At 43.9% G+C, this 109,687-nt stretch overlaps 10 protein-coding genes across 15 annotated transcripts; 3 read left to right on the forward strand and 7 right to left on the reverse strand.

Annotated features, from left to right (window-relative positions):
* Positions 1-12,422: 12,422 nt before the first annotated feature.
* LOC130188584 (disintegrin and metalloproteinase domain-containing protein 11-like) lies at positions 12,423-32,668 on the forward strand (the record flags this gene model as incomplete). Its single annotated transcript, XM_056406985.1, has 26 exons — positions 12,423-12,468; positions 16,404-16,594; positions 19,903-19,979; positions 20,305-20,371; positions 22,100-22,182; positions 22,265-22,328; positions 22,423-22,483; positions 22,962-23,131; positions 23,827-23,898; positions 24,090-24,256; positions 24,351-24,435; positions 25,006-25,096; positions 25,624-25,675; positions 26,071-26,170; positions 26,805-26,876; positions 26,962-27,054; positions 27,345-27,425; positions 27,532-27,582; positions 27,664-27,727; positions 27,832-27,937; positions 28,845-28,964; positions 29,054-29,222; positions 29,872-29,983; positions 30,686-30,776; positions 31,807-31,824; positions 32,561-32,668. Coding segments are annotated over 26 exons (2,319 nt in total), but the record flags the coding sequence as incomplete, so codon positions are not given.
* A 2,279-nt stretch (positions 32,669-34,947) lies between these two features.
* p3h4 (prolyl 3-hydroxylase family member 4 (inactive)) lies at positions 34,948-39,074 on the reverse strand. Its single transcript, XM_056407208.1, has 7 exons — positions 38,547-39,074; positions 37,368-37,517; positions 37,108-37,279; positions 36,909-37,037; positions 36,683-36,828; positions 36,244-36,327; positions 34,948-35,494 (listed from the first exon to the last, which is right to left on the reverse strand). The coding sequence occupies exons 1-7, from the start codon at positions 38,985-38,987 to the stop codon at positions 35,345-35,347; spliced, it is 1,272 nt and encodes a 423-aa protein (XP_056263183.1). The 5' UTR covers positions 38,988-39,074; the 3' UTR covers positions 34,948-35,344.
* Positions 39,075-41,820: 2,746 nt separating this feature from the next.
* Positions 41,821-45,486, forward strand: LOC130188640 (peptidyl-prolyl cis-trans isomerase FKBP10-like). The gene is made up of 10 exons (XM_056407050.1): positions 41,821-42,102; positions 42,613-42,758; positions 42,852-43,041; positions 43,131-43,276; positions 43,355-43,544; positions 43,637-43,782; positions 43,884-44,073; positions 44,184-44,326; positions 44,427-44,590; positions 44,871-45,486. Exons 1-10 carry the CDS (start codon positions 41,906-41,908, stop codon positions 45,045-45,047), a joined length of 1,689 nt encoding a protein of 562 aa, XP_056263025.1. The 5' UTR covers positions 41,821-41,905; the 3' UTR covers positions 45,048-45,486.
* Positions 45,487-46,161: 675 nt separating this feature from the next.
* LOC130188634 (cytosolic 5'-nucleotidase 3-like) lies at positions 46,162-51,354 on the reverse strand. Its single transcript, XM_056407044.1, has 9 exons — positions 51,252-51,354; positions 50,814-50,912; positions 50,650-50,719; positions 50,524-50,570; positions 48,542-48,627; positions 48,371-48,460; positions 48,101-48,263; positions 47,473-47,673; positions 46,162-46,669 (listed from the first exon to the last, which is right to left on the reverse strand). The coding sequence occupies exons 1-9, from the start codon at positions 51,252-51,254 to the stop codon at positions 46,559-46,561; spliced, it is 870 nt and encodes a 289-aa protein (XP_056263019.1). The 5' UTR covers positions 51,255-51,354; the 3' UTR covers positions 46,162-46,558.
* A 2,123-nt stretch (positions 51,355-53,477) lies between these two features.
* LOC130188612 (kelch-like protein 11) lies at positions 53,478-56,714 on the reverse strand. Of its 2 annotated transcripts, none has more exons than XM_056407017.1 (2): positions 55,523-56,714; positions 53,478-55,104 (listed from the first exon to the last, which is right to left on the reverse strand). In XM_056407017.1, exons 1-2 carry the CDS (start codon positions 55,816-55,818, stop codon positions 53,520-53,522), a joined length of 1,881 nt encoding a protein of 626 aa, XP_056262992.1. In that variant the 5' UTR covers positions 55,819-56,714; the 3' UTR covers positions 53,478-53,519. The 2 variants fall into 2 exon arrangements, with proteins under 2 accessions (XP_056262992.1, XP_056262991.1); XM_056407016.1 differs by having other exon boundaries at positions 53,479-55,104; positions 55,313-56,714.
* Positions 56,715-56,995: 281 nt separating this feature from the next.
* On the reverse strand, positions 56,996-75,835 carry aclya (ATP citrate lyase a). Its single transcript, XM_056407015.1, has 28 exons — positions 75,750-75,835; positions 73,830-73,999; positions 71,547-71,669; positions 69,049-69,111; positions 68,714-68,904; positions 66,722-66,801; positions 66,051-66,181; positions 65,132-65,250; positions 64,403-64,539; positions 64,255-64,316; positions 63,737-63,854; positions 63,485-63,639; positions 62,605-62,698; positions 61,846-61,987; positions 61,560-61,728; positions 61,333-61,437; positions 61,061-61,257; positions 60,902-60,983; positions 60,692-60,802; positions 60,482-60,609; positions 60,002-60,095; positions 59,695-59,849; positions 59,463-59,613; positions 59,229-59,372; positions 58,981-59,094; positions 58,793-58,875; positions 58,312-58,388; positions 56,996-58,219 (listed from the first exon to the last, which is right to left on the reverse strand). Exons 2-28 carry the CDS (start codon positions 73,986-73,988, stop codon positions 58,125-58,127), a joined length of 3,279 nt encoding a protein of 1,092 aa, XP_056262990.1. The 5' UTR covers positions 73,989-73,999; positions 75,750-75,835; the 3' UTR covers positions 56,996-58,124.
* A 1,127-nt stretch (positions 75,836-76,962) lies between these two features.
* Positions 76,963-81,446, reverse strand: cnp (2',3'-cyclic nucleotide 3' phosphodiesterase). Its single transcript, XM_056406878.1, has 4 exons — positions 81,373-81,446; positions 78,793-80,385; positions 78,561-78,688; positions 76,963-78,397 (listed from the first exon to the last, which is right to left on the reverse strand). The coding sequence occupies exons 2-4, from the start codon at positions 80,345-80,347 to the stop codon at positions 77,942-77,944; spliced, it is 2,139 nt and encodes a 712-aa protein (XP_056262853.1). The 5' UTR covers positions 80,348-80,385; positions 81,373-81,446; the 3' UTR covers positions 76,963-77,941.
* A 1,701-nt stretch (positions 81,447-83,147) lies between these two features.
* odad4 (outer dynein arm docking complex subunit 4) lies at positions 83,148-86,778 on the reverse strand. Its single transcript, XM_056407707.1, has 11 exons — positions 86,648-86,778; positions 85,623-85,754; positions 85,333-85,483; positions 85,176-85,234; positions 84,830-84,980; positions 84,441-84,668; positions 84,155-84,362; positions 83,989-84,075; positions 83,618-83,814; positions 83,375-83,475; positions 83,148-83,281 (listed from the first exon to the last, which is right to left on the reverse strand). Exons 1-11 carry the CDS (start codon positions 86,771-86,773, stop codon positions 83,246-83,248), a joined length of 1,476 nt encoding a protein of 491 aa, XP_056263682.1. The 5' UTR covers positions 86,774-86,778; the 3' UTR covers positions 83,148-83,245.
* A 327-nt stretch (positions 86,779-87,105) lies between these two features.
* On the reverse strand, positions 87,106-93,668 carry dnajc7 (DnaJ (Hsp40) homolog, subfamily C, member 7). Of its 3 annotated transcripts, none has more exons than XM_056407304.1 (14): positions 93,522-93,668; positions 92,073-92,161; positions 91,814-91,938; positions 91,050-91,163; positions 90,655-90,729; positions 90,437-90,555; positions 90,203-90,356; positions 89,954-90,118; positions 89,469-89,560; positions 89,247-89,320; positions 88,997-89,143; positions 88,745-88,897; positions 88,503-88,565; positions 87,106-88,367 (listed from the first exon to the last, which is right to left on the reverse strand). In XM_056407304.1, the coding sequence occupies exons 1-14, from the start codon at positions 93,593-93,595 to the stop codon at positions 88,330-88,332; spliced, it is 1,482 nt and encodes a 493-aa protein (XP_056263279.1). In that variant the 5' UTR covers positions 93,596-93,668; the 3' UTR covers positions 87,106-88,329. The 3 variants fall into 3 exon arrangements, with proteins under 3 accessions (XP_056263279.1, XP_056263280.1, XP_056263281.1); XM_056407305.1 differs by having other exon boundaries at positions 89,469-89,554; positions 93,522-93,646; XM_056407306.1 differs by lacking the exon at positions 93,522-93,668 and having other exon boundaries at positions 91,814-91,965; positions 92,073-92,162.
* On the forward strand, positions 93,611-97,424 carry nkiras2 (NFKB inhibitor interacting Ras-like 2). 3 transcript variants are annotated; one of them, XM_056407308.1, is made up of 4 exons: positions 93,611-93,697; positions 94,107-94,232; positions 95,479-95,720; positions 96,085-97,424. In XM_056407308.1, the coding sequence occupies exons 2-4, from the start codon at positions 94,139-94,141 to the stop codon at positions 96,325-96,327; spliced, it is 579 nt and encodes a 192-aa protein (XP_056263283.1). In that variant the 5' UTR covers positions 93,611-93,697; positions 94,107-94,138; the 3' UTR covers positions 96,328-97,424. The 3 variants fall into 3 exon arrangements, with proteins under 3 accessions (XP_056263283.1, XP_056263284.1, XP_056263285.1); XM_056407309.1 differs by lacking the exon at positions 93,611-93,697 and adding an exon at positions 93,738-93,784; XM_056407310.1 differs by lacking the exon at positions 93,611-93,697 and adding an exon at positions 93,758-93,780.
* The last annotated feature ends 12,263 nt before the right edge of the window (positions 97,425-109,687 follow it).

Raw genomic sequence — 109,687 nt, forward strand, 5'->3', positions numbered from 1 at the left:
CTTTATCTAGACTCGTCTCCCTGATTTAATTACGGAGTAAGATCAGAGAAGGTGGAGAAGCTACTGAACGTAAAATTGCTTAATAATAATGCCTCATTTCTGCTGGCCGCTCGGCCATGACGTCAAATTTCTGAGGTAAAGCCACGGGAGGGGGATAATTAATGCCTGGTGTAAATGTGGGTATTTCTGAAATCTGGCAACGTGTCATATCCGGCTACTCACGCAAAGACCCTGCAGGGATCGCTTGTGTTCCTGTAAATTAAATGTCCTCTATCGTATATTCAGAATGTCCCGTGCTGTTATTGTTACGCCTCGTGACCTTTCGCTGTGCCTCCAAGCGTCAGGACTCACAGTCCAGGGGAACAGAGGGAACATCAAGAGACGGACAGGAAGAGAGAGAGAGAGAGAGAGAGAGAGAGAGAGAGCAGCTGCTGCTGCTCTGAACAATGTATTCTTCTCTTGTATCTCTCAACCACATGTATGTATAGAATACATCTAGATTTGTAAAGAATCTGAACCAAGTTTTTTATTGTGACTGTAATTATAATCTGTGTCATATCTGGAGTTGAAACGCCCGAAATGAAAATTCAAACCTTATCCCTCCTCTGCACAAATGACAGCATGTGAACGACAATGAAAAAGAACAAATGAAAATTACAATGAGGAAAAGTCACGCATATGTTTACTCCTCCAAATCTTGAGCAAAACAGATTTTACTCCACCCCCTCCTCCAACACACACATACAAGCACACACACACACACACAAACACACAAACACGCACACACCGGCTTTCTCCTCCTGGGTGTTTCTTTCTTATAATGCTATTTTCACACTTTTTGTTTCTTCTGAGAACAAGCGATTATCGAAGCAAACAAATCATGACAAAAGCCTGCCAGGGGACTCCAAATGCAGAAATAGGGGTGATTAAATGAGTCGTCTCTCTAGAAATAGAGGTAATCGCAGGTTTGCTGAAACACACACATAAATAAATATACAGAAACATAAATAATTATTTCTTCAGCTGCGAGTACAACATATCATTAACATTTATTCTTCCCCCACACAGGAAGAAATGCCCACCACACACTCGTAAATAAATACAGAGAGAAAACACAAAAGCAATGTGTGATGTTTACAGATGACAGAGGGGCAGGGTTGAAGTTCATTCCCCTTTCACATCTATTCCAGTGCCACACAGAACAGAAGAGGCAGAAGGAAGTCTTGTTGAATAAGACAATTAAAAGACTCGCACAACAAAAAGCTCATCGGCATGGAGTGTTTACTGACATCCCAAAAGGAACGCATTGGATAACAAAGAGAATCCAGGCCTTAGCATCCAAGTAAAAAGAGGACAACAGGTCTTATAAAAAAAGATCTCTCACCACTTCAGACTTGGAGGAACGTGATTCTTGTGTCTTTCCTGCGGCGTGGGCGTGTGAATCAGGGTTAAGGGGCGCTGCTGTGTGACCACGCAGCAGAGAGCCATCAGGAGGATGAACTGGGTTTTCTGGGCAGACCGCTGGTCCACTTTTAAGAGAGAAGAGGAATATGAACGTCATCCTTCATGTGTTGCTGTGGTGCTCTCGGTGCTTAGCATACGTCACGTTCAGCGACTGCTAATTATCTTTAAGCAGCTCTGAAGCTGAAGAATATAACAACATATTCCAGGTGTGTTATTGTGTTCTCTCAGTGCAGGATTGGACGTTTCCTTTTTTGTTTCCCGACTTCTCAGCAACATTTAAAATGTTACAAGTTTAGTTTGATGTTAGGTTTAGTTGCACCTGCATGATAATTATCTGTGGGCTCACATGCTGCTGCTGTTTAAACGTTGTGTTCACATTGTAGCCGCTAAAAGGTTTTTTCAAATAGAAGAACAACAGAAGAATAGATTCAGAGAATATTTAATAACACCAGCCAACGTCACTCGAGGCTTCTTCCTCCTCTGGGCACCACGAGTGTCTGGGCATAAAAGTCAAAGCCATCAATCCAGTAGCTGAACTATTTGTGGCCGATCGCCAGACATCACATGACCAAAACATTGAGCACTAATCACTAATAATCCGACCAGATTTATCTAACATCTTGATTTATTCTTTTATTAAATACTTGAGTTGTTTCCTGGCATCTCTGGTTGGCATGGAGATGTCTCCTCACTGCTCATCAAAGGCTGCACTTGTCAACAGTAACTCCCACACGGTGGAGGCAGACAGACAGACAGATAGACAGACAGACAGACAGACAGACACATAGACAGGCAGACAGACAGACAGACAGACAGACACATAGACCACCAGACAGCTGGCCGGTCAGTCCCTCCATGACCAGACAGGAGTCAGAGGTTATTCCACATGTGATGATTGGAAGTGACAGACAGGCGACGAGGCAGAGGGGCAGCTTCAGCGCCGCTCTGTGGGAGCCGGAGCCGGAGCCGCAGTCTGACTGTGATGCAGCACTCAGCCAGTAATGATGACGGATGCCTCCACCGGCCGCTGACTCCTCATCACTCTTCTTCACTGTCTCGTCAAACCCGGTGTGCTCTGCCCCTGAGCCGTGAGAGGCAGACCAACATGGACTCCTGCGAATCAGCGATCGACCTACATTTGTTTAACACACTCCCTCCAATTAAAGTCAACTGTGACCCCCCCCACACACACACACACACACACACACACACAGTCCCCTCCCACACACACCACCCCTATTAATGAAACAGAAGCTGCCCCTGCACTACTGAGTCTCTCTTTTTTACTTTCTTGTTGTTCTCCTCTCTCTCTCTTACCCTCAAGAGATTGCAGCCAGAGGCATCGCTCGTGGTACACACACTCACACACTCACACACACACACTCACACACACACACACACACACATGCTGTTATAGTGAACAACTCACGTCGTCCGTCTCTCTACCCAGCTGACCTTTACTTAAGTTGACGGATAGATGAAATAAAACTGAGCGCATCTTGAAAGGACTCCTCTGTTTCTGGGAGCCTGAATCTCTTATTTCTCTTTATTTCCCACATAAAGACACAATGAAATGCATGTGTATGTATTTATTGGTGAGTCTCTGTATACATATATGTATCTGCCACCAGGACATATATTCACACCATTACATTTCCTTAACCGTGGGTCAGGCTGATCTCCCACACCAATACCAAATGGTCAGTTTGACATCTCGCCCTGGGAGAGAAAGCACATGATTGCGCAACATGTCAAACCAGACCTCTACATTATTGAGCTCGGCTGTTTATTCTCGACATGGTGTGGTTTTGTTAGATATTTAGTTTGTTCCAAATACATCACCATCTCGATGTAATATTCCCGTCCGTGTGCCAATATTTCACAAAGATATTAATTAAATCATGTTTTGCTCATATTAACATTAAAAAAACATGGAGATTCCATTTTCTGCTTATGAGCTTTGGGAAAATAGATTTGTAAACCCCAAAAGTACAATCTGAGGTTTTATTCAAGGAATTAATCTTCTATTTCGTTTTTTCCTATTTTCCGACTTTAACTTCCACTTCCTTTTACACAATACTGAATAACCTTTATTATGAAGACTCAATTGCCCCAAAGGGATCAATAAAGTTTCCTTCAAGCAAAGGTCCATGTTATCGGAGCCTTTTCCTCTGTTGAGCTCATGTAAACTAATCATTCAGGATTAAATGGCTGCTAATTGAACACTGGCTCATTCGCTGCTCTGTGCGCGTTTTCCTTTACATTGATTAAACAGCCGACTGAAATCAATCAGCGACTCTTTGCACGTCTCGCACAGTCAGACACATCTCAAACGTGGAATGATCTAAGCATACAACCAGGAGGGAGATGTGGTGTGCATCAAGGTCGATTTAATTAGGTTCTCACTATTTGGCAGCTTTGATCAATTATTACAAGGGTCATTTCAAGATGTCGGAAAATAAAGCAGATGCCACTTTTCCTGATTACTCCCCACCAGCACTTACTGGTGAGGCTTGACTGGAGCACATGGTCCTTATCGGAAGCTGGGCCTTGATTGATGAAGCCGTGAAGGTGAACATGAGGAAATGAGGGATGTTGGATGTTGTGATTTCAAACAAAAGGAAGTGTAATCAACCCTAAATTGCCCTCTCTGTTTATCATGTCTAATCTCAGGCCGCACAGATCACATCTAATCGGATCAAAATGACTCTGATATAGTCCGCGTCGATAAATCTTGTCAGAGTCTAATTTTCAGAGCATCTTTTTGCACGCATGATTGTATTATGCAAATTATTGTCACAGGGAAAAAGAACAATGCAGGTTTTCATCAATCCGTTGTCAGCCTGTGGGCATGTGTGATTCAGCGCAACTCCGTTTTATTTCAATCTGATGCTGCAGAGCGACCTTCTATCCCACGTTCAACGGCACCATTGAAAGACACAAGGTCATATGTTAAGCACACAAAAATATAAATAATCATCGTCACTGTCTGGGCCCGAGACGGATTCATACGCTCACCTTATTATGCTCTCCACTGCAAGCATTACCTTTTGCAGATTGGAAAGATGATAAACTGCCTGCTGCTAATGGCAGGTCACTGAGGGGCATTTACAACAAGAGATGAGAGGAAAAGCAACATCTCCTCTGTCACGCTGATAGATAAAAATGTCCCCGGCAAAATAGTCAATTACAAAGCGGTCCAGCCGAGGGAAATGCTTCTCCAAGCTCCTGAAACAAAGCCAACGGCGTCTTAGAACAGACATTATCAATTGAAGCTTTTTTTCTTTTTTGGATGGCTTTCAGCATCCGGGCCACTGTGCGCCTGCTCCAGTTTCTAAGAGACCGGGACCTCCTGCTTGGATAGCAAGTCTGACGAAGACACATCATCCTTCTATTTGTGTCTGAAGTCACTCCACGCTGCTTCCTGCTCAAGAGTTTAGTTTGAATTTGTACGAAGAGTCTACAGAATCATTAACTTTGACCGAAGGTGGGCGATTGCTACAAAAAAAGTGATTGTTCAAACATTCAGGGAGGGGATATACAATCCTCTCCAGTAAAAGCGTGTCGAGGTAAGAGGTTATGGGGTGATTGCTTGAGCACGCTTGTGCAATAAGTTCCTCCGAAGGTCAGCGATGAGGCCTCAGGCAAGTATAGGGTTAACGCGAAGGGCTCTAAGGTCATGACGTCTCTTGGCAAGCAGCAGCCGATGTGCTTATAGAATAATGCAAAAGGCGGTCTTTGATGTAGAGATACATTTTACTCCTTGAATACAAGGAGCCTCATTCGTGCTTAACCCTCCTGTTACCTTCACATTAACTAACATATTTTACCCTCGGGGTCAATTTGACCCCAGCAATTAAAACCTCCAGAAAATTATTAGAATTAATATTGTTTCCCAAGTTTAAGTGTGAGGTACTTTATGTTTGTTTGTTGACTACCTAAATAGCCCTTTAAATATATAAAAAAGTTGATATTTCTTATTTGTTTGACACAGTGAAAAACAGCCTGGGGTCAAATTGACCCCAAAGAACACCGACGTTAAACATCGAATGGGGTCAAATTGACCCGAAAGGTAACAGGAGGGTTAAGTAAAGCTCAAGAGGTTAAAAGCCTTATTTCTATCCCTGAAGTCCAAATCTATTTTTTACGGCGTGCTAACGACCTGGTCGGTCCACTTTGAAACTAATGACTTTCCATAAGCCTCATAAGCAAATGTTTCCTTGTTAACAAGATGGTGATCATGGGAAACATTATACCTGTTCTAATGTTAATGTGTCATTGAGTGGATGCAGACATGAGCAACCTCACAGAGCTGTGCACCATTATTACAAAGCACAAGGTATTCGTGATTTCTTTGATCTTCATTACCTTCGCATTGAAAATGCCGGAAGGTTATGTTTTGATCGCCGTGTATTTATTTATTTATTTATTTATTTGTATGCGTGTTATTCGCAAAACTCAAAAAGTATTGAACGGAATCGCATGAAATTTGGTGGGATGATTGTTTATTATCCGGGGACCAGTTGATTAGATTTTGGGATCGATCGGGTCAAAGGTCAAAGGTCAAAGGTCATGGACAGGTCAAAATCTTTCGCAGAACTCAAAAAGTATTGAACCGAATCGCATGAAATTTGGTGGGATGATTGTTTATTATCCGGGGACCAGTTGATTAGATTTTGGGATCGATCGGGTCAAAGGTCAAAGGTCATGAACAGGTCAAAATCTTTCGCAGAACTCAAAAGGTATTGAACCGAATCGCATGAAATTTGGTGGGATGATTGTTTATTATCCGGGGACCAGTTGACTCGATTTTGGGATCGATCGGGTCAAAGGTCAAGGTCAAAGGTCATGAACAGGTCAAAATGTTCTTGAATCGCATGAAATTTGGTGGGATGATTGGTTATTATCCGGGGACCATTTGATTAGATTTTGGGATCAATCGGGTCAAAGGTCAAGGTCAAGGTCATGGAAAGGTCAAACTCTTTTTTTACCATAGCACGATACATTTTTGTCCAATTGGCATGCAACTAATGCCAAAATGTTCATAATTCAATGCCCAATCTTGTGATATGCGAAGGTATGCGCTCTACCGAGTGCCCATTCTAGTTTATCTATATTTTAAACTCATCTCCAGCCATCAGTCCTGACACTAACCGTCTTTAAGCTAATTCAGGGGAATGAACGCTCCATGATTTATTTCCCAGTGTCCTCATTATCATCCAGACTCATTAAAGTGTTTAAGGTAAGTGCCTGAAAACATAAACATTAATTTAAAAAAAAGATATAATCCTAATTTTGATTATGACTTGCGTTATTTCGACAGTTTTTTAAAGCTGATTCTGTTATTCTGTTAGTCGAGCAGGCGTGTAGTTGTTACAGCGAGAGCTCTCCTCAGAAAGGGCCATGGGAACAGAGGTTTTGGGTCATCTATTCTGGAGGAAGCGGGCTAAATCCGGGCATGACGACTGTATGGTTAACCTACTTCACATATTTCTGAAGCAACGATTTTCTCCTTCTGTGACTGCGTGATTTTTTTCTTCTCCTTTTTGTTCTGTGTTCGAGACTAAAGAAGACGAGAAACGTAGGTTACTACTCAAATAACAAAATGTGTGGAATAAAGGATAACATGTTTGAGTGAATAAACTAAAAAGCAACTAAAAGCTTTAGAGTTGTAGTATTTATTCGTGCTTGTACAATAAAATGTTAATAAAAACACTTGAGATTTTCATGACTTATTGATTTATGGAGGCTGAAGTCATCACTTTAACTTGTGTGCACAAAATGCAATATATTCTTCATATATTGCATCACAACAAAGAAGCAGGCATCTTTACTGTCCCCTGACAGATCTGTAAAGGCATTACAGAGACGGAGCTCCAATGCTGCAGTATTGCTGAAAGCAAAAAGTGCTGGTGGAGACATCAGCTGAATCATTCTGTTGCTTCTCGAGACACTAAGCGAGCAATTTCTATCGAGAAGCTGTCGTCACTGGGATAAAAAAGTATTCACAACATGCAGAAGAATCAAGATGGTTCAAGTGTATAGTGCATCTTTGCCCTTGGGTGGGAAAAAACTACCCAGGGATGTGTCTGCAATTAAAGCCGCAAAGATATATAGCCGATAGAGGACGAGAAGTGACCCTCCACAGATGCACCTTAATGGTCAATATGAAATCACTTCTCTTTGATTGCTTTTTGGAGCCACCAGCATTAATACAAAGTGTGACTCTGCATAAAGTCTGTGTAACCTGATTAGTATTTGCTTAATTTAAGAAACAAGTATTTCAAATAAACTGCCAATATCAGCAGTCCAGGTGTGTCGCAGGAGATTTTAATAACAGATTGGCAGATTTTCTCCTCGTCTTTAATGAACCAGTTACATCTGCAGTCCACCTTTAAGACGCATACGGGAGCCTTGATGTTTGCATCGTTCTGATAATTCTTTATTTATATATTCGTATCTAATATGGAAGGCGAGCATACATTATATTTGTTTTAAGGATGACGGGAAATCAATCAAATTAACTCCACTTAAATTAATTAGTTTGGTCTTCATTCATAAATAACTTAACATTTGTATATATTCTCAATAACACATGCATTAAACAAAGTGGTGAATTATTGAATGTACATCTCAAGGTAAGGTGATGCAGAAATGACCTGTACAAATGGCCAGGAACTTTAATTCACGCACAATTAATTTTCTCCTCTCACAATTAAAAGATAAGAACTTTTGCGAATTGGATCTCAGTGGTTTGTCATTTTTAGAAACGGAGTCGCCAGAATATAATTTGGGGAACACCGGTGAGCCAAATAAACAGCTCACATTTTAATTAGAAATCGGAGTTTTTTTTTTGAGCCTATTAAGTTGGAATCAAGGTATATTGCAATATGATGAAGATCGAAAAAAATATATATGATTAAAGATAATTAGAAATAATCGAGAATTGTGGAATGGATGTCCCACCCCACGTGCTGTGAGGGTATTGTTGTGACTTTCCCTTTGTGCTGCTCTGTGATGCACTTGTTGAAAAAAATAAATAAAAAGGGTGGCATGTTCCACGAAAGGTTATGATCACGATGTGGATGATTGGCCTTTCAGAGAGTCAGCGGCCGATCGTGGGCTCGTGGTTACTATGTGCGATTCAGTTTGATGGTGTTGCTGGCTTGAGTCCAGGACTTGGCTCCTAAATTAAAGCGCCATCGCTCTTATGAGACACCATGGCACCCGGGGAAAACAACTCTGCAATCAACAAGGAACATTGTTCTTTCCACACCTGCAAACACGGTTCGGTCCTCTTTATTCTATAAAAACACGAGAAATGGAACAAATTTAAATAGATTTATGAAAACCATGTTTTCTGTGTTGCAACGCCATAGAAAAAAGACAATACTTTTACATTCCTGTTCAGCTGAATGTTAAGCTTGAAAGCCACAACAATGCGGTATAAACAGAACAGTAGGTGTGAGATTAATGATTTTATATACACGTTGGACTTTTACAAAAGGAATAAGATGTACAAGAAACTACATCCAAGATAATTATGGATGATCGGCTCAGATCCTCCAGTTTGACAGGTCAGCTGTAGGATAATGTAGAGTACCTAAGGAGGCAGAGAAGCAGCTAGTGAAGGAAGGAAGGAAGTTCGCCTAAGGCTGGAAAGCCCAGAGAATGACCTTTAAAAGAGCAAAGAAACAGCAGTGAAGACAGTCCGAACACAAACTGACAAGCTGGGACAGAACTTGGCAGCTTTGAGGACTCCCTCGCTGCACTGGACCAGAAAGAAAGAGTTTAAAGCAAAGGAGCCATTTATCAAAATAAAAAGGAACACATCAAGTCGTATACTCTTCAAGCTTGTTTAACATTTCTTCCTGGCTGCAAACCAAACCTGCAAGGATAAGTCCATTAATCCATTGCTCCATCAATAGAACATTGGAAAGTTTGTATAGTTTATTTAAACTAAAGATCTTTTTCTAGTTTCTCCAAAGAGATGACTTCTTTTTGAAGAGGTGGGTGTCACTTTGAACCACCATGAAGATGCACACTACACGATAATGGTAGTTATTCATAAGAGTGGAAATTGTCTAGTCCGACATAGTCTCCAAATGCAACTTTAGATCTTGAAACATCACAATAAAAGTTGCTTTATTTAAAGGCTAAACTTTGCTAACAGCTTGAAAATTGTTATGTTGCTTATGTGTAAAAAATGATTCATTGGATTAATGTAGCCGTTGAGTTTGTAGTTCATGTACGTTTTATTACGAGCTCCTTCTGTAAAATGATCCTGTGGACGAGAACCTTGGAGAGAAAGTGACTTCATTAACTAGTCTACACCAACAAGTTTAAAAGGGAAATATTTCTCTACAGCTTGTTATAGAGTTCAATAATCCCACATTGGCACATTACATTTTTATTGTTTGAGGCTACAATCTCTTCACCTCATTTGACAGCTTACAATGTGGTGTTCAAAAGTCTCATCCACCCCCAAAAGTGCTGCATGACTCAGCTCTACTCATGTGAAAATCCTTTTGTCCAAACTTAATGAGCTCCAACGTGTTCAGCAAATGCCAAACAAGATGCGAGGCTGCAGCCAGCTCAAGGATGCTGGAGAGCAGCTGCTCGAGTGTGCCAACATTTAGATGATCTTTCCATCGTAGACAGATTTAGTCCCGAGAAGATGGGCAGACCTCCAGCACCGCTTCTCTGAACACTCAAATTAAGGTGAAAAAATATGAAGGAACTTTGATCAAAATAAAACTCATTTTATTGAGTCAACAAATTAAAGCATTTCAATTTAGACCAATTCAAGGAACTAGAATGCAAATGTTTGACACTAAACAATGTGTCAAGTCTCATTCAAATAAGGACTTTGAAATTCAAATAGTTAATGTACTTCAGCTACATTAGAAAATATTAAACCAGAGAGACCCCAATTCTAAATAATTGAGGAAAATCAAACTCAAAGCCTGCAACAATTTCAGGAAGTTCAAAGTTAACAGAGAGTAGGCAGGAGGACCTCGGGGTTCTCCTCCAGAAGGCGAGGCTGCTTGATGCCAAACAGATTGCGCAGGTTGACCTCGGGGTCAACGTAATGAGGGATCTTGCGTTCATTGAAGAGGCCCGCGAGGTTGGCTTCCACTTTGGGTCGTCGGGAGATCCTCATGCGCAGGGCGAAGAGGCTGCGCAAGTTCTCCTCCACAAACGGCAGATGGCGTCGATCCAAACGCTTCTGCCAGGTCTTCTTTGGCCGCTGACGTTTCTGATGAGATAAAACGACTATTTAGGAGCGGCTTTGGAACAATGGCAGTTTTTGCAACATATCAATTGAAAACACCTAAATGGGAGAAGTTGTGTACGCTTTGAGAGAAAACCATTTAAACCTCCAACTCTCAAGCTTCAGGTGGCCAGAAGCACAGGAGTCAGATGTCAACAGGTTTAGAGAAATCCAAAATGAATAGCCCCCGGCCAGAGGGCTCAAGAGCTCACTGCCGTGTGGTGCTTTAAACCACATCTGCAGTAGACATCTGCCCTGTCGGATAATGGCATCAGACTTGCCTTCAGGGTGGTGGCACTTGGGTCATGGCAGAGCAGGTGTCTGGTCATACTTTCCTGTAGAACAGAACAAAGCCATAATGTAATACATTTAAACCAAAATTAAAAGTTCCAAGAAGACATGTTACCTACCCTCATAGCAAACACACGTGGGCAGTCGGGGAAGGAGCAGCTGTATTTGAGGAGCTCGAGGTGCACCTTCCGGATGTGGTGCTGCAGGTTAAAGGTCGTGGAGAAGTAGGCCTGGCAGTCGTCTCGGGGACAAACCAGAACGGGCTTATGGGACGCGTGGATCCGTTTGTGCCGCCGCAGAGCAGTCGCTTTCTGAAACTCCTTCTTGCATGCTTGGCATGTGAACGTGGCTACAAGACATTATTTTTTAATTAACAAAAAGAAAAACACTCAGGACTTTTGTACTATGGTAACATATTTACCTGGATGTTTGACCAGGTGCTTCTTAATTTTACTCCAGGTGTGTTCAAACACCTGGCAGTTAGCATGAGGGCAGCGGTAACCTGCAGGGAAAGAAACAAGCCCAGTGAGCATCAGGAAATCAACATTGGTTCCTGTGTAGGAACAATAAAACATACATGTCCTGAACGATGACACAAAGTTTACATTAAAATGTAACCACAACACCCTTTTAAAGTTTTACAGGGGTAGAAGATGAAAGAACCACCAAGACTGAAATAAACCAACCTGCATGCTTCTTCTCATGGGCTTTGCGGGCGATATGAGAGTCAAACGTGGCGGCGCAGCCAGCCTTCGAACACCTGCGTACCCCACCGGGGACAGGCACAGGTAGAAATACATTCAAGTAAGTCAACTGGGAACACACACCCTCAGCCTGGAACCACTACTTTCTCTCTGCTCGAGCCTCGACTGCAGGCATTAAAGATCTGATCAATTAAAATGGCAAGTGAATAATCTTTAACTCAAGATCTCAGGTGTGTGATTAACTCAGTTATAGTCTCATTTTACACCACATTTCCCTCTTTTCTGAGATGTAGCGGCACACGAGACGTACTTTGACTTAACAGGCACGTGATGCTCCTGCAGGTGCATTTTAAACACTCTGCGTTTCGTGAAGGTCAAGGAGCAGTTTGGCTGGTCGCACTGGAGGAAAACAAGTCAAGAGGATAAAATGACAAAAATCATCATGAGCAGAGACTCAGCGGATGCTGCTAAAAGTTGGCCTTTCGGCGCCATCTCGTGGAAACATGTGTACTTTGACAAACCTTGAAATACTTTGTTTTGTCTGCGTGGACGTAGCCCACGTGTCTTTTCAGATTGCCTGCGTGGAAGAAAGTCTTGGTGCAGCTCGAAAATTTGCATCTGGAGAAAGCAAAGTCCAAATGAGGTCCAAGCTTTCAGGCGTTTTGAGCAACCAGGACACAAAATGACTCACTGGAATTGCTTCACTCCGCTGTGCTGAAGCATGTGGCGGCTCAGGTGAGCCTTTCGAGAGAAACGACGACTGCAGTCGGCAAATGTACAGAGACACGGACGCTGTGGACATTAACACACAAGTTCAAGAAGGCCGACGCCGAGCATACGCACTGACAATACAGTTGACAAGAGTTTCTTTGAGACATTAACGGCATAGCCTCGCTTTCCCCCCTCACCGCTCCGGTGTGCACCGTCTCGTGCTCCTTCAGCCGCCACTGTTTGGTGAAAGTCGCGCCACAGGCCGCGTGGTCGCAGGTGAACAGCTGCGGCGGCGGTGGGCCGCCGGCGGGTTTCTCACTGGGCACACCATTCATGTTCCTCGATGTCTGAATCTCGTCTCCACAGATGAACAGTGATGTCAAGCTTGTCTTCAGTCAGTCTGTTTTATGGCCTCGTGAAAGAACCTAATTGCTTTATTGGCAACGTCGGGTGGGCCAGTATTCACTGATTGGACACATGTGCATCCCACAAGAAGTCAGCGCAAGCTGAAACTAATTAACCTAATTGCTTTGCTGAGCTCATTAGTGTAAAATTACGGGCAAGTGCAGACGTGCGCGAGCTCAAAGCTAGACAGTTGTTGCCGGTTGGGGTCAAATCTTAGCACTTTAGGGTGGAATCTATTTCACAAAGTGGTCAGACTTCAGAGTAGGCTGGCTTTATGCAGTTGCCAACATAAAATCGTCTGATGTGTGTTTGCAATAATGATGATGCTATATTTTAACAGTAGAGGGTGGTGTGCCTTTATCTCACAAGGCTCTGGCATCTTGGTTGACTACTTTTACAATTGTTTCATAACTCTGCAGCCAAAATAGCATTTAACAAAGTGGTTCTACTTTGAATATGGATTTATAGAGAAATAGTTGAGGCCTCCCTCATGGCTATATATTTTTCTGTGACGTCAGAGATGTCAAAACTCTGGTATGTGATTATTCGACCCATACAGGAACCACTTGCACCAAGAAATATGACGTACAGATGAAGCTCTCCTAGACTCAGCTGGCCTGAGTCCTCACAGTTCTCTTTGCATGTTTTACTGTGGTGATTGCTGAATAATTAATTGAGTGCACCTGCATTGTGTGTATATGGAACTATGAAGGCTCGAGTTCACAGTCTGAACTGAATTGAGGTCTGTTTGGAGTTTGAGAGTTATGTTTTCTCAGCAGAGAAGAGACAGGCGTTGCCGTTGATGCTGCTGCCCTCCCCTCCATCTTTTCCTCATCGCTTGATCCCTGTTACTCTCAAAGGGGGGTATGATGAAATATTCAGAGGCGGCTGTCAGTGCACAATATGCCTCCATTAGCGGGATGTGTTGGTGGATGGAAGACTTATCATACAAACCCTGCGGGTCCCATCACAATGACTGACTGCAGGTCTCCAATAATGTTTATTGATCTGTGTTTATGGTTTTAAATAATAGCCATTTAATTGTATGTTGGTTACATTAAAACAATACCGCTCATGTTTAATCACTGCTGTATTACTAAATGTGTTGGCAGCACAGCAATATGTTGATATATATATTCTTTCGTTTCACTTTTTTTTACACTATATTTTTTATTTAATTTAAGAAGTAACAAGTCTGGTTTTCTGCAGCTACATCTTTAAAGGTTCCAGATATATATCAAATGATCACGTTTATATATTTTTTGATAGTGTAAAAAACCTAAAAGGACAAATACAGAGGCATTGTCCAACATCCTTTAATCAAGTCAAGCAGGGTTCACAAAACCAGGCAGCCAAAACCGAGGGAGATATAAATCCTTCAAAACATGCAGATTCCCCTCTGGATACGAATACAATGGATAATGAGATGTGGACATGAAGCTCAGCGGAGGGGATAGAGGGGCAGATGAAGGTGAAGGATCTGTTTGTGAAGGCAATGTGAATTATTAAGGTGAACGTGTGACTACAGAAGCCCCAGCTTGCAGGAAATGTGATATAACGTGCAGAAACAGGTTTATTGCCAAAGAATGTTTTCACAAACAAACGGAATTTTTTTTTTTGTGTGCAGTGCATGGACATGACAAACAACAAACAACAATCAACGGAAGACAACAAACAAATAAGAGAGGTGTGTTTGTGTGTGGGAGTGTGGTGTGTTTTTAAAGTAGTAGTGCATGTGTGTGTGGAAGAGGGAAAGGAAGAAGAGGAGAGGGAGAGGAGGAGGAGAGGAGGAGGGAGGAGGAAGAGGAGGAGGAAGAGAGAGGGAGGAGAGAAGGAGGTAGGAAGAGTGGGGGGTAGTCCCAGTGGGTCGTCATCAGGTCCATTCATGTCCATGACCGCCGATGGCTTTGTTGGAGGTTGTGGACTTGGGTGGAATGGGGATGACCTCCCTCCCGACTCAGGGGGGAGGGGGGAGGAGGTCCAGGGGGGGGGGGGGTCATGACAATCTTTTGGCATCAGAACCTGGAGTGAACAGAGACAGTGACCTGGGACCTGATTGCAGCCGATAACCAGCCGATAACCCGGCGGCGCTGTCTCTGCAGCTGCCTCTTGCGCTTGGCTGGTGGCTGTGGGTGAGGGAGATGGTGATGTGATGATCAATGATGGAATGGATCATGAACTGTAGGTGTAGATCATCTCAGGTTTTATTATTATTTCACAGCATGAGACTGAATAACACTGATAACATGAGGCTGCATGACGCCAGGCCATGTGATGCCTCTCCTCGCTCGGGACACAGCCTCATCCTGCATATTTGTATTCTTCATGTATTCCGAAATATCGTGCTGTTCATATACCCGTGGCCCACATTTAGAAAACTAATGAATAGTCGTTCCCCTCCCTACGAGGCAGTGCACCACGGCACCACCGGGGCTGTCGCATCCTCTCCCTGGCAACGAGAGGAGGCTGCTGGGATGCTGGGGATGACACACACGCTCACTCTCTCCTCGCTGATCAATATATTGGCCTATGTTGATCATCTACGCCGTTTCACGGGGTTGTGATTAATTGTATTTATAATTATGATATGCCAATTAAAATGGTCAACAGGAGAGAGAGAGAGAGAATTCAAGAGAAAAGAGAGAGATGGAGAGAGAAGAGAGAGAGGAGAGAGAGAAAGAGAGAGAGAGAGAGAGTCAGATGTGTGGCAGATTCACTTGTGCTCCTCGCGCTCGGTTCTGCCGCGCGTTGTTTTCATCTCTCTCTCTTTACCTCCGTCGGCCGGCTTTGGGACATTTTGCTGCGCTCGATGTTGTAATCCGGGAGAATATGTGAAGATCATGCTGGCGGTGTGGTGCTTCATGGTCTTTTCTGCAGCAGTAGCGGACAGGCTTGCGGTCTCAGGTAAGAGAGAGAGAGAGAGAGAGAGAGAGGGGTTCGGATAAAGAGCGGGAGCACCCTTTTCGTTCCATTGCATTCACATTGTTCCCCCTTGCACCAGCACCAGCACTTTTCCATCCCCGGTGTCGGCTGTGATGTGAAGCTACACGGCCTCGTGTTGCTGCCTTTATATAAATAAGGGCGTCAGGCTAAAGAATATATGACAAATGAACACATCAATTATGTTTCATTGAAACCTCATCATATTCACCACATTTCTTCCAGCAGTTAACAGCTCAGTGTGAGAAGTTAGGTCGCCAAACTATTGGTGTATACATAAATTACATGTCATGTCATTTAGCTGACGCTTTTATCCAAAGCGACTTACAATCATGTTACATTCATATACTGTAGCAATTCAGGGTTAAGTGTCTTGCTCAACAACACTTCAACTACAGGCAGGGATTGAAAGGCAGACCTGCTAACCTGCTTGAATAAGTAATATGGCATGTTACTTTTCCAAAATACAACTCTTTTTAATCAACTCTTACGGTTTTCTTTGTTACACAATGAAAACGTACCACACCACTGACAGGCTCCGGGGAGCCCCTGCCTTGCTAAGCCCTGTGCACACTCATGAGTCGGTAGTAAGAGTGTCTCTGTTGTACCCACAGGTGTGGACAGGAGCCCTGCACCGGATGGAGGCATCTGGGACTGGTTTGCCCCGGCAGGGCAGCCGGACAGCGAGGACACCGCCACCAAGGTCACCTTTCCAAAGCGGTTGGTGCAGCAGATTGAGTCGGAAGAGGAAATGGCTCATGACCACTTGGATACCAGGGTGAACAACAGCACTGGGAGCTCTTTGGTAAGTTGTAACTAATGGTAACCCCCCACCTCATGTAAGACTGCCCTATTCCCACTGCAGTGTGTTTTCCACAATGGATCACTTGGTTCTCCGTGATTCTCTGTCCAGTGGTCATAATTTGAGGGCCACGTACACACACAGGTCCTTATCTTTCAGGAATCTCCCCGCAAAATGAGGAATACATCCATTTCACTGTAATTTGAATAAAAAGAAAGCATAGTTAATGTATGAGAACATGAATGTACCTCACATACACAGGTAGAACATGTTTGTCTGGACCAAAATCATATGAAGAGGGTTCCTTCATGCTTCATGTGCAGATCAGTGTGTAGAAATGTAGTTCCCAGCATGTATCCTTATAAGAGATTCACTCGTGGTGGCATTGGAGCAAGTCTGTGTGGACGTGTATGTGAGAGTACCGCCCAAGGCTGAGCTGCTGATGGAGACCTCGTTTTTCCAGTGTGTGTGACGGTGCAGCAGCATCCATCTCTCTGGCTCAGGCAGCTCCTGCTCCACCGGGATCGAGTAAATAATGGTGTCTTGCAGCAATCTCCGCTCTTTGTTATTTTGACCCAGTTAGTGACCCAAAAAAATCCTTTCCAATGTCCACTTTGAATTAATGACAGCTGAGATTAAACCAAGACAGACACATTGTTGTTGTTGTTTTGCAGACATTTTTCTGCCTAAATTCAGGCCGTAACATGTGGGCCAGGTTCTGACACTGAAACCCTCTGACCTGCGTTGTGTGTGTGCCGGCGTTGTAGTACATGCACAGTTTATCATAGAGCTGGTTAAACGTCTGCATGTTTGTTTTTGTAATGGCCCTCATCTCCACACGACGCCTGTCCTGAAATATATAATGTCCGATCTTCCGGCTGCCGAGCCTCCGACATCTTCATTATTCAACGATGTGTTGAAGTATGTCTCCATTAATTTTGAAGCATATCCTTGTGAGAAGTGCTGCATGGTCCAGGAGGCTTGAGCACCCCCCACCCCCCGATATCTGTCTCAGTGTCATGCTGATATGATTTAGATCATAGAACTGTTATGAAAGAGTGCATTAGGCTCCTTAACCCTCCTGTTACCTTCGGGTCAATTTGACCCCATTCAATGTTTAACCCTCCTGTTACCTTTATATTTACTGACATACTGTATTTTACCCTCGGGGTCAATTTGACCCCAGCAATTAAAACCTCCAGAAAATTATTAGAATTAATATTGTTTTCCAACTTTAAGTGTGAGGTACTTTATGTTTGTTTGTTGACTACCTAAATAGCCCTTTAAATATATAAAAAAGTTGATATTTCTTGTATGTTTGACACAGTGAAAAACAGCCTGGGGTCAAATTGACCCGAAAGAACACCGACATTAAACATTGAATGGGGTCAAATTGACCCTAAGGTAACAGGAGGGTTAAACATTGAATGGGGTAAGGTAACAGGAGGGTTAAACACACACACACAGTCACATGTTTGAAGAAGACTACAGTGAAGATGAATCGTGTTGCCCCTGGAGGAGAAACTGTCTTAACCAAAAGAGATTCTAGATGGATAAAAAAGCAACAACAGTTCCCATAATATACATTCTGAAGGTGGAGATGATAACACGGTTCAAGCTCATATTTAAGATACTGAAGAGGGCCGTGGGACATTTAGAGGGAGCAGGGGATGAGCTGGACTTTTTTTTCAATTTTCTGTCACATCATGTTGCATTAAGAAACGATGAGGCAGCATTCTTGCCACACTATTTAAATTTTTTTTAAATCTGATGATTTATTTGTGTTTAGTTGACACTGAAAAACATTCGCGTTAATGTTTTTTCAGAAGACATTTTCTGTTACCGCAGATATTTACATTATTGTTTGATAGGTGGATATCCTGTACATCCTAAAATGGATTTTACTCTATTTTTAAAGATTCTTAAATTATTATTATTATACATTAAAAAAAAGATTTAAGCATCTTTGAGTGTCTAGAAAAGCGCTATATAAATTCAAAGTATTTTTTTTAATTTTTTTATGTAATAAGATGTAATGAAGGGATTTTAAGGTTAAATTCCTGAAGGAAAGCACTCAGTAAGACCAATTCCCACATACAGTACATTTAGCATTTAGCTTTTGTGTTTTTGTTCAACACAAAAGTCAACCACATCTTTTGGCATTATTATGATTATGTTAAATTGAATATTCAATTTCAATTCAATTCAGTTTATTTGTATAGCCCAATTTAACAAATTACAAATTTGTCTCGGAGTGCTTTACAATCTGTACACATAGACATCCCTGTCCCAAAACCTCACATCGGATCGGGAAAAACTCCCAAATAACCCTTCAGGGGGAAAATAGGGAAGAAACCATCATGAAAATATCCATCATGGCTCATAGGAAGATGGATGGATGATGTGGTGTGATCGAAAGCTCCAAAGCTGCTACTGGTCATGACTTGTGTCAAGAATTTCAAGACATTTCAATCTCACCTTCTGAACCAATATGCGAAACAAATTAAAAATGTTGGAACAATTGTAATGCAACTGCAAACTGCTTCCTTCAAAGAAGATATGGCGATACAATCGAAAGCTCAAATGGACCTCCTGGTGAAAACTGTTGGCCCACCACCGAGAGTAGTATCACATAATGATCAAAACACAAATGCATATTACTGCACAGAGGCCGAGGCCCTGAAGGCACCATGCGTCAGCCTCTCCGAGACAGTAGGAAGAAATCTGATGTCCGAACTCGCCGGAGGGAATAATCCTGGATAGTGATGCATTTTATTGTAAAAGCCCCGTGATTCACTCGAGCCTGATTCCTCCAGACTGAGATCAAAGCCATGCTGGCACAGTCATGGCTGCTGAAGAGACTCACTGTTTAGACTGCAATACATCTCCCTCTCACGTATGGCCCTGCCGCCTCCTCACCTCCTCACCTCTTCACCTCTGGCAGCTGTCCATTCCGGCCATTGGCTCAACACGGCATGCATATAGACCGCACCAGCAAAGTTTTCTCTTTCTTCTCTTCTGCCTCCTCCCTCTCCGTCCATCTCCCTCACAAATATCCAGCGTGGCTCGTAAACAACCGTCGCTCTCCGCAGTCCTACCTGTCACAATGCTGATCAATGGAGGCCTTATCAATCATAATATTTCAGCTGCCGAGTTGTGCACACTATTGATTCTGATAAATTATTCATAGAAGCTTTTCACAAGCTCTCTTTGGCTTTCACGGAGTGACACTCTGAACCACAAATGTATTGTTACACTTGAATTGATCAATTATGAGATCTGTCTCTGTCACTGGGCTTTGTTTTTTTCAGCCCGTCCACTTGGCCCAGAGCTGTTTCCAAGTGGAGGCCTTCGGACACACCTTCACTCTGGACCTGGAGCTGAACCAGTTAGTATTGCTGTCAGATCTTCCTTTACGGACACACTTCAATACCGTATAAGGAGGAGCACCTCATTCACAACAGCTGCTCTCATTAGCATTTCCCAGCACTTAAGCAAATGCACTTAGCGCCTCTATTATGTTACATGACAAGATAGGGAATTTCAATGTGAAACACACACACACACTGCTCTATGTTTATGGGGTTTCACAGATTTTTTGGGTGAAATTCATTTTAGGTGAGAGCAACAGGTGGGAAATAACCCTGAAACACTAATGTTGAATACATGGAGAGAATGCGGTTTGGTTCATGGCATCTCTCTTCTCTTTGCAGTCACCTCCTGTCTTCAGAATATGTGGAACGGCACTTTAACCAGTATGGCCGACCCTCACAGTCTGTGGTAAGCTGTGGGCCGGGGATGTGGAGGGATTTCAGTGAACAAAGATGGAAGCATATTAATGAGATGACCAGAGCGGTCCATTCAGTTCTTTGGCTTTAACGCCGGTGCTGTTGCCAGTAAATCTTAGAATACATTAAAAGTTTTGTTTGTCAGATGCAATGCCTCTCGAGAGCTCGTTATATAACACAGTGCCCAGGTCTCATTTATATCTTAAGGTCATCTAACGCAGAGCCGCTTCATTTAAGTCACATTCTTTTTGTTTAATTGTGTTTACTTTTTCAAGGCTGATCCTTGTATGTGATTGTAATGTTTTTTTACAGTTTGATCTCATCCTCCGGTTCGTATCTATTTATAGAGTGCTGTGTGTGCTCTCTGTTTCTAAAGTAGGCTGCCATTCAACTGTCTGTTACTGTGCTCCACATTCCTGGGTTATTCCTGCCAGCGGGATGCATGCATTTCTCTCAGCTGTGGCCTTTCTCAGATGGTCAAGAAGAAAGTCAGTGGATGCCTCTAATGTTCAGTCACAAGCTCAAAGAATAGAGATAGAGAGCAGGGAGATGGATGAAAGCGTTGACATCTAACGTGATGTGTGCTTGTCAGGACCGACCAGAGGAATGTCGTTGTATTTTACCAGCCAGGAGGGATGGATAATGTTTCTATTATTTTTCTTGTCTAAATGTGCCACTCACTGCTTACCCCCCCCCCCCCCCCCAGCAGTCACCCACCCACCTACCCAAGCACTCCGTGTCCCCACCCACAATCGTTCCAAACTCTCCCTCAGTCCTCCTGACCAATCACAAGCCTGTTTCTATAGCAACCGGTTTGCTCAGCAGTGTCATTAACTTCTTGGCAGCGCAGGGAATGAAAGAAGAGCAAGAGGGAGGAAAGATCGAGCGAAAGAGGAAGAGGAGGAGAAGGAAAAATGAGGAGGAAAATGTCAGTTAATACAAAGGCAAGAAAAGCTTTGGGATATAGGGGAGAAGCTATGTTGAGGGTGTAACGGTGGTTATCGTCTAGGTTTGCTCCCGGAGCGGCGGGAGGGAGAGGTCACTTGCAGGGTCCTGTAGTTACACCAGATTGTCACTCAGCTGGACGGAGGCCTCACATAAAGCTGCATCACACCTGCAGAACATGGCAGGTGTGATGCATTGTGGGCAGCACGTCGCCAGAGTCCTCTCTGTTGTCAGAGACGCTTTTATTTTTCTCCATTTAAAGCACCGAGGGGTTGTTGTCCAGCCTGAGACACCCCGCTGAACTCAATCTGATGGCGGTGAAACAGTGTCTCTGACCTTTCTCACCTCTCCCGGTTGGTTCATCTTCACCTCCGTGACCTCCTCGTGAAGCAGAGCGCCCTCTGTCGAGGGAGCGTGAGCTGGAGACAAAAGCCGGGGCTCCGTCGTGCTGATCAAAGCAGATGCAGCCGTCGTCCTGTACATTTCATGTTACATTCTCAGAGCTCTCTGTTTAATTTATTGACGAGATGCCTGTCTTATAGGTTATACTTCACCTCCATTGTCAGTGAAGCAGAATAGAGGAGAGCGCAGCACACAAGTAGGTCACAGACGGTGTCCTAAATGCGACAGTGGGGGAAGAGGGAGAGGTTGTGAGTGGTTTCCTCTCATAGCGGACCTATCCTGATGCCCAAATGAAAGATAAAAGACAGCATGTGAAGCCTAATATGTGTCGATAGAGATTGTTTCATGACCCAGTGGTGCGTTGTGTCCACAGGGAGGGGAGCACTGCTACTACCAGGGCCGGCTAAGAGGTGTGCCAGAGTCCTGGGCGGCGCTCTCCACCTGCCACGGCCTGTGGTGAGCCCCACAGTCAAGCTTTGTTCATTGCATCACATTTGTTGTCCTGCTATATTTTCTTCCTCTTGTTGTCGGTCCTCAGCGGCATGTTCTCTGACGGCTTCTTCTCTTACGCGATGGAGCCGGTTCACAGCGGGAGCAAACAGGTAAATCGTCAGAGGGCAGCACTTGTAGAGATAATTACCAAGGTATTGTGATTTCCTCGTGTGTCTAATGTCTGCTGGGTATATTCTGTTATAGGACGATGGCGCTCACTTAATCCGCAGAATGCCTGATATCAGACTTTCCCCCCACTGCCCAGGTACACAATTGCATTTAAAGCATAAACTACTGATACTCATATATCACATCGGAATGGAACAACCTTTAAGTCTTTTCTTATCTTTATGATATTTCAATATATGAATATAATTGCCTTTCCTTCAATTCGATGAATCAGACATAACCAACTTTCTACTGGTGCAATAGTTTCTAAATAGACTTTACTGTATATTTCATATTTACTGCTTATACTGTCCACATGTTGTGGTGACAACTTGTGTGTCACGACAGCAAGAGAGGACAATTCTGACAAAACTAATGTGATCATTTAACGGGAAGCTATTTTCATTCAGTCAGGGGTGGGGGGGGAGTGATGGCGACAGTTGCAGCTGTGTGTGTTGGGACCTTTAATGTTCTGACTGAAACTGAGATAGGAACGTTTGCACTGCACCTTTAATGCACAATAAACTAGTGATACTGCTCTAAGTGCCCGCGGCTCTGCTTCTCTGTGTGTCCAGACTGTACAGAGGACGATGAGTGGGAAAGCAGAGGAGGTGACGGTGATGACCAAATGAGTGAGCAGCAGGTGTCTGGTGGGCTGAGGAGATCCAAGAGATACGTTCGCAAACGCTCCGTCCAGACTGAGACCAAATATATCGAGTTGATGGTGGTCAACGACAATGAAATGGTGAGCTGAGAGTACTTTTTAGTGCTAATCATGTGGACGCCCGGTCTTTACTTGTGCTCCTTGCTGGTGGTCTTTGCTGGTGGTCTTTGTTGTGCAGATAAATTGAGTTGTCCAGGTCATGGAAGCTGTCAAACAGAGCCTCAATCTAACAGCATCTACCAGCCTAACTTTACAATGTGTGCATTTAATATGGTTACTATCACGATTCCACGTCCGACAAATGTCAACATGAGAGAAGAAGGCTACATTTGGGCTGCTGGTCCTTTTTTTGTGTGGCATCCGTGAATATCAGAGTATGGCTTTCTGGGGAAAGTAAACTATACTCATACAACTGTCCTCAGTGTACATGTACAGGTGTTCATGTGTCAGTGGGAACTATAATACTAAAATAAAGCTGCAATAAATGCAAGATAAAATAAAACAAGTTCCTTTAAATCAATGTCAGGGTCCTTTTAGGTATGTAAATGCAAACACGTGTGTGTGTGTGTGTGTGTGTGTGTGTGTGTGTGTGTGTGTGTGTGTGTGTGTGTGTGTGTGTGTGTGTGTGTGTGTGTGTGTGTGTGTGTGTGTGTGTGTGTGTGTGTGTGTGTGTGTGTGTGTGTGTGTGTGTGTGTGTGTGTGTGTGTGTGTGTGTGTGTGAAAGAGTGCATGTGAGCTCTCTCTGACGCCATCTGTGTGTCTCTGTGTCTCCACAGTTTGTACAGCTGCGTCGCTCCAGCAGCCAAACCAAGAACTTTGCCAAAGCAGTGGTCAACATGGCAGACGCGGTAAGAGCTTTGTGTGAAACCTTATAATCCTCCTGCTCCTGAACTCTGTGGACACACTCTGCACCTGGCAGGAGGTGTGTGCTCACTTCTACATTTTAAAATGATCGATCCCAGATTGCGCACGGTGTTCACGACACACGTGTCATACGCACAAAGTGGGAGACTGATGGTCGTTTTTTTTTGGTCCCCAGATCTACAAGGAACAGTTGAACACGAGGATCGTGCTGGTTGCTATGGAGACCTGGACCTCTAAAAACATGATGCCAGTAGTAGAAGATCCATTGATAACGCTGCAGAAATTCATGAAATACAGGAAGGACAACATCAAAGATCAGAGTGACGCGGTCCATCTTTTCTCGTAAGAGGAATCTGATATCTTTGAGGCTTGTATGACGTTTGGCTACTTGTTGAGGTTTTATTCAAAGTTACGTTCACTTTTCTTTGCGCCTCAGAGGGCGAACATTTCACAGCAGCCGCAGCGGGACGGCCTTCACGGGAGGAGTGTGCTCTCTGACGAAGGGAGGAGGCATCAACGAGGTGAGGAAACGCTAGAAAGGCCTCTATATGGAACCACCTCCATTTCAAACCTTTTTTTAATTAAATGAGTTTTAAGTTTGGATGCAACCGAATTATTAGATAAACGACAAGTTCAAGAAATAGTTTTACATTTAGGAAATTAATTCATATTCTTTTTTTTTGTTCACGTCTCTCATGATTGTATGATTCATATGTAGCTTGAGCCAGGCCTGGAAACTGTAACAGCAGCTTGGCTCTCTCCAAAGATAAACTAAATACCTTCCTGGTCCGAGCCAAGAAATAGTCCAGTGAAAAGCTCCCTGGTTAAACGTTGATTTGTTGTTCTTACAACTCTGTTTTTTACTTAAAACCTCACACATGCTGGTATATTGTTCCATTTTTGACCGAGCCGGCCTCACTGTTTCCCCTGTGTCCAGTCTTTATGCAAACTGGTTGTTGCCTTATATTTATCATACGAGAGTGCTATTGAGAATATTTCCCAAAACTATTTAATCCTGGTTGATACAAATCAAGTTATTTTTAGAATTTGATGTCAACGTCCCCTGTTGATTCTCTATGGATGGGTTGCAGTACGGGAATGTCGGAGCGATGGCCATCACGCTGTGCCAGAGTCTGGGCCAGAACATCGGCATGAGGTGGAACAACGTGGGCACCTTTGCAGGTAAAAGATGACAGGAACGCCTGATAATGCAGGAGGGACGATAGGATCCACACACCCGGGTTTGACTGAATACATCATCAAAGCAAGCGAGGGAGATCAGTGTGGGAAGGATTGAGGCACAGAGGGACGGTGTTGAGGATCCCGGTCCAGCTCTCTTCTGTAATTAGACTTCTCCGTTGGGTGATTAGTCACCTGAGTCCAGGAAGGAGGGGTTGGTGGCTAGAGCATTGCTGCCACTGAGCAATGGGCCCCGTGATTCAGAGCCATCGGGTCCATTATTCAATGCCAGGACAGGAGCTCAGTGCACATGATGGGCTCTTCTCACCTCTGTCTCCAGAGGAAAAGACTGTTCTTCTTTGTTGATCATACATCTGTTTTCTCAAGACTTGCGGCAGCGTGTGAAGTGTCACAGTTTTGGTTGGTTGTTGGTTGTGTGTGACGATAATCTCACTGCTTTCTTTCATGTTAGTTATTCATACGTTTCCTCCCGTCACCTGTGCTCTTCTTCCTCGGGGTCTTCTTCACAGGAGACTGCAGGTGCCCAGATGCCTGGCTCGGCTGCATCATGGAGGACACGGGGTAAAAAACACTGAAGTGAACAACCACCAGAAACACAACACACGTGTTGTTGCACTCCCTCTGCTCTTTCTTTCGGTTTCTTTCACTCAGTTAGCCAAGCTTGTGATAATCACAGCTTGAATCTGACGGCTTAAAAAGGCATACGTCTGCCAACTGCCTTGAAAGAATTACATATTTAATCTAAACCATTTACTTTACAGTTTGCACAATTTGGATTTGTCTCCTCTTACCAAATGGAACAATACCAGTTAAAATGATTCATTTGAGTAATATCCTTCTGCAGATGGTAACATTCCTGTCTGATTGCAACGTGATGGCACAGACACCCTCAGTGGATCTGGCATTCCTCACTGGCAGAAAAGCATTGTGCTGTGTGTTTATGTTTATGAATACAGATACTATCTGCCCAGAAAGTTTTCTCGCTGCAGCGTTGATGAGTACATCCAGTTTCTGCTCCAGGGGGGCGGGAGCTGCCTCTTCAACAAGCCAAACAAGGTGAGGGCCATGTGTGGACGAAGGATTTTATATATATACACTACCGTTCAAAAGTTTGGGGTCATCCAGACAATTTCGTGTCTTCCATGAAAACTCACTTTTATTTATCAAATGAATTGAAAATTGAATAGAAAATATCATCAAGACATTGACAAGGTTAGAAATAATGATTAATATTTGAAGTATTCATTTTGTTCTTCAAACTTCAAGCTCAAAGGAAGGCCAGTTGTATAGCTTATATCACCAGCATAACTGTTTTCAGCTGTGCTAACAATTGCACAAGAGTTTTCTAATCAGATATTAGTCTTCTAAGGCGATTAGCAAACACAATGTACCATTAGAACACTGGAGTGATAGTTGATGGAAATGGGCCTCTATACACCTATGGAGATATTTCATTAGAAACCAGACGTTTCCACCTAGAATAGTCATTTACCACATTAACAATGTAGAGAGTGTATTTTTGATTAATGTTATCTTTATTGAAAAAACAGTGCTTTTCTTTGAAAAATAAAGACATTTCTAAGTGACCCCAAACTTTTGAACGGCAGTGTATATATATATATATATATATACTATACATATTTATATACATATATATGTGCTCATATGTGTCGATCTCTGTCTCCCTCAGCTGTTGGACCCTCCAGAGTGTGGGAATGGCTTTGTGGAGCCAGGGGAAGAGTGTGATTGTGGATCCCAAGTGGTGAGTACCCAGTTGGACGTGGTGGAGTTCCTAAGCTGTTTTCTGGAGCACAGCTGAAGGTTTGTTTTCATGTCGATGGCGGCAGGAGTGCGCCCGCAGTGGAGGAGCCTGCTGTAAAAAGTGCACACTTACCCACGACGCCATGTGCAGTAACGGACTCTGCTGCAGTAGCTGCAAGGTGAGTCCACCCAAGAAATAACTTGATACAGTAATGATAGATTTTTTTCGAGAGATGAAATAAGAAATTAGTTTTAGATATAAGGCATCCCTACGTCTACGATTTTCATATTAATGTGCAGGGATTCCTGGTGTGTACCCCTTTAAGTAAACAGTATTTTTACCCAAAATGCAAAATAAAAGAAGAAAAGCGTCTACTAAGTGTTACATATCTCTATATTAAGTATAATAACATATTGTGGTTGACTTATCCAGCATTCACCTGATGCCTTTTTCTCTGCTTCGACCCAGTATGAGCGGAGAGGCGCGGCCTGTCGAGAGGCTGTGAACGACTGTGATATTCCAGAGACCTGCACCGGAGACTCCAGCCAGGTACAGTTGACTGTAATGGAACACTGGAAACAAATAAACAACAACAAAAACAACAACAAGATCAAGCAGGGTACCCAGAACATGAAGTACTCTGATTCTCTTGCAGTGTCCTCACAATGTGCACAAGCTTGATGGCTACATGTGTGACACCAACCAGGTGAGGGCTCCTTTGTGGCGTGTTTTCTGCTCTGCAGTTCACGCGTCCAGATACTTTACCAGCGTTGCCTCATTTCTTCAGGGTCGCTGTTACGGTGGACGATGCAGGACTCGGGACGGGCAGTGTCGGGGGCTCTGGGGTTATAGTGAGTATAGCACACATGCGGCGTTCACCTGGTGTTTTATGTATGGCTTTGTGGTCTCGTTCTACCTGCAGCAGTCTGATTAGTATCCTGGTTTTCCGTCTTAGATTCAGCAGACAGGTTTTGTTATGAGAAACTGAACGCTGAGGGGACGGAGAAAGGCAACTGTGGTCCGGGTCCTGGGGGCCAAGGATGGCTCCAGTGCAACAAGCCGTGAGTCACACCATCCTGATCCCTCTGTGGTTCTTGTAGAAGGATACACGCGTGTTCACGACCAGGCACGTGCTCAGATCGACCCCTCGTGGTGCTCAAGCACCTGACCTTTTGCCCTGGATGAGAAAAGTGCCCTTTCTGCTGGAGCCACATTTTATATTTAAGAATAAAAATGACTCTCTGTCATCAATTCCCCCCAAATGTGTTTTGATATCTGACGGGGCATTTATTTGAGTTATTGTGAGAATTTCCCCATGACATGCTCCCCTCCCTCCTCCTCCTCTCACGTTTATTATATGGCATTTTTCGCTCCTATCATTTTTTTAAATTAAAATAAATTGTAATAGAAAACATGTCATTTTGTTTAGATCACATGTCTTCTCACGACACAATGTGTTTCAGGTGTTTCGTCGCAACCAATTACTTGCTAACTTCAAGTTCCAGTGATCAATAGATAAATGATTGATGATGAAAAATGTTTTGGTTTGAGCACCTGCCCCCCAACATGTCTGTGAACGTGCCTGTTCACTACATTTGACTTCTTTTGCACTGCTTAAGTTTGAGTCTTTACTTAATTAAAAAGGCAAGGCTGGTTTTATTTGATCATTTCAACTAATGTCATGAAAAAACAAAAGCCAACAACATTTCTTTATTTCATTTCGCGCTGCATGTCTCTTTAGCCAAGGCGTATCTCACACTTCTGGTAACGTGTATAAAGATAATATAAAAACTTTTACGGTTGCATTCTGAAGACGAAGCCGTGTCTTTAATTCCCCAAATCCTTCGTTACAACTAAATCCAGAAAATGGTCCAAACGATATGTTCTTTTTTTTTTTTAAGCAAAAATAATGGTGATATTGTGAACACAGCCCCAGTTTGCTCTCTACCCGTCACTCTTCCCCGACAGGGATGTCTTATGCGGCTTCCTGTTCTGCGTCAATGTGACGATGAAGCCAAAGTTTGGAGACCTGCAGGGAGAGGTGACCAGCTTCACCCTCTACCACCAGAACAAATACCTGGACTGCAGGTAAGTGGGTCCCACCTAGTGTACACTTAGAACGGCATGTCCTCAGACACTTCATTCCAAGTTCCTCTCCCACCTGTGTGACACGTCAGAGGCGGCCATGCTCTGCTGGAGGACGGGTCAGACCTGGGCTATGTGGAGGAGGGCACTCCTTGTGGTCCCAACATGATGTGCTTGGAGCGACGCTGCCTCCCTGTGGCGGCATTCAACCTCAGCACCTGTTCAGGGTCCAGCTATGGGCGCATCTGTACTGACCACGGGGTAAAGAATTCCTCACGTTTTACAGACATATAACATGCACTCAGTAGCCCATAATCTAATGCAAACCGTGCTATAATATCTCTCTTTATCGGGCTTTTATTACTGAGGTCGTAGTTAAAGATGGTGTTTGTAATATGTTTACTATAATGCAAATATTAACACGTCTATGACAGTGTCAATAAAAAGGTAATATTGTGTATGACCCCTCGGTCAGTCGTAGTTTATTAACTACTCTGACTTGTATGTAGGACCTGTTCCACATTTAGTTCTCGATGAGAAACAACCATTGTTTTTGTTTCAAATATTTTCCTCTTATTTATTATTTATAAAATAAGCACATTCGCATCCAATATGATGATAGTTGTACACCGGAAGTGTTCAGCAGCATCTAAATGACAAACTGCATGTAAATTAAATTCTGTTATTGAACGGTTGTTGGAACAATGGCTCTATGTCACTAAAATGGCAATTCAATTGAAATTCAGCCCAGTTTGAACAAGGATTAATTCATTGATGTCTTTGTTTCACCTGTCAACATCTCCATGGTTACTGGTTACATTTTGGTTTTAACACCCTGCTTGCTTGACTCTTTCTATTAGAAGCTATCGCTCTTGATATTAATCTCTCTCTCTCTCTCTCTCTCTTGTAGACCTGCAGTAACGAGGTGAAGTGTATCTGTGACAGGGACTACACGGGAAAGGACTGCAGCGTTTTTGATCCCATCCCCGAGCCAACAGTCCCGACCGGCCCGGAGAAGAAAGGTCCGTGGCGCCTCTCGGGCTGCTCGCATCTCTCTTTCTGACCGCCTCTCATACTCCCCTCATACTCTGTACGGAAGTGGAGCCCAGTTTCATGTCCTCAAACACAAAGACTAGTTCACCTGGTTGTTGTGAGATATTAAGTCCACTCAGTGTTTGACTTCCCGCTAAGTCTGGGTTTCAACACTGGAAGAGTGTGGGTGTGTGTTGAGGCACATGTACTCATTAGAGCATGTGTGTGTGTGTGTGTGTGTGTGTGTGTGTGTGTGCCATCTTTAAGTGCCTTCCTTGTTTTCGTGCAGTCTGACTGTGACAGATCTATTGAGCTGCTGCACTCATAGGGCCAAAAAAAAGACACCCTGAGCAAGAGGGTGTCCAGCTGAAAGAGCAGGAGAGGGGGATGAGAACAAAGTACCGTAATAACACTCTCTCTCTCCTTTTTTTCTGTTGTCTCCCTGACCTCCCTCGCTCACCCGCCCGTTGTCCCACCTCCACCCCATGTGCTCCTTCACTTCATCTCTATTTCTCTGTCTGCAGGTATCTCACCATCTGCCTCTCTCTCTCTCTCTCTCTCTCGTTGTTGTTGTTGATGTACAGTGTTGATGCTGTCCTCTGATGTGTGTTTTTTAGTGGTGTTGTTTTGTTTCTGCCCCTCCCCCCTCTTCCTCCTCCGTACCCTTCCTCCCCCTTTCTTCCTATGCGCAGGTCCCAGTGGCACCAATATCATAATAGGGTCCATCGCAGGTGCTATTCTCCTGGCAGCTATAATCCTAGGGGGAACAGGATGGGGATTTAAGTAAGAGTTCTGGCATGCCTTTGTGTACCTGTCTGCTTCTACCTGAAGGACCCCCACCCCCCACCCCCCGCTCCTCCCACTCCCACCTCTCGGAAATATTACTTTGCAACTTGTCGTCCGACCGGGAGAGAGGAGGGGGAAGGGAAGTCGAGTCTGACCTTAAAGCTTGAACTCTGCTTTTGGTGTCAAAATCTGTCAAAGCGGTTGTTTTCTTTGATTGAATCATGAGTCCAACCTGCCCCCCCAACACCCCCTTGCACCTTTCCACCCTTTTATAGTAATGACAGGACTGAGATGTTGATCTGTCAGGAACCGCTGCAGCACTTCTCTTAAGTCCACTTGAGTTATTATTTCTTAAAAATGTAATGCTTATAGTATACATCTTTTTCTTAAAGTGTTACCTCTGGTACTCTTTTAGCCTGCGTTGTCATGTTTCACCCCAAATGCCCTCACTGATGTGCTGCTCCTGCACCGTTCCACCAGTGCACGCTGCCTGTTGTTCACTTCTTACGCTCTGACCTGAAAGGACTGCGCCGGCTGGTTTCATAGGATTATTGTGGCTAATGAAAAGTTGTGACTTCAATGGCAACATGTGTGTTACTAATAGCGTGTCGTCAGTCCTTTTAGAGCCAGAGGTAAGTGTCTGTGTGAGACTCTGGGGCTGAGATGGCCAGTATGACTACTGTAGACCTGTTGCATGTGATCAATAACTATTATGGAGAAAACTGATGGATGAATAAGGGCTTGAATGGCTGATCATTCGGTGATTTATGTTTTTGTCCTGAAATCCGTGAAAAACACAAGATCTTTTGTTGACAGCCTGTTTAATGTCACATTGTAACAGTTCTAACTGTTCTAACTGTTAATGAAGGAGCTTGTTCTCTATCATTTCTTATTTCTAATACAAGATGATGAGCTTCACAACATGCTCCTTAAAATAGTCTAGCTTGTCAGACATTATTTGTCATATTTCCTAATGTCATGAATCATTTTGTTCTGGTCTTTTTTTCTTTGTGCCTATTGGAAGCAGGAATATCCAGAGAGGAAGGTAAACCTTACAGGACTGTGACTATTGTAACGCCCTGTTCCCTCCTCTGTTTGCTCCTCTGTCTTGATTAGTTAACTACCTTCACCTGCCCTCAGCCACTCCTCTGTTTCCTTAATTGGTTAATTCCCTTCACCTGCCCTCAGCCACTCCTCTGTTTCCTTAATTGGTTAATTCTCTTCACCTGCCCTCAGCCACTCCTGTCTCCTTCATTGCATCATGTTGTACACCTGTGTTTCCCCCCTACATATTGTGCCAGTCTTTCCCTTGTCTCCTGTCGGTTTGTTGTCTTTATCTCAGTCTCTTTGGGGCTCTTTTTAGATGTCTCATTCCCAGTCTTTGTTCCCATGGTGATTTCTAGTGTTTTTTTGTAACTGCTTTCGAGTCAGAGTTTTTATGTTGTACCTTTTTCTGAAGTTAAGTTTTTTAAGTTTCACTCAAACCTGGAGTCCAGCCTGTCTCTGCACCTGAGCCTCACCCCGTGACAAACGTATCATAATCCCCTAACAATCTGCTCCCATTCCAAAGTCCTTCAGCATGTCTCCCTTGACTCATCACCGCGCTCGACATGCATCTCATTTCAATTTCTGCTTCCTCTCAAACCTCTCCATCCCTCTGCTGTCCTCAGAATAGTTTCTTCCATTTCTCAAGCATCATTCTCTGTGGCCGATGCAGCAGTCGGTATTAGTTTGAAGCTTTTTTTTTCTGTTAAAGTTCCCCTTCTTCACTTCTCTTTCAGATCGGGCGGAGGTTAAGATGTCTGTCCTGTCTTTCTGTCTCTCTGTCCTGTCTACTCCTGCATTCCTCCACCGTTTACACACCAGAGAAGAGGATAAAAAAAAAAAAGTCTTCCACTCCCGCACCCAAAGTATCTCCAAACCTCTTCCGATCATGGTTTCCTCCCCACGCCCGTCTGCTCCCATCGTCTATCCTCCTGTCCGGCTCCATCCTCCTCCGGGCTCTCCCCGTACCAGCCGTGTCACACTGGTGGTGTGGCTGCTCCCATCGGGCCACCGAGGACACGCCGAGGGCCACCGGGGTCTTCCTCCAGTCCGGAGGCTCTGAGAATGTCATGGGGCGTCTGTGTACCTCCTTTCCTCTCGTCATGAACAGTCTGATGAAGAACATATCAACGGTGGACCAATTTAATATGTCTTTCCACTGCCTGGCTGCCACCGACTGAACCCGCGGGTAAATGTTGGACTAGCACACAGACTGGCAATTTAAGAGACTGGAATAAGTACCAGGAGTGGAAGAGTTTCCTTTTCTCTGAAAGGAGAAGGAGCTCTGCTTCTCCATGGCGACGCCGTGAAAAGCGCACAGTTATCTGTTTTAATGTACAACGTTTGGCAACATGGAGAATTGAAAAGAAAACACACACTGGACTGTTCGCATGTTTTCCAAAGAAAGTGTGAGGAAGGACTATTGATCATACAAACAATGGTTAAAAATCCATACAGCCAATAGCCGAAGCCCTGCCTGATACGTTTATGATCAATGTTATTTGTCCTTTTAACACGGGGCATCCTAATTGCCCCTCCCACAAGTTTCAGGTACTAAACGGGGACGCTAGGTGTTCTGGTTTCGGGATCATTTCGAACCACTGACCTTTAATTAACAGAGACCGTAACTTAGTGTGTTTTCAACACGACTGACCAACATACATTCCACAATATCCGTCTGAGTGCTTACCACGTTGAGGCTAAACATTTGTACGCCTGGGAAGTTCAATCTATTTGATCCTGTGTGAATGTACGCGTGTCCGAGATTTTTAAAAAGAATAATAATGTATGCGTGTTAGGGGCCGTTGCGCCCATGCACACTAATAACACAAGTCCTATCTAAAGGCAGATCGGTAGATTTTTACCTCTAGATCATCCTCTATTTCTACGAGCTGTTGTGTGCTGCAGCCATGGCGCCACCATAAGGCAGCACGTGAATAAAGAGTTCAACAGTTTGTATGTTATGTATCGGCAAAAAAAACGAGCACTAGCCGACTGTATGCACACCTATTTGTAAATATGTGCAAGATATAGTGAATGTTAAATGCACTGTATGGAGATTTATTGAAAAGATATGTTAAAATAATGAGTTGTCTCTGTTTCAAACACATACAGTTGGAGTCTGCAAACCTCCTGTCGGCCACGCTGTCCACGCGTCTTTACATGTGGCAGCTGAGCGAGCTGTCGCACATCTCTGTTACCAATTCAGATGTCACTTAAGTGTCATTAATCTTTTGTACATTTGTTGATAGCCCTGAGTCCTAAAGCGAGGCCTCAGCCCAGAGGCTTTGGAATGATTCCCACTGTAAAGGAGATTCAAGAGATCGAGTCGGGGGTCCAGGAGGCAGCTGATGCACTATTGTTATAACAATATGTACAGAGTTGGTAATAAATACAATCTGTTTGATGAAGTTTATGGAAAAAAATGTGAAAAATAAGATTGATTGTATCCAATATTTTTAAACACTTTTTGAATTGAGACAAAAAGAAAGAAATTAACTAAGGTTTGTAGTCGATTTTGAAATGGAAAGACAATAAAATTCAAAAACATAAACCACACCTACTCTCATTACATTGCTGTTATGGTATTCATATATTCATAGATGGTTTTTCTGCCTTGGTGTTCTACTTCAGAAAGACATTTTTAATATGTATTTTAAATCCCAGTGGTATGAAACCCAGTAATTAATGGCAACGCTGTGTAAACTTATACATCAGTATTGTTTCCTTCAATTATTTACCACAAGAGGTTCTTTGATCTGAGGCTGCCGGTTATTTTTTATTATCAATTAATTATGTATGTATGTATTAATGTATCTAATGTTATTAGTCGTGGTAAAACATCATCAGATTCCAGCTTTAAATAACCTGTTTTGTTTGCCCATAATGGATCTTTTAATCAGACTAGAAACTAATTCAAATTATGATATAAAACAGGAAAGAGCAACAAATATTTACATTTGTTGGGCCTTTCTTTTTCTTGACAAATGACTCATTGATTTTAAAAAAAGAATCATCCAAATGAATCACCAAATCAAATGAACATTACTGCAATCAAATAGAATGTTGTGCCTCGTGCGTTTTTTTATGATCTCATTGAAATTAAGACGACAACAAAAAAAAGTATATTAAAATATTACTTTAATTATGAGCAAACTATTACATCAACATCGTTGACAAATCGGTCCGCATAAGAAAAGCTACAAGTCACCTTCCTCATCACACGGCACAGAGGCATTCAGCCGCCATTAAATAAAACCTGTAGAATAAGGCAGCGACCAGTATGAAGCTTTTAAAAGGCTGATGACAGCCACGAGTGAATATGTCGATCTCTGATCTTGATCGACGTGACGGAAACGTCCTTCTGGGGGAAAGCACCCTGATGGTTTGTTATCGTTGTGCTAAATACTGTTGGGAATGTCGGTGTGTGTCTGTCGGGAGGTCGACATTCTTTGGTTTACGTCGTCAGGAGAGGTGGAGCCGGATGAGGACGCTCTCCGCTCAGGAGACGAGGACAGATGTCAGTCTACGACCTTCCCATTGTCCCACTTGGTTTGGGGCTCTTGCCACCATTCAGCCAGGAAGGACTCCTCGTAGTCCCCCATTCCCTCAAACTCGGCGTCAGAGTGCTCTGTGCGAGAGGAGGCCGTTTCTTCTGGACCGACCACGTCCTGAAAGGGAACACAAGAACCTTTACTGTCTTACTTCAACCTGGCAAAATGACACTTTTTTCTTCTTAATGTCTGTAAGCATGTCACTAGTGCGCCCTGTAGGTCCAGGCGGAGTGTTTGGATGGGAGGGGCTGACCTGAGTTAAATGGATGTGGCACCGCCTCAGTGGCCAACACCTCCCAGCCACATACCACACGCTGCTGGCGGAAAACCCCCTCCTCCGCCCCCATGCTTTCTTTTCTGCAGGCTTCATCCTCTCTTTCTCTGCCTTTCATCCTCTAAGACGTTGTTCTTACCACGACAGCAGCTTAAACTCCGCTAGTTTACACCTCCGAAATAAATGGTTTAAATCCCCTCGACACATGTTAAGAGTATGTGATACCTGAATGAAAAGGTGGAATTTGTACTTATGGAAACGAGGGACTAGCTCAGCCAATTCAGTTGTTGAGTCAAGTGAAAGTGTCAGTTCACAAATACACATTGTCAGAGCCATGCTCCCCTCGGCTTGTCTGGTCATGCAGACAGTTTAGCTATATCTGCGGAGGTCTGGTCTCCTCCTCCACACCAGCACAAAGGAGGAGGATGTTGAGTTCAAAGGATAATATCTGATATCTGAAAACCTCATCACATAAAATCAACATGGCGAGATCACCGTAAAGTTTTCAAAAAAGACGTTCTTATTTGCGGTGTCTATAACTTTGCAGACTACAGTAATACTGATGCATGACATCTGTGCAGAAACAACTCACCTCATCTTCAGTCTGAAGGTAGTTCAGTGCAAACTCCAGCATCTCTTTCTGCTTGGTGGTCTGGTTAAAGTACTGCAGAGCCTCCTGGAAAACAAAAGTGGCGTAAACGTGCACGGCAAGAACCAGCCTGTTTTATAGCCCGGTGCCGAGCAACACATTTGACCTGTCGTCCTTTTGTTTACATCGGAGGGGAAAAGACGTTTGACAAACAGAGCTGCTGCAGCTGCCGACGACTCCAAACCCCCAACAACAGACGGGAAAACAAGTCCGCCTTTACGCGAGCACTTTCTAAATACCACCCTGAGATTGTGTTTATGCCCAGACTGCTTCATGCTCCAGGGATCCTGCTGAGCTAAATCAGTGTGAAATATGTTAACACCCTTCCGCCGCCTCTGGTTCAACCCGCTAAAAGCCGGGATGAGGTCTTGGCGTCACTCACGGGCCGAGGCTGAAAGTCCACTTCCTCGAGTCCCCACTCCTCGCGGTGGAAGCGGTAGTACGCTATGTTCTGCTGCATCACCTGGTCCTTGCGGTCAAACAGCATGTAGCTTTCCGCACACGAGGCGGCGCTCTTTACATCGTTCACTGGGGAGGATCACAACGGGACGCATGTGAGGACAGTCTACGGGCGCGGTGTTGTCGAAAGCCTTTGCCGCAGTTCTTACATTTATAATAGGAAAACTGGAGGTAGTGATACATGTTGGCGACAAACTTCTCCACGAAGAAGCCTCCGACGCTGGGCGTCAGGTTCTGGTCACACGTCACCTTACACTTCAACGCGTCTGTGTAGAGATCTGAGGGGACAAACGGGTTATTTTCTTCTCTTAAAAAACCCAAACAGAAGTCAAATTGCTCCCCTATTACCTGCCAGGGTGGGGTAGAAGTCTTTGAACTCGAGGATCTCGTACGAGCCCTCGCAGCCCGCCAAGCAGAGGCCGTATATTTCAAAGTAGTGTGTGATGGCCTGCTCCATATTTCGGGCGCTGTTGCTGAAGTCTCCGCTGTTGTAAAGTTTCACGCTCTTCAGGAACGCACTCTGCATGTCACAAAGAGATGTGTTGGAGTGGTTAGACACGCGTTTCATCTGGAACCCCAGGTGGGAACGACGGCGTCGGTCTACGAACTTCATACGGCTGCTGCTCGTGGTCGATGAGATGTTCTTCCACGTCCAGCAGAGTCTTGTAGTGCTTCATGTTCTTCATCAAGTAGGGGTCCGTCGGGTTCTTCTTCAGGAAGGTGTGAGCCGCCGACACGGCCTTCTCCATGTTGTTGAGCTGAGGAAGAATAGAAAGCTTTGAATAGTTGGGGGCTTAATTAAGAGACAGCAGCTTCTGTCATTACCACTCTACCCTGGACACCGTGACCTCTGACCCCTTTGCTGCAACAACTTCTGACAGATGTAGATCACTGATGTCAGGATATAAATGATGGTTGAGTCAGTGAATAAAAAACTGACGTGAAATAAATCCAAAATGGTATTTAGGGTAGCCTTGGCCAAAGAGTGTAATAACCACATTCAACCTCCCACTTCCCTCCTCAAAGAAGAGGAGCGCTCTCTCCTTTGATGCTGGTAATTGCGTGTATTCATGGTCCGATCCGGTAAACAGCTTTAAAAGCATGTTTGTTGAGCGGCTGCTTGATCACCGGATTGGGAGCTTTGATTCTACCAGCCACGTGAGACCAGACACCACTGTGGAGCAGCAGCAGCAGTTAAAGGGGTTCATTCACCAATAATAACACACAATAACCCAATAACAATAGCTGGAGGTCTTTACACACTGTATGTGTGAACTAAATATATATGTTTTTTGGGCCTCGTACCTCGTCCCCATCAACCTGGCTGACAGAAGAATGTGGGGATTGTTTCAGGGGAACACTGGAAGAGACGTGGCACATGCTCTGCTCGGGCTGCAGGGGGGCGCAACGTAGCGGGAGGGAAGTGGCGCACGTCTCGCCGACTAGAAAGTTCCTCTCCGGGAGTCAAGCCGAGCCGATCTGCCCCGAGAACCCGACTGCGGACACTTTAGTTGTGTGATTGCGCCCGTTACGCACAGTTATACGCTCAATACACACATGTATGTGTGTGTGTGTGTGTGTGTGTGTGTGTGTGTGTGTGTGTGTGTGTGTGTGTGTGTGTGTGTGTGTGTGTGTGTGTGCTCCTGTGTTATTACACATATTGTGATACGTGTATATTGGGGTATACGTTGGGAAGCCTTTGGTGGGACTTGTTTTATTTGAATGGAAACTGCCTACTTTATGTCGCCCTCTTGGGCACATCGACCTAAACCCGACGCGTTGCTCACCTTGAAGTGCGCGTACTGGATGTACCGGTACGGGACCCTCTTCTCGAACGTCTCCAGTAGGTCCCGGTGTGGATACGAGAGATTGAACACCGGGAAATCCGCCTTGCACTTTTTCAGGCACGCAGCTCTGAGTAGGATGTGGCGCACGACGCGGAGGCTGCTGTCGGAGAACAGGGTGGCGTTATCCCGGCCGACGGAGCTGCAGTTGCGGCTACAGAGCGTCTCGCTGTCCCGCAGCAGCCGGCGGAGACGCAGGCTGAGCTCCAGGAACTTGACGCTCTCTGCCCAGTTCTCCGCCGCGTACTGCTCCAGCGCGTAGTTGTAGGAAGAGTCCAGCGGCATGAGCTCCTTCTGGGGGAAACGTTTGAAGCTGTATGTTTCATACTGAGCCTCCACCACGGCCGGGAGGAGGAGGGCCAGACACAGGCTGCTCAGGAGCATCGTTACCTCCACCCGTTCTTGTTTTGATAGGAGCAGGAAACCGTCTTTTTTCACTTGGGTAGACTCATGACTGCTTGCACGTAGAGGCTGGGAAAGCCGCGTCCACTGAAAACGCTGAAAACGAGAACCGCGGGTCAGAAATTTCAAAATAAAAGCCCTTCTATTCTGATTTCACAGATATGTAATATTACTTTTCAGCCATCCTTCAAAGCATGCTGTATTGTTTTTATAGGTGTATTTTTCTCTCCATCTTTCGATGTTCACATTTAGTACACACATTTAGTAAAATATGAGAACGTAAAACTGAAAAATACCATGTCTGTATTTATTTATTTATAATTAATTAATTGTCATGAGTTGCATTACATGCTTCTCAAGTGCTGTGTTTGTGTTGCATCCACATGTGAACAAATACAAATTGTCCAACAAAATAAAAAAATAACCCAGAAAACATATTTCAAGTTTCAAGTTTCACGTTTGTATTTGTTCGAGAGGGACAATGCACATTGATGAACACTTTAAATTAAAACGTAAATACACCAAATTACAGCCGCAAGGCTGATTTCCATTGTCTGTCCCCCTGCCAGAATGTACAGGCTGAGTGTCCTAGAGGAAATGTAAAGGTCATGCCAAAGTGACTTTAAACTACAATCAATTATAAATATATATATTTGCATTCATGTTCCCTTAAGAAATAATGTATGTTTTGTGGAAGAAGATACGAATAATACAAGTTTAGCCTATAGCAACTTAGTTGTTATAGCTCTATCAACAAGTTAACATCTATAGGCAAATCCAGCTCGCGACCATTAACATGAAGAGAGAGCTCCGTACTTCCGGTTTACACGGTGCTCACTCTGGTTCACTTGACACAGACGAGAGTTGTGCTCAGGGTTTCCTGTTGGCAAAATACCCAAAATACCCAGAAACTGTAACGTAATAACAGTGACGTCAATTATTTCATTTAAAAAAAAAAATGTTTAATACATTTTGCCTCCAGATCTCAAACTCTTAACAAATGATGTATTCATTAAACATATTGACTGAATAGTTGTTCGCTTGGCTACCTAAACTCTGACAAGCTGAGACTTGGGTTGGTGAAACAAGGACACAAATAATTTGCATAGTTTTACACATCACTTCTGGGGAGGGGGGGGGGGGGGGAGTAACCAATGAGCCTGAAATATCAGAAACATTTAATATTCCTAATGTTATAAGACTCAGGCTTATTTTGGTAGAGCAGGGTGGTTATTATGAACTCTTTTTAACTGACAGTTAAGCCTCAAAAGTAAGTATGTGTGTTGTTTTGATATTATCACAAGCCTGATACTTTATTGTGACACGATGGAAGAACTTTATGGGGTGCACGTTATCATTTTCATCTCATCCGTGACTGGAGTCGTGGGCCAGGCCTCTGGGCCAGGCATTACACGTTTGCAGAATTCCATTAAAAAGTGGGTGGGAACCTGGGGCCACTCCTCCCGCTGCTCTCTGAGTACCCGAGCCGAAAGACGCCCGAGGGAGACACAGCATGGCCGGAAGTTGTGTCGACTTCCCGTTCAAAATAAAAGCACAAATGCATTTTTTTCTCTCCAAAAATATTTATTATATTGTAAATTAATGATTTTTTCTATTTAAATCATGTCAGTTCTTATATCATGTCGACTTGTTCTCAAGCTTAAACTTTCTGGTGGTTTATGATGACAGACGATGAAGAGTTCCTTGACTTCTGGATTGGAGAGCCCATATGTGGAGTCAGATGGGTCCACAGAATCAATGGAAACTGTTGCTTCATGTTGTCAATGTGTCGGATGTAGGCCTACTTTATTCTATGTGTGTACACCATACTGCTCTACACTGCAACACCGTTGATACACTGTCGATCCCTGTACAAATACACAAACACACTGGAAGTCATGTCACAGAAAAAGTCACATAGAGTTTGTCATTTAAAGTGTCATAAAAACGACACTGTAAATATTATGCAACATAATGTCATAGTTCAGTTAGTCAGGAAAATGTCAAGAACTGTTACTAGAATGTCATAGTATGCCATTGAAATATGAAAAAGTCAAAATGTTGCGTTACATTATACCAACATTTTTTATAAAAAACTATACAATATGCTCTTACCCGCTACTGTGATCCTGAAATGTCCCAACTGTGGGACGAATAAAGGAATATCTAATCTAATCTAATCTATAGTCATGAAATGTCATAAAATATCATCGGATAGAATATCTCATTAAAATGTCATGTATATTGAATAGTAAAGTCAAAACATGTCATTAAAAAGTAGAACTGCTTCAGCTCCGTTGTCACAAGCACAGATACAGGGGAACATTCCTGCCAAGTGCAATTAGACTTTATAATAAATCACCTCCGTCCAGATCCTTCTCAACTTGAACAACATCAATAACCTTTGCACAGCTTCACTTTATATACATTATATACTTTTGGATACACTGTATACACTTTTCATTTTCATCTCCTTTATTATTTAAATTCTTGAATGTAATATTCCCCGCTATTTTATTTGATTGTATTTTATATATTTTAAACATGCTTGCTGCTGCAACAAAGAAATGTCCCCGTTGGGGATGAATAAAGTATATATAATATAATATAATATAATATAATATAGTATCTCACAAAAGTGTCCAGACTGGGGAAGACGTATGTGCTCAGTCGGTTTATCACATATAATATCGAGTAGAGAATTTGAACCAGGCGCGTGATGTCAAATTGTGAACTAGTCAAGGTCTTTTATTTTTGTAATCCCAACCGGAAGCACTTTCCTCTCATTCCAGGTGCCTTGACACATCGCCGCAGACCTCTCTCATGAGCGCTGCTCTCTCCATTCCTCGGACCTCTCTTGGACCCTCGAGTTTCCCGCAGGTCTCGCCACAACTCTTCAAATGGAGCTGACCCTATTCACGCTCGTGCTTTGCCTCTATGACGTCATCGTGAGCTGCCTCCCGGCGCCGTTCGTGGATGTCGTGGTCGATCGGTACGACATACCGAGAATGTGTCCCCGAGAGGTGGAGACGGAAGACTTCATCCGTTATCACTTTAACGGAACCTTCCATGCAGACGGGGAGAAGTTTGACTCCAGGTGAAGTAGCAGCGACATGTCTCCAACACCTCGTCTCTGCGGGAACGTCGGCTTGTATGTTTAAAGTTAAGAACGAGCTATGGTGAAATACAGTTAAAAAATATTCGCTGGATATATATATTCCGAAAATATAACTAAGAATTCAGATCTGACTCTTGCAGAAAAGTTATTCTCAGTTGTTAAAATGCTGTAAAATCAGTCAGAATATTATGTTAACGCAAGTAAAGAAAATACAACAATTTAAGAATGTCCACTGAGATAACAGCTGCAGACACGTCATCGCACAAACATACATTTAGTGGAGGTCATTTATTATTTTATTATTTTAAGTTGTGGATATTTTGCGAAATAAATGTCAAATAAATGTCTGATAATAAAGAAGCCAAGAAGGGAAATCATGACTTTATTTAATAATACTGCTGATGGAGATGGATCCTGATTTTCTATAACATTTTTCCGTGGCCCCGTCCTCCTCCTGGACTCCCCCCCCCCCTCTCTCTTCATGTCCAGTCATGACCGCGGCAAAGCCTTCATCAGCCAGGTGGGCCTGGGCAGACTCATCACGGGGATGGACCGCGGCCTCCAGGGCATGTGTGTCAACGAACAACGGAGGATCACGATCCCCCCTCACCTGGCCTACGGGAGTATCGGAACAGGTGCAGACAGACGAGACCCTCGTGGGGGGAGGGGGTGACACATCATCTGGTTTCGACTGGTTTCTACCAATCCGCGTCACGTCTCTCCGACAGGCGGCGTGGTTCCTCCCGACGCCGTGCTGGTGTACGACGTTCTCCTGCTGGACATCTGGAACACCGAGGACGAGGTCCAGATTCGGAGACTCCACAAACCGGCCAGCTGCCCGCGGGCCGCCGCGGCCTCCGACTTCGTCCGCTACCACTACAACGGCACGCTGCTGTCCGGGGCGCCGTTCGACTCCAGGTGAGGTGAGCTCAGGTTTCATCGGCACGACGAAAGCTCTCGTCGCCCCCCCCCCGCGGTCCTCAAGAACCCCTTTGTGCTCGAGGCAGTTACTCGAGGAACGCGACCTACGACACCTACCTGGGACAGGGCGCCCTCATCAAAGGCATGGACGAGGGCCTCCTGGGCATGTGCGTCGGGGAGAGGAGGATCATCATCGTGCCCCCCTTCCTGGCGTACGGAGAGATCGGCAATGGTACGACCCGATCATGTTCCCGGATGACTGCGGTTCACGGAAGCGACCGCTCTGAAAGTCGTATTCTCGTCCTGCCAGGAACTCGGATCCCTCCTCAGGCCACGCTGGTGTTTGAGGCGCTGCTGGTCGACGTGTTCAACGCCAACGACGACCTCATGGTGGAGGTGAAGGAGGTGCCCGAAGGCTGCGCCCGCAGGACGGCGTCCGGAGATTACATCCGCTACCACTACAACGGCACCTTCCAGGACGGCACGGCCTTCGACTCGAGGTGAACACCAGATTCCTCCCGTTTGCGTGAAAGACAAAAGAGAAATATATCGGCAGCGTTTTGAAGAGTTGAACGCTTTCCCCCCCCGACAGCTACAAGCGAAACAGCACCTACAACACGTACATCGACAGGGGGCACGTGATCCGAGGGATGGACCGAGCGCTGCAGGGCCTGTGCATCGGGGAGAAGAGACGGATCGTCATCCCTCCTCACATGGCGTACGGCGAGGCGGGGGTCGGTGAGTTTCCTCCACGCATTCGGGGAAGATTCGGAAAACACGTGGAATGTGCCGACTCAGCGCTTCGCGTCGTTCCCGTAATTCTTCCTCTCCCGCCGTAGGAGAACTCATTCCTGGCTCGACCGTGCTGGTCTTTGACATTCACGTCATCGATTTCCACAACCCCGAAGACCCGGTCGATATCAAAGTGACCCACAAGCCTCGGGACTGCGAAGGGACGAGTGAGGCGGACGATTGGATTCAGTATCGTTACAATTGCTCCTTGATGGACGGCACCCTGCTGTACTCCTCGTGAGCCCCCCCCCCCCCCCCCCCACACTGCACCTCCTTCCTCCTGCTTTACGCATGCACATATAACGCCTTTTTTTCAGAGTGGTAACATGTCATGTGTCCGTGTCCAGGGACCACTACGACGCCCCCTCCGTCACGACCCTGGGGGCGGACAAGGTGATCCCTGGTCTGGAGAAAGGTTTGGGAGGCATGTGTGTGGGCGAGAAGAGGGAGGTGGTCGTTCCGCCACACTGGGGCCATGGGGAGAACGGAGGTCAGTGATTGGCCCTGCTCGGGTCGCTCTGTGAACACTTTCATTGAAGCCGAATCGTCATGTTTTCTCTGTGTGCCCCCCCCCCCCGCCCCCCCCCTAGCTGGAGAAGTTCCCAGTAGCGCAGTGCTCTTCTTCGAGCTGGAGTTGATGGAGCTGAAGAAGGGCGTGCCCGACGGCTACATGTTCGTGTGGCTGGGAGACGGTCCGGATCTCCTCTTTCCTGCTATGGACCTCAACGGGGACCAAGAGGTCCCCCGAGAGGAGGTGAGCACACGGGCCGGGCCCACCACCTTCCTGCTCCATGCAGCAGCAGGAAACAGCTTTTAACGACCTCATCTCCTTTTAACGAACTCATCTCCTTTTAAGAACCTCATCTCCTTTTAACGACCTCATCTCCTTTTAAGAACCTCATCTCCTTTTAACGAACTCATCTCCTTTTACCGGCCTCATCTCCTTTTAACGGACTCATCTCCTTTTAAGAACCTCATCTCCTTTTACCGACCTCATCTCCTTTTAACGACCTCATCTCCTCTATTCTCTCCAGTTTTCGGCCTTCATCATGCGACAAGTTGAATTGGGCGACGGTCGTCTTCGGCCAGGGGTCGACGCCGACACCATCATTCAGGACATGTTTAATAACCAAGACCGCAATAAAGACGGGAAGATTGTAGAAAGCGAAGTGGATGACGAGCCGGAGCCGGCGAGACGAGACGAGCTGTAAAGGGACTCGCCGGTGTGTAGCTGGCGAGGAGGCGGCGAGGAGGCGGTGAACTGTCATCTCGGAGACTTGCACCTATTTCGAAAAAAAATTTCAGAGATTGAAACATTGCTGAGCCTCTGATGTAAGGACGCCGCGCGTCTACTTTACCAACAGGTGTTTGAAAAATGTGAAAGGAAGAAAAATGTCCTGGAGGTGAAACTACGTGGGGAAAAGCACACAAGATTAATATTGAAGTGTCTCGGCACGCGTGTGGGCGGGGCCCGTCTCCCAGAATATTACTTTAGAACATTAGGAGTCAATGCAGTGCCATATAAACATTCTAACATTCTATTGGTTGTACAGTATTAGGAGTGACTGATTTGTACAATATTAGAACATCTATTGTATGAAATGGAATAAAATGTTGTGAAACCTAAAATAAACTTTTATAGAAAAATGACGCCTACTTTAATTCCTCCACACTGTCAATGTGCAGCCGTGTGCCAGTGAATTAGTTTTGTGGACTTTTATTCAGTGAACTACATTTTAATAGAAAATGTTTAGTCATTAAAACATTTCTAATTAGAATAACCACCTTATGGTTGTTTGCCTCCACCAGGTCATTTGCAGGCAACATTCATGTCGGTCCAAAACATAAATTTATCCCAAAGGTCAGTGACCTTTGACCCCCAAATCCTAATCGTGTTGGACACCAAATTCCCTCAAAGGTGACTGACGTCATGTAAGGGAGAAGGGGGCGGAGCAACGGCCAGAACCCCAAAACATGGTATTGGTGAACAGGTGGGAGCACATTTTATTTGAGACGTGTTGGAACGTATGAAGAGGAAAGAACTTCAGACAGAAGGACACCAGAAATACATCGACATGTAACAGTCTGCAAACACAAAGAGGAAGATATTTTCAGATTAGTTTAATAAAACTTGTTTGTTACAATGTGGAGTCTTTTGAATCGATCTTTTTCAAAAACCTGTTAAATACTAACAATTGTGAACACTTGGTGACTTTACAATTGTTTTCATGAAAACTAGAGACCGTGCAGTGTGCTTGACAATATGTCCAGAAAGTGGAAGACTTGACACGAGAAGAAAACGTTGAACCGAATAAAGACGTCAGGTTTCAGGTTAAAATAAGCTTTATTTAAAAGGCTGGACTCCAGATTCAAACCAGATGCTGAGTGAAGCGCTGCCCGACAAGTTGTGTCTTTTTCTTTCTCTTCATTACGTCCTACATGAAGACAAACAAACAAACTAATATCCTCCCCCAAACAAACACCCAGAAGCACACACACTCTGTACATGCTGCATGACGGTGCAAATAAAGTTTGACCACAAACACGAGCCGGGCCGATGGACACAGATATAAAAAGGGGATGTGAACGAGTGGACAGGTGAATCATTTTGTGAAATAAAATGATCACGAAACATCCAGAGTCGGCTGTAAATATTCAGCTGGCCGAGAGGAGAGGCCTCCCTCAGCTGGTGAGACACAAACGGGCCGCTGGCATCCTCTCGTCACTTGTTGCCAGTAAGGAAGAGCAGCAAGGCATTCGGGACTTCCAAGCTCTCGTCGTTCACCAACACAATGTCATACGAGTCCAAGTAAGACGGTTTCCTCTCCTCCACCTGAGGAGGAAATCAAACGAGAAGTGGAATTAAAGTCCGAACGCGGCGATTCAAATGGGAACTTTGGTATTTTTTAACCCGGATCTTATTTCCCAGGAGAACGTGAGATTTCAAAATGAGACTTTTGAGCGAGACTCTTTCCATAATGTTGTCGAGACACGAATAACAACCGGAGCGCGTCGGTGGCTACACCAGCTCTTTGAGCAACGGGACTACCGTCCTGTGAGTGGCTGCCGTCTGCAGCGCTCCGACTGAATACTGGAGCCCGCTCAGACAATGTTGTCATTATTTTGTCAGACACAAACACATGGGAAACGGGTAAATACACTTACAAAAATTCACTTTTACATGGTGAAAATTGGGAGTGTACTATTATTTTAGAGCAGGGGTCGGGAACCTATGGCTCGCGAGCCATATATGGCTCCCAGACAATTTTGAGTTGAAAAAAAAAAAATCTCTATCGCGCAAGATGACAGCAGAAGTAATGTAAGGTCCATTTTCTTAAAGAGCACGTCTTTGTTCTTTAATTAAACTAAACAGCCGTCTGTTATTGATCGTATCTAACCAGCAGCATGTCATGCTCCCCCCCCCCCACTATATGGCTCTCAATGAAATATATTTAGAAATATTTGGCTTTTATGGCTCTCCCAGTCAAAAAGGTTCCTGATCCCTGTTTTAGAGGGTTAAATCTGAATGTATTGTTACAGTGCAAAACAAAACAAATGTACACATTGCCACACATCTACAAGTAAATGGTCGCTTATCAAGGTATACTGATGATTAATGAGTGAGAGTGTGTCTACCTTGTCATTGAGGAACCCGATCTTGAGGATGTTTTCCATGTCCTGCACCCCGTCAGCCATGGTCAGGTCTCCCAGAGAATCTCCCAGCAGCAGCACATTGGGCCGCGTACGCAGCTCCTGGAAATGGCCGGTGTTGAGCAGCGCCCCTTCTCTTTTGTTGTAGATGTGGATGAGCTCTCCCTTGAAGGCCCTCAGCACTCCCTGAGCCCACAGAGGAGTCAAATCAGGGTTCTTACACATGTTGACCAATGGATTTCCATGACTTTTCAATGACTTTTCAACAAATTTCCATGACCAAACTGAAATCTCGGAATAAACTTGAACAATTTAGAAAATGTTGCGTATTGAGAGCGTACGCCGGCTTACATTTTGAGCGTCTTTCTTTAAAAAAAAATATTAATTATTTCAAACTCGGCATAAATGAACATGTGATTATAACAAATTTCCATGACTTTTCCAAAACTTTTATGATTTAAAGATTTTTCCATGATTTTTCCAGGCCTGGAAATGACCATTTTAAAATTGCATGACTTTTCCAGGTTTTCCATGACCGTACGAACCCTGTCAAAGGCATCGTTTCAATCGGCGGCGTGGACAAGAGGCCGTGGCTTGAGGGTCGGCTACTCACAGTCTCATCGAAGTCCATGTAGTTGGAGAGGACTTTGACGTTGGGGTGGAAGACCCCCGCCTGGCGAATGACCTCTTCCAGGATGTCTCCTATTCCAGCAGAGAAGATGAGTAGAGGGATGCTGTGCTCATACAGGTGGTCAAAAAGGAGCTGGTAGCCCTCTCTGTGAAAACATCAAACCATTATTAAAGTACGCACATAACCAAATGTTTTTAACGTTTAAACCATCGGATAGATTCTCTGGTCTTCTGGGGGAGCATGTTTGCTGACCTCAGCATGGATTCGGACTCCCCCACCACAATGGCCAGCAGGTCTTTCCTGATCTCCTGCTGTACCAGTAGTCCATGAGCTTTAGTCCACCTGTGGAGGTGCAACACCGATTTATGAACACATCAAAATGCATGACATGATTTGTTAGTAAAAGCCATATTAGATACTCACCACTCCACCATAAGCGGCAGCTTTTCTTCTATTGACCGCGAAGAGTCGATCTCTATAGGGTAGTAAGTGCTGAGCAGCTTCTTCAGCTGAAAGACACGGGACAATATTCAGTCAACTTTATATGTACACATCGACAAAAATGTGACAGTTTACCCAATTAGAGATGGAGATGATCGTCAGTTTTCTACTTTTTGTCAGCTTGTATCTATTGTATCTACCTTAGTGCTGCATTCGACACCATTGACCATGACATCCTGTTACAGAGACTGGAGCAGATTTTTGGCATTCAGCAGCACTAATTTGGTTTTTTATAAATCAGATTCATCAGATCTTCAGTTTGTATGTTGTAAGCGATGTCCCGAACCAACCACGTTAATTAAGGTTTCCACAAGGTTCTGGTTCTGTGCTTGGATTTTTTTTTTTTACTTTTATACTTTTTTCCTTGGGGCATAACACTCAACTCTCTTTCAACTCATTGTTATGACACTGATGATATTTATCTATATAAAACGATAAAACCAGAGAACCTGTACTCTTTGTAAAAAGAGCAAAAATGACATAAAAACAAAAATGGATGAACTGCTTTGATGTTACTCTCAGACAAAAAAAAGAATAATTAAATTTTACCCCTGACTCAGAGATCTGGTGATGTGTGGTGATGTGTGGATTGTATTTCACATTGCCCTGGCATCCACTGTCTAGTTGTGAGAATCTTGGCGTTATCTTGATCGACTCTTTAACTCCCACCAAAAAAGCAAATCAATCAAGGCATTCTTCTTTCATCATCTAATATTTAAAAATCAAAAAAATCTTGTAAGAAAAAAAAAAAAAGAGTCGTTACTTGTGGACTCACTAAATGCGGGGACTACTTGTAGTTCTAGAGTCTAAAAAAGTAGAATGGGCCAGAGCCTTTTTTTATCAGCTCCTCTTTTTATGGAACAGCTTCCAATTTCAGTCCGGGTCAGAGACACAGACCTCGTTTAAGTTGTAGACTTTAGACCTTCCTCTTCCAGCTTATAGTAGATAGTGCTGAATCAGGTTTGCCCTGGTCCAGCCCTTGATTGATCTGCTATATATAGCTGCAGCTGCAGACGTTGGGATGCACTGAGCACCTAACTTTCTCCCGGAAGTCCTTTTGACTTTCGTCTCATGGGGTCATCGACCCCCTAGAGACGGCATAGTCTCTCTCGCTGATGGATCTGGGGTCGTGGGGATCTGCTGCTCGCCACTGTCCTGTCACTGTGAGACTTCCGCCCTCTCCTCCTCACCATCTGCCTGATGGATCGTGGAGGTCTCCCATCGTGGAATATGCTACTATGAACTGGGAGTTTTCCTGATCCAATCGAGGGTTTTGGGGCAGGATGTCTATGTGTAGATTGTAAAGCACTCCGAGACAAATTTGTAATTTGTGAAATTGGGCTATACAAATAAACTGAATTGAATTGAATTGAATTGGATCTGGGAATTATAGATAAAATTATGTCCCCAAATATTAATTAAGCATTATTTCTTATTGTGAGGGAAAAGCCACGTTGAAGATACAAAAATATACTGAGGAAAGAGAAGATTTACCAGCAGGACGACTACAACAATGACATTTCACACTTACTGAACAGATTCAAGTCACAGATCATAATTCACTGATGTTTTAATTAGTTGGAATACTTCAGCAGTCCAACTCTTGTTCTTGTAATCTTTTTTCAACTTAGTCTATTTCTTCCGTACCTTTTTTGTCCCTCTTCTAGTCCTTCATATATTCAGCTAGTTAAACCATTCAAATATTAAAAAAGTAAACTTCTTCAGGAATAGAGGGGACTTTCCATATTTCAAATGTTTCAGATTTTTGTATCTTTAAATACTTTAATGTTATTTTTAATTCATCAGATCCTATGGAGAAAATCTTCAATTTTAAAAAGCTTACAGTATCTTCATATTTTCAGCAAATTCAGCGATTCAACAATGAAACCTCGTGACTACAGTACCTCTACTTTGCAGTCGTTGGAGATGAGTTTGCTGTCATCAAGAATATCTGCAGATAAAACACACAGATTCAATGACAACAACGTTTAGACCAAAATGCACCTTCAAATGCACCCAAGCTGACTTACTGTGACACGTGGGGCACCTTTTGCCATTGTGTGCAAATCTCGTCAGAGTCATGTCAAAATCTGAGATCACCTGGATGGAAAACGAAACAGAAAGCAGCATTTACCAACCACACGTATTTACATTGTGGAGACGCTGCCACTTGTACGGTTATAGTTATAGTTACCTGCAGGGTGTTGGATCCAGCCTTCAACATGGACTGGAGTATCTCCTGGACCCTCTGAGGGTCCCTCATACACACGGAGGGGTTGGATAACTCTGGAATCTTAACATTGAGAATACCACACTTAGTAAGAAAGTGGTGAAACACGTGCACAAGAATCAGACTGCTGGATAGACAGTTACGCTAACCAGCCAGGGGCGGAAACCCGCTGTTTAGATCATTTACAGCACCACACAGAGGCTATAATTAATATAATATGTTGTTTTCCAGTAGGAGCAGCTATGAAAGGCAAATAGCTCACGTTAACGCGAAGAGCTATGCTAGGTACGTGTAGCTAACCTAGCTAGCTGGTGAGCAAGTTTGTTGAATGTGAGAAAGCGGTTTGTTTTGTTGCTTTAGCATTCCTCTAAACGTGTTAACTTTAAAAACACACTTGTTTACCATTTTCTTGAATTAGTGAGCCGCTCAGTGAAGGTTGACAAACGGAGTATCATCGGATCTCAGCCTCCGTGGACGTGTGTCGTTTTGTTGCTGCTGGTGCGACTCAAACCTCAGGGTGTAACTTCAGCGGTGATGCCTTCAGGGACTATCAAGAATGTCGGGATCTTCTTTTGAGGCGACACAACTAAAGTTCATTTTCAATTATTTTCTCTGTGACCAATACGTAACTTCTACTAGAAACCATAGATGGGAACCGTCTACACAACATATCATAACGGTAACATTTCCAAGGCATTGTCTGGGACCAAACGTTTATTTTCATCTTAAAGTATCTCGAGTCCGAGACGACACCTAAATGCAGCACCACCACTTACATACACTGAGGTGGGACGGTATGTACTCTCCCCTCCAGAAAGAGGCCACGCTGGAAGGTTCCCACCCCAAGGCATGCATCTCAAATGAAAAAAATAAACAAAACACAGTAAAACGTTTATTAAATTAAAGTCAAAACCACTGGTGACAGTGAAGCTACCTATTTGTTTTCAAAGAAGCCTCTGAAGCACGACACGTGTGGCTTCTTATGACAGCTACAACTGTGGGGACTAAGCGGTCAACACCATCCAGATTTCTGAGTAGTAATTCCTTGAAGTCCAACAAAGCAATAATACACTGTGTGTAACCATTTGACTAACAAAACAACTTTAATTGCAAGTGATGACATCAGCATTTCATACATCCAATAGAAGAACACAACGTCAACTGTCACATGCAAAGCAAATTACAAAGCTTATTCCACTTAATATTTGCAGTGCAGTTCATGTTGGTCATAAAGTGGAAATGAATATCATTTCTGCACTTTGTAAGCTGTATGTTGTAATCGGCGCCGCACAGCTGGAATCTGAATGTCAGTCACAACACATTCAGATAACAACCCTGTTTGCTTTGTCTATTAATCCGATTCCTTTTAATCTAATTTCTAAATCTATTAGGAGGGTCAGATGAACAACAGAGCACATCTCTAATACACACCCAGCTGGAAGTTACGTACAGTAACACAAGACATTGCATGTTGGAAACAAGTCCGCGAAAAATGATAACATGTTTTTTCAAAGAAGATCAAAACTTGCACACTTTGCTAAATCCAAGCCCCAAATACAATCACCTCGTCTGATATGAAACAAATGAAATAAGCAAAGTCAAAGTGCAAAGTTTCTTTAAGACGTTACAAACAAATGTCAAAAAGTGCAGTTGAAGAGAAGATTTGCTCTACAAACACAAATCATACATATATATATACATCTTAAATGTATTTTTTTAAATTTTTATTAATGGCAAAGTGCACTGAGCAATAGACTGCCAAAGTGCAGAAGAAAGGAATGATTGAGCCATTGCCAGTTACCGGCGCTTAATGCAGTGGACAAATACAATATTTCAATCTTAAGATCACTCAAAGGAAATCATTTTATTATATCTTATCACATCTTCTCACAATCACAGTTCCCTCATCATTTCACCTCCCTAGATACCAGGAGAAAACCTTCTAGTTATAAATAAGCAACAGAAAATATATTGTAATTAAATAAACCGTTGCAGGGACACTGCAATCAAAAAGTAAACGAGTCTCCATGGTGTCAAGATGAACAGCCTTTCTGAAATAGTTCATATTTAGTTGTTGAGGCTGCGCAGTAACGAGCGGAGACGTTCTGGTAGAAGTTAAGAGTTAAGACATTTGGACCGATACTTGAAGGAATAGATTGTCACAGTGTTAAAATGGAATAAGACTTCATGAAGAGAGTTAAATGGGATGCAGGAATGCGGTTATCGGTAATGTCCCGTCACCTCCCCGAGAACAGGCGCACAATACAAGGAATGTAAAATATCCATGTAAACGTTCACAGACACACCTTCATCCTGTTTGTGGACAAACGGACGAGCGGCATCGACACCGACGCTCTGGACAAAAGGAGATCCAGTTGTTGGCTGCTGTATAACGCTCCGATTCACATATTTACATCCCCCTCACAGGACACCTGCGGGTCGCTGCAGCACACCTGCAGACACATTTCAAATCAGCTGTCAACAACAACAACAACACGGCAGGAGAGCCGATGGACAGAGTTCAGCTCGAGGAAATCCAGTTTGTGCGACGCAAAGACCCGCCGAGGGATGTAGCGTGGCAGTGTGTGTGTGTGTGTGTGTGGATGCTTGCGCCGTGTCCTCGGAGGCCGGAGCAGGGCCGACCCCCCCCCCCCCCCCCCCCCGAGCCGCTCAGCACTCGATCTGCGACTGGAGCTGCCGGCGCAAGGTGAGCGTGCGCCGGTGGAGCTGCTGCATCTGCTGCATGCGGTCCCGCTGGCGGGCCAGGTTCTGCGGCATGGGGTACCGCTGGCAGCCGCACAGGAAGCGGTAGGGGATGCGCACGTGGCAGGCGGCGGCTCGGCAGCGGGGCTGAGGCATGGGCGGCAGCAGCATCCAGCGCTTCCTCTCGGCGCAGTAGCGGTACGCCTCCTTGCGGTACTGCTTGTCCACGTCGTCGCTGTTCTTCCAGCCGCCGACGACGAACACGTCGTCGTCCAAGTGGCAGACGGCGGCGCCCTCCACGCTGGTCACCTCCGGGGGCAGGCTCTCCAGGATCTCGTCCGAGACGCGCGCGCTGATCTTCAGCTTGGCCGCCTCGTCGCGCTCCGCGTAGCTCTTGGGGCAGCAGGAGGCCGTGTGGTAGAAGTTGGTCGAGGCCACCGCCATCTGGAAGACGCAGTAGTTGTCGATCAGCGGCAGGGAGTCCACGTCCTGCCACTGGCGGCTCTCCGTGTCGTAGCGGCTGGTCACCGTCTTCAGCCCGTCGTCGTTGTCCGTGTCGACGGGCGTGCGCGCCGTCACGTACACGTAGCGGTCCTCCAGGCTCACCGCCTTCACGTCGCGCAGGATCTTGGGCGCCGATTCCAGATTGTGCCACTTGTCCTGCTCGGGGTCGTAGACGCTGACGTCTTTGAAGCCCGGGCTGAAGTTCCCGTGGCCGCCGATGCTGTACAGGATATCCTTGATGCGGGCGAGGCCGAAGGAGTGCTTGCGCGTGGTCAGGTTGCTCACCTGCTCCCAGGTGTTGCGATTCGGGTTGTAGCGTTCCACCGTCTTCGCGAAGCCCGGCTCCATGGAACCGGCCACGTAGACGTGGGTCTCCGTGGTGGCGATGGCGTGGCCGTCCAGGTGGTTGTGGATGTGCGGCAGGTTGACCCAACGGTCCTCGTAGATGAAGTAGCCCACGCACTCGCTCAGGTAGTCCCCTCCTTCCGACACGCCTCCCACGACCATGATGACGTCCATGTTCTGGCCGAAGCGCGGCTGAAAGGACGCCATGTGGGAGGACCAGAACTCCATGTCCGTCGACTTGAGGTTCTCGAAGCGAATGGCGTGGCCCTCCACCGCCTCCGACACCAGCCGGAGGCAGGCCTCGCGGGCGGCCACCAGCGGCTCCGTCTTCACCGCCCTGGTCAGGTAGGTGGGCTTGATCTGCGGCAGCCTCAGGAGGCGGAACAGCTCCTCGAAGTAGCGGCTTCGCTCCTCCGGGTTCTTCTGCACCCACTTCACCACGGACTCGAACAGCACCTCCTCGGAGTCCACCGTGATCTCCGCGTCGGACAGCCAGTCGCGCACCAGGTGAAAGGGCAGCGTGTAGAACTCCTCGTCCTGGATGACCTTGTGGAAGTTGCGGCGGATCATGTCCGCGGCCCGGAGAGCCAGCTGGTCCAAGGTGTACATGTGGGCGAGGCTGTGCACCGCCACGCAGTTGGTCAGGCTCAGCTTCTTCTTCAGGAACTCGCCACAGAAATCCTTCAGCTGCAGCAGGAGGAATCTAGCAGAGAACACACAGTTCAGGATGGAGGTCAGTCCTTGGAAATACTCACCACCGCTACTCTCGTTTCGACACTTTGAGGCAACAGAGCAGCCATAGATGGACTCTCCTGCTTTGATTTTCAAACACACCCACCCTCTCGCTCTCTCTCTCTCTCTCTCTCTCACTGACACACTCACACGGAAATGCTTTTGTAAACAGAGCGTACCTGTCAGCTAGCTCCAGGACTTCATGCACATTGCAGGTGCTAACGCGTATCTCCCCAGTGTACATGTACTGGATGACACTCTCCACCGTATCCGGGTCCGGCCCCAGTTCCGCGCTCCATTCCTTCATCTCTACCCTACTGGACAACGACTCGGAAAACTGTCCCCCGAGCAACGGGGGGAAATAATCGGTAGCCGCAGCCAGGACAGACCTGTGGGCTGAGAACTCGCAGCTCTGGACGCTCCCGCTCGCCGCCCCGCTGCTGAAGGCCAGCGTCACGTCGCAGAACAAGCCCTGCTTCCGCTGCTCGTTCTGCCGCCGAGACAGCTCCGAGCAGTGGGAGGAGGAGGTGAAGTCCTCGGCCTCCTCCGCGTCCCCGTCTCCGACGAGGACGCTGGGTGTGCTGGTGCCGCTACTGCTACCGCTACTGCCGCTACTACTGCCGCCTGCGCCGCCGCTCGTGTTCCTGGCGGAGTCCTCTGGGTTCGGGGCCGCCGCTGCCATCATGCTGCCAGCGCTGGAGCGAGAGGAAGGAGACTAGTGAAGGAAAGGAGGCGACAGACGCAGCCGCACATACGTGGAGTCAACGCAGAGGACGGCGGCGAAGCGAGTTTCGCGTTCGCCGCGTCACGTTCAAGGACTGTATGTACATCCGAGATTTGAGGAGGAAATCATTACGTTACATTTCTATAAATGTTAAAATATAGTTGAGAACCACGTGTTTGTGTTCACAGCTAAGCAGCATGGAGTCTCTTCAAGGATCAATAAGTGTGTGGATACACAACGGAGAGATTATTCCAGATTGACACTTTAAGTAAACTGATTTTTAAAGAGAAAATCAGTCCTGGTTTATTTACACATTTAATTTAAATACTCTCATAAGGAGGTCGTAGGATCAGTCACCACAGTAATACTTCGGGGATTGATGATGACCTCTTAACAATAATTACAATTACATTAGTTTTCTGTTTTAAAAGCAATATTTTAGTGTCAATAGTGACGTCTGAAATAAAAACAAAAGGTTACTTGTATTTGCAAGTCAAACTATTGATATATGTAACACATAATTATTATACAGCACACACATAGCTAACGTTACATGCACAGAACAACGGAATAACGACGTGGATATTACTTTACGTAAATTTAAGATTCACAGATAAGAACCGTACCTGGCTGTGTCAGTAATTGAGCGTTGTTGATTTAACCGGTGGACATAACGAATAAGGAACTAGCTTCGGTTTGGTAATCAGACAGAATTGCAGACATGCGCAGTGGCTGAAAGGCGTAACCGCGTCACATACATCAGAGGCAGCAGTTCCCACTAAACTGAGAATTGTGCATCGACGCGCATGCAATTCCCTGTGCACTTATACAGAGTATTTATAATCATAGCATTTCAATCACTGCTATATACTTTCTGTGCTGTGATGCCTCAAATTATTCTCATTGAGACAAAATCAAAAAGGTCAATCATGGCAGACATTTAATTTGTAATAGCAGAACAAGCTAATTTACCTTTCAAAAGTGTGTAAAGCATGTCTGCATTCACGTTAAAACAGCTGGACTGAGTCTAAAGAGATAAAGGGTGTGCAACGTGTTGTCATGCAAATGTGATCTGGGCAGAGGTTAAATATATTTAAAAGATAATGCTGCACGAGCACACACACACAGTATCATTACATTACATAAATTGAATTTTATTTGACTCAATTACAGTTGTCAACATACGACAAATCGGTTGAAGCACATTAAATTCACATCGAAACGATTACAAACAAACATTGCGATAATATCGGAGAGGTTTCCCGTTGTCCAAAGATTTTGTTTTGTTTTTTAACATTCACATAATAGACGACACTGGTGATGGTTGAAAACACATTTTCTTTTGGTGTGGGAATATTTTTTAATTTTCTTTCATTTAACATAGAACAGACGTGTCCTTCACTCAGTATTACAATTAGCAGATTGTTCACATAGTTTCTCTCCGTTAAACACAAATATAACAATCTGAAAGGTGTGTTCAAATGCAAAAAGTGAGTAGTACATGGATAAATAGTGGGGATGGAATGACTTTTAAAATCCTACTTTTAAAATCCTCATCTCATTCATTAAAAAACTTATTTACACCTAATATATTATGTGAAGACATTACATATATAACAGCATTTACCTGCTAAAATGACTTGCTGTCTTGTAGTGCACATGGACATATTCTAATAATAGTTCAGGTTATGTTAATGGTAATAGAATGACTCATAGTTTCACCCCCAGTGTCAAAAACATTAATGAAAATAAAAACTATGACATTGATACATCTATACATAAATAAAGCTCTGATCTACAGTATGTTCTCATATTATTTGCCTTATTGCACTACATGTTCTACTTGTGCAAGCTCACGACTCTCAAGTGGCACAATGAAGAGAGCTGCACAGAGACACATGCTCAGTTAATGCGACAGTAATATATATATATATATTTGTGGAGTAAAGAATAATACTTCACTAGCCATGAGAGTGGTGTTGGTCAGTTGAATAATCAATGTTGACCTCTTTATCTGTATATCTGATTCATCATTTACGAGAGCGTCACAGTTTGGCAGGTTATACTAATATTCAAAGAGCTGCAGCACTGACCGGTTTCTAGAACTAAAAACACACTCTTCTTTTCAATATTTGCAATTTACAACGATATCCATAGTTACATCTTTTCGACATTACAATACTGCTTCGGAGTGGCGGACCACAGTATGGGCGGGGTGATGGCGGCTCGGTGAGGTGATCTGGCGCTCTCTGGTTTAGTCCCTCCGGTTACATGGACATGTGTTCCGGGAGCACGTAGGAGATGTCATCCCAGGGGTGGCGGTACAGACCCTGCTTCAGCTTCTTTTGGTCCAAGTAGTGTCCTGAGAAAACATGAAGGAGGGCTTGACTGTCACGTGTTTGCCGTCTCGCACACGTTACTGTAGCAGAGCGTCTGGACACAGAAGTGACTCACCAATAAATCCCATGCTGCGCCCCAGGACGAAGATGCCGTTCAGAGCTCCAATTTCCACAAACTCATCAGCTTCATCCCTGTGACGGGCATGAAGGATAACAAGGACCAGAAATGTTGAATTGAAAAGATGGCTGTCCACAATGTAGGCATAACATGATTTATGTTGTACTTAAACTCAAACATATTGAGCATGTGGGAAGTGCAGATTTTAATTTAAGGCAATTTTTGCTTCTTTGGTGTTCATTTAATGAGTCTGTGTCATCCACACTTGATATTTGGCTCTAAATTACTCCATTATGGAGTAGAAGCATGAAATCAAAGAGTTATCAAACTGCCTTGGATCCTCATTCTCTATGGATTCAATATAAAAATGTAACTTAAAAGCCTGTTTCTCTATTTTGTCTTACGTAAAGTAAAAGCATCTTTTTTTCCCACAGAAACAAGGTGTACATTGTATGATGGGCAGTATTTATCGGCTCACCTTGTAAATCCACCACAATTCCTGAGCAAGTCCACAAAGGCCACCCCGATAAAGCCATCCACATTCAGGATCAAGTTGGGTTTCTAAACAACGCACAGGAAAAAGAAGATCACGTGATTTAAAAAGAAAAGAATTGCAGCGTGTCACTAATTAGTAAAAGGCTGACGTGATAAAGTGATGAATCCTACTTTGGAGGTGGTGATCTTCTCCACATCTAAAGCGTAGTCCAGCAGCTGGGTGGAGGGGAAGTGCTGCTTCACATAGTCCTTCAAGATCTGGACTCTCATGTCTGGATTGTTAATCTGGCGACGCACAAACAACTCCCTTTCATTACAAATATTCCCTCTCCAATCCATCTGGTTTTCCTCCGTCTCCACTACTCGTCCTTTAAATGCCTCACTGGATACGCTGCATGCCCAGGAGCCATCGTACTCACCGACTTGACTCTGTGGCCAATGCCCATGATCAGGTTGCCGTCCTTCTTCATCTTGTTGACGAACTCCATGGGCAGCATGCCGCTGTCGAACGCCTTGCTGAACTGCTTTGCTGCAGCGTCCAGAGCGCCTCCGAAGCGGTCGCCCTGAAAGAGGAGAACACTCTTGCTCACGGTGGTGGACTTCTTGGAGGTCAGTCAAATAAAAAAAAGCCCCCGGAATCGCGGGTGTCTTACGATGGTGAGAAGGCCGGAGGTGAGACTGGAGATGAGATCTTTGCCAGCTCGAGCGCAGACGATGGTGTTGTGGGCGCCGGAGACGGCGGGGCCGTGATCAGCGGTCACCATCAGGCACATCTCGATGAACTGGCAGGCGTACCTCGGCAACCTGGGAAGGGGGGGGGGGGTTGTAGTGTTAAATGGTTTGTCAAGAGTTTGTTTACCACAACGACCGCGTCCAGAGGCTGACCTCCTCTGGAACCAGAGAAGCCCCAGAGTTCCTCCGAGGCCTATTTCTGACTTGAAGACCTCCGTGATGGGCATGCCGGCGTAGATGAGCTCCTGACCCCTCTCGTCACAGATACTGGTCATGAAGGAGGCCGGCTTACGGATCAGACCGAGCTCCTGCAGGCAAAAAAAACCGAGTCAACTGCTACAGTATATCTGTTGTGATCCAGCTTTCTCATTTTAAAAACAATATGATTTGTTTAAATGTTCCATTGCCCTCATCCAACGGCTAAAAGCTTAATCCATTCATGTTCAGAGGGCGTACTCACGCGTGCCCACGAGTAATCCATCGGCACAGTGGGAGGCGGCATCTCTACGGCCGGCTGGATAACTCCTTTAGCCACAAGGTCATCATAAACAGAACTGCATGGATGAAAGACACAGAGAAAAGAATAAGAGGAGCGCAGGAATCAATCTCGTAATGAAAAAGGAACTAAAGAAAATACAAAAAGAATGAATGTATATTATTGCTTTTTATGATGTTTTTTAAAATTGATTTATTTTTTAATGATTTTATGATGAGGCCTATATATGATCGTAAACAGTATGTTTATTTGCTTTTTATGATATTTTTGTGATAACCATTTTCTCCATTAGTGAAGGCTTATAATATCTGGCCACAGGGACTCCGGTTGAAATGTAGCCTTATAGCTAAGACTGATACATTTACCCCTGGGCTGATTGATGTGTACGGTCCCTGTTCAAATAAATAAATAAATGAAAAATAAATGAAATGAATGTGCACTGACTTGATGAGCTCGCCCAGCTCGTCAAAGCTCTTGGGGACGAAGGCCCCCGCCTCCTTCAGAGCCGTGTTTTTAGCATCTGCTGTCTCGGAGGCCTGGTTGGCACAGGCTCCTGCATGGCCGAATTGCACCTGAGGAGGGGAGGAGGTCGAACATGGGTCAGACATGTCTTTAACAGTCAGTTATTCCATTGTGAAATGAAGTGTAACGCACCTCTGAGGAGAACATGGTAGCACAGGTACCAATACACCAGCACACCACTGGCTTTGTGATGCGGCCCTGTTGGATGGCCTGGCCGATCTTGTACTCCTCTGTGCCTCCGATCTGTTGAAGGCAGAGACGGAGTCGGGATGGAGCAAATCAATAACCGTTTAGAAGCTGCAGGCACCAGTGTGTGTGTGTGTGTGTGGATTAATTCCTTACCTCTCCCAGTACAACAATCATCTTCACTCCTGGAGTGTCTTGGTAGCGCAGCACATGATCAGTGAACACTGAGCCTGGGTATCTGCAGGAAAATCCAATATTATAGGCCGATTCACACCCGCATGCTGACGTGCTGCGGATAAAAAGACGGTTGCGTACCTGTCCCCGCCGATGGCAACGCCTTCAAAAACACCGTCGGTGGTGCGTGAGATGATGTTGTTGAGTTCATTGGACATGCCGCCCGAGCGGGACACGTAGGCCACGCTGCCGGGCCGGTAGAGCTTGGAGGCCAGGATGTTATCCAACATGCCTCCCGTGTTCCCGATCTTGAAACAGCCCGGCTTGATTCCTCCAACCTGGTCACAGAGATGTGTCGGTTTGCACAGAGGGAAACGGGGGTTGATTCCCATGAGAAGCGGAGCGAGACTCACGGTGGCCGGTCCGATGATCGTGACCCCCTTCTTATCCGCGGCCTTGATGATCTTCCTGGTATGAGCTTCAGGGATTCCCTCAGCAATGATGGCGATGGTGTGAATCTGACAGCGAACGACAGATCGACGGTACTTTATATATTTCTCAGCTTTTAAGCACCTTGCAGATGGTGACGCATTGGTATGTGTGTGTGTGTGTGTGTGTGTGTGTGTGTGTGTGCAGTCACCTGTGGGTGCTGCAGGGTCTCCATGGTGCTGTCGTAGGCTGAACGCAAAGAGGCGAAGCTGATCATCACGTCCACATCGGGGTGCTTCTTCATGGCGTCACTCATGTTCTTATACACCGGGACGAGGATCTCTTTATGGCCCCAGTAGTACTTCTGCTTGTGGTCTCCACTGAAAAAAGGCGGTCATGGAGAAAACACATTTGTCGCGCAGCGTTTACTTCAGTGATTTTTACCATTTTAAAATGAAAAAGAGTGTATTTTTGTCTGTACAATAGCGCACACTTACGTGAACGGGTAGACCATGGCCGCGACAGACGGCTCCTCTCGGGAGCAGACGTAATCAAAGTCGATCATGCCCTGCACGGCCCGCGTCTGCATACCCCACACGATGGACTTGGTGTGTTTGCTGAAGAGGGAAGTGGACTTGGCTGCAGGGAGAGGAACGCTGTTACGCAAAGAAACCTGAACACCCCAAACGGTGGATTATTTCTTTCACTTGATCCTTCGCATTTACATTATATAGAAGAAGAAAAAACATCCGTGCTTTAAGACATTATATTTTTTATCTTCAGGGTTTCTATGAAGTTTATAAAATGAATATTTAACACAAGCAAAAAGTGGCAGGTACCCATGAACAGAATAGAAGCTGAAATTAGTTAAAAGAATAAGAACACCACTAACATGGCGATGAAAAAGTGGTAATCAATAAGATAAATAAAAGTAGGCTGATAGTGTTTCACCAACATAAAACCCAGAATGCTTTAGGGGTCTTGGATTGCTGATGTTTTACACAAATCATAACACAAAATAACATGTGTATCTTTAAAATGCATGGGATTAGGCGTGTACGCATCCAGTTCCTCGTCAGTGCTCTCAACTTCCACTTTGGTGAGTTTAAATAACAAAGTGGTCCAAAGGGGGAGCTATAATACCTAAACTCAACCATCATCACAAGGCTTCCCATGAATTCATGCATGGAAACCCCTCAGAGCCTCAGCGTTCACCGTGCACAGACTTCAGTGGAGCCGTGACGGAGCTTCCTCACCGATGGGAGCTCCGGTTTGGATATTCTTGGCTGGCGAGTCCTCAACTTTGGCTCGGTTTTCAGAGAAAGAAGCCGTTCGGCTGGATTCCGGAGTCTGGAGATGACAAAAAGACATTCATCGAATTTTTTGAAACGAGTGTGCGCTCACGAGGACGAATCAGTGGAGAACTGATCTGCTTTAACGGTAACGACTGGCAAAACTGGTCCTCGATGAAGCTACTTAAGGATGAATTTACATCTCTCCATCACATATTATTCACTCTGCTTCCTCCCCGGAGTCATGTGACTCCACGTCTCATTGGGTCAGTTGGACCTGGCTGTATCTGATGGTGGGCCGGCCTCCTGTCATGGCCTTCTGATGCGAATTTGTAATTTGTGAAATTGGGCTGTATAAAATAAACTGAATTGAAAAGATACAAAAAGGGGGAGGGTAGCTTTAAACGTTCCGGTTATTTCACAAGAGGTCACCTGCACCTTCTTGATTTTTCATATCATCGGCTACAAAAGTAGACCTTGGTGAGCTCAACACTAGGAGCCAATTGGCGAATCCATGAATGCTCGTGCATACTTGCACTCTGCTGAAAGCCTCCTCCCTGCACAGACTTAATGGACGCCTCGGGGCCGTCGCAGTGAGTTACCGCCTGTGATCTCAAGACTTTCCGAGGGAGAGCGGTCCACAATGCTCCGCTATGCCATTATACTGAAGCGCCTTTGGGGCTTCTGATACTCCGGTTCACTAAAAGGAGACGAGAGTAACTGGAACGGAGGCCGTGGCATGAGAGTCTCCTCCTCGCTCAAACCGCAGCCCACTGCGTCGATGTGAGTCCACTGCACGGCGTGGTGACGGCCCGTTTGTCTCTGCGGGGTCAGCGTGACGTACCGACGGGCTGCCGCTGGAGTTGAGAAGGAAGTTGGCAGTGTGTGCAGCGACAGGAGGCTGGTTGGGGATTGGCCGGTGGCCCAGCGCCATGCCGACAATGGCTGTCATGTGGGTTTCTGTGCCAAAGACATGGATGGGGATGCCGGTTGTCTTGCCTGAGGAGAGCAGGCAGAGAGATATTAACGTGTGAAACCCAGCTTGCAGATTTTAAAAAATGCACTTAAGCAGTATGACTAAGAATATACAACACACCGACTTCTCCCATCACTCTGAGGCCTTCCTGGTAGTTGGGGCCTCCACGGCGAACAAAAATGGTGACCTCATGCTCCTTCAATGGCATCTGATGGTCTGTGATGGCTCGAACAATCCCCTAGCAAAGACGAGGGTTGAGCTCAGTGAATAACCTGATAACTTGTTGTTGTGCATTTTTTTTCAGTCAATCATTGCAATACAATATTATTCTATATAATAGACAAAACAGAAAGACTGAAAAGGTAGAGGTAGAAGCAAAAATGCTTATATATTCCTTTCCTAAATTATTATAATAAAAATAAATCAGATAATTAATATAAAAATAAAGAAAATAAAAAATGATATATGTATATATATATATATATATCATTTTGTATTGTATTATTATTATTTATGTATTTATATATATATATATATATATATTAACATACATCTTCCATATACTGTACATACATTCCAATCACACTTATAACAATATAATCCTCGAGTAATACCGACTACATAAACAAACACTCTACCTTAAATGTTGCTGCGACGTTCGTGAAGTTTGCGATGCTCCCCCCGATGATCAAAACCTTTCCTGGAAATCATAACGGAAACCCACGTTTAGGAGAGAGAAAGACCTCCTGGTGGTCACAGAGAGCTCCGTCTGCGCGGCCGTCCTACCGTCAGGGTGCTTCTCCCTGGTCATCAGAGACAGGATGGTCTTGGCGTAGTCGTAGGTCTGCTGTTCGCTTGGCGCCCCTGAATACTCCCCGTAATTGGCCAGCTCGTTGACGCCACCCAGGTCACAGATTGTGTCACTAGAAGAGTTTTACACGAGTCACCCACAAAAGAGAAATAAAGCACCAGCACCACCACCAGCTGTGTGTGTGTGTGTCTCCTGGGCCTGGGCAGTCGTATCGATATTCTAAATGAAATGAGATGATCGGCGAATTAACTTGAGTGCTCAACTTCAGAATGCACTGAAACAGCAAACGCTTTTCTTTCTCCCTCTGTGAATTAATACTGAACTGTAAACAGACACCACGCATTACCAGTGCACAGAGGGAATCATTAGTTATGGCTGATGAGTCTGCATGTCACGCTCTACACCTCCGCCAGATGGGAGGGAGAGAGAGACGCGCTCATTCCTCCAGACGCACTAAAATGTCAAGAATCCAATTTAGGCGGCAGCTGAACGGGCCGAGCCTGAGCCGCTGCACCATCGGTCTCACTGCCGCGTCGCCGGCGTACGCGGCTAAACTCAATCGTGCGTGGTGTAATCGATGTAATGAGGATAGAGTCGGGAGACAATGTCGGCCGCCAGAAGAAAACAGCCAATTGGATTATTTCAGATACATGGCCGGTGGCTCCCATTGGTCCAGGCGTTTGGTCTAGTAGTGACTGCGGTACCTGTAGACCACTGAGGCTCCTCCTCCCGCCACCATGGTCCAGATCCTGCCTCGCGGGTTGAGCAGGGTCAGTTTGAGGCTCGCGCCACTCTTTGCATCAAGGTCAGCGATGTAGGCCTCCTGCAAATGATAAAGAAAAGGCCAATTGAGACTTGTGAGACACGGCATATGATTGTTACAATAAGTGGCACTCGTATACAAGGTGTGTGTGTGTGTGTGTGTGTGTGTGGTTTTAATCAGTGCAGCACTTGGACAAGGGTCCTCTCCATTTGGCCACAATTAATGTCCTGTGCTTGGATTGTTTTTTAAAGAGCTATTAAATCGGAAATATTGTAGGAATATCAAGCGCGATGGAGAATGTGATGTGCATCAGTGGTTGTTTGTGACAGTCAGGGCCACAGCTGGTGGCTGGGAGTAAAAAAAAATCTCCCAATCAAAGGCCCCCGCTGTCCCTCGTCTCCACTCCAGTCTCACAGCGGCCCAATTAGAGCCGCCGTCTGGCGCACAGACAGTCCGTCTCAAACGAGCTCCTACATGCATCAGCCAAAAGGAAAAGAAAGTCCCGTAGACGTATTATTGAACTCTGCCATGCAGGTGATCGTCGTTTAAAAAGGAGTTTGAAAAAAATCATGTGAATATCTTCATTGTGTGTAAGGCCTAGTTTTAAAAAAGCAACACAAATAAAAAAAAGGAGGAAATCACGACTAAAAATCAGATCTTTTTTCACAAAAGCATCTCATTCCAGTATGGGACATGACGTCAACATATTGAGTTTTTATGACGAGGCCCAGATAGATTGATAATTTTCTCAATTTACATCCGAATTAACAATCCAAATAGTTGTATTCTCCCTCTTTGGAGAACACCAGCAGCTATTTGATGGAGCCGGGTTGAGATCTGACACTCCAGCGCTCCCTCACCTCGGGGTACGCCTCCCTGCCGAAGGGTGGAGGGAACTCCACGTCCCCCCACTTGGACTTGCAGAGATAGTCAGCTGTGGCGTCGATCTTGGCTGCCATGTCCAGCACGTAAACGCCATCTTTTGTGACCACTGAGAAAGAGAAGAAGAAAAAAAAGATCTATACTCCTTCAAGGTTCCCAAACACCCACCCACTGAGTTCCATGATGTCAGCCTGGGAGGACCATGCCTCGAGCCCAGGTGACCACGACCTTCCTGCTGTCCCTGTAGCAGGTGGAAGGAAAGCGAAGACGAGGAGGAGGCGGTGTGACATCAAAGCAGCAGCCATGCTCCATCTCCAGGAACAGCTGCCCGAAGGCACACACACTGGTGCCCAATTATTCTATTATAAATACGGGCTTCCTTCATGAAACAGGAAGTGCATACATTATTTAATGTTTTCCTCCCTCAGTGTTGAAAATGCCCAAGAATAAACTTCTGCCTCTTGGCTTTATTAAGAAGACGTTTTATTATGCATTGATGTTTTCATCTCCAATTTCCTTTTGATGTCCCCTTTCAAATGTCTTCATCTGATGACATATTTATGAATCTGCGTTGGAACTAAATGCATACATGCCATGATGATGGCTTGTTCAGACATACATCACTGTTTTTGAGAAAGAGAAAGCCTACCCAGTGGATTGATCTCCAGGTAGGTGAAGAAGAGGTCCTCATACAGGTTGAAGAGCCCGACGATGAAGCTGGCCAGGATCCTGCAGAGAGACGACATTCAACTCACTGACCTCTCATCTGGTGCTGCACTCAAGTGATTGAGGATGTCCGGGTCATCAGGTTATAATATTAAAAAGGAGATATAAATCACGTTCCGGTTTCATATAATTAGTATAATCGACAGACGGAACATTTATCTGCAGCTGTTTTGATAATGGGCGAGTCCTTTTAATCACATTTTAAGCAAAAGTGCAAACAGTCGCTTCTGAAATAGGAATATATTCTCTTGGATTCCGTTATTGTAAATGAAATATGTTTAAGCGATTTGAAGTAGCCATTTGGGCCATTTTGTAAAAGAAAAACAATTGATGAATCGAGAACATTATTTGTCGGATTTTTGACAGTGAAAATAATTTTTTGTTGCAGCCCTAAAAGTGTAGGATCACTCTAACTTTAAAAAAAATTAAACATTAAATCATTAAGTGAATACACAAACAGCTATTTAATAATCTCCTGACTGAATATTCACAGTATTGCAAAGCCAAACTCTGAAATAAAAGACCTGTACTGGTTTTACAGTTTGCTTGCGAGCTAATCATATTCAATATTTTAAAGTAGAAGGTCATTCATTCTTACTGGGCTATGCAATAAAATGTCCCTGGTGATTAAAAAAGATTGCATCATATTATTCCCACATAATTTAAACCATGACAAACTACAGGGAATATCCCTGACGGAGTGTTAAGGCGGAGCTGGACAGGAAACGCTCCACCTGTTAATTAGCTGCTGGAGAAAAGGACACATCGAATCGACTTCCTCCATCACATGTCAAAACAGAGCAGTGAGGAGGAGGAGGAGGAGGAGGTGGAGGGAGGGGGTGGGGCTGTGTGTTGCTCTCCTGCCTGTCAGTTGTGCAGACAGCTCGGAGCCGACTGGCCTGTTGGGGAAACTGTGACCCGAATCCCGAGTGACTCCGCTTCACACGTCTGCTTCTGATGGGAGGGCAAGAGAACTGGCCGAGTGGCGCTTTTGTTTTGTCATCCAGAGAGTGAGGAGAAGAGTGTGTGTGTGGTGGGGGGGGGGAGCCGGGGTTGGCAGAGTGATTTCTGGGGCAGCTTCTTCAATGTCAGCCAAGACAGCGAGTCTGGCCAGTAAATGATGTCACACGAGTGCCTCTGGATAGATGGAGAGGAGAGGAGTGGCCGGGCCACGGCATCGTACCCATCAAAATAAAAAAGGGACGTGCTCTGAATGTGGCTGCGGTGTAAAGGCGAAGCAGAGGAGGGTTTTTCATTTGTCTAATGGACCCCCCCCCCCCCCATCCACCTCCCTCTGCTGCTCCCCCCACAGTTACTGCCAATATCAGAGTGCTTTTACTCGCTTTAGTTTTTCCTCTTTGGGTTTAATTACATCATGGAAAACGCTCCCGCTCTTGGGTCGTTTTTTCCCCCCCGTAGTTTGGTGTCGAGCTACGTAAAGACGTTGGTCAGGTGCTTCTGTTTTCAGAGCACCACCTTTAGAATAACAGACCGTTGCTTTGTCATTTAGAAGTCTGTTTGACATGTCATCATGCATTTACTGGAGGTTATTTGCACAAACGCTGACACATATGAGCTCTGACAATCAACTGCTAATGTTGGGTGTATAAATATACACTAACATGCTATGAGACAAGATTCTACTTGAGCCTCAATGTCTAATAAAGTCACATTTGCACCAGTTTGACACGATAATAGAAACACAGGTGAAAACAATTCAACAAGCTAATTCTATAAAACATTAAGCCTGTAAAAATAAACATTATCACGAAGCTCTTGATTGAATTATGTAGATCTCATAAAGCCACACTGTGATCTTCAGGCTTTAAAGTCCACACATTGTCCACTTCCAGGGTTATTTTCACAAAACAAAAAGCTGAAGCATGTGCACTACACATACTTCCATTTAACTCACACTTTCTTGTCGTCGGGGATGTGCGTCAGCAGCTCTTTCTTCACAGAGTCTTCACTGATCTTTTCATCCACCCCAATTAGCAGCTTCTTCGCCTTGGCATCCACATCTCCCACATCCACCCCTCCCTCGTGGTGGAACAGCACATAGTCGCCCTCCCGGGCGGCGTAGATGCACACGTAGAACTCCTCCTCCTGAACAATGGGCCGTTAATATGACACACATGAAGTTTCTCCACCAGACGTTCTGCGTTGTCGCTGCTGGTGGTGCTGGTAGGAGTGGGAATGTGTATAATAATGTCAAAACTGAGATGTGGAGATGCGTAATGAGAGCTTTACCTGCTTATGGGGGACAAAAGGCTCGATGAGGAAGTTCTTGAGTACGCCCTTGGCTTTTCCCACCTGAGGATCATCAACAAAGTAATTAGAAAAAGATAAAATGTTTCGTAGATAAAGAAACAGTTGGGAGCAAAACAACATTTTGCATGAACTGCCGTGGGTTAGAAAAAGAAAAGACTCCATAGCAGGGGAGTCAAACTCATTTTCCCTGTGGGCCTCATCACGGCTGCCCTCAGAGGGGTGTAACTGAAAAGCCGTATAAACTACTCCCCAACATATTGTTAAATAACTCTCTTTGCATTTGATTATTGTTCATTTGAGTGTAGAAATATTGCACATAAGAAAATGTCTCTAATATTATAACATAAATCCTTTTCATTTGAAACCTTCAAAATAAAAGCACAGGATATTTTTCTTAAATTTCTTTAACCCTTGTGTTGCCTTCGGGTCATTTTGACCCGATTCAATATTTAACCCTCCTGTCGCCTTCGGGTCAATTTGACCCGATTCAATGTTTAATGTCGGTGTTCTTTCGGGAGTCAACAAACAAACATAAAGTACCTCACACTTAAACTTGGAAAACAATATTAATTCTAATAATTTTCTGGAGATTTTAATAGCTGGGGTCATATTGACCTCAAGGGTAAAATATGTTAGTAAATATAAAGGTAACAGGAGGGTGAAACATTGAATCGGGTCAAATTGACCCGAAGGCAACACAAGGGTTAAGAAAAGGTGATCATACCGTGGATATGTAAAGTATTTAGACCCCTTTAAATTATTCACTCTTAGTTTCATTGCAGCCATTTGCTAAAATCAAAAAAGTTAATTGTATTTCTCATTAATGTAACACAGCACCCCATCTTGACAGAAAAAAACAGAAATATGGACATTTTTGCAAATTTATTAAGAAAGAAAAACTGAAATATCACATTAATTAATTAATGAGAAATAAAATGAACTTTAGATTTGCGCAAATGGCTGCAATGAAACAAAGAGTGAACATTTTAAAGGGGTCTGAATACTTTCCGTACCCACTGTATGTCTTTCAAGCCGTGAGGGGCAACATAAAATGATGTTGCGGGCCGGGTTCGGCCCCCGGGCCTTGTGTTTGACACCTGTGCTCTATAGCGTCTGAATGGTCTTCTGATTCTGGGCGTTTCAGTCCACCCACTTATTTTCATACAAGCTTCCTGGACTCGTGGGAGGAGGCGACAAAAGGTATATTAAATCAAAACTGCCAAAATAAAAAAAGGGCAGAAAATGTCACGCTGAAACAGCCACAGCTCATTTGGTGCGGCTGTCATCGCTCCTCCGTTAAAGGCCAATGGGCACAAAGTAACCGGGGACCGGCTGAGAGCAGCCAGCCGGGGAGAACAGGAGAAAATAAGAAGAAAAGGACGGAGATGGAGTTTCCATTTTGAAGTGTGCTAAGAAAAGGGCCGTTGTTAACGGGTGGAAGGAGAAAACGAATGTCGAGCTGAAGAAAATCAAAACTCTAGGGGGTCAAGCCAATTCAGATTAAATGATCTGACCTCTATTAGCGTCTTACAGAGAAAAACGGAAAGGACAGCCCTTCATGTTGTGAATGCTCTTTGGGTAGAAATTATTCAATTTAAACACACATGAAAAAAAGTGAATGAAAAAGGTCGTTAATGTGTTAAAGTGGCTCTATTAAATGAAGGTATTCACAGCTACTGGTACGTATTCTGACCTTTTCCTCTGAACAGAACCACCCCGATGGATTCTCTACAATCAGCGGAAAGATAAACTAAACAAGCAGCAGACACTTCTATTTAAGTCGCAACAGGCCAGAAAAAAGCTTGTTTTCTTCTTGTATTAGGAAAAAATGGTTGCATTGGGTTACAGATTGCTTCTATTGTCATTTTGTAATTTTTTTAAAAGGCACCAGAATTTAAAAAACAGGTTTTTCATAAGATACGTCTGATAGTAATTGATCTGCTTTCCTTTAATTCTATTATATATATTATATTATATATATCTAATGCAGATACCATACAAGTAGAAACACTGGAGCCCACCATACAGCGGTGGCTTCATTCATTCTTATAAACGGCCACCAGCAGCTGACAGTTTCATCTCATCTGTGAAGAGATACATCTACGCAATCTCCGTGCTGCAACACACACACACACACACACACACACACTGACGCCCAATGCTTTACGAGCCCCTCCATAACCATAGCTCCTTGGTTTACGAGGCAAAGCAGCGTCCCGGTGGCACAGTGAGGGATCTCTTGTGCCGTGGTTATGACTGAAGAGATGGACGGACGGTTTATTTAAACTCGCTTCAGCTAGCTGGACTGATTTACTGCCGGTGGATTGATACCGAAATGCAGCCGGCCAAAACACACACACACACACACTGAATGTATCAGTGCAAAGCAGTGAGTGAAGAGTCAACAGGAGGAGCGTCTGGATGAAGCTGTGGGAGTGTTCGGCGAGCACTCGAGAGGGAAAGGGCGGATGACGTACCGTCATCTCTCTCATGAGGCGGGACTTCAGCCACTCTCTGACGCCGTTCAGGTCCAGGTTGACGCCGACCAGGCCCAGCTTCCCTCGCCTCTTGATCAGCTGGTCGGGCTTCACCACCAGCCTCTGCAGGAGGAAGAGACATAATGGAAGATTAGAGCGAGGTACTTAGAATCAGCCGGAGCTAAACGGGATCAATCGGACTTTTTTTTATTTTTTAAGCTATTACCGAGAGTCTGCAGTTCATTTTATGGTTATAGATTTCAGGTAGATTGCAGATCTATGCTCCGAATATATATATATAAAAATAGCTTTGTTCCAGATTTACTCCCTTCAAGATATATATATATATACAGGACTGTCTCAGAAAATTAGAATATTGTGATAAAGTTCTTTATTTTCTGTAATGCAATTAAAAAAACAAAAATGTCATGCATTCTGGATTCATTACAAATCAACTGAAATATTGCAAGCCTTTTATTCTTTTAATATTGCTGATTATGGCTTACAGCTTAAGAAAACTCTAAAATCCTATCTCATAAAATTTTAATATTTCATCAGACCAAGTAAAAAAAAGATTTATAACAGCTGAGTGTTTGTCAAGGCTCAGGAAACCCTTGCAGGTGTTTGAGTTAATTAGACAATTCAAGTGATTTGTTTAATACCCTACTAGTATACTTTTTCATGAAATATTCAAATTATTTGAGATAGGATTTTAGAGTTTTCTTAAGCTGTAAGCCATAATCAGCAATATTAAAAGAATAAAAGGCTTGCAATATTTCAGTTGATTTGTAATGAATCCAGAATGCATGACATTTTTGTTTTTTTAATTGCATTACAGAAAATAAAGAACTTTATCACAATATTCTAATTTTCTGAGACAGTCCTGTATACATTAAAATCAACAAGCTGGTCATGGTAATAAATTCAAACTGTTATTGAAATGTCAAATTCTGTTCATGACATTTCAGGATGACTGATCGCTACTCTAGAGTAGTTATCTTTAGATTCATCTAGCGATGAATTAAGTTGTACATTTAAAAAGGTTTTACCAAACACAATTATCTGCAGCAATATGGAATATAAATTAATCACGTCAGATTTTAAGATAAAACAATAAGTAGAGGCAACTTCTCAAACATAACTCCAAGCCAAATCTAGTTTTCTATTATATTATAGTAAACAGTGTTTTTGGATATTGGATTAGTGTGCCGACAAAGCTGTCGGAAGTTATTTTCTTTGGCTTTAGGAAGTCGTGATGGTCGCTTACGGTCTTCTCACAAGGGATGGAGATGAAAAAAAGGTCTCAGTTACTGACCCAACACACATTCATCTCACAAACATCATAAAACAGGAATCCGGCCTCGAAATGTGTTCCATGATTGACATTTTAAAACGTCACATACCAACTTAACACCGTCCATCTTAACTTCCAGCACGTGACGGCAGGTGTTGTGTTATCATGCGGGCGTACCTGGGTTCAGCACAACCCAGATTCACAAACTACTTCATCACCTGGGAGTCGAGCTGAACGCCTCAAGTAGGAATCTCTCCCTTCTCACGCAAATGCAAAAGGACCCCACCCCACCCCCCACCCCCACCGACTGAGTCCTCTCAGTTGCAGGACAGATAAAGAGAATGAAGCTACGACAGCGGAGCCATTAGTATCTGGGTGCTCGCCAACGAGCAAAGAATGGAGGGTCGGGGTTGAAAGTTAATGCAATTTCATAATCAATTCCACGGCGCATGACTCCATGTATCTGCCCTCCACATCTTCCTCGTACCTCCCAGATAAAAACATATAGAAATAACCTTCAGCAGGGAGGAGGGAGGTCATCTGATCCTGCAAGACGAGTCGCGGCGTAATTCAATTAACTTCTATTACAGCCCGTCTATCCGTCAGTGCTTTGCTTTATGAAGAACAGCGAAATCTTATACCCTGAAGCTGAACCCTGACCTGTTGACAGAGTGAGAGAGAATTTATTTGTACCAACCAGGAGTGGAAAAGGGAAGAGTTTTTTTTTCCCAGCGATGTTCTCTTCTGCATTCATTTTCTGCTGCGCCATCTGAGACGCCAGCTAACAAGCGCCAGGAGAGCACTCTGCCGCCAGCCTAAGTAATTGTCTTCATAAAGAGGCGGTCGTTATCCACCGCCTTAAGGAGGACGGTGCAATCATGGGCTATAGATGTGTGATGACACAAACTCACGATACGGTTTAGTTTTTGAAACAAATCTGACGTCATCGTCCTTTATGAATGTGCCCACATCTGGATCTTCTGCCTCACCTCCGTGAGCAGCCACGGGTGCTCCGCCGCCAGTCGCTCAAAGTCGGTCTCGGGCCCCACGTTGGCGTAGCGGAATCTGTTCTGCACGGTGGCCGATGTGCAGATGTGCTTGTAGAGGAACTCCTTTCCCGTCTGCTCGGAGATGGCTTTGGCCGACATGACTGCTCAGGCTGGCCGTGGAGGAGAGGGAGAGACGGACAGGTGGAGAGATGTGGAGAGACGCATGAATGCAGGAAAGCAGACGTACGCGATGGACAGAGAGATGTGGAATGGGAACGATTTATCAATAAGAAACACAAAAACAACATGTCAAGAATTGGACTCGTAAACATTTTAACTAGACGGCTTTCCAATTTGTATTACACAGACAGTGAATGCAACACTGAGGCTCAGAGTGGTCGAGCTGCACCCTAATGAGGTCAATTGCACGTATTTGCCACTCAAATAATCAGAGTCCCCCTGTAGAGAGTAACTCACTGACTGGACTCTGTCCACCATTTATGGCCTTTACACTTTGGACTCAAGCTTCACTCGATGAGGTCACCTCCAACAGGACCAACACTCACAGGACGTCAGGGTGTGTCTCTCAAAACCAGTCGCCCTACGAGGATGCACCAACACGCTACAGCTAATACTCGTATGAGACAGACGCCATTCAAGGCTGAGACAAGACCGACCAGAAAAGGACTCTCATCAAATCAAAATGTACAGATAGGACGCAGCATGGAATAATCTTTCTTCAATGATTGGACCAAAATGAACTCTGCTGGAATTTAGATTTACATCATTTACAATAATACGGTGTCAGACTGCTGGCTTGTCGAACCGATCCCTGATGTTTGACATCACATGTTCACATTTAAGTCCATCCTGAAATCCAGCAGCTTCGTGTTGCACTCCGATCTGGAAGAATATTGTACAGAAATGCCACTTTTGACCTGGACTGTCGGATTCAAACTTACAATAACATTTGTATAACATTTATTTTTTGGGGGGGGGGGGAGGGCTAATTAAATGTGAAAGTGTCCTGTTGTAATATTGATGCAACACCTACATGGGAGGTCACTATTGTCACTGCTTCTACCTCGAATCAAATGTGCGTCAATATTGAGAATGATAGCTTATTAAAGCTAAAACACACACACACACACGCGGGCTGATCACCATCTCTCCTAAATCACAGTCACCATGCAACCTTGGGATGGGTTTTTGTTTCTTGTACGTGGTTCATTAAGCTGAGAGCTCTGAAGTCGGCTCAAACAAGACTCCTGCTCTACCCTCCGGCCCTGGTAGCCATTTCTTAAGTGGATTAATGGGACTGTCATGGTCCTTTCTCGTTATTGATCATCGCCCCTGTCCTGAGTCACCGCCGCGTCGCTTCCAGGTCGGGCTGACTCGGTTTTATCCAAAGCTCGTGCATCAACTACTTTCTCTAGGTATTAAATGTCACTGCGCCACATCAGCAACAGCACTGATTCAGATGATGGATGGATGGCTGGAGGAGGAGGAGGAGGAGGAGGAGGAGGAGGAGGAGGAGGACCTGTGCAAGTTTAACCGTAACCTTAACCAAGCAGACAGTGAGGTAATATGATGGAAGTTGTCACTTCCTTGCAACGTCACCATTGTTGACATAACAGCTACGCGACACAAGCCGTCTGGCTTTATGGAGTTCATGATCAGATAAGAGAGAAATGACTCAGCCGTTTCATTCATTCACAAACCGGTCGGACTGCAATGTGTTAGCAAATATCCTGCAGCCATGGAACACTTTCAGTGGTTATAACTCAAACAGGTTTGACGTGAGTTGGCAGAGCAGTTCAACTTTTTCTGTATATTTTTGGATATAAGAGACATAAATAGACAGAGTTGGTGGAAGAAGCAAAACAAGTTAATGTCTTTTTTTAACAATATGTCATTTACCTTGTGTGTGTTGTTCTGTTGTAAGTGGGGATGATCTCGGTGGTGCTGCTTCCCTCCTGCCGGCTGTGGGTATCAGAGGTGCCGAAGAGCAGCGCTTCCTGGGGTTTTGTCTCCATCGCCCATCTGCCGATAGGCTTGGCTGATGTTTCCTCGCTTCTGATTGGTTCATTCCACACATGCTCTATTGCTACCTTCAGGGACACTGGGAATTATCAGAACAAACAGGCCCATAAGCAGGAAGCTCCTTTACCAAAGAACAATTATTATATATATGTTGCCACTGCAACAGTTGAATAGTGGCGGAGGGTAATGCTCACTTACTTAAGTACAGGGTCTAAACATTTCATTCACTAAGGGATTTTAAAAATTATATTAGATCAAAAGCACTTTTTTTTCTCCACACGTATGATTATTTGACAAAATCAAAAGCAGAGATTCCGGGGAGCACCTGAAGGTATCATTAGCGTCCCCTCAGCGCGCAAACTCTGACACACACCACTCCTGGAGAAAACAGGGCTGACGTTGATTGGTTGACATTGTTCTTTATCTCCACATCTACCAATGAGGAAATCACTTCCCGCTGCACACCGACACTTCAAGTCTCCGCGGGCCGTCCCGCACTGTGAGGACACTGAACGTTGACCTCCTCACACCAGTTATGCGTTTATGGTTTCACTGGAGTCAACGTCATCCCCTCATTTAATTAGCATTTGTAGTATACATTGTTTTAAGTATGTTAATTAGTAGAAATCGCATTATATTGTGTGTCGTTTAGGGCATGATGACAACATGTTTGTAATGGCAGTTTCTGATTTATAATTGGATTTGTATACATGGAGTTACTTTGTAGATTCAGATCTTTAACCTGTTGGTGAACTCCAACCCCGCTAAATGCATATTATATTTTGTAATAGTCTGATCTGTAACTGTCAATTATGCAAGCCCAACAGATGAGAGATCAGATAAATTGTGCAATACAATGTTAAGAAAAAAAGAGTATTTCAATAGTTCAGAGGTATTTATTCCTGTTGAAGCCAATTCTTCCACAATGTGCTGGAGGCCAATGGAGATGCAATGCATACGTCACAGTGACGTCTGTAGGTCCACGCACTGCACTAGAGGATGAGCGCCCTCTGCTGGTGTACACACTCCACTACAGCCTGCATGGAACACAGCGAACTGCTTTAGAAAAACTGAACACAGCAGACTGCAGTACTGGAGCAAAGCACGTTCTTTTTTATTAAGTGTACAAAACAAGTGCAAAAATAGTGATTCATAAACGCTACACAAAGTTGGAATTGCCCTTTACAAATTACAGTCACAGGGGGATACAAATCCAAATGCAATACATGAAGTGCCGTTCAGAGAATAAAAAAGGGATCGATGGTGCAGTCTTGCGAAGTAGAAAAGGTTGCAAAACATGAAGTTGGGTTCACAGCGTTTAAGAAGTATTAAGTGCAAGCTGCAGAAAGACATGACAAAGTCATCAGCATTCTCCCTTTTAAACTATGCACAGTGCAAACATGTTACAAGGAAGGACCTCTATGAATGACAGTCATTCTAATACACTTAATCAAATAGATAACTTGGCCCATAAGCTATTGCAATAACTACTTCATAGACAGTGCACACACATAGACACTTATACAGACATGCCAGCTATTTCCTTCACTTACAACTAAGCCAAAGGAAACACTAAACGCATTACGTTGAAGTTGGTACTTATAGCAGGGCAGACATTTGTTACTATGCTTAATTGAATGAATATGCTACGTTTAAAATGCTATTTGAATGTCATGTATGCGACAAATGTTGTTTTTTTTACTTGTGATGCATGCAATGAAAGTACCTAGTAATTCACAACTGAATACTGACAGATAATGACTCCTGAAGAGGAGGAACTCCAAGTTTCAGAAGCGTGGAACGACAGGACGAGGCCAAACTAACTTCTAAAACTGCAGCTAACGCCTCAGCAAACAGCCAGGGACTGCAACTCTGGCACCGATACGTGAAACAAGATACTTAACGTTGTTCAAGGCATCTTGGGTTGTGGTGCAAAACGGTAAAAGAAGAAGAAGGAAAAAAAGGCACACAGCTTGTAGATTTAGGGTGGCCATGACTGAACCCTGAACCGTGCACAGATGAAGCCCAAGTCACCGGTCATCCTGGACACACATCTCCGCATCTGCCCTTTACATGATGGCGCACTTGTGCTTCTTCTTCTTCTCCGGTTCTTTTTTGGTCGGCTCGAGCTCCTTGGGCCCGTAGAAGTCGGAGAAAATGGCCGTGGTGCAGATGGGCTCTCGGAGAGCGAGCAGCCACCTTCCCTCGCCGTAGTAGGTCAGCGAGCCGAGCTCCATCTCCTCGATGAGCTCCCCCTGCTGGCCTTCCTGCTGCAGGGCCAGGATTTGGAGCAAATCCAGGCCCGTCTGAACAGGTGCCACGCCCTCGGCACACCCCAGAGTGATGTGGGCTTGGGTTCCCAGAGGCAGGGAGGCAGACCCCTCCTCCGCCTCCTTCTCGGCATCAGCTGGCCACAGCACAAGCTGCTCCTGGGAGAGAGACACTCTGGCACCAACGGTGCGAGGAGTCACAAAGAGGGCGCTGAGCGACAGCTCGGATGCAGAACCGTAGGACTCCTTCACCGCCTGGAGAGTGGAACATTAGAAACATCACAAGATGGACGAGTGAACAATGGATAGAATTAAAATAAATTAACACGTTTACAAACACCCGATTTATATTTATCCAATTATTTACTACAAAACCAAAAAATTATCTTTAAGAAGAACTATTAAATAAGTTTCTTACTGGGTTGTTTGCATACTCCTTTGAACCCTTCACTTTGCCGAAGTCACAGAATTGTGTCGTGCAATGGAGGGTTCCCGTAGCGTGGAAGTACTGCTCCAAATCCACCTCCTTCTCGGCTTTCCCAGTGACTGCAATCACAACGCAAGATTAGCGACATCCTGGTCACACCAAAGATTGGAAAATATGAACCTGCCTAAAGACTTTTGCATTAAATGAAACCGTAAATACTCACAATCAATCAAGTGTTTCTTGAAGGCCTTCAAGGTGTCCAGCGTTTTCAGGAAGTCCATCGACGTGCACCGGACCTTGTCCTGGATGGAGGAGAGAAGGAACCAGCCAAAGTAAAGCGGGATGGACATCTCCTCAAGCGACGCCTTCATGGCTTCCAGCTGGGCCTCCTCCAGGCCACGCGTGTTCTTCTCGCGGAGCCGTGCTGGATCTCGGCTCCATTCCGTAAGCGGCTCCAAGAAGACCACGACGAGGCCGTGCCGCATGGCGATCTCCCCCAAGCGGGCCAGTCGGTCCTGGGTGTGGTTCGTGTCGTCCACCACCATCAGCGCAGAGGACGCCGCGCCGGCGCCGCAGCAGGCCACCACCGCCTCATCCAGAGCCCGGTACCCTTCCACGGAGGATTCCGGATCCTCCGGCTTCACGCCGTGGTCGTCGGCACAGAAGACGGAGCAGTGGCCTTTGTAGGCGTCGGCTATGGCGCGTGCCAAGAAGCTTTTACCGCTTCCCGGAAGGCCTTTGAGGACAACGAGGGTACGAGACGTCCGCAGGGCGTCTTTGGTCTGCTCCCGTTCCAGGAGGGCGAAGGACAGGGAGCCGGATGCAGGGGCGGCGTCCTCTTCCTTGTGGAGCTCAGCTTCCTTCTCGTCCTTTGCAAGTTCCACACTTTCAGTGGTTGTTGCCTCCTCCTTTAAAGTCACGGTCTCAATCGGCTTTGCAGCCTCGGCGGCCAACACGACCGTCTCTGCTGGTTTTTCTTCTTCCACCTCCACTGTCGGCTCTGCCGCGACACCCTTTTCTGCCACGGAGACCGACAACACTACCGTCTCTACTGGTTTTTCTACTTCCACGGCATCTTTTTCTGCCACGGTCTCAGTCGGCTTTGCAGCCTCGGCCGCCAACACTACCGTCTCTGCTGGTTTTTCCTCTTCCACTGTCGGCTCTGCCACGACACCTTTTTCTGCCACGGAGAACGGCAACGTCTCTGCTGGTTTTTCTACTTCCAGGACCTCAGTCGGCTTTGCAGCCTCGGCCGCCAACACTACCGTCTCTGCTGGTTTTTCCTCTTCCACGACATCTTTTTCCGCCACCACCTCTGTGGAAACTTCATCTGCCCCGGTATCCATCGCAGTCTGCAAGTCTGTCTCAGTTCCCACTTGTTCTGACCCGTTCTCCTCTTGGCCGGGTGGCATTTTTTCCGGTTCTGCGTCCAACGCCGCAGCTGGGTCAGAGATCTTTTCAGATGACTTGTCCGAATCTGTTGGCGCCACCGCAACGGGCACCGACTCCACGTCAGCTTTTTCTCCGGGCAAGACGTCCTCAATCTCCATTTCGTTCATTTCCTCAGACAGCGTGACGATCGACTCTTCCGTTTCCTGCTGCTTTGGGACCTCTGTATCGGGAACATTCACTGCCAGCTGCTCGGCCTCTTCCCCGGCAGCTGCTGGCTTCTCAGGCTCCGTGTCCTCCTCCGGCATCTCCACCTTTGACACAACCTCCGTTTCCATTGTGGCCTTCGGCGAGTCCAAAACCTCTTCAGCTCTCTGTTCCATGTCCATGTCTGGCTTAAAGTCTGACTTCACACACCACCATGTACCTTAAAAACAAAAAGAGAGAAGTGGTCCATTTAGAGCTATGGCGACTGGAATCTTAAGACACAAGCTTCAGCAACTTCATTTAATTTCGAAAGAGTGGGTTCTCCAAGAGGCCGAAATAAAGTTCTATAAACGACTGCGGTCATTATGTCTCAAACAGGGAGTTACCCAATGTCCACGATTAAAGAGACAGGCACGGAGGAGGACCTGCAAACCAGATCATACTTCTAGTCACCGTGTCCCTTTATGTTCGGCCCTCTGCAGTTATAGGCATCATAATTTCCACAAAAACAAAAAAAGCAGTAAATGCAAGACTACAAAATATGATTTTAAAAACCTTGCATTCAGCAGACAGACACAAAAAGGTGTGTGTGAAGGAGGAGGAGGGGGGGTGCGGGTGCTCGTGAATCCTCTGTATCGCAACCTCGGCAGTGCGTTGAAGGTTTTTGGACATGAAGAGGAAGCTTCTCGAGAACACCACTCAGCAACACGGGTGTGTTTTCCGGCCAGTAAACGAAACTAAAAGCGTGAAGCACTTCGCGTCTCATCAAACTTCTGCCGCTATAACGCTCACAGTGCGTTACACGCAGGGTGACGCACAGTGGCAGCACACGGTGAATCATCATTAAATTCGGTTTTGTTCAAAGCAAAGTTAATTGATAAAGAACATTATTTTAATATTATTTTGACCCCCCGCGTGTTTAAAGATAGCTTCCACGTGAGCTTACAAGGTTTTAAACAGAGAAGCCTCGTTTCCATTAGCTAGTTGACGCTGCACGAGCGGCGCGGTGGGGAGCGCGTGCACCTCACGCTGCTTAGCACGCCAGACAAAAACCATTTAGCCCGGCAGGCGGTCCGTGTGGCTACACCCCCCTACAGCGCCACGTTTAAAATACATGGATGTTTTTTTCTCCTGGCGTCTAAAACAAGATAAAGTTGTTTCTGCTGTTAGACCCAAAGACCATGAAGAGTTTAAACCGCCGGCTTACCAGGTCCGCTGCAGTGGAGCCGTCGCTGGAGCCGCTGACCACGCGCTTCTCTCCGGATACAATGACAAGGCGAAGCTCGGCACGCACATGCACCCGCTTCTCTCTTAGCGAAGGAAAACGGAAATATACGGGAACGCGCAACTGGGCGGGGCCATAGACACGCCCCTGTGGACCGGAAGAAGGGGGGGGTGCAAAAAAATAACAGTGATTTGAAGTGATTTTTTTGAGAAATAAAATAAAAAGAGCATAGCAATTTCGCTTGAAAAAAAAAGGAAATAGATAGAATAAAGAATCAATACACAATGCAATGGCTTGACAAAGCAATATTTTCACCATTTCAGAGAAAATAAAACATGTCCACCACCTCTTTGTTTACAATTAATAAACTCCTTAACCTTTTTATTTTATGTATTCATTTCATATGTTTTTTTGTTCCTTTTGTTTTTATTATATATGTGTATTTGTTTGTATAGGATGATGCACATGATCCATCTGCCTAATGGGTCATGGAGGTCTGGATCGTGGTCCATGCCTACTACCAACTATTCATACACTGTCATATTCATAGAATGTGTTTTAACTCTGTAATGATTCCTTCTGGTCACATGACATCTATTGCACCTGTCCATCCGGAGAGAGGGATCCTCCTCTGTTGCTCTCCTGAAGGTTTCTTCCCTTTTTTCCCCGTGAAAGGGTTTTCTTCCATTTCTTGGGAGTTTTTCCTGATCCGATGTGAGGTCAAAAGTCAGGGATGTCTATGTGTACAGATTGTAAAGCCCTCTGAGGCTAATTTGTAATTTGTGATGATGGGCTATACAAAATAAACTGAATTTAATTGAATTGAATGTACATCTGCGCTAAACATATAGAACGATTTTACGTTCTATATGTTTTCTTCCCATTTTTTACAATATTAGAAGGTCCTACTTCACAGCAATATATCCGTGAACGTTTCCTAATGATTAACAAAGTCTTCAGTATAGTTACATGATCAAACGTTTAGAGGTGCCATCGAAATGCAGAGCTAGAATTTGAGTCTCTCCTCAAAGTTCGGTAACAGGACACAGTGGGTACCCCAGGTCACTGACTCATGAGAATATTTAGGGCCCAGACCACACAGGCTCCATCTAGACATTCTGGTGAAGAGGCAATGGCTTTTATTTGACTGTCTGTGAAGCCATACAATGATATTAGTGTAAACCCTGCAGGAAGCAATCATCTGTATATAAATTAAACCCTGTGAGCCTGGTGACCGATGTAATAAAGATAAGTTACATTGGAAAGTCCCATGCAGCCAGTACAGTTCTGTTTTTAAGTTATCAAAAGGCAAAAGGACTTCATTGTTGGCGGGTTGCAGTGTGCAAATCAAAGAGTGTGAGAAGATGCTCTCTATTTTTTTTAATTAACCAAGTGACGCATTTTCTCGAGAATAAATGTTTCAATTTTTCCTAGAAGTCTGACAATTCAGTCTCTTATATAGTTTTGGACTGCAATTGAAAATATCAGCAACGCTGAAAAAATGCTGCAGGCCAGATATTGAACTTTGAAACACATCCCGAAAAACATATATATATATATTTTCAGAGAACAGTATACCATTGCATAATTCACTTCCTTGAATGTGACCAATGCTACATCTTCACAGTATGATCCAGGGCCTTGTTAATGTTTGGACTGTTTATACTTTGACCTTTGCAAAGCTACTAATGAAAAGCTCGAGACCATATGCAGATACTGGGTCCCATTCATCAGTGTGGGAGATAAGTTTTATTGGTCTCATTTCGTTCTACTTTCATTTGAGGAGCGTGTTCTTCTGAAGGTCTTTTTCTCAATTCGCACTTTGGAGCAAGATAAATCTCGACTGATGACGTCGTCACTGTGGGAGCTGCTGCTTTGCCTCATCGAGGGCCTGAAAGCAGAATGATGAGCATCAGCGACACAGACATCTTAAACTATAACTGATCAGATGGGGAAGGGAAGCGCATGCCGACAGAAAGGCGACCTTCTGAATGACGTTCCTGGCGGAGTCGTCATCTTGCAGCGCGGCCTGGGTCAAGGCCCTCTCGAAGTGGGAGACGGAGGACTCAACGTGTCCTAGTTTCACTGAGAGGAAACAGAAGGAAAGGACTCTTTTGTAGAATGACATCACCACCTTACATCTAAATGGTTCCGAAAAATAAATACCTAGCGAATAAGCCGACATGTCACAGTCACTGGATTTGTAAACATAAGGATTAATAATTACATTCTGACTGAGCCACCAACACGTTGGCATTAATCTGCCATTTCTCGTCAGCAATTTCCTCGGCCGCAGCGACTGACCGCACGCCGTAGTCTCTGGCTTCTTCGTAGAGATTGAGCTCGAGGTAACACCACCCGATCTCGTGAAACAACCAGGTCTTCTCCAAACCACCGCGGGCCAGAGGGATCTTCTTCTCCCAGCTGACGTGAAAACATACAGTGAAGAGAAGATGAAATATCAAGAAACCAACCTGCAGCGGTCACACCATGACCTGACCAGAGGAAAAGGTGTGACTAATATTAAAACGGGTGTTTTGCAATGTACAGCCATATCATAAATGACACAAGATAATCTGCTTTTAAGTGGACACTGACAACTCAATGGCCTGTGTGAACTGTCCGGCTTGAGCATAAACCCGCCCGATGTTGTCCAGAGCCCTGGACATCGCATCCGGGAGTTCACTGTTGAGAGAAAAATAAGATGTGATCTCCTGTTGTCGAACACATCCACTACGACTGTGTCACGTCTTCTCATTCTCACCACTGCTCAGCCAACTCCAAGTCTTTTCGATGATGCTCTAAAGCTCGGTCCGTGTCTCCCAAGTCGATGAAGGCGTTCCCAATACAGCTGTGCAGGCTGCCCAACACTTCTTTCCGATTGGGCACCTCTTTCTCCGACCAGCCCCGCACTATCTTCATCACGTCCTCGGCCTTCTTCAGACTACCTTCTGCATTTCCGGACGTCAACTCTAGTACGACAAACACGTCACAGTGAGCATCCCCCCGGCTAGGAGGGGAAAGCGGGTTCAGCCAGAGGCCCGCCTCACCTGCGTCGATGTCCTCCAGGCTCTTCAGCAGAAACTGAGCCGGTTCAGAGGGCGCTCCGCGGCGGGGCTTGCCACCGTCTTCCTGCCGCAGCTTACGCCCTTTGCCCCCCCGCGAGCCGCTCGGCGTCTCCTCGGTCCAGAACTCGGTGCATGAGTCGAGGTATGCGAGGCAGCCCTGAATGACGTCATGCAGTTGTTCCCCTCCTTTAGTCTTTCCTTTCACCAAATCTGCAGATCGGTGGGAAAATGTTAGTCTTTTAAAAGTGAGGGGAAAAAACAACATCCCAGTGGGTGGGTTCAAATAAACTGGATGAGTAACATTTAAACATTTCCAGCGTAAATCCACCAGTGAAGGAATGATGAAGAGAATTAAAACCATAAAACAGTACCTTCATCTTTCAGCAGGGTTTCTAGATATTTCTTGTCAGTGTAAAACTCTCCCAGCAGTTGCTTGGTGGTCTTCTCACTCTTGGGGATCTTTTGGGTCTGTGGTTGTTTCTTCGTGGTCAGATGCTGGATGGCAGCGATTGGCTGTGCCCTCTTTACCCGTCGGCCATTCAGAAACATAATATGGTGCACAAGAAAGGGAGGCCATGGTTGAACTTACAAATAACGTTACAATCTTTGCTTTAACTCCTAAACTCTCTTGAACAAGGTAACTGTTTGTATGTGTACATATATACTTCTAGAGCTTTACCGCCAACCTTTCCTTTTAAATGGTTATTAAAGACTCACCTCATCTTTTAGGAGCAATGACAAGTCTCCTTTAATCTTCAGTTTTACAGAGGAAGGACCTAGAAGATACCAGAGAGGAACATGGTTTTAGGTGTGAGGAGGGTTTTCATATATTTCTAAACTATAATTAAGTGTAAATTCCAAAATAATAACTTACTTAATGATTTTTCGATAGCCTCTTGAGCTTTCTGGATGCCCAGTCTGAACCCCTGTATTTGAGGACGTAGTTTGTGTCCTCGGTGGTATAACACCAGAGCAAATTCAAATTCACCCATGTAGTACAAGGCCTCCGCCTTCTGGTACACTCCCTAAACACACAGGAGAAAATAAATTAACTCATATACAGTCCTAAATAAGGTGCTGACTTGAGGGCTGTTGTTTCGTACAAAAAAGACGACATGTTTTCTCAGCTTTTTCATATTAACATTTCTGTAACCTGTAGATTACCTCGAAAAATGACTTGTCCTTTTTGAGTGAAGCCTCTGCATCCTTTAAAGCGCTTTCCGATTGGCCGAGCTTCAGGTAACATTTGGATCGGCCCACGCAGCAAGTCTTGTCATCAGGCTTTACAGTCAGGGCCTAAACAAAGAGCAAACGCGAGTCATCCAGGCGTGATTTTAAAAGAACAGTTCCTGTCCACATGCCGTCACTCTGAGGAACAATCAGTCATGCACTAAAACATAACACACAGACAACCACACAAAGGAAGAAAGAGAAAGACAGTTTAATGCACACTCTAGAAAAACTAAAACAGTGATACACAAAAAGAGAAGCAACCTTCACCAAACCCCTAATGGATTGGTTCATTGCACTTATTATTAAAGCATAAAAACATTAATAATAAATAATGTACAGGCGGGTTTATGTGTAAAACATAAGATCTAGATCCATCCAGATGGAAGTATTTCTCTGAGTTGAGGTGAGGCCTCGATGAAGCCTCCATGAATCTCCCTAAACATTGTGGGTTTTCCTTTGCACTGGAGAAGATCTTCTTTGAACTACAGATGGATGTTATTTTAAGGATCCGGTGCATTTTTTATGAGAAAAGTAAGATTTCATATTCACTAGAAAATAGTTTCCCCAGCCATGCTGCAGGTGCTTAGCCGAGTTATTACATTTCAATGTACAGCCACATTTTAGGATCCTGTAGAATATTCTTTCCTGTGATTTCTGAGGTAGTTTTACTAAAATTCGTCCAACACCTCTGATCATTGGGCAACCCAGTAGGCCTATAGATGATAAGTTTAAAAAAATCAGCATTTTTCTGTAACTTCATTTGTTTAACTTTGTTTAAGTTGGCTGTTGTGTATATTTTAGTGTATATTAAGTCAAATTATGTCGATGTGCACGCTAGTTGACTAATAAATATGATTCTGAATATTGATTTCCCCAAATGCTCCGCCACCAAGACGATACGCAAAGCTGAGTCACGTTAATAACGTAGCTAACGTAGCTAACGTACAACAACGTACCGCCGTGTAGCTGCTCAGAGCCTTCTTGTACTCGCCCTTCATGTACAGCCAGTCCCCGTCGGCCACCAGCGTGGAGAACACGGCCTTCGTCTTTTGCCCATCGTGGTCTTCCTCTGTGTCGGACATTTATAGGAAAGCTTTGGGGTCACAACGCCGACAGATGATTTCACTTTGGTGTCCAACTTAAACGCGTCTCCTAGCAACCACCACTAACACACAGACTTAAAGTGAGAAAACAGCGCCATCTTCTGGCCGACACGCAGAACACAGCTCTGCATTTGTCGGTTTTAATGTAGCACATTTGATTTTAATATGATCAACTATTATTCATAGAGAAACATTAAAGTCAAACTTAAATTAGAGTTTTTAGTTTCTGTAGCGAGAAATCCAAAGTGTAACACAAATATTTATATAAGATGTTTTTTAATCGAATACTATGACAATAACAAAAGACACAATTTAGGGGGAAACCCAGGGGAAACCACTTTTATTGACATGGCTGGTACTTTTCAAGGATAATGAGAGGATGGTTTATCCATAAGGGCAATAACAATGAGAGCAAAGATGAAAACACATTTCTTTTCTTCGTGAAGTCCACCAACGCCACACATCGGGAAGTAAACCGAACATGACCATATCGCCCTCGACCACAAATTCATCTTCTTCGTTCGTTTTTTGTTGTTGCATCGAGTTAAATGAGACAGCTTGCATCACAGTCAAAGAACACACACACAAAGCATAATCTATTTCATGCAGACCAAGCAAAAACAATGATCTTCCTGAATTTGTGTCCAAGGATGTTAAACATCAATGTCTCTCTCAAACATTTAAATAAAATAAAGGTGTCCTCATCGTACACAGGCGGTTCTCTATCAAACAGCAAATTTACAATAAATATACATCTCAAAAGAAAAGAAAAAGAATGAAAAAAATAACCATCATCACAAATCAACACTTTACACTCCAGTAAAATGTACAATGCAGCAATCTGTGAACGGCAACATCAAACTTGTGACATCGAGAGAGGGAGGGGGGGGGGCGATGCCTGAAACGAAGCCAGCGCAGCTGCCATCTTTCTAATGTGCTTCAGCTGGAGTGTGAGTGGAGCTCGAGGCTCCGGCCTCCAGCTGAGAGTAAAAAAAATTAATAAAATAAATGCTCAAGTGCTTCTTTTGGCTGATGACGAGGAGGCAGTCTTGTGTGGATTCGTAGCAGCCGACTGTCCGACACATTCTTCAAACGGGGAAGGTGCCACTCGCGAAGGGAATTTCTTCAGAAATCATTAAGCAAGTTCGTAAGTTTCATGCAGAGAAAGCGCCCTCAGCAGCAAGTGAAGACAAGGCGGATAATAGCTTGCTCAATGCTCAGTTGCATCTCCAGCTTCCTGCACGGATCCCTAAAAGCCATGGGTAGCCATTACTGACTTTGAAGTTGGTTTCATTCTGTAAAGGAAGAAAACCAAATCCAAAACCAGTAACACCAATTTAACTCTGTGCCGTCTTGGGAGTCCTCGCTATACGGGCGTTAAAACATTAGTTGCATGTGGTCATAGGGTTCATTCAGTCAATGGCATAGACAGTAATCTGACTGACAATCAGTCATTAAATATGGATGGTGGGTCGGGGGTCGACGTTGTTGAAAAGTCCTGACGTAGTAACCGTTTAGGGAGACGAATCCTCCGATTAACCAAACTGGAAGAAGAAATTCCCCGGTCCAGATGCTGAAACAAACGACAAATGAGTCAAATGAATAACTGGTGTGTTTAAAAATGGGAACGTCATAGCAAATGTTGTACAGTTGAAAAATCTTAATTTCTCAAAGTGCTCTGTATACATACACACAATACAGAAATTACCGTCAAAATTAAAGCCGGCTGGGCCCCCAAAGAAGGCCTTGAAAATGTTGTTGGCATCAAAATCTGGTGGAGACAAAATTCAAGTAAGACTCGAGATCAACGCAAACCTTTCCAGACAGATTCTGCCGTTTTATGATAGAAGAGTGGTTCATTAACTCTGACTTGTACTTTATTCTGTTCACTCTTGAGACCCCCCTCCCCCCCCACTCCCCCCCCCCCCCCAGGGTTGCCCAGGTGCTGACCTCCCATATTCCTGCCCTCATCCTCCAGGTCCTGACCGGTGTCATAGCGAGACTTCTTCTTTGGGTCCGAAAGCACGCTGAAAGCCTCGCCCACCTCCTTGAACTTCTTCTCCTCCTCCTTCTGCAGCTCAGGAGTAGCTCCGCTGTGACGATCTGACGGGAGGGAGGGGAGGGGGAAACTGAATGTAGTATTATGTTGAATTGCACAATAAAGAAGTATAGAAAATAGAAATGTTCCGTTAAGTCGAGCACCTGGGTGATGAAGGAGCGCCCGTTTGCGGTAAGCTTTCTTGATTTCATCTTCCGTGGCGTTCTTATTCACCCCGAGCACTTTGTAGAAATCTGTCCGCTTGCTCTTCTTCAACTCCAGCTGGGCGTGTTTCAGAAGGTGCTTGTGTTCTGGAGGAGGAAAGAGACAGGACACCACGACGCAGAACAAGGAGGATGAATCTGGGCTGAACGCCGCGTCGGCTCAGCCACAACGGAGGAGTCGGACTCTCACCTTTGGTCTTCTCCGTCTGGTAGACCTTCTCGTAATCCCGCACGGCCTCCTCGTACTGCTCCGTGTCCATGTAGCTGCGGCACAGTGTGAACAAGTCGGTTTGGACGATAAAACATACAAAGAGGTGCAGATCAGGTTCTCCGCTTTGCGCGGGTCGGATGAAACCGACAAACGGGACGTCCCGTCTCCGTTAACAACCAAGTCAGAAAGCCTGGGACGTACCACTGTGCTCTCCGTAAATAGGCCTTGATGTAGGTCTCATCCAGTTTAATGGCCCTCGTGCAGTCGTCAACAGCCTGCTCTAGTTTCTTCAGCTTTCAAAGAAGAAGAAAACACTGTAACCACGAGAGGCGGCGACAGAGTAGTCGCCTAGTTCTCCATCATGTGGCCAAAAACACCAAAACACATCAGAGGGACAGAATGAGAACTCGACCTACGAATAACTGAATGAGCGGTGTAAGACTTGCATGCCAATATATTGACTAATGCCCAATTCATCTACCTCTATCAAGATGAACTCATATGTTTTGTTTGTGTTCCTGTCCTTCGTCCAACTAGTCATCTTTACTGATCTAACTTATTCATGTAATGAATACAAGTGTCCGTGCTTGAATACTCACTGAGCAACACACAAGTAAGCGAACATTAATTTTACAGTTGACCGGCCACGACGACTTGTTGGCGTCTCTCCTGCGCATGCTCCTCACCTTAGAACCGACAGTGGCCCTATTACAGTACAGCTTGGCATTCGTCTTGATGTTGTTGGGGTCTATTGTGAGTGCGGCAGAGTACAGCTCATGGGCCGCCTCAAAGTTTCCCTCCTTGAAGGCCTTGTTCCCTTCCTCCTTTTTGGCTTTTAGTGCTTTGGCATCCTGGAGAGACAATATATATATATTGTAAGTCTGATGGACAATGCTCTTGTGGTAGCCCAGAGAAGCTTTTTAAGATCGTCTCACTCTGCATGCGAGCCGGGCCTTGTCGTGGTCCGGGGCCATGCGCAGGGCCCGGACAAAGAACTGCACCGCCTTGTCAATGCAGTCCTCATAATACAGACAAAGACCACGCACGTACAGCGCATCTGCATGAGTGGGATCCATCCGCAGAATATCACTAAACAGGAACAAAGGATGAAGATCAATATTGGGTGAAAGCAGACATCGCAACATTTATTTTCAATGATGGTGTCTTACCTGGCTACAGACTGCGCCTCAGGGTAGCGTCCCAGCAAGGCCAAGCACTCGGCCTTCAGTATCTTGAACCGGTGACAGGCGGCGGCAGCCTCCAAGGCCCGGTCCATGCAGAACACCACCTGGAGACAAACAAAGCCCACCTGAAGTCTGTGCTGCTTGACGTGTCTGTTGCTGGCGACATACTGTCAAAATAAAATATCAACCACTGTGCAGCTTACCATCCTGAAGTCTCTCTTCTCAAATCCAATCTCTGCCATTCTCTCATATTCAAGGATTGATTCTGCATTCTTCAGCTGAAAAGTGAAATGTGTGCTGTTCAGGGACAATTTCAAAGACTCGTAGTAGATGAGTAGCTTCACAGCTGCCAACGTCTCTTTTGTGCCTTTGCTTAGTGCGAGTAAAACTAGGTCAACGGAAGCTGCAGCACTTTTGTGAACAACCTAAAACTTTCCTCCTAGCTTTGTCATTGAGAATCAACAGTAAGTCGAGTTGATCTCTTAAACCGCTACCGTATGAAAATGTACCCCACTTTATTTGCACTAGCGTAGCCGATGAAGTGGATAATCATGTCCAAGTCGTCACATCTTGTTCTGTCAAACTGAGGCCGACTCACCTCCTGCTGGGCCGGGCTGTTGTCAGGTTCCAGCTCCAGAACCCTCTGGAAACAGCGGCTTGACGCCATAGCGTTGCCAAGAGACAGGTGGCATTTGCCCTCCCGCAGATGGCCCTGTGGGTGAAAGGCTTACAGTTCACTTACTGACGTGACGGCGTCCCTTCATTACCTGGTTGAAAGCAGCAGTGTACCACAAACTAAACCATGACTAGCTCAAACCGTTTAACCCTCCAGCCACATCATGCTAGTTACCCACTGAACTACTATAGGGATGTGCTGTAGCCATAGGGCTACAGCTTATGTAGAGGAGCCACTTCGCTCTCCAAACAAATGTACACATGCATAAAACTGGTCATGCCTCCATTAGAACAGGCACGTGACTTTGTGATGTAGTTAACAACTACACTCCAAGATAAAAAATTTAAAAAACGATTCTGTGGCCTTTCCAAAACAACCTTCCAAGTTATTTGTTCTCAATTATGAAGAAAATGCTTTTTCTTAACACATATTATGGCTAAATGAAACACACACAGCATGCCCCTTCTCTAGGCATTGTCCACAGCATGATGGAAAATATTATAATTAATTAGCAAGGCAATAATACTAGTAGGCTGAGGGAAAGTGAAAGCAAAACAAATAGGAACAAATAATTGCATATTGCAGACGATAAAATGTTCAACAACGTCAGACATTACAAGAGTAGATAGTCTCTTTGATGCATTCTCATAATTAAATCTAGAAATGGTTTGTTTCCCACAATCTACCTTCATGAAGTCGTTATCTAGTCGTACTGCTTGCTGGGAATCCTCTAAAGCCTCTCTGTACCGATACAACATCATTAGCGTGGCTGCCCGGTTTCCATAGTAACTTGCATTCTTCGGACACATGTCTGTATAACAAACAAGTTATTGACATCCTATCAAGGACAGACAGAATTCAAACTTTCATTTCTTGTCCAAACAGGAAATAAACAATCCTATCGACTAACAAGAGGACCGACTAAAATTATTTTGGGATAATTACCAATGGCCTTGGTGTAATAATTGAATGCCTCTGCATAATCCTTCTTGATATAAAAGGCATTGCCTTGCTCTTTGAAGCCCTCCGCTTCCCTGTGTACAAGTAGGCAGAAAGACAAAAAACAAGGCAAATATCATAAATGACTCAGGTGGGTGTAGTTATGGCCGCAACTCTGGTAAACGATGAATTAAGGAGCACCCTGAATAAACCTCTTTATATTTGTATTTCTCTGGCATTTTTTTGAAAGACAAATGGGCACAGTCTGCATATAAATTAATTAACATCTCTATGATCACTGTATTCAAATGGCAGCTCTGCCTAGTCAATTTAATGATCTCTGATCAGCTGTTTTGGCCCAATCCTAGTTGCCACTCAGGTCAGCGTGAGTTCGATCCCCTGTGTCAAATCGTCAGGTGTGTCAGGGCTCTTTGGCAGACATTTTAAAGCCCTATATAAACATTTTCCATAAATCAGCATTAGATGCAGACTTTGCCCAAAGGGAATAACCCACAATGCCTTGCAATGACGTTAAATATGCAGTCACCAATGGAAGCATGTAAAAGTGAAAGAAATGTAAACAAAGAGGACAAACATGTGTGTTCACCCTATTACATTTCCTCAGAAACATTAAGGATGGGAAATAAAAACACATGAAATCAGAGGAATGCAAGCAGAGACTATATTAATATATTACACTAATTCATCAAAACACATTGAAGCTGTTTTGATGAAAACGAGTCAAAAGATCATTTGGAATGACCTCTGGGTCACAGGGTTTGCTAGACCTGCTTCTCTCTGAAAAGGGCCCATGGAGGTGAAATGCTGCCCCCTATTGGTTCGGAGCACGAGGCCAGATCGTGCACACTGCCCCTTTAAACAGCGAGACAGTAAAGTGGAAGCATCGCATTCATACTCGTGTGTACATGGAGCACGACCAGGAATATGACTGGCAGGGCATCAGGGAACTTGCTTCTCTAAACATAGAAAGAGCCAAACAAGCCAGGCGGAAGTGCCTACGATAATGTCACACGTAACTATTTAGTGAAGCCGAGCCAGGAATACATGACACCATGCCTTGGGCCACTGCCGTTACTTTATTTGGAAGTCTGTCATGTAACACCACGCAGTCATTGAATGGCGTCAACTAACTAGTTACCCAGATCGTATTTTACTGGGGAAATGGTAATGACGTGAAAGCTATATTATTGGCAGGTAACGGACGATTCATAGACATTACAGCTCCTGTCTGTTACCCAGAAACCCAGCGCAGGAGCTAGCGAAGAGAGAACCGCCGAGCTATCTATCCTGGGCAGAATGGAGCTCCGTGCGCTCGCTAGCGTTTACAGTGCGAAGAAATGCAACACATGGAGGACGTCAGATTAAACGTTTGACGAAGACGCATCGCTACCGTTGTATTTCTGCCGATGACACCGCAGCCTTGATTTGATTTACCTTTCTAATTCTTCGTCACAGAGCAGTTCCATGTCAGGGTCCATGTTCACAGAATCACAGCTCCCCGACGCCATTTTGCCGTGATTGCAGAGGGGCGGGGCCTCTCACTGCAGGCGTGACGTAACACTGTAAACAGGAAGTAGACAGCTCGGGTTGGAAGAGGAGTTTACTTGCAAGTAAGACCTCTTCTCGTGGCTATTAAAGGTTACATGTCTAGCTGCTGGCAGCTTATATCAACACATACACACGTTTTACTCGGGTTGGTCAGTTTCAGATCACATTGGCTACTTGGTACATGTTGTCTTGTCTCTGTCTCCAACAGAAAGCTAATGCTAAGCTAGTTCTTAATAGCTAACGCTAGCTTATTATATCATTATGACTAACGTTACGTGATATGTTGTGGATGCTTTCTAGCTTTATTCTATGTATGTTATTCATTATGTATAACATAATACATGTTTGCAATGCTGTTACCCCAAACGCGCATAGTGCGATGCTATGCTATTGCTATGTAATGACATAACGTAACATAACGTAACGTGTAATAAAGATCTTGTGACAGTTTCCCATCTGTATCTCCTCCAGAAAACAGATTAACGTGATCTGACTCGAGAGTCATGGGCAAAAGCTGCAAGGTGGTTGTGTGTGGCCAGGCTGCAGTCGGCAAAACGGCAGTGTTGGAACAACTACTGTATGCTAACCATGTTGCAGGTATAACTACCCGTTGTCTTCTAGAAATGCGATGTTACATGTATTAGTTCATATAAGACTTCTTACCTGTCTTTGATGCACGGTACATTATCTGTGTTATTACTGTTAATACACATTTATATTATACACAGTATGTTTTTGTGACAGTACTTTTTACTGAATTACATATTTATATCGTAATTGGTTCTATACTGTTTTCTGTGTTTGACCTTTGCGACACTTGTAGGACTTCTATCTCTTCTTGCCATGTTTACTGCAAGCACCAGACGCCAAGGCAATATAAACTTGAATGGGCACTCGGTAGAGCGCATACCTTCGCATATCACAAGATTGGGCATTGAATTATGAACATGTTGGCATTAGTTGCATGCCAATTGGACAAAAATGTATCGTGCTATGGTATAAAAAAAAGATGTTGACCTTTCCATGACCTTGACCTTTGACCCGATTGATCCCAAAATCTAATCAAATGGTCCCCGGATAATAACCAATCATCCCACCAAATGTCATGCGATTCGGTTCAATACTTTTTGAGTTCTACGAATAACACGCATACAAATAAATAAATAAATAAATACACGGCGATCAAAACATAACCTTCCGCATTTTCAATGCGAAGGTAATAACATGCTTGACAATGCACTTCTGATTCGGATTGGACTATTACGTTTGATTGACATACATTCTTGCTGGTATACTGGTGCATTTAATGTCATTTAATATTACATGCACTCTGTAATTATTTGGAAATAGCACATTAACAAGCATATTATATTATTTGAATGACAGCTTATGTAATTTAATAAACATTGTCAACTTGCTCATGAAGGCATAACCAGAGAGGCACTTGTATGAGAAGCCAGAACTTATTATGAAGAGAGCTGATTGCATACCTAACTCAATGTATGACATTGAGCTTGTGATAAGACCCGAGAAGAATAAAGTATCATGACGCGGTCTTTTTGAGTTTTGTCGATCAGCATTATACATCTTACTTTTAAACAGTTGCTAAAGTTTTCTTGGAAGTACATTAATTTATTGGCATTAACTCTTTCTGACATGCTCGCAGCCAAATTAGATTTAGGTTCCCTAAAAATTACTGCAGGTTGTATCCCCAGCCCAAGACTAATGTAATGTTGAACATATTTCCTGCATATGTTTTCCTCTATTGACACCAAGTCATATAAAGTATATTGCAGTTAGTTTAACATTACATATGTGCTTGTCTTTGTTTGTCCACCGTTAGGTTCAGAGCCCATGGAGACCCTGGAGGATATCTACATCGGCTCCATAGAAACTGACCGTGGCACTCGAGAGCAGGTTCGCTTCTATGACACCCGCGGGCTCCGGGATGGGATGGAGTTTCCTCGACACTACTACACTTTTGCAGATGGCTTTGTTCTCGTCTACAGCGTTGACAGTAAAGAGTCCTTTAAGCGGATGGAGGCCCTCAAGAAGGACATCGACCGCCACAGAGATAAGAAAGAGGTGAAGACCCAAAACATTCATATGCTTAGACAGATTAATGTAATGCTACTTAAATAAAGAGTTAATTTAGAGGACACCAATCTGGAGAACGTACAACAGACAAGTCTTCAAACTTGACTATGTAAACATTGTTAATGGTCCGCTTTATATTTATGTTTCCCGAGCAGCGCAATGGAAATGAATAGATCCGTAGTTTTCTTCAATTCTAATTCCAATTATTGGAATGAGATCCATAAATGATTCGTTTGAATGGTATTCAACAGACAACCTGCCACAGTAATTGCCATTGTTAATTGTGCAGCCGATGTGAGCAGAGCGAGAGATTACGCTGCCGTGAAGCTAACCTGATGGTCCTGATCCGCAGGTGACCATTGTTGTGCTGGGGAACAAGCTGGACAAGCAGGAGGAGAGGAGAGTTGACTCTAATATGGCTCAGAACTGGGCCAAGAATGAGAAGGTGCGTCTGTGGGAGGTGTCGGTGGTGGACCGGCGCACGCTGATCGAACCCTTTGTCTACCTGGCCAGCAAAATGACTCAGCCACAGAGCAAGTCCACTTTCCCTCTCAGTCGCAATAAGAATAAGGGCAGCGGGTCTACAGACAGCTGAACCACCAAACACTGTTGTCACGTTCAAGAGGGAGGAAAAAGGGACAAGAGGTGTATTAAGGGGAACTTAGTTTCACAAAAAACTATTTGGATATTTTGAAGGATTACAGTTCTAAGAGTTGATTTGGGGTAAGTGATGGATCGATGATGAGAAAAAGTCTAATTTTATGGATATTTATGTACAGTGAGTACTGCTGGTATTGGTATAGGATCCATATTTGATATTTTGGTGAAATACATACGACTTTAATTCTAAATGAGTAAACATTCTGATCTTTTATCAGCGAAGAAATTGAAGGATGCAATGTGCTTTTGTTTGTCATTCCTATTGTATTGGTTTGGATGATGGTTAAACTACTCATCCACATTCTTTACAAGTATAGCTGTAACCGACACGACGTAGTTCTCAAACTACTCACACACTTTTCTCTCAGTTCATCCCTGAATATTCCTGCGTTTCTCTATCTCTGAGACTCATGGTGTTCACTGTGTGGGCACATGAGGAACGAGCTCACGTACACACGGGCTACTGTTTTATTTACATGTACGCAACACGTACACACAGATTAAATCAGAAGTAGCAGCAGTTACTCATGTTACGTTCATTTTGCATCACACTAATGCTGAAGATGTTGTAAAAAATGTGATGGGTGAAGGTATTTTATTGCTACATTATTGATGATGTACCTGTGATCTGGAGATGTGTTACATTATATTTGTTCTTTGCTGAGATTCACTGTACAGTGAATGATTGACATTCCTTACCACATATTGCCTTCTGTACAGGCTTTAGAGATCAAATGAGATCAAACTGTTGAGATGAGAGGGTTCTGAAGGCTCAGGTATTGTTTCTGGTCGTGACACATGAAAGACATTAGAGCGCTCCATGTAGTCTAATGCCGTGACATTGTCACCAAAGTTCATCGATATAGTCTTTATCCGTGTGTCCGTGCCTCAGGCTCTCAACACTGTGTACATGGAGGTTACATTTTGTGATTATCACGCTTTTATCTATTAATATCTAGACAATGTGTTCACTTGATATTTGTTTGCATGTTTTGTAAACAAATTAAAGATTTTTGCTTTGCCTACCCAGAACTTGTGGTGGTGCTTGGTTATTAGATACATCGTGGGAATTGCAGGGTTCGTACGGTCATGGAACACCTGGAAAAGTCATGGCATTTTAAAATGTTTATTTCCAGGCCTGGAAAAGTAATTGAAAAGTAATCCTTATATTCATGTTGATTTACGCAGTATATACTGTGTGCTACATAAAAAAATATTGAGAATACTAAATGTTCTCACTTTCCTATGTATACACCGATATTTCACAAAATGTTTGGTCATGGAAATTTTGTTTAAAGTCTTGGAAAAGTAATGGAAAAAGTGATGGAAATCCATCTGCCAAAATGTATATGAACCCTGTTCTGAGTTGTGTGGGGAAGGGACTACATTCCGTTTCTTTCTTTTTTTGTCGCAGAATTAACTTATACAAATACAAAAGACGAGTGTCACAGGCTAAATGCAGATTTAAATAACTTACCATTGTGTGACAGGGTTTGTACGGTCTTGGAATACCTGGAAAAGTCATGGTTTTTTAAAATGTTTTTTTCCAGGTCATTGAAAAAAATTTAATCCCGAAGGTTTTGGAAAAGTTATGGACATTTCTTATATTCATATGTTAATTTACATGGTATATACTGCTTTGAAATTCTCATTGTTAGTTTAAATACTATACTTTCTCACTTTTCCATCTCTACTCTAAGATTTCACGAAATGTTTGGTCATGGAAATTTAGTTTAAAGTCCTGGAAAAGTCCTGGAAATCCATCGGTCAAAATGTGTATGAACCCTGGAATTGTTACGCATTTGAAAGTTTCCGGGCATCACAAAAGGACATCTGTAAGCATTGCTGAGAAGAGATTTGGTGAATTTTCTCCGTGACTTGTTACCTTCCCAAAGGTGGAGGGCAAGAACCAATGGGCATTTAATGGAAAGAAAACTCATATCAGGTCAAAACGTACCCAACACCAATCACAGAATTCCAGATTTCATCTATATTGTCGATTATTTCATGGCCAGTAGTTGTCTCTGATCCTCCAGTAAAACAATGTGGACGTTGTCATGCTGCTGTAAAGGATGTGGTGTCTCTCCGCCTCGCCTGTGTATAGAAGTGAGTAACCAGGAGACGTCCACACCGGGCTAACTCATCTGTGTTCGCAACTATCTTGAAAGAAGTGCTCTGATTTCTAATGTTTGACTTCCCACCATTTTGACATAATTGTTCGTATAGCCTGGAGGTGTACGGTAGGAGGCCTCATAACCGACATGATCAATAAAAACAAATACATTAAATGAAAAAACTATAACATGTAATAATGTAAGTCTGTCTTGAGCTGCACACCAGAAATCTGATACCGATGTCCTTGATGCTATTGGTACCAATGATTAGCAATTTGCTGCAAATAGTCATTTTAATAAAGTTGTATTGATATGAGGACGGTGATACTGGTTGGCTTAAGTCAAGGCTGCTCACACTTTTTCAGCATGCGAGCTACTTATAATATGTTATATATATATATATGTATTTATTTATATACACACAAACCCTGAAAAAGCAGGGTTGTCATATTTTGTTTGACTGTAAAAAGTAATTTACAGTTAAAAAATGGAGTAAACTCATGAGCACGAACAGCTGATGTGGTGACGTCATCAAGTTAGCTGCTGTTCCAATCGCAGAAAGACCGTCCTCCCGTCCTCCGGAGTCTGGACTCCCAAGACCAGACTCCGAAGACCAGACTCCGAAGAGTCAAGACCAGTCTGTACTCAGTGTACTTTGAATTGAGAAACGGCTATTGTCACTGTAAATAACCCCTTAAAAGGTGTATTGTTTTGTGTTGATTGCCTTCTTTTGTATCTGCTTTATTTGTTTTCATGTATGCCTTTTTATATTGTATTGTTTTCAGTGGCGGGCCGTGCATTTTCTACCTAGGCCTTCAATGCCGTCTTACTACAGCTGAACAACCTAATGTAAGATTAGTTCACCATGTATTTATGTATGTACATGTGTATATATAACCCCCACCCGCGGTGCTAGAGCCTGCTCTATCACTCCCAGTCTACGAGTAACCAGGGTACACATCTTGGTTACCATGGTCCCCAAGACTTTCCCAGATCCTCAAGTAGGCTTGAGACCAGTGCTAGAGCCTGCTCTATCACCTCCCAGTCTACGAGTACCCAGGGTACACATCCTGGTTACCATGGTTCCCAGGACTCTCCCAGAGCCTCAAGTAGACCTCCGAACAGTGCTTGAGTCTGCTCTCTATTTACGCACTCTGGATCAAAGCTCCATGACGTCACTAGCGAGTATCGACGTCACAGCACAGAACCAGAACGCTGCGTTGTGAGAGCCAATCAGCGCTGAGCTGCTCCGCTGTTGGATCTAATTGGCTGCTGCTGCTCTCGTGACGCTGGATGCGGAAGTCATTCACACCGGGGCGCTAGATGTTACGACGTGTGTGGCATTAACACAAGAAGTATAACGTAGAAAAATTGGTTCATTATTCCGTGGCGGATGGCGGAAAATATGTTTCCACGGAGCAAAGTAACGGAGATACGCCACGCCCCCTCAACGACGCGTATGACGGGGTTAAGCCACAAACAGTCGGGCTAGTAAACTCACGCGAGTGAGCGCTGTCAGTTCTGTTTGTGACGGGTCCACAGCAGGCCCGGGGTGGGTAATGGGGAGAATCGGGAGAGTTCCCGGTGGGCCGCTTCACTTCTGGGCCGGTCGAGAATTTTATTTGTTGACATTTGTCACGTTATTCCATCATCTCTTAAAGTGGGCTACACACGTTCCGCGTTCTGACACCGCAGCCTCTGCATGGGTTGTACCATGCGAGGAAGTTCACCCCTCCCAAATAATAGAGTTGGTTCAGTCCATTATGGAACTCAACCAACTCTATTTTGGAGGGGTGAACTTCCTCGCATGGTACGAGGAAATTCACCCCTCCCAAATAATAGAGTTGGTTCGGTCCTTAGCGGTCTTTTCCAAAAAGTTTTCTCAGCTCCTGATAGCTGGGCCGGCCCGACCGCAACGATACGCGTCAGGGAGGATGGACGGGAGGAAGAGGGCATGAGGGGCTGGAAAAGCCAGGTTGAAAAAAAGAAAGGCATTGGAGGAGGATGCTGCCAAATGTGCCAAGCTTACAGATTTATTCACAAGAGGACAAACACAAGTGGCAACTGGTAAAGAGAGACACAGGCCTAATGATTAGCAACATAACTATTCGGCTAACGTTGTAGCCTTGATTAATATCATTGTAGCGTTGTCAACCTATTCCCAAGCTAAATATTAAATTGAATTAAAATATTAGCCTTTTTATATCACCCAAAATATGGCGATCCATAGACTTTGCAAATATTATGCAAATATTGATATATACTATTGATATTGAAGTATGCAGTAATATGACTTAATTTTTCTTTGTAGCTTCGGAGCAGCAGATAAGACAGTCTCCTGCTGAAAATGATGAGCCCGACATTTGCAATGAGGAGGCCATGACTACAGGGACAGGTAGAGAGGATAACAGAGGAAACCATATGAATTAATTCAATTCAATTCAGTTTATTTGTATAGCCCAATTTCACAAATTACAAATTTGTCTCGGAGTGCTTTACAATCTGTACACATAGACATCCCTGCCCCAATTATAGTTATATATTCTAAGAAAGAGCAGTACAGTACTTGATGAACCAATATGCATTGTTTGCTCATTAGTGTGTGTAGTAAAGGAGTAAATCACCACTATATAATAATCATGCAGAAAAAGGATAATGACCATAACAATGACCATGACCATGACGGCCTCCATGAGGTCTCACTCCAACAAATCTGGCCTACTGCCTCATCTGAGTCTGACACCCCTGCTATGCCCTTCTGCCTTTTTTAATGTTATGCATATTTTTTGTTAACTTCTCATCTTAAGTGGATTATTATTGTTGTATTTAACCTTTACATTATTTGTTGGACCATGGTATTAATAAAAGAACTACAGGATAGTAAGAGTTGAACTGTTGCTTCATTTATCCAATTTCCACTACCATGAAAAAAGTGGGCTGGTCTTGAGCCTGAAATTCCCGGGCTGAAAAGTGGCCCCACTCCGGCCCTGGTCCACACACATGCTGACCAATGGATCTCCAGGACCTTTACAGGACTTTAAACCAAATTTCCATGATTAAACATTTTGTGTATACATGAAAAAGTGAGAAGATGTAGTATATATATATATATATATATATATATATATATATATCAGTGGCGTGCCGTGGGCCTGGGCCTTCAGTGAGGTCCAACACAGTCCCACCCGAATTAATCCACCTTTTATTACCATCATTATGATGCCATGGCTCGAGTCTAGACACTATACAGTTAGACAGAAACGCAGTATAACCAGGCGTTGCGTCACCTTGAAATTTACATTTTTATTCAGAGAATTGCAGGGGAAGAGTACAGTACAGTTCAACAAATAGGCAACATAGTCGAGTGCAACAGAGTTATATTAATATTCTTCTTCTATCCATTTCTGGTACACAAACTTTGAGCTTTAAGTCCAACTTTTTTTTACAGTGTGTTTACTAAAGCGCATTGTCACCCAGAGCAGTTTCACCGTGATGATGAAGATGAAAGTTCCTGTTTACCCAAACACATGACACAATTAATGAGTCTTTTCAATATTTCCCTATTTTTCTTCACCTTTTCGTTGTGCAGCTCCGTTGCCCTGCGCGCTTGTTCGTTGATCTGTAGATCCGCTCGGGTGTCCACAAAAGTTCTCAAAGCACCATTGCTTGTAAGTGCCGAGCCGTACTTTGGTGTCTCGTTGCTGCCTCGGTTAGACAACTCAAGTTTGCAAAGCCAGTGTGGCTCCAAACACCAAATCGATCACTTGCAAATAATAGGCATTCCCATCAGTCCGGTGTGCAGAGCTTCTCGGAGTCTGAGCCATCGGTAGCGCTCGTAGTTGGAACTTTGAAAGTGGCGAACAAACTCTTTCCCGCCTGTGACGGGCTTTGTAGCGTCGTCGTCGGTCTTAAAGTTCGTCTTGAGAATGCCGTTATAATTATATCCTCGACCAAATCGATATCTTCTCCTCCTTCCGCCATTGTGGGTTGAAAAAACAGCTTAGTAGTACGCAAATTAATTCGTTTATCAAATTCAGTTTCCTAGTTCTGAGGTTCTGCATCTACCTGCCCATAGGACCCGCCTCTCAATATTGGTAATCCAATCAAAAGACGTGCACGCACTAGGCCTGCTAGCTGGCTCCTGTATAACACTGGAGCCAGCTAGCTGGCCTACAATAGCCAACTCTAAAGCTGATTGGTTGACACACAATTTTCATTTCCATTCACTTTAAGCTACCAGTGCCCGCAATGTTGATTCTGAAGGCCTAAGGGCAGATTTTAGACCCCTGGCAACACATGATGGCTGAATATGATTGGATAAAAGATCTAACATAAAGACCAGCCCTCCAAATCTCAACCTGGGGCTGGAAGCAGCGCAACCAAGAGGAACGCTATGAAATTAAAAGAATAACTCTTACTCTGGGAAATAATGGAATACATATTTTTGGGAAAATATATATTTAAAAAAAACGTATATTCTGATGATGTTTAGGTGAGAGTGTGCTCATCCGTGTGCGTCCGTCTGCGCGCAGCACGGCAGAGCTCCGAGCATCGCTCTGCCGCGCGAGACATTTTTTTTACTGGAGCACACTCCGGGGGCCAGTCCAAAGCAGCTCGGGGACCGGATTCGGCCCGCGGGCCGCCTATTGAAGAGCCCTGCCATACAGCAAAGGATAAACGCCCTGTTTTATAAATAATGCGCACCAGGCACCAGCGGTGATTGAGAAGTGGGTAAACGCAATGCTGACTGAAAAATAAGTGGGTATACGCAGGTATACGGCGTATACCCACTTATTTTGGACTACACCACTGGGTGCAAGTGACTTTTTTTTGGTTGCTCCGTCCCGATGCGCGCAGACACGCCGGCATCGGAGCTCTGCCGCGCGCGAGACGGCGAGCCGAGAAGTTTTAACGCGACTAGAGACTGAAATGACTTGCTGTTGTTTGGATACATACGATCAATAACAGACGGCTGTTTAGTTTAATACAAGAACAAAGACGTGCTCTTTAAGAAAAGGGACCTTACATTACTTCTCCTGTAATCTGGCGCTTTAGAGAAAATTATAGGGTGGCGGGCGGAGATTTCATTGGGCGGGCCAATTTTTTTTAATGTCATGCGATCTACCAATACCAGTCGATCGCGGCGATCGACTGGTAGATCGCGATCGACGTATTGAACACCCCTGGCTTAAGTGTATTGAGAATCATAACTGCCCTCTAGTGGTCAGAGCGAACAACTGCAGCGTGACATACCAGCGCCAAGTTGCAAGTACGACGTTGATATGATTTTAATTCCTCTAAAGAAACAAAAAGAATCACTATAAATATCTGTAATATTCCCACTATGAACTATAAACCCACAAACACACTATGACACCTACGGGGATGAATACAGTATCTATCTATCTATCCATCTATCCATATATCCATCTATCTATCTATCTATCTATCTATTCAATTCAATTCAATTCAGTTTATTTGTATAGCCCAATTTCACAAATTACAAATTTGTCTCTGAGTGCTTTACAATCTGTACACATAGACATCCCTGCCCCAAAACCTCACATCGGATCAGGAAAAACTCCCAAATAACCCTTCAGGGGGTAAAAAAAGGGAAGAAACCTTCAGGAGAGCAACAGAGGAGGATCCCTCTCCAGGATGGACAGGTGCAATAGATGTCATGTGTACAGAAGGACAGATTTAGAGTTTAAATACATTCAATGAATATGACAGAGTGTATGAATAGTTCTCGATGGAGATCTATCTATCTATCTATCCATCTATCTATCTATCCATCTATATCTATCTATCTATCTATCTATCTATCCATCTATCTATCTATCTATCTATCTAGCGTAACTGATGCCAAGAAAATATGGAGTGTACAAAAGTGAAATATTTATGACAAACATTATCCAGGAGAAAAGATCTCCTTCCGTGCCAGCGATCCACTGATGGAAATGCCAGTGTGAAATATGCGAGATGCGTGAGATCAACCTGCTCTTTAACTCTTTATTCCACCCGCCAAAGCCGTCCCAGGTTGTTATTTCCACCTGACTGCCTCCTCGGTCCGAAGTATGTATTAAACATATTTGAACATCAATATATCAATATACATTTATAACAAATACCACAGAGTACGGCAACTCTGTGCTGCTTCTCGCGCAGTATTGATGAGTGCTCGACGTTCAAAAAATAACAAAAAGACAAAATAATCTTATTTTTCCTGTGAAAACACCCAAACAGCACTCCAGGGGCAACTGTGGCGGAACAAATGTGATTTAGTGTGTGCCCCATCTCATAAATCTCTGTGCAAGTTACTTGTTTTATGAATGTGTTATGAGAATTCTTTACGTGGCCCTAAATTCCCCACAATTCCCCTGGGCAGCCGAAACAGCCACATTTAAAAGCCAATAACGGTAGAAACTAAAGCGTTTTACAATGTGAGAACAGTATCAGTGAAGTGACCTTGAGCTTGAGAGTCTGGAAGAGTCTCAGGGACAGTGAGCCCCTCCCACTAGTGGGAGGAGCTTCTGGCAACTATGTGTACCCTAGAACTCGCAGGTAAACAGGACTGGTACCACCTGGAGCACTATTTATTCAATTTAAATTCTTAGATAGTCAATTCGATTATATTTTAATAATAAATATATAAATAATGTATATATTTTAGATTTTATATACGTGTATATAAATATTATATATAAGTTACATCTATGTGTGTACACAGAAGTAAATACATTTAAAATGTCATAAACTTATTTATACATTATATATATATATATAATGTATTAATGTGTTTATCCATTACATATATATATATATTTATATATATATATATACATATATATAATGTATAAATACGTTTTTCACATTTTAAATATATTAGTTTTGGGTATTTTCATCTGTTTTAAGACAATTTCAGCTATTTTTAGCTATTTAAAAAAATATTTCAGCATCAACACCCGGCGTGGGCGGGAACGACCAACTGCCCTCCGGCCGTCATGCTGGCTGCCCACAAACTTCTTGGATCGATTATATTTTAATAATAAATATATAAATAATGTATACATTTTATATTTTATATACGTGTATATAAATATTTAACAATTTATCGAATTAATTATTTAAGAATTTGCATTGAATAAATGGTGATCCAGAGGTGCCAGTCCTGTATTCCTGTGAGTTCTAGGGTACACATCCTAGTTGCCGGATGGCAGTTGGTCATTCCCGCCCACACCGACAGCACAGAGAGCAGTGTAGGACCTACCTGTTCACTCCAGAGTGGACTTGTTTCGTTAATCTGATGCGTCGTGACTGTGAAAAGAGGGTTAATGAATAGCAGCTTCCAGGCAGATAAAGTCTATTTCATCCTCAAAAAAAAAAGAAGAGACAAAATAAGAGGGGGGAGGTCTATTGTTATCTATTTTACTGTTCCCCCCGGGAGAGCTGGATGCTCGGCTGCTGTCATGAGAGAATGTCATGCAACAGGGTAAAAGGGTATTACTGGTAGCAGCACCGGGGCGTCGCTTTGTTGCCCCGTGACTGTGACGAGCAAGTGGGAATTTCTCTTTTGTGTGGTCAGTGTCGTCTGAAGGAAGAAGACGGTTCATAAATCACATAGAGAGTGACAAATCGATCGCTCACAGTGTGTATTTCACCTTTTGTGTTTCACATTTTGTGTTGCGAATCTTATGGGAGGTGTTGTTTGTTTTGTTGTATGTGGGTCAATACAGACATGGAGACATGAAGCGAACACCCCTGTGTGTCAATGTCTGATGCAATAACGTAACCCATTTTTTTGGAGTGAAGTCACATCAGCGTACCGGCTCTATCTAGTCATTAAAAAGAGCATGATTGAAAGGAGATGGTTCATGATAGCACCCTCTGGGGGAACTAAGGTGAGTGTGATATCATTTCATAAATGTTCCACTTGAGGTTTTCTCATTATCTTGCATTAACCTCCCCAGTCAACGTGGCCTCGCAGATCATTTCCTCTGCCTAAACATCTCTGACCTTGTCTGGCCCACATTCTGGAAAGCCAATGCAATGATTCGTCCTTAATTGATGCATATAGAATATGCCAAATTCATTAATGATCCAGTAACAACCTTTTTCAAACAATTGCCTTTAGAGTATGCATGTGTGATGTTTGGGTGCTCAGATCATGACGACGTGAACACAAAGCTGGTTTGGTTTTTGTGTTGATGTTTTAGGTGTCAGCTATGAAAATAATAAGGCTTAATCGACATCGCATATTTCACACTGGCATTTCCATCAGTGGATCGCTGGCACGGAAGGGGATATATTTACTTCTGTATTTATACATTATATATATATAATTATATATATAATGTATAAATACGTTTTTCAAATACACGCATATATATATATATATATATATATATATTAGACACATATATGTAACTTATAACTTCCTCCCTCTTTAAGGCTTCTCTAGAAAGATCTGTGAAACTGTTGGATTCCATAGTCACACGTCTACGACAAGCACAAGATTCCCTACTACTTTACCAAAAAATAATGCCGAAAGAGAAAGAATTGTAACCGTAGTGACGATATACAAAAATAATTTCCGCTTGATCATGACGCAGCTGTCCCCTCTAGCGATGACGTCACAGCTCTAGACTTCCCCTTCTCCTACTTTGTTCAAACATACAGGGCCTAATCACACATTGTGCCACGTTATTTTATTTGGCTATTCCATACCCACAGTTCAATTATGCTTTGAATACAATGATAAAAAATGTAGTATTCCATAGTAGTCACTCCAGGACCCTTTTGGGGTTTCTTGCATGAATATGTTTCTCATTGCGACTGGAGTCTAATCAATATACATATCGATTTTCACATTTATATATATTGCTCACACCACTTATAATATATAAATACTTTTTTCACATACACACACACATATATATATATATATATTAGACACATATATGTAACTTATATATAAAATATTTATATACACGTATATAAAATATAAATAGATTACAACATTTATATATTGCTCAGGTTAATTGATCTCTAAATTGCCCATAGATATGAGTGTGAATGGTTTTATTACTTTTTAACTTTTTAACATTTTTTATTACTTTTTTACTTTTTTATTACTTTTTGTAACTTTTTTATAACTTTTTAGTACTTTTTAACTTTATAATAATTTTCTATAACTTTTAAACTTTTATAACTTTTTATCTTTATTACTTTTTTATAACTTTTTAGTACTTTTTAACTTTTTAATAATTTTTATAACTTTATATTTTTTATGACTTTTTAGTACTTTTTACATTTGTAAAACTTTGTAATTACTTTTTTTACTTTTTCATTACTTTTGTACTTTTTCATTACTCTTGCACTTTTTATTACTTTTGTACTTTTTATTACTTTACAGTTTTTCTCCATTGCTTTGGCTCAATTCTTGAAACAGAAATGACATTCTCAAAACAACTCGTGCAAAGCTCCAAACCAATGGGCACTTGTTCACAACAGATTTGAATGTCCCATTCCTTTAATCAAATTGCAATTGTTTTAGAAACTCCTTGCAAATGACAAGTACAATTGCCTACAGCTTGCACACATTTCAAATGATTTAGCACATCTGTGCAAACGGTTAGGTACAATTGCCTTCAGTTAGCCCAATTACCAATTGAATACATCTGGCTGGTCTAAACTGACTGTTGCTTCTCAGTCAAGTGGTTGTTCTCTGCAAAACATCTTGGCATAATTTCCTTGTTTACATCATCACCTGCACAATAGTTCACTCCACTGTCAAAATCGTTCAGGCACATAATACCTGGTATATACTGTAATATGGATCTCTTGTATCATCGGCTTCATTTTCAGGTGCAACTAGAACTTTACTAATCAAGGGGGAGTTTCTCACATCCGATCACCAATCACACAGTCATTTTAGTTAGCTGACAGGTGCTATCCAGGAGTATAAATGCTTCCATCAAATATCTAGGGCTTGACAAAGTTCAGTACAGTTTACAGGATGAACATGGAAGCACCTGGCCAGGTAAACGAACAAGGGCAACTGCCTGTTCGAGGAAGAGGAGGAAGAAGAAGAGGAGCAAGGGTGCGTGGTGGTGGAGGGTGTATGAGCATCGGGCTCTAAACCAGAGGTCCCTTCTCCAGGCAATGGATGCTGCTTGTGCCGATGTCACAGCAGATCAGTGCAGGGGATGGTTGCGGCATGCACGGTGATTCTTACTGTAACAATTTCCATGGCAGTATAAGTGCATTACAGTATGTGATGTGAAACCTTGTTGGCTCCTCTTGAATGAATCTTTTTTCTGTTTGATACACATAGTATTCTGGAAAGAAAACATCTCCTACAGTAACCATTCAGTGTCAAAGGACTAAGCCAAGATTGAAATGTGCACATGAGGGATATTTCTATGGTCCACTGCCATACTGACAAAACATCTAACCATTTTGACCTGCAGTGTTTAAACAATGACGAAGGGACTTTTCATTTTGGGGGCACTGACTATTTGTATGAGAAAAAGAATTAGTTTTGACTGATGAGTTGTCTGTTTTGGGTGAGATATGACCTTTTGAAGGTGATCTATGTAGTTGTGCTGAACCATATAGGCTATTTTACCAAATGCACTAAGAGCTTTGAGAATGTAATTTCTGTTTCAAGAATTGAGCCAAAGCAATGGAGAAAAACTTTTTAATAACTGTTCATACTTTTTTATAACTTTTTAACTTTTTTATAACTTTTTAGTACTTTTTAACTTTTTAATAATTTTTTATAACTTTTAAACTTTTAAAACTTTTTAGTACTTTTTAACTTTTTAATAATTTTTTATAATTTTACATTTTTATGACTTTTTAGTACTTTTTACCTTTTTAAAACTTTTTAATTACTTTTACATTACTTTTGTACTTTTCATTACTTTTGTACTTTTTCATTACTTTTATACTTTTTATTACTTTAATACTTTTTTATTACTTTTGTACTTTTTCATTACTTTGGTACTCTTTATTACTTTTGTACTTTTTATTACTTTTGTACTTTTTGTTACTTTTGTACTTTTTTATTACTTTGGTACTTTTTGTTACTTTTGTACTTTTTTATTACTTTTGTACTTTTTATTACTTTTGTACTTTTCATTACTTTTGTACTTTTCATTACTTTTGTACTTTTTT

This window comes from Pseudoliparis swirei, chromosome 23, assembly GCF_029220125.1.
Source record: "Pseudoliparis swirei isolate HS2019 ecotype Mariana Trench chromosome 23, NWPU_hadal_v1, whole genome shotgun sequence".
Classification (NCBI taxonomy): Eukaryota; Metazoa; Chordata; class Actinopteri; order Perciformes; family Liparidae; genus Pseudoliparis; species Pseudoliparis swirei.

Bases quoted from the DNA above. Each gene is read 5' to 3' on its own strand.
- p3h4 (XM_056407208.1), bottom strand. From the start codon at position 38,987: ATGCTCCTGAGCAGCCTGTGTCTGGCCCTCCTCCTCCCGGCCGTGGTG. The intron at 37,518-38,546 runs GTGAGCAACGCG...ATTCTTCCTCAG, and splicing joins TCCAGTACGCGCACTTCAAG to CTCAACAACATGGAGAAGGC. The intron at 35,495-36,243 runs GTGAGTTGTTTC...GTTCCCTTTCAG, and splicing joins ACCTTCAGACTGAAGATGAG to GACGTGGTCGGTCCAGAAGA.
- LOC130188640 (XM_056407050.1), top strand. From the start codon at position 41,906: ATGGAGCTGACCCTATTCACGCTCGTGCTTTGCCTCTATGACGTCATC. The intron at 42,759-42,851 runs GTGCAGACAGAC...TCTCTCCGACAG, and splicing joins CTACGGGAGTATCGGAACAG to GCGGCGTGGTTCCTCCCGAC. The intron at 43,277-43,354 runs GTACGACCCGAT...TCGTCCTGCCAG, and splicing joins GTACGGAGAGATCGGCAATG to GAACTCGGATCCCTCCTCAG.
- LOC130188634 (XM_056407044.1), bottom strand. The intron at 48,628-50,523 runs GTACTGTAGTCA...CGTGTCTTTCAG, and splicing joins CCAACGACTGCAAAGTAGAG to CTGAAGAAGCTGCTCAGCAC. The intron at 48,264-48,370 runs GTCAGCAAACAT...ATGTTTTCACAG, and splicing joins GAGTCCGAATCCATGCTGAG to AGAGGGCTACCAGCTCCTTT.
- LOC130188612 (XM_056407016.1), bottom strand. From the start codon at position 55,818: ATGATGGCAGCGGCGGCCCCGAACCCAGAGGACTCCGCCAGGAACACG. The intron at 55,105-55,312 runs GTACGCTCTGTT...GTTCTCTGCTAG, and splicing joins GTCCTGGAGCTAGCTGACAG to ATTCCTCCTGCTGCAGCTGA.
- aclya (XM_056407015.1), bottom strand. From the start codon at position 73,988: ATGTCGGCCAAAGCCATCTCCGAGCAGACGGGAAAGGAGTTCCTCTAC. The intron at 61,988-62,604 runs GTGAGGAAGCTC...CTCTCCCTGCAG, and splicing joins CCAAACCGGAGCTCCCATCG to CCAAGTCCACTTCCCTCTTC. The intron at 61,258-61,332 runs GTGAGTCTCGCT...CTCTGTGACCAG, and splicing joins CGATCATCGGACCGGCCACC to GTTGGAGGAATCAAGCCGGG.
- cnp (XM_056406878.1), bottom strand. From the start codon at position 80,347: ATGGACATGGAACAGAGAGCTGAAGAGGTTTTGGACTCGCCGAAGGCC. The intron at 78,689-78,792 runs GTGAGTATTTAC...TTGTGATTGCAG, and splicing joins CAAGAAACACTTGATTGATT to TCACTGGGAAAGCCGAGAAG. The intron at 78,398-78,560 runs GTAAGAAACTTA...TCCACTCTCCAG, and splicing joins AGGAGTATGCAAACAACCCA to GCGGTGAAGGAGTCCTACGG.
- odad4 (XM_056407707.1), bottom strand. From the start codon at position 86,773: ATGTCCGACACAGAGGAAGACCACGATGGGCAAAAGACGAAGGCCGTG. The intron at 85,484-85,622 runs GTAATCTACAGG...CTGTGTGTTTAG, and splicing joins AGGACAAGTCATTTTTCGAG to GGAGTGTACCAGAAGGCGGA. The intron at 83,476-83,617 runs GTAATTATTAAT...GTTTCCTCTCAG, and splicing joins GTTGGTGGCTCAGTCAGAAT to TGAAACTAGGACACGTTGAG.
- dnajc7 (XM_056407304.1), bottom strand. From the start codon at position 93,595: ATGGCGTCGGGGAGCTGTGATTCTGTGAACATGGACCCTGACATGGAA. The intron at 91,164-91,813 runs GTAGATTGTGGG...TTTCACCCACAG, and splicing joins TAGATAACGACTTCATGAAG to GGCCATCTGCGGGAGGGCAA. The intron at 88,898-88,996 runs GTGCTCGACTTA...CCCTCCCGTCAG, and splicing joins GGCGCTCCTTCATCACCCAG to ATCGTCACAGCGGAGCTACT.
- nkiras2 (XM_056407308.1), top strand. From the start codon at position 94,139: ATGGGCAAAAGCTGCAAGGTGGTTGTGTGTGGCCAGGCTGCAGTCGGC. The intron at 94,233-95,478 runs GTATAACTACCC...GTCCACCGTTAG, and splicing joins GTATGCTAACCATGTTGCAG to GTTCAGAGCCCATGGAGACC. The intron at 95,721-96,084 runs GTGAAGACCCAA...CCTGATCCGCAG, and splicing joins GCCACAGAGATAAGAAAGAG to GTGACCATTGTTGTGCTGGG.